The sequence below is a fragment of the Tiliqua scincoides genome, chromosome 4 (assembly GCF_035046505.1).
Source record: "Tiliqua scincoides isolate rTilSci1 chromosome 4, rTilSci1.hap2, whole genome shotgun sequence".
NCBI lineage: Eukaryota > Metazoa > Chordata > Lepidosauria > Squamata > Scincidae > Tiliqua > Tiliqua scincoides.
Genome location: NC_089824.1, coordinates 224157312 through 224296042, shown reverse-complemented (window position 1 = coordinate 224296042; position 138731 = coordinate 224157312). Strand labels below are relative to the sequence as shown.

Below are 138731 nucleotides of genomic sequence, written 5' to 3'. Positions count from 1 at the left end.
CTCCAGCTACGCCACCGCGCTGAAGGCAGCTCTGTGTCTCCCCTCCTGCCCTCACAACACCCCTGTGAGGTAGGCGGGGCAGAGCAGGGTGGTTGGCCAGGGCCCTCTGAGCAGCACTTTCAGCGTCCGGCTCCGGAGCCGCGGCAGGCAGTCAGTTCCCGCAGGGATCTGCCCGGCCCGGCCTCGCCTCCTGGGCGGTCCCGCCGCGGGCACGGCCTGCAGGGCGGGCGCGAAGGCCCCCGGCCGGAGCCCAGAGCCGCGCCGGGCGGGGCGTCGAGGGGCCCCGGCCAGCTGGGTGCCGCTTACATAAGCGCCTCGGTTGCCATGGAGACTGGTCTCGGGAGGCGGGGCGGCCCGGCCGGGGAGCGCTGGGCCGCGGGGCTCCTGCCCTCTCGCTCGCCCCCGCGGAGCCCGCGCCTCCGTCCCGCCTCCCAGGGCGGCCCCCGCGGAGCAGCCGAGCAGCGCTGAGGCGGGGGGGGCCGCCAGGAGTCCTGAGCGGCCTCGGGGCTTCCCTGCAGCGCCCGCCCGCCCGGCCAGCCCGGCTCCTGCCCGCCTTCGGCAGTCGAGGGGGGCGCGCCGTGGGGCGGAGCAGCTCCCCACTCCGGAAGCGGGGCGGCAGAGAGGCAGCAGCGGCCCCGCGCTGTTTCTGGCCACGGCGCTCAGCCTCTGCCCAGCCAGCCCTGCGGGGAGGGAGGGGTCAGCACATGGGACGCCTTCGGAGAAATCCTCGCGGCGGCAGTAGGAGGTGCCACGGGGAGCCCCGTGCGGGGCACTTCAGGGGAGAAAGCCCCTGCCAGCCTCGCCGTTCTCTTTTCCTTGGGGTCCAGGAGAAGGTGGTGCTTCCTCCTCTAGAAGCCCCTCCCCCCAGTCTGGGAAGGGCAGTTCTAGCAATGAACTGCTGGATCCCACACGCTTCCAGCCACCACGCAGGGTGCTCTGGGTCATGCAAGCCGGGCCAGAGGCTGAGCCACAGAGGTGGGCGCTGGAGTTGGAGCAGCTTTCAGACCAAGGTTAAGCCTTTGGCAAGACCTTTGGAAGGTGCGAACAGGGACACACCAGCCTCCTGCTGCAGGCCATGAGTTGCCTTCCCCACCAGGTACAAAATCCTGGCTTGGCCTGACTATTCTGCAGGCAGGACCAGAGACAAGTCAGCTCCCCCCCCCCCGCCAAGCAGCAGCATCCCTGGGGATCCAAAAGCTTCCCCCACCTGCTGCAAGGGGGGCAGATGTGACCCAGCAGCCTTTCAGCTGCCTGAGTCCGAGCAGAGTCGCCCTCCAGTCAGGAGGCTGCTTCTCAGCTGTTTGCCCATTAACATTCGGGGGCTGATTCCAGGGCTTTCTGCCTGCGCACAGCTCTGCCTGTCTGCAGCGTTCCTCTGATCCCCCCCAGGGCAGATGGAGCTTTCATGGCAGCAGCGGATTGGGGGGGGGGAGTTGTTCATGTGGCCAATGCTGTTGTTTCCCTGTCTGCTGGGCACACTTGCGCCTTCTCAGATGGGTGTGTGAAATCGTGCGTGTGAGGAAAAGGAGGCACATTCAGATGCTGGGCTGCCTGCAGCCAGTGATGTCTCTGGTGTGACAGGCAGGGGCCTGTTCAGGCACAGGGCTTCTGGGGCCCTCTGCGGAGCGGTCAGGGCCAGTTGGTCAGAACTGACAGGGAATGAAGCATTTTCACAGCACCCTGATCCTATGCAGAAAGAAATTCCATCCTTTCCATGGGGCTTACTCCTTAGTAAGAGTGCAGGACTCTAACCTTACACTGCAGTCCTCTACACATTTAGTTGGAAGTAAACCCACTGAACTCTAAGCAAATGTTTGTTTGTTTCAAAGATGTATCCCCACTGGAGCACATGCCCAAGGTGGCTTGCAATTCCCAATTAAAATATGCAGTATAGAAAAACAGTAAATAAAACCATAATAAAAACAATAAAACCACTGGAGGAGGACAAGGCCCTGCTACAGAGGCACAGGGGACAGACAGCCCATCACCATCACCCAAAAGGAGGATGGAACAAAGTCCTCGTTGGAAAATCATGAGAGGAGGGACAGGGAGTTCCACAATTGAGGTGCCACTACAGGGAAGGCCTGCCCTCGTACTGCCATCCCTCTGACTTGGGACAGTGGCGGCACTTGTGGGAGAGCCCCCTGAGATGCCCTAAGAGGGTGGGCGGGAATGTAAGGGGGAAGGCGGTCCCTCAGATGACCTGGACCCAAACCGTGAAGGGCTTTAAAGGTCAGAACCAGCACCTTGAGTTGGTCCCAGAAGCGAATGGGCAGCCAGTGCAGTTGCTTGAAGCAGCGCCTAGCACCAGTAACCGCCCAGGCCATCGCATTCCGCACAAATTGCAGCTTCTCTTCTGCACTGTCTTTAAGGGCAGCCCCATGTAGAGTACATCACAGTAACCGGAGTCTTGAAGTCACTAGAGCAGGGACCACCGTGGCCTGGTCTGATCGACTCAAGTACGGCTGCCGCTCCAGAACCCGCCTGGGTAACCCGCTCAGATAGTTGATGAACTTTCATCAGGAAAGTGCGCAATGACATTTGAAGCAAGGTGTTGACTGCAAATGCTCCAAAAGCCACCTTTGGAACACCTCTGGCGGAAGCAGGCATTGCCTCCTTGTGGCTACAGCTGCTCCTCGGCCAGGAGGGTCCTGTTTTCAGCACTTCCGTTCTCACCCAGTTCTGGGGCTAGGCTAAGATGCTGTCCAGTGTGGCAGACAACCCACAAACGGCTCCAGGCACAGCCCACTCCAGAGGGCTCTTGCTATTCATGGGGTTGACCCTGAGGTGGGCCCAGCGCTGCCAGGCAGCAGCTGAGAGAATCTGGTTTGTGCTGCACAGAGACCCGCCAGGTGTGCAGAGGCAGCCGTGATTGCTGGACCTGCTTGCCTGCTCCCTTCCCCTGGGCTGCTCCCTGCTGTTCTCCCTAGACTACTGATGGGCAGTTTGGGTCATCCAGAGCCCTCAAGTACTGCCCGGGGGCCATTCCGTTGATGCCAGACAACCTCCTGCTGGAAGAAAATGCATGGCTGCTGCCTGTGTTTACTCTCTTTGTTTTCGTGAGTGACTGATGGAACTTCGGCAAGTGGCCCTTAGTGGGAGGAGCCTACCCTATGGAGAGCTTCTTGCTGCTTCTGTTTCTTGATTAAGAACACAAGAAGAGCCCTGCTGGATCAGGCCCAGGCCCACCTCGTCCAGCTTCCTGCATCTCACAGGTGCCTCCAGGAGCACATAAAACAACATGATCCCTGTATCCTGTGGCCACCCCTTTGCACCTGCCATTCAGAGATAGCCTTCTTCTCCTGGTTTATAAGCTGTGATATTTTCCTCCAGAAATCTGTACTATTTCCTTTAAAAGACATCTAGGGTAGGTGCCATCACAACATGCTGTGGCAAGGAGTTCCACAGATGGATGAGATGTTGGGTCAAGAAATAGTTCCTTTTGTCTGCTCAGAGTCTCCCAACATTCCATTTTTGTGGATGTCCCCCCTAGTTCTGGTGTTGTGTGAGAGGGAACAGAGCATCCCTCTATCCATCCCCTGCATCATTTTATGCAAGAATGATGTCCCCCCTCAGGTCGGGTGAGAGAGACACGGGGCCCAATCCTATCCAACTTTCCAGCTGTGGTGAAGCCACAATGCAGCCCCATGGTAAGGAAACAGATGTTCCCATACCTTGAGAAGCCCCAGTGACTGCCCCTCCACTACAAGACACAGCACACACCCCACTGGCTCAACTGCACCAGAACTGGAAAATTGGATAAGATTGGGCCCACCTTCTCTCTAAGCTGAAGAGCCCCAAATGCTGTAACCATTAAGGGCGGTTAAGCTGTTAAGGGCGGTACCCCACCCCAGTCATTGTTTTGGTCACTCTCTTCTGCACCTTTTCCAGTTCCACTATGTCCTTTTTGAGATGTGGTGACCTAAACTGGACACAGTGCTCCAGGTGTGGCCTCACCATTGGTTAGGACAATTACATTGTAATATTGACTGCTTTCGTCTCAACCTTTTTAAGTTATTCCAAGAACTCTTTACGCTCACCTGAGATGAGAGTTAGATCACAGGTTGCCTCAGTGTGTGCTTTGATGCTGCACTTTTCTTTGTCTTGCAAATAGCACATGTGGGGTGGGGGGAAGGTGTGGAAAGCTACCTGGGTTTGCTCGCCAAAGTGGGTCCGATCCAGACTGTGCTCCCCCAAAGCACTAATTAATTTAAGAAAAAATGTCCGCTGGTGCCAAGGAAGCGCTCTTCTGCAAACCTTGTGTCTGCTGGGAGTGGAGTCTGGATAGCTTTGCAGCCATGTGCAAGGGCCAGGTGAAGGCTGTGCCTAGAGCCAAGATGTGTTTTTTGTTTGTTCTGTGATGCCTGAACTATCCATGCCCTTCTGTGCTCTTCAAAACAAATACTGTTGTTTTAATTGGAAAGAGATTCTGCTCCAGGTTCAGTTCCTTTCTGTACCGTGTTTGCCTCTGTGGTTTGCTTGGAGATGGAACTGGGAGCTGCAGCTGATTTTCAGAGAGCTCTGTGGAGTTCCTCAGAGGCCTCTCAGGGCTTCCACAGTCAGAAGGCAGTTTGCTGTGGTGGTGATGCCGCTCTCGGGGACAGCTGGCCCGTCACGCCTGACTGGCCTTCCCCTGTGCTGTGGAGTCACACCAGTGAGATGTGGATGTGCTTTAGGACACAGTGTCTCTTCCATTCACGGTGAGCTAAGGTACAGCCCTACTGTGGGCACCTTGTGGCATCTCCCACAATCCTCTGCAATGTGGAATAGTTATAGGGCACAGGAGTTCTGTGGTCACCAATAACACAGAGACTAGGAGTTTTGGAACATCAAATGTTAAGCCATAAGAACATAAGAACATAAGAACAGCCCCACTGGATCAGGCCATAGGCCCATCTAGTCCAGCTTCCTGTATCTCACAGCGGTCCACCAAATGCCAGTAATCATCTTAGTCGCTCGCTTTTGCAACTTTTCCATTTCCACTATGTCTTTTTTGAGATGCGGTGATCAGAACTGAACACAATACTCCAGGTGTAGCCTTACCATAGATTTGTACAACGGCATTATAATACTAGCCGTTTTGTTCTCAATACCCTTCCTAATGATCCCAAGCATAGAATTGGCCTTCTTCACTGCCACTGCATGTTGGGTCGACACTTTCATCAACCTGTCCACCACCACCCCAAGATCTCTCTCCTGATCTGTCACAGACAGCTCAGAACCCATCAGCCTATAGCAGTGGGCTTCATGTATTTGCCACCTGGTCCATGATTACCCTGGTAGGGTTGTTCTGAGGTAGCCTCTAATTTGTGGTTTAAACTGGGCTCATATTATTGCAGAAGTTTAATTCAAGGTTCAGTGTCAGCACTCAAGCTGAAGAATAGGTTTCCCTCCAGGACTGATTAAAAAATGTCATGTCAAAGCTGTGCTTGTGCTTTGCTTGTACTTAGTGCCCGTGATGGCTGTTTCTCTCTGAAAGAAAACTCAGATTTGCCACAGGAAGTAGTGATGGCATCTTGCCTAGATGCCTTTAACAGGGGACTGGACAAATTTCTGGAGGAAAAGTTCATCAAGGGTTACAAGTCATGGTAGGGTTAGGGTTAGGTAGCAGATCCAGGGGAGGGCACCAGGACACTGTTGTGTCTGTTGTCTAGTGTGTTCCCTGAAGCACTTGGTGGGCCACTGTGAGATCCAGGAAGCTGGACTAGATGGGCCTTTGGCCAGATCCAGCGGGGCTCTTTTTATGTTCTTAAGAATACTGGAGTTGAAAGGTGCCTTTGAGGTCTTCTAGTCCAGCCACGTACTCTGCACTGGAGACTGCAGTATCTCTGACAGTTGACCATCCAATCTCTACTGGACAGCCATAAGAAGAGCCCCACTGGATCAGGCCATAGGCTCATCTAACCAGCTTCCTATATCTCATAGTGGCCCACCAATTTGCCCCAGGGAGTACACAAGACAACACGAGACCGGCATCCTGGTGCCCTTCCCTGCATCTGGCATTATGAGCTAATCCTCCTTGTTTTAGTATGGACATACACATTGTGGCTCGTAACCTGTGATGGACTTCTCCTCCAGAAGTCTATCAAATCCCCTTTTAAAGGCATCCAGGACAGATGCCATCATCACATCCTGTGGCAAGGAGTTTCACAAACCAACCACACGCTGAGTAAAGAAATATTTTCTTTTGTCTGTCCTAACTCTCCCAACACTCAATTTTAGTGGATGTCCCCTGGTTCTGGTGTAATGTGAGAGTGTAAAGAGCATCTCTCTATCCACTCTATCCTGCATAATTTTGCATGTCTCAATCATGTCCCCCCTCAGGCGCCTCTTTTCTAGGCTGAAGAGGCCCAAACGCCGTAGCCTTTCCTCATAAGGAAAGTGCCCCAGCCCAGTAATTGTCTTGGTTGCTCTCTTTTGCCCCTTTTCCATTTCTACTATATCCTTTTTGAGATGTGGTGACCAGAACTGGATGCAATAATCCAGGTGTAGCTTTACCATTGATTCATACAATGGCATAATAATATTAACCCTGACACTTGGGAAATGCTTCCTCAGATCTGGTCCAAATCTACTTCCTTGTAATTTCAATCCACTGGTTCAAGTCATAAGAACATGCTATCCCCACTATCCATCTCCTGCATTTTGTATGTCTCCCTTACCCTCAGGAGCCCCTGACTGCAAGTCCTCCACTTCTTCTGTGTGACAGCCATTTGGATGCTTAAGGAGAGCTCTCCTACTCTCCTGCTCAACTTTTCCAGGCCGAACACATCACGTTCCTTTAACCGTCCCTCTCAAGACTTGGTCTCCAGCCCCATCATCATCCCAGCTGTCCTCCTCTGAACTTTCTCCAGCTTATCAATGTCCTGAACATGGCACTCCCAAGCAAAGTCTGGCTGGTGTGGCACAAAGTGGGACGCTGACCTCTCTGCCTCTGCTCCTGCTCTACAAAAGCCCAAGAATGCAATTGTACCCCACTGCTCGCTCACGTGCAACCTGTGGTCCACAAGGACTCCTCAGTTATTGCCACACAGCCTGCTACCAAACCAGCGCCCCCCCCCCACTGCCCTATGCTTGCATCTCTGATTTTCTGTTCCTACACAGAGAGCCTTGCGTTGCTCTCCACTGAATGTCAGCCTGTTGGGGTGTACCCACAGGTGGAGCCTGTCTAGGTCATTCATTGAGATTCCTGATTCAATCTTCAGGGGGCTAGCTGACCCCGCCCCCACCAGCTTTGTGCCACCTGCAGATTTGACAAGCATTCCCTCTCCACCCTCATCCAGGTCCCTGTAGAACCTCTGGACAGCACAAAGCTCAAGACAGAGCCATTTGGTGGCTCTCCACTTGCTCCCAGCCCCTCCCAGTGGACACAGAGCCATGGGAAGCACTTACTGGGAATGGCTGTTCAGTCAGCTTCACACTGCCTAACAGGAGCACCGTCCAGCCCCATTTCACCATTTGATCCACATGGCTACCATGGGAGATGCTGTCAAATGCTCTGCTGAAATCTAGACATGCGCCGTCCACAGTATTCCTGTGTTTGACTGGACTAGTCCCTCTTCTCAAAGGAGGAGATGAGATTTGCCTGGCATCTTTTGTTCTTGACAAGCCCATGCTGACTCCTAGAAATCATCCCATCATTTCCTAAGTGCTCACCAGCATTCCACTTAATAATCCATTCCAGGATCTTTCCAGGAATTGATGTTGGGCTGACTGGTTTGTAGTTTTCCAGTTCTTTTTTCTCAGATACGTTGCCCATTCTCCATGAGTTCGATTGAGCCTCCAAGATCACCTCTATCAGTTCCTGGGGCGTAGTCCTCTGGTTCATTTGCAGTACAAAGAGGTTTCCTGACCACCTCTGTATATGACCTGAGTCATGATGCCCCCAGGTGTTTGTCAGTGCACCAGTAATTGGATTGGGCCACCATCCCTTTGTGGAAGATGATGGGTGCCCGATAAGAACTGCTCAGCGCGACCTTCCTTCCATTGCCTGTTGCCACACCCCCCCCTGCCTTCTCCTTGACCTCCCTCTGCCTTTGGACATAACCACAGATCCTTCTTTTCGTGGTTGTCTTTGGCGCCCTCGCCAGGCTCTGCTCATCCTGGCCTCGGCCTTCCTGCTGACACCCCTGCAGGGGCGGGCTGCACCTTGGCACTGTTCCTTCGGTCACTGACCCTCTTTCCCCTTTTTGTACAAGTCCCACTTGCTGCTCCATCCTTGCAGAAGCCTTTTGTGGGCAGCCACACTGGTTCCAGGAGATGGCACCCAACTTTCCTTCTCGCATTGGGCCTCTGGCATCTCGTGTTTCAAAAAATCCCATCTTTCTTGGATCTTTTCTCCTTTAACAGTTCTAGCCACGGAATACCACACATTTGTTTTTGAGCCCACTAAAATGGGTTTCCTGAAATCCAGAATCCTACTTTTCTCCGCTTTCCTTTCCTCAGTGTCTCCAAGAGGACCTGGTTGCTTTGGCCCACAGTCCCTGCCTCTTCCGCTTCCTCAGCCAGCTCTTCCCTGTGGGTCAGGGTCAAGTCCAGGGGAGCAGGCACCCTTCTTCCTCCCTCCATGCTCTGAATGATGAAGTGGTCCACATGGCAGGCCAAAAATTTCCACTCTTAGCAAAGGAGACCTGCCGCGGGTGTCAGGATCAGCAAAGTCCCCCATCCACCACTACGACTTGCCTCGCAGAAACCGTTTTAGATTGTCCATTCTAGGACAGCTTGGCAGGTGGTATCCTGCAGACTCCTAAGACAGTTCCTGCCTTCTTTGATTCTTACCCAAACACTTTCTGTGCTCACATTTTTGCCAGCCTGGAACACCTTTTTAATCAAACATGATGGAGAGGGAAAGAGCAGTTGAAGGCTTATTTAACTGTGGGCGCAATCCAATCCTGTGCTGAAACAGGCAAGCCAGGAGGCTTGCGCTGTATCCAGCTCAAGATAGTGCACCACAGTGGCTCAGCCAAAGGTAAGCCACTGCAGCCCTTATGGGTCTCCTGAGACTTGCGCCACCTTCTGAGGTGGCACAAGCCTGAGGAGAGTGGAGCAGCTTGAAGAAACTCCACAGTCAGCTTGAGCAGCTTGAGGAAACTCCACAAATTCCTGCAGAGGAAATTCCCTCCGCAGCTTGAGGGAATTAGAGGACAGGTCCTCTCATGGGTTGGGAACTGGTTCAGGTCCAGGAAGCAGAGAGTGGGTGTCAATGGGCAGTTTTCACAATGGAGAGAGGTGGAAAGTGCAGTGCCCCAGGATCTATCCTGGGACCTGTACTTTTCAACCTTTTTATAAATAACCTGGAGACAGGGGTGAGCAGAGAGATGGCTAAGTTTGCAGATGACACTAAACTTTTCTGAGTGCTGAAGACCAGAAGTGATTGTGAGGATTGTGAGGTGCTAAATATGTGAGAACCGCTGCTTTAGTGAGTAGTAAAGACAAGAATGGATTGTGAAGAGCTCCAGAAAGATCTCTCCAAACTGGCAGAATGGGCAGCAAAATGGCAGATGCACTTCAATGTCAGTAAGTGTAAAGTCATGCACATTGGGGCAGAGAATCAAAACTTCACATATAGGCTGATGGGTTCTGAGCTGTCTGTGACAGATCAGGAGAGAGATCTTGGGGTGGTGGTGGACAAGTCGATGCAAGTGTCGACTCAATGTGCGGTGGCAGTAAAGAAGGCCAATTCTATGCTTGGGATCATTAAAAAAGTTATTGAGAACAAAACGGCTAATATTATAATGCCGTTGTACAAATCTATGGTAAGGCTACACCTGGAGTATTGTGTTCAGTTCTGATCACCGCATCTCAAAAAAGACATAGTGGAAATGGAAAAGTTGCAAAAGCGAGCGACTAAGATGATTACTGGGCTGGGGCACCTTCCTTATGAGGAAAGGCTACGGCGTCTGGGCCTCTTCAGCCTAGAAAAGAGACGCTTGAGGGGGGACATGATTGAGACATACAAAATTATGCAGGGGATGGACAGAGTGGATAGGGAGATGCTCTTTACACTCTCACATAACACCAGAACCAGGGGCCATCCACTAAAATTGAGTGTTGGGCGGGTTAGGACAGACAAAAGAAACTAATTCTTTACTCAGCGTGTGACTGGTCTGTGGAACTCCTTGCCACAGGATGTGGTGACAGCATCTGGCCTGGATTTCTTTAAAAGGGGATTGGACAGGTTTCTGGAGGAAAAGTCCATCATGATGTGTATGTCCATCCTCCTGGTTTTAGAAGTGGGTTACCTCAGAATGCCACAAGCAAGGGGGGGCACCAGGATGAGGTCTCTTGTTATCAGGTGTGCTCCCTGAGGCATTTAGTGGGCCACTGTGAGATACAGGAAGCTGGACCAGATGGGCCTATGGCCTGATCCATCAGGGCTGTACTTACGTTCTTCTGAGTGATTGATGGAAATGCCTCAGGGGAGAGGCTGTGTGTGAGCTTCATGGCCCTGAATGTGCTGAGACGTCAAGTACCTGGGGGTTGTGGGTGCGGGCACTCACTCATGTGTGGGTTGGTGAGAAGGGTAGATTTGGGGGTGAACACAAGAAGTTCCAGAGCAGAAGTGGCAATTCCACAGGTTCTAGAAGTAGGCTACCTCAGAATGCCAGATGCGAGGGAGAGCACCAGAATGCAGGTCTCTTGCTGTCTTGTGTGCTCCCTGGGGCATCTGGTGGGCCACTGTGAGATGCAGGAAGCTGGACTGGATGGGCCTCTGGCCTGCTCCAGTGGGGCTGTTCTTATGTTCTTAACTACAATTCCCAGGAGGCTTTGCAGGTCTCTTGTTATCTGGTGTGCTCCCTGGGGCATCTGGTGGGCCACTGTGAGATGCAGGAAACTGGACTGGATGGGCCTATGGCCTGATCCAGTGGGGCTGTTCTTATGTTCTTAACTACAATTCCCAGGATGCCTTGCAGGTCTCTTGTGATCTGGTGTGCTCCCTGGGGCATTTGGTGGGCCGCTGTGAGATGCAGGAAGCTGGACTAGATGGGCCTATGGCCTGACCCAGTGGGGCTGTTCTTATGTTCTTAACTACAATTCCCAGGAGGCCTTGCAGGTCTCTTGTTATCTGGTGTGCTCCCTGGGGCATCTGGTGGGCCACTGTGAGATACAGGAAGCTGGACTAGATGGGCCTATGGCCTGTTCCAGTGGGGCTGTTCTTATGTTCTTAACTACAATTCCCAGGAGGCCTTGCAGGTCTCTTGTTATCTGGTGTGCTCCCTGGGGCATCTGGTGGGCCACTGTGAGATGCAGGAAGCTGGACTGGATGGGTCTTTGGCCTGCTCCAGCAGGGCTCTTAGGTTCTTAGACCAGGAAGTTCCCACAGCCCACATTCTGGAGGGGTTTTTGTTTGGGGTCTGACTTTAGTGGCAGGCTTGCTTGTGGCCACACTTGATCAAACCCATGGGGACACATGTGCACCTAGTGATGTCTCTGGGGCAGGGGCAGGGGCACCCAGCCAATTCTGGGGGAAGGTCTCAGGTGCTGGGAACCTCCCTTCTGCAATCCCCTGGCTAGCCAGGTAGGGAGTGACCCAGCTGCATGCTGGTCTGTTTTAGACCATTGGTCAGCGGGGGGGGGGGACTGGGGGGGTGCTGCTGCAAACTACCCTAAAAGGCAAACAGGGCCAAAAGATGGAGGTTGCTCTTGAGTGAGCAGTGAGCGAAGGAGTTCAGAAGCGGTTTCATTGGGGGGGGGGGAGCAGCAGGTGTTCTTTGTCCAGTCGCTTGCCTGGAATACCAAACCTGGGTTGAGGACATGGATGGGAGGAAAGGGACAGAAAGATTGGGGGGGGGGGGACACGACTCCTAGAAGGGGGCAAGTGTCCAGGGTACAGGCTGGCTAGTAAGGTTGCATTATTAGGAGGGCATATGCCAGTGGGGGTGGGGTGGGGGTACAACTGGAGCTGCTGATTAGCCAGTGGCAAGAAGGTGCCTGGCTTGCATCAGAGGGGTCAAGAGGGGCCATTCACAAGCATGGGGGGGAGACCCCCCTCTTCCCAGGACTGAAATGCTGAGACACACCAGGACGGCTGCTTCTGTCCAGGATGGGTGCTGGTCGCATGGCCACCTGGCTTAGACTTGTGGAGGGGATGCAGTGCCCTTCCTCAGTCCCAGGCAAGTGGCTGTCTCTGCCCTTGCCAATGTCAGAAGCCCCTCCTGCCCCCTTTTCCCCAGACAGGTGGGCTGAGGTGGTTTCCTGCCAGCCCTTCTTGTTGGGGATCTGGCCCTGCAGGAGTGAGGCAGCCACTGCAGAGCTCCCCTCCCCTGCTGGGGTGGGACTGGCCCAGGCCTCCAGCTGAGCAATGAGGAGCAGGCCCTGGTCTGCGGTGGTGGTGCAAATGCAAGGGGTGGACGTGTCATCCCAGGGTCCAGGCAGTGGCCCTTCCTGACTAGCTGTGCTCTGTCCCTCTCCCCCCACCCCAGGCGATGGCAACCCCAAGGAAAGCAGCCCTTTCATTAACAGCACCGACCTGGAGAAGGGCAAGGAATATGACGGGAAGAACATGGCCCTGTTCGAGGTGAGCTCTGAGTGGGCCTGGGGAGGACCACTGGGCTTGACTGGGGGGGGGGGCGGGTGTGGAAGAGGCAGCCATGTTGAGGATGGTGGAAGGAGCAGGCAGTGGCCCAGGGGAGGCCCTCACCCCTCTCTCCCTCTGCTCCCTAGGAGGAGATGGACACCAGCCCGATGGTCTCTTCCCTGCTCAGCGGCCTGGCAAATTACACCAACCTGCCCCAGGGCAGCCGTGAGCACGAGGAGGCGGAGAACAATGATGGTGCGAAGAGGAAGCCAGTCAAGGTGGGTGCGTCGCCACGGAAGTGGGGAGAGCCACCCCATTTGGGGCCAAGCAGGGTTGGGCGAGCTGGGCCCCTTGAGGCCAGCCTGGACCCTTGAAGCTGGTGTGAGGACTGGGGGAGGGGGTGGGGTGAACCTTCTCTGTAGTGGCTTGGTCAGGTGGGGGAGGTCTGAGCCTTTAGTGGGGCATTGTTCCCAGGCAACCTGGGTCACCTGCTGATTTAGCCCAAGAGACCATTGTCCCAGCTGTGCACTTGGGGGCTTCTTGCCTGAGCGGAGTTGCAGTGATGTCCCGACTATTTCTCGCTCCTGACAGTTGGACCTTCCCCTCCCCATCCCAGATCACTGACAGGTCCTGCATGCAAGATCTGGGCAAGATTTGTACTTACCCAGTGTTGTTCAGGGGATGGTGGCCAGAGAGGAGAGCCAGCCTTCCCTGGCAGAGGCTCATGTTGTGGGTCACTTTCTGGAGAACTTGACAAAAAGCAAACCAGGCATACTTAAGACGTGCCGGAACTTTTCTTGCCTGTTTCCTTTGCCTCAAGATGGAGGCGTCCAACAGCCTTCTGGGGGCTCAAGCCCAAGATGATGATGATGATGATGATAATAATATCTAGGTATTTCTATACTGCCTTTCTGGTCATCGGATTCCTCCTCTGACTTTATTCAAGGCGGTTTACATAGGCAGGCGTTTTTTACAATCATAGAGGTTCTCTCTTTCAAGAACCAGCAACATTTCAGAATGGATCTTCCTGGTTTAGTCTCACTTCTGGCCTCCAGTTCTCCCACACAGGCTGACAAGCAGCTCCATCTCTCACATGGAGGGCAGCCAAGATGCTTCTTGCTCACACCAAGAGCAGGTGGAATCACTCAGCTGGGCTTGTCAGCTGCTTCAAGGACTCGCCATTCTCAGACGTTCAGGGAGCTGCCGGTGTCCTCGAAGTGGCGACCTTCTGATGTTATCTTCGGGCTAATGCTCTACCCTCTAGACCAGACCTCCTGCCCCCTCTAGACCAGACCTCCTGCCCAAGATGGCTGCATGTCTTGCTCCCTCCCTTGCTGTCAAGCTCTCCCCCCATCCCTGTCAGTTGCCTTGGAGCAGAGTTGCCCCTCAGATGGATGAGCAATAACAGCTTTGAGAATGCAGGATGGCACTTGGCGGGAACCCCCCTCCAAAGGCTGCATGGGAACGGCCTGCTTCCCACGGATTCCAGCTCCCTCCTTGGACAAGGGTCTTGGTGAGTAATGGAAGTTGACAGTCTCCTCACTGCCTCTCTCCCCAGGCTCCCCGGATGGGCACTTTTATGGGCGTCTACTTGCCCTGCCTGCAGAACATATTTGGGGTCATCCTCTTCCTCCGTCTCACATGGGTTGTGGGCATCTCTGGGATCATGGAGTCCTTCTGCATGGTCTTCCTCTGCTGCTCCTGTGTGAGTATAAGTCTCAGCCTTTGGGTGGGTCAGGGCAGCAGGGAGAGAAGGGGGCTGTTCCCAGGGCTCTCTTGCTTTCCCTGGGCAGAATCCCCCTCGGCTCCGAGGCTGTCCTCAGGGTTGCGGCTCTGCCTGGGAATGTGTCAAAGGCACACAGCTGTGTCGAGGGAGCCACCCTGCCTGTTGCTGCCAAGGACCCCCATCTTGGAAATGCTCCAGGTCCTGGTCTGGCCATCAAGGCCAGGACAGCCCGGTGTGGGTGTCAGGTTGCAAGGAGAGCTCCACACGGCCCTGCTGTAGTAGTAGTAGTAGTAGTAGTAACTTTATTGCCATTGTGCCACAGCACAACGAAATTTATGCACCTTTGAGATACAAGCATAAATATGTACTACAATTCCAACAATCACACTCTACACACTTACCCACATATTCTATACCACGTGCATCATAATATAAAACAGTATAACAGACCATAGTGCCCAGGAGCCTGGTAACAGCTATATCGCCTTATTCAGTGCAATTATGGCTGTGGGATAGAAACAGTTCAGGAGTCCTGTGGTGCTGCTCTCATAGTTCTGCATCATCCACCTGAAGGCAGCAGTTCAAAGAACTTATGAGCTGGATGGAAGGGGTCTCTCAGAATACGATGTGACTTCTGCAGACAGCGAGATGTATAGATGTCCTCCAGAGCTGGTAGATGAAGGTTGATGATGTGCTGTGCGATCTTAAGAATTCCCTGCAAAGCCTTTTTGTCCCCTGCAGAGCAATTTCCGCACCACACCCAGGCATCATAGGTCAGGACACTCCCAATGGTGCAAGGATAGCAATGTGCTGGCATGCGCTGGCATGTGGGCACCAGGCCAGGACAGTTCCAGCTGCTGATGCCGGGGATGGATACACCTGCCTGGGTGGGCAGTGGTGCAGGGAGACCAAGCACCAGTGGCTGATTAATCTGCGCCCGCCACCTGGGCAATCCGGCTGCCTGCTGGCCAGAGGCCCCCTTCGCCCATCCGTCTTGTGGCTGCGCTCAGGACGCTGCTGCCTCTCACCGGGAGTGGAGCTGCTTTGCGGAGGCTGGGCCTGGGCCTCAGAGTCCTGCTCCTGCCAGGGACCCTTCCTGGCACCTCCTTGTCCACGTGCAGGAGGGTCTCTGTGCAGACCCAGCAGGCGTCGCCAGTTCAGAGGTCAGGAGTCCTCTTCCTGTCTGAGACCAACCTGGGGAGCTCCTGCCAAATACGGCGGGCATTTTGCTGACCTGGATGGAGCCACTGGCCTGACACATGATGCAGGGAGTGGCAGGGCTAGGCTGCGGTGGGGTGGGCTGAGGCAAAGCCCCGCCCCAGGCTCCCAGGCTGCCCACTTGCCCCCGGGGGGCACAGAGGGTGTGCTTTTGGCCTGTGCCCCATGCAGCCGACCCCTGCCACTTAGCCCTTCAGTGTGTTTGGTGCTACCCCCAAGGGAGCCCAGCTGGCCAGTGCAGCCTGGCATGCCCAACTCAGGACTTGGCTGTGGGGGGAGGGCAGGGGCTGCACGTGCTAAAGTGTGGGAAGCCCGTTGATGTCACCCTGAGCCACTGTGCTAAAAGACTGGCCAAGCAGCACAGTGAGGGAGGTGTGGGGCTTGACCCCCCCCGCATCTTCCAAGTGGCTTCAGCCAAGGGACTCTTCCTCTGCCTCAGTTCTCCATCCGCAAGGTGCCTGTTCTGAAGGGGATGCCAGTGCTGAGCACACCGTGACTCTTGTGCAGGCAGAAGAGTGTACCTGTGGCTGGCACATGGCGGATTCCTTAGGTTCTTTGTGCCCCTGGGCCTTGCTGCACACAGGAGGACTGAACCTGCGCCTGAGGAGTCGGGGCACCAGCAACAGCCACCAGGCGAATCCGACTCCTCAAAGGGCAAATTCCAGCCATCAGGGGTGGGGCCAAAAGAAATATGCTCAGTAGCTCCATGGGGAGCTCCCTTGCCCAGGGGGTGGCCAGGAGCCCTTGTACGTGCGGGGAGTCACACTCTGCCTGCCCACCCCCTTATTTCCCCTCCCCTGGACCCTGCCAGCCATGCTGCTCCACCCCCTCCGACCCCTGGTCTTCAGTTGTTTGGCTGCTGGTCAGTACGTGGGGGGGGGGGACCTTGTGGAGAGAGCCCAAGGCAATGGAGCCTCCCCCCCCCCACCCATCCCCTCCTAGTGTTCGCTCTGCTCAAGTCACCCAGGAATCGGACACAGGAAGCAAACCGGTAGCTTTGCGTGCATAGGAGGAGAGAGGCCCCCACAGGACACACGCTGCCCATCAGACCAGCCAGTCGGTTGGGTGGGCTCTGCTCCGTTGCCCAGTTGCCAGCCAGCATGACGGGTGCCTCTGCCTTTCCTTCCACAGACGATGCTGACAGCCATCTCCATGAGTGCTATCGCAACCAACGGCGTGGTACCAGGTTCGTGGAGGGGGCCAGGGTGGGCCTGGGCACCATGATGCTGAGCTCCCTAGCATAGGGCTGGCAGAGTGCCTCTGTGGCACTGGGACCAGGCACCCAGAGGATGCCACCTTGGTGTGAATGCAGCCCCCAGGGAGGGGCATGTGCCGCCAACCCCCTCCCCCGTACTCCCTGCAGGAAAGCCAGCAGTGGGGGCCTCCCCCTCCCAGTGCCTGGCTGTGGTGCTGGCCAGCTAGCAGTGAGCAACACAGCACATGACTCTGCACACGAGTCTTGGAAACCCCGCAGCAGTGGCTGTTCCAGGCGGTGAGACAAACATTCCCTTTCTGTGCCAGGGCAGCCCTTGTCGGGGGTCATCTGCCCCCCGTCTGGTGTCTGCCCCAGAACCTGAGCAAATCCCCAGGCTTCTTAAAAGAAAGGTGGGAGTGGATGTCCTCCCCCCCTCCCCCCAGTAACCATAGGCCATTCTTGCAGTTTTGGACACAGAGCCCACAGGTTGGGGGGCAAGCTTAGGGTGGAAACAGGGTTGAGCAGTGAGGCGGCAAAGTGCAGATGACACCAAACTTTTCCGAGTGGTGAAGACCAGAAGTGATTGTGAGGAGCTCCAGAAGGATCTCTCCAGACTGGCAGAATGGGCAGCAAAATGGCAGATGCGCTTCAATGTCAGTAAGTGTAAAGTCATGCACATTGGGGCAAAAAATCAAAACTTTAGATATAGGCTGATGGGTTCTGAGCTGTCTGTGACAGATCAGGAGAGAGATCTTGGGGTGGTGGTGGACAGGTCGATGAAAGTGTTGACCCAATGTGCGGCGGCAGTGAAGAAGGCCAATTCTATGCTTGGGATCATTAGGAAGGGTATTGAGAGCAAAACGGCTAGTATTATAATGCCGTTGTACAAATCTATGGTAAGGCCACACCTGGAGTATTGTATCCAGTTCTGGTCGCCGCATCTCAAAAAAGACGCAATGGAAATGGATAAGGTGCAAAAGAGAGCGACTAAGATGATTGCTGGGCTGGGGCACCTTCCTTATGAGGAAAGGCTACGGCATTTGGGCCTCTTCAGCCTAGAAAAGAGACGCCTGGGGGGGACATGATTGAGACATACAAAATTATGCAGGGGATGGACAGAGTGGATAGCGAGATGCTCTTTACACTCTCACATAACAGCAGAACCAGGGGACATCCATTAAAATTGAGTGTTGGGACAGCAATTGTTACCTTGCACATGCCCGATCTTGTCTGATCTTGGAAGCTAAGCAGGGTCAGGCCTGGTTAGTACTTGGATGGGAGACTGCCTGGGAATACCGGGTGCTGTAGGCTTATACCATAGTCTTTCGAGACTGAAGGTGCCAACCAACCAGGAGAGTTAGAACAGACAAAAGAAAATATTTCTTTACTCAGCGTGCGGTTGGTCTGTGGAACTCCTTGCCACAGGATGTGGTGACGGCGTCTAGCCTGGACGCCTTTAAAAGGGGATTGGATAAGTTTCTGGAGGAAAAATCCATTACGGGTTACAAGCCATGATGTGTATGCGCAACCTCCTGATTTTAGAAATGGGCTATGTCAGAAGGCCAGATTCAAGGGAGGGCACCAGGATGAGGTCTCTTGTTATCTAGGGTGCTCCCTGGGGCATTTGGTGGGCCGCTGTGAGATACAGGAAGCTGGACTAGGTGGGCCTATGGCCTGATCCAGTGGGGCTGTTCTTATGTTCTTAACTACAATTCCCAGGAGGCCTTGCAGGTCTCTTGTTATCTGGTGTGCTCCCTGGGTATTTGGTGGGCCGCTATGAGATCCAGGAAGCTGGACTAGATGGGCCTCTGGCCTGATCCAGTGGGGCTGTTCTTATGTTCTTATAAGCTTGAACCTCCATGCTAGAGAGCCCATCAGAACTCAGGCCACACCTCAGGGACTACCTGCCAGCCTGCATGTTGCACAGCTGCAGTGAGCACCAGCTGGGCAGGCGGAGGGGGCCTATGACTGTGGCCCCTTTGGTGGGCAACCAAATTGGCCTTTCTACAGCCAGGGCATCTTTCAGTGGCTCCCGTGCCAGGGAAGGGCTGTAAGTGTGGCCTGGAAGCCACCAGCCACCTTCCTTCTCCCAGTTGATGGGGTTTTGCTTGATGAGTGCCTGGCTCCCCACCCTCTCCCTCCCCTCAAGAGCTGGCATTGGGTGCTTCTGGCATCTCACTTTAGGAGATCTTCTTGACCAGCTGTGTTGGAGGGCAGTTTTGATTGGATGGAAAGAGGGAGGGACTTCCTCCTGCCCCGCAATTGTTGGTATGTTGGGAGGGGAGGTACCGGCTGAAGGCCTCACCCATCAGAACATTCACCTGGCTGGCCTGATCCAGGTATCTGCAGTGCTGTGGCATTGGTGGCATACACAGTGTGCCATCAGGGGGCTGATAAGGGCACCCTGGGGGCCCAGTACAGGGCTTCACCATGGGGCTCCCAGGAGCTGTGTGTCCTGTGTCCCTGCTCACTCCCCTCTCTTTCTGTGTGTCTCCAGCTGGTGGGTCCTACTACATGATTTCACGCTCTCTGGGTCCTGAGTTTGGAGGTGCTGTGGGGCTCTGCTTTTACCTGGGCACCACTTTTGCTGGCGCCATGTACATCCTGGGCACCATTGAGATTCTGCTGGTGAGTGTGGCTGGCATGGGGTGGGGAGGTAGAGGCACTCCATGGTGACAGTTGCGCACCAGGTCCTTTTCTTGGGTCCCCTTGGGGAGAAAGGCGGGGCTAAAATACTGTTAATAAAGGGGTGTTGGGCTTTACACTTGGCATCACTGGGAAAACTGAGAGGCAGGATTTTCCCCCTTTTTCAAAAAGAACCCTGCGCTTTGGACTTGGGAGCTGGGCTGGCAGAGGCATGACCAGCCCGTCCCACAAAATTGCCGGTGGAGGTGGGCAGGAGGCTGACTTGCTGCATGTGATTTTTGTGGCTCTGCATGGCTTCCCCCTCCTCCGCTGGGGTGTCTGAGTGCATCGTGCAGTCCTTAAAACAGAATGAATTGTGCAGGAACAGCCAACACCCGGATGCTTTTCTCATCTTGCAAAGTGCGGCTTTTCTTGATGAGGGTTTTGTTTTCATGTTTGCCCAGAAGCACAGCAAAAACAGCACAGAAGAACACAAAAGGTGCAAACACTGGCAAGGTGGCAAAACTCTCTGACCGTGTTTCAGCCGCCAGGTGCTCTTCACCGGGAAACAACTCCGGTCACAAGGATAAAAATGTCACCACATTAACCTTTGAGGATTGTTCTCTGTGAGATCATGAGGTGCCTGCAGCCGGGACCAGGAGAGGATGCCCTCTGCAGTCCTCCACCCCGCAAGGCCTTCTCTGTGCCCCTCCTCGCCCCCTTCCCCTCCCCACTCTCCGTCTCGGTCTCTGCTCAATGCTGCAGTGCAGGGCTCGCAAGCTGCCCAGCTGTCACCACTCCAGGCGCAGCACACCTGAGCAAGCCTGGGCTGTATGTTGCCCTTCACAGGCAGTCAGGAGGAGTCCTCCCCTTTCAAGACACGGGAGTCTCAAACGAACACAGAGAATGCACTTTTCCAAGGACCCACTGCTAAGACACTGAAGTCATGACACGGAGGGCGGCCACCTCACATGATGGACACTGGAACAGGCCTCTTTGGCGTGTCCGCGAATTCTTGGCCCTTCAAGCCACAGTGTCTCTTGGCCTTCCCTTTTACCTCAAGGGGTTTTTTCTCAGTCCAAAGAAGGTACCCATGTGGCATCCACAGCCTGGCTGCCATGGGCCCGATTCCCCCTCCAGAGGCCTTTGTGGAGGCCAACCTGGCAGGAGGGGGTGGACACAGCAACCCTGTTCGTGTTCATTCCTTATTGACAGATCAGGGTTTTCCTTTCCATCCGTAATGGAACAAGATTCGGGCATCAACAACAATCCAACCATACAAATATGATTGAGGAAAGCAACCAACCTTGGTTGTACCCTTGATGCCCCCACATGCACTTCTGGGAGAAGCTGTTGCCTGTCAACAGCCAGCAAAGACAGAGCCACCTGTCTCCAGGCCACCTGCTCAGGCTGGCTTCTTACCCAGGAGGCCTTCCGGGGGGGGGGGCCTGGGGGCTGCCAGCAGGGGTGCTGGAGTCTGAACTGCACACTGTGCAGGGAGTTGGGCTCCTGCTGAACTGGAGGGGACAGACCTGCAAATAGTTCATGCAGGACTTGAGGGTCTGTTTTATCATTGTTTTCTATTTATTTCAAGCTACTCAAAATTGGGGGAGGGCAAAATTCGGGATGCCTGGTGGTTATCTCTGAATTGACCACAAAACACGCACTGCAGACCTTTCCAGTGGTGGAGTTTTGCCCTGCAGCTTGGGATATGGTGTCTCTTTGGTTCTCCCTCAGAATGCTCCTGGCCTCTTTCTAGGCGACAGTTTTTTTTCTAATGGCAATGTCTGCAGAGACCCAACAAGAATCAAAGCCATGTGCCAGGCTGCAGTCTTTCAGTGTCGGCTTCTGGCTTGGCTCCAGAGAGTTCCGTAGGCCTTGCCCAAAGACTTGAGTAGGCTGGTCAGAGTTCGGGTGCCTTCCTTTGGCATGGGGTGTCCTCAGACCACGTCACACACACTAAGGGACACACTAACCTGAGAAGCAGCTTGTGATGCAGCCTGAGGATCTGTCCTTGGAAAGGAAGATGGCAGCAGCTCTACAGACAGGACAGGCCTGCCTCTGTGGCACTTGGGAGCAGGGCTGGCCCTAGGCGCATAGGGGCCCAACATGCAGCCCCCTTGTGCCCTCCTCACCAGACAGTTGTGATGACTGCAGCTGCAGCAAGCCAAGGAATAGTTTGTGCCACACACGAAGTGTGACACCCAAAAATTGTTGGCAGTGATGACATCATTTCCAACTGCTTCCATGAGATCCATTTTGGGCCATTTGGAGGCCAGAGCAGGCCCTCCACCCACTCAAAATGCCCCAGCCTCAAAAGCGTCTCATCCTGGCTGCTGCAGTGTGCTTCAAGGCTGGCCCTCCTTGGGAGCCACGCCCGGGTGGAGTAGGGATGATGGTGACTCTGCTTTGTCCTCACTCCCTGCAGGAAAGGAAGGCAGAAGGGAGCCTTTTCCCACCTTGTCACTGAAATAAACACGTCTGCACCTTTTGTGGGTTTCCACCATGTCTTTCCTGTTGATGAGCTGCCCTTCCATTTGTTCCTGCCCTTGGCCCTGACTGAACCCAAGTGAGAACAGAGTTCACACACACATCCCAGCTGGCAGTCTGTTCTGATGGCTTTCCCCACCACGTCATGCTGCCAACATGGAGAGGCAAGGGAAGGCTTGGGAGAGGCAAGGGAAAATATTTGCCCTTAACTCCCCCAAATCTCCTGATTGCCAAGGGGTCTGCTTGCACCTGTGCCAGCTGTTTAACTGGCACACGTCCAAGGAGAAAGGGGACGTGTCAGGAGGCAAGGAAGGGGATAGCATCTGGTGCAAGTTGTCTGCTCCAGATGCCACCCCTCTCACCTTTGGCGTGTTTCCCACTCTCCCCCATCCCGCCCACCCTGTCGGTTCACCTCTGTCAGTGTGCCTTCTTAGTCCCATGGCCATGCATGTGGGGCCATTTGGTGGCGGTCCAGAAGCACATGTCTATGCACACTTCCAGATCACTGTTTAGGATGCTGGAAAGCACATTCAGCCACAGGAACATCAGTTCCCACAGCGGATTGTGCGACAGGACTGAGCCATAAATTTCCCAAGCCCTGGCACCCTGTCCGTGCTTAATAAAAAAAGTCACACTCTCACCCTTGTGTGGACTTTTCACTGCAATGTTCATGTTGTTCTCTCAGATGCCTGAGAAGGCAGGGTTGGGGGAGGGGGTTTGGCTTGTCCCTGAGGCTAGTTCTCTGATTCACCTCCTTCCTTCCCAGGCCTACATTTTCCCACCAATGGCAATCTTCAAGGCAGAGGATGCCAGCGGGGAGGCAGCCGCCATGCTGAACAACATGCGGGTCTATGGGACATGCGTGCTCACCTGCATGGCCACCGTGGTCTTTGTGGGTGTCAAATACGTCAACAAATTTGCCCTGGTCTTCCTGGGCTGTGTCATCCTCTCCATCCTGGCCATCTATGCCGGTGTCATCAAGTCTGCCTTTGACCCACCCACTTTTCCGTGAGTGCCTGCAGGATCTGTCATGGGGCTCGTGGCTGGGTGGGTGTGTGGGTGGGGGAAATACTGAATATTTCAGTTATTTCAGAACTGCAGGAAGGCAAGGACTGCATAGGCTGCAGAATGTCTCCTCGCTGCTGAAGCACCGCACAGTCCCAGTGGCTGTTGGGGGTTTGTTACTTCTCCTCTTGGATCAGGGCAGACCCAGAGAGCCTCCAGGGTGTGCCCGCACCAGCCCTCCTTGCGTCTCTCTTTGTTCCACAGCGTCCTGGTTCGTGTTCGAAGGCATGAAGGCCCCCTTGGCCTGTCTCTGCCTGGCAGCATCTCTCCATGTCCCAGTCCTTGCCCAGAGCCCAGGACCACCTGCCTTTCTGCCTGCCAGGCAGCGATGGCTCTTGCGCAGAGCCCCTTCCTCACTCATGTATTTTGTGGCTTGCTCTCACCACCACCCCCCCGCCCTGGCACACCACAATCTGGTAGTGTTGGGAAACACAGCAGTGTGAAGAAGAGGGCTCCTCTCCACCCCTCCCTCATCTTCCATACCCTTCTTGACCTTACAGGCTACGGCTTCTGGCATGAAAACAGAATGGCCAACGGAGAAGGGAAGGTCCCCAAAAGAAACTCTGTGCCCCCTAAAAAAATTCCTCTCAGGGGCCCTCCTGGACAATCCAGTGCACCCCTCCATGCCGTGGCCCCATCTCCACCAGCCTCCCCACAGTTGCTTTCAGCCAGAGAAAATGAGCTTGTGAGATCCTGGCCTCACCCTGCCAGCCCAGGCCTTGTTTGCCCCAAGAAGCAGGTCAAGCTCTACGCTAGAAGGACTTTCCAGGAAAAGAAGCCAGGAAGCAGAGCTGACCAAGCCCTCGGCCCCGGCCAAGCGACCACACCTGCCCCCTCAGCTCTCCCTATGCCACAAGACTCAGTACAGGTTCACATGTGGGTGAATGTCCTCTTGAAATGCTCAGAGAAGTGGCCGAGGGAGAGGCATTGCCACGGAGATCCCAAGGATGGTGGAAGGAAGCCAGTGCTGTCTGCTGGAGCAGCAGGGCCATCATTCAGTGGGTGGGAGGCCAGGTGCTGGGCCCCAGGTCTTCAAGGCCCGCCACTGGTTTTGCTGCCTCTCTAGCCCCTCTGAGGCAGCCAGCTGAGAGGCAGCCTCACCCGACAGGAAGCCCCCCCCCCCACACTCCAGTCCTTCATCCTGACCTTTCCCTCCCCTCCAGCTTCCCAGTTTCTTCTCCCAAGCCCCACCCCGTCTTTTCAAAAGGCAAAGGGACAGGGTGGAGCGGAAGGAAGAAGGGGGGCTTGGGCCCCAGAGGAACCCCCCCCCCAGGAGCAGAAGTGCTCCTCCAAGCAGGGCTACAGCAGCCTCCCTGGGGCACCTGCTCTTCTCCCCATGGACCAGTCTGAATGCAGGGGTGCATCTTCCACTTGTGTGTCACAAAGGCAGGCGAGGCTCTCCCCCTGCCACCTCTGGCCAGGTTGACTTGGATGGTTCTCTGCTGCCTTTCAACAACAGCATCAGGCACTCAGAGAAATTTGCCTGGCAAAAAGGGTGCCAGGCAAAAGGGTGCTTTAGGGTGCCTTGTCCAGCAAACAAGGCTCTGGTGTCCAGAGGGACTGTTGCTCTTTCCCTACTCCCCTGAAGAGTGGCTCTGGACTCCATGGGCAGAGACAGGACCTGTCTGGCAGCCAGAAATGCACAGAACTGAACCAAGGGAGCCTCTGGGAACTGGGCAAGGCTCACTTGCCCACCTTCCCATTTTTTAAAACACGTTGGGGGAGGTCCTGTCAGTGACTAGTTTGTGTCCCAGGCCTGGAGCAGATCCCCCCGCTTCTCTCTGCCAGGATCTGCCTGCTGGGGAACCGGACACTGTCTCGCCATGGCTTTGATGTCTGTGCCAAGGTCGTGCAGGTGGGCAACGAGACCCTTGGCTCCCAGCTGTGGGAACTCTTCTGCACCTCCCGCTTCCTCAATGCCTCCTGCGATGAATACTTCGTCCAGAACAACGTGACGGAGGTCCAAGGCATCCCAGGGGCAGCCTCTGGCCTCATCCAAGGTACACTGGGCCTCGCACAAGCTCCAGCAGCCACCTGCCAGCCAGAGCACCCTTGCCAGAAGGGGGCGCAGTTGAGTCTGGGAGGCGGTCTGATGGGGAGGGGCTACTGGAAGAGGAGGCTCTCCCACCCCCGCAGAGCAGGCTGCAGCCAGGGGTCCCTGTGCCTTCCTGCCTCCAGCATGACTGGGGCCCGCCAGGGAGCGGGGGCAGGATGGCCTGGCCTTTCTCCCCAGGGGCGCCCTGGGTTCCAGCTGGGTGGGCTTTCTCATCGGAAGGCCGCCCCACCCTGGCAGTGCAGGCCAGGCTGCCGAGGGAACAGCCGTTCCTCTCTCCGCAGAAAACCTCTGGAGCTCCTACCTGCCCAAAGGGGTGATCCTGGAGAGGACAGGCATGACCTCGGTGTCGCCCCCGGACCCGGTCGTCGACCTGGACCAGCCCTACGTCTTCACCGACATGACCTCCTACTTCACGCTCCTGGTCGGCATCTACTTCCCGTCAGTCACAGGTGGGAGCCCCCCCGGGCCAGGAGGGCGCAGCGGGAGGAGCGCCTGCCCTCGGGCAGCCCCTCCGCAGGGCAGGGGGTCGGGGAGCACCCTCCGGGAGCCCCGCTGCAGCAGCCGCGACGCCCGGCTGGACGGGCTGCCCGCCGCGCCCCCCTCCGGCAGAGGCAAGCGGGAGGGCGGCCGGAGCCCGGGCGCGCGCTGAGCGCCTCGCCCCGCTCGCCCCGCAGGGATCATGGCCGGCTCCAACAGGTCCGGAGATCTGCGCGACGCCCAGAAGTCGATCCCCACCGGCACCATCCTGGCCATCGCCACCACCTCGGCAGTCTGTATCCTTGCCGCGGCCCTTCCCGCCGCAAGGGGGCCTCGCTGGGGTGCTGCTGGCGCCGCCCGCGACCCCCTCCCGCTGCTGCTGTGCGGGCCAGGCGGGCCTCGCCGCCGCCGCCCCCCCACGCCTCCGCCGCGCCTTCCTTGACGTGCTCGCAGACATCAGCTCCGTGATCCTCTTCGGGGCCTGCATCGAGGGCGTCGTGCTCCGGGACAAGTGCGTCTCCCCCACCTCCCCCTGGCCGCCCCCCCGCTCCAGAACCGGGGCGAGGGGAGGGAGGGGCTGTTCCCCGTGGCCAGAGCACTCTGGGGTGATCCCTGGGGGGGGGGGAGAAAGGGAGTCTTCAGATCTGGCCCCTGATCTGCTCGGCGAACTTGGCCCCAAGTGTGCCTGTGGGGCAGGAGAGAGTGGAGAAGCCGCCCCACAGCTGCTGGTCTGCACTGGCGCCCACCTGTGTGCGGGGGGGGGGGCGTACTTATTTGCCTCTGGTGCTCTATGCGCTGCCCTCTCTTTGCTCACGTGTGCTGGTCGCCCAGGGACGGTTCAGCACTGGCCAAGGATGCTGTGGTGGGGCTGGGCTGGCACTTGCTAGAGAGGGTCTTGGGGTGGGGCGTCAGAGGGCAGGTGACTGGCTGCAAGGCCTAGTCTGGCTGGGGGGCTTGGCCGATGAGCACCTCCTTTGCCTGCCCTTCCAGGTTTGGCGAGGCCGTCAGCGGCAACCTGGTTGTTGGCACCTTGGCCTGGCCTTCCCCCTGGGTGATCGTCTTTGGCTCTTTCTTCTCCACCTGCGGAGCTGGGCTGCAGAGCCTGACGGGCGCCCCCCGACTGCTGCAAGCCATTGCCCGGGACGGCATCGTGCCCTTTCTGAGGGTGAGTTGCTGCTTGGAGGGTGCCTGCCCCAGGGCGGGGGCACTGGGGGAGGGGGAGGTCCTTCAGGAAAGTGCCACCTCCCCCCCACCTACAGAGGAGTGGGGCTGGCACACTGCAGGTGGTGATGGGAGCCCCGCAGACGGTAGACTGGTTGGAGAGGGGCAGATGCCTGGAGGCCAAGGGTTGAATGTGTATTCTTCTTCCTTGGCCTGTGGCATTGGGGCACTGTGGAGGGGCAGCTCCGGCCTGGCCTCTGCCTCCCTGGACACGGACTCCCTTTTGCAAAGCAGCTTTGGCCGAGGGCCACGGTGCCACTGCCACCAAATGTGCCCCTGATACAGCTCGGTTGGCGGCCTGGGCCTTCCAGGCACCTCGGCCCCACCCCGCAGGAGCATTGCTGACTTTCCGGCCTGCTGGCTACCCTTGCAGCAGTCACTTCAGGGGCCAACTGGGGAACATGAGGAGACTCTGTGCCCCAGACACAGCCCCACAGGCCTGCTAGGGGGGGAAGCAGCTGCTCAGCTGCCCTTTTGCTCAGGAAGACCCCCCTTTCCTCCCTCAAGGAAGGCTCTTGCCCTCCCCCTGCACATGCACATGCACACAGACCCGCAGGGCGTTGCTGGAACAGGCAGCGTGGGGGTTGGTGGGGAAAAGGCCCTGCAGCCCCGGAGCAGCGTCAGAGGACTAGAAGGAAGAAACGACTCCAGTGGGTTGGTTGGCAGATGCCTTGAGGAGTCAAAGCCGATAAATAGCCCAGGAATCCGCATTCCAAAGAGACGGAGAACACCTGAAGGTCCCAATCGCTGCATCCGACCACAAGGTCCATGTAATCCAACGGCCCATTTCTGGGGGTGGTCCAGCAGGTGCCTCCTGGAGCCCCAAGTGGGGCATGGTGACAGCTGCCCCCCCCCCGCTGCACAGCTGGGACCTGCATTGGAAGATGCACATTGTGTGCCCAGACTGAGTGACCCCGTCCCCAGGACAAGGCCTCCCACTCCCAAGGCAGCCTCCGTGTCCTCTGCCAGCCCCTTCCCATCCTGACCTTGGAGCATTCACAATCCACCAGGAGGCAAAAGCTGCTCCAAGTAGATCTGGGTGGCTCCTTTCCGTCTCAGGTGCTCCTGCAAGGAAGTTCTTGCACAAGGGACGTCCTCTGCTGCTCCTCCGCTCAGTGCAGCCTGACTGCCAGCTGGTGCCTGCAATTGGAAGGAGGCACTCCAGGGACACCTGCTGCCTTCCTTCTGTTTCTGAGCTGCTTCCTGGCCACGGGTCAACTCCCCGTTTGAGCCTTTCCCAGTCAACAGTCTGCCCTCGAGGTGTCTGATGATTGCAGGGGAAATTCAGGATTGTTTGGGGGCAGGTGGTCCCTGAGAAAACCCAGTCCTGTGGCATGTGAGGCTTTAAAGGTTATCCCCAACGCCTCGAACTGGACATGGAATGGCATGGGCAGCCAGTGTAGCTGCCAGAGCAGAGGCATGGCAGGCTGAGCCCGCTGAGCCCTAGTGCCCAACTGGGCCGCCACATTCTTCCCTTGCTGCGGCTACTGAGCCATCCAGCCACCCTCTGCACCAGTGATTTTCAACCTTTTTCAGCTCGCGGCACACTGGCAAGGTGACCGGAATGGTCAAGGCACACCATCAGCTTTTTGATAATTGACAAGGCACACCATGCTCTCAGTGGGGACTCGCATCCCCCAGTGGTCCTATTGATAAATGACTCTCTCCCATATTCCTGCGGCACACCTAGGGATCATTCGCGGCACACCAGTGTGCCACGTAACAGTGGTTGAAAATGGCTGCTCTACACCCTGACCACACCCAGGCTCTTGAGCATTGACGTCTGTCCCGTGTCTCCAGAATCCGCTTTGCCGTGGCTGCAGGGAGGTGCCCTGCTCTCTGTGAGGGCCCCAACAAACGCTGCTCCTTTCTCATAGAATCATAGAGTTGGAAGGTACCAAAAAGGTCATCTAGTTCAACCTGCTGTTTGTAGCAGGAAGTCCTCCTAGCTCATCTTCAGCACTTGCTTGTCGAGCCTCTGCTTGAAGATCTCCAGTGAGGGAGAGACCACCACCTCTCTTGGCATCAGTTCCACTGCTGAACACCCCTGACCGTCAGGAATTTTTCTCTTGCAGTTTGTACCTGTTGGATCTAGTTCTACTTTCAGAGGCAGTTCAGAACAAATTTGTCCCATATGTCGGCCCTTAGAAGATTTGAAGAGCGCTATCATATCATCTCTCAGCCTTCTCACCAGGCTGAACATACCAAGTTCCCTCAGCCTTTCCTCGTAGGGCTTGTTTTTCTGGCCTCTGATCATCCTCGTCACCCTCTGAACCTGCTCCAGTTTGGCTGCATCTTTCTTAAAGTGAGGTGTCCAGAACTGGACACAGTACTCCAACCAGTGCAGAGTAAAGCGAAATCACAACGAAATTCCAACTTGTGACTTGGAAGCTATGGTTCTACTAATGCAGGCTAAAATTGTGTTGGCCTTCACTGCAGCCGCCTCACACTGCTGGCTCATGTTCATCTTGCGATCCAAGACCCTTCTCACGTGTTGTGCTGCCAAGCCAGGTATCTCCCATATGATACCTGCGTCTTTGGTTGTTTTTGCCTAAGTGCAGAACCTTCATTTGTCCCTGTTGAACTTCATTTTGTTCATTTCAGCCCAGGATTCCATTTTGTCCAGGTCTTCGTGAAGGCTTCTACTGTCTTGTGTTTCCTACTCCTCCCATCTTGGTGTCATCCATTAATTTGGTGAGGTCCCCTTCTATCCCTTCCTCCAAGTCATTGATGAAGACATTAAAGAGAACTGGGCCCAAGATAGAGCCTTGGGGCACTCCACTTAGAACCATCACATCTTGATATAAAGCCCCTGAAGAACACCCTTAGCATACAGCTGTCCAACCAGTTGTGAATTCACCTAACGATAGTATCATCTATGGAGAACTCGTGCAAGGAAAGCGCCCTACAGGTAGACCACAGCTGCGATACAAGGACATCTGCAAGAGGGATCTGAAGGCCTTAGGGATGGACCTCAACAAGTGGGAAACCCTGGCCTCTGAGCGGCCCGCTTGGAGGCAGGCTGTGCAGCATGGCCTTTCCCAGTTTGAAGAGACACTTTGCCAACAGTCTGAGGCTAAGAGGCAAAGAAGGAAGGCCCATAGCCAGGGAGACAGACCAGGGACAGACTGCACTTGCTCCCGGTGTGGAAGAGATTGTCACTCCCGGATTGGCCTTTTCAGCCACACTAGACGCTGTGCCAGAACCACCTTTCAGAGCGCGATACCATAGTCTTTCGAGACTGAAGGTTGCCAATACACACAATACACCATAGTCTTTCGAGACTGAAGGTTGCCAATACAATACAATAGTATCATCTAACCCATATTTTACCAACTTGCTGATGAGGATGTCACGTGGGACCTTGTCAAATGCTTTACTGAAGACAAGATAAATTACATCCACAGCACTCTCACTGTCCAGTCAGCTAGTAAACCAATCAAAAAAGGAGATGAGGTTTGTCTGGTAAGATTTATTTTTGACAAATCCATATCTAAAAAAACCCTGTTTGTTGTTCTGGGCATCCCTGACCAGGCTCAGCTCATACTGAGCTTTAACATTCCTGACCTTAGTCCCACAAGACCAGGCTACCTGCTCATACTCTTCCCTGGTGATCAGTCCCATCTTCCATTTCCTATACTTGTCTTTTTAAATCTTGAACTCGCTACTAAGATGCTTGTGCAGCCATCCTGGTTTTTTGAGGTGTCTTCCCCTTTTCTTTTTCATAGGAATTGTTTCTGCCTGAGCCTGTAGAAGCTGCTTCTGAAGGAGCTCCCACCCATCTTGGGCCCCCTTTCTCTTTAGTTCGTCAGCCTATCATTTCTTTGAGCTTATTCAAATCAGTCTTCCTGAAATCCAATGTACAGGTTTTACTGCATATTCCTTCTGCTTCCAATACAATTGAGAATTCCAGCAGTTCATGCCCACTTTCCCCTCAGGTTCCTACTACTTTGACCTCATCAACCAATTCCTCCTAATTGGTTAAGATCAGGTCAAAGGTGGGCGTTCCCCTCCTTCCTTCCTCCACTTTCTGGAAGATGAAGTTATCCTCCAGGCCCAACAGGAATTTATTGGAGCTCCCATTCTCAGCTGAGTTAGGGCCCAGTACTAACCAACTTTTCAGCACCAATGCAGCCAGCAAAGTAGCCTGTGTTTAAGGAAACAAGCACAAGCATTAACTTATCTTGCACAACAAAGGTACTAGTTGGGGCTGAATGTTTGCTTAATGACCTAATCGCATAATAATGGGGATTGGAGAATGTATCCCATGTCTATATGTAACATAAGCCCTGGAGGTTGTGACTCCATGTCCCTTCCCCTCCTTTAGTTAGGCTGGGACTCTCCAAATATTCCCTAGTTACAGAGGTGTCCCAAGGATTCCTGTCTGTGCACTTACCTGTGAAATAAGCTTCTGGTTGCTGTCTCTGGCCCTTTCTTCTTTCAGTTTAAAGTCCTCGTGATCAGGTTCGCCGTGCTTCTGCTGAAAACATTCTTACCCCTCCTCGTGAGGTGCAGTCCATCTTGAGCTAGCACCTCATCATCCAGGAAGTGCAGTCTGTGGTCCCAAAAGGCAGCTCCCTGCCAATGACATAGCCAGTCATTCACTTGGAGTCTTCTTCTCTCCCTGTGGAGTCCTCTGCCTTCTACTGAGAGGACAGATGAGAGAACCACCTGGGCCCCCCAGGTCTATCACACTCCTGTCCTCATTGTCTGAAATGATCTGCTTAGAGCTGCACCCAGCAGTATCATTCGTTCCTATGTGGATGAACAAGAAGGAATAGCTATCCCTGGGTTTGACTAGCCTTGGCAGTCTCTCTGTCACGTCCCAGATGTTGGCAGCAGGGAGACAGCACACCTCACAAACAAGCGGGTCAGGTCGGCATACAGCAGCTTCAACACCCTTTAGCAGGAAATCCCCAACAACCACCACCTTTCTTCAAGATTCCCTCACACTCTGGTTCTGCCAGCTGTTGGTGTCTGCAAGGGGGTCTTCAGAAGTGCTTGAGAGACACTGAAATGGGTGGTGTAGGTCCAGCGGTTCAGCGTGCCTTCTGACTTTCCTTCCGACAGTCACTCACTGCCATGGAGTGTCTTCCCCTGTGGAGGTCTCATTCTCGTTGTTCATAGCAGAGAACTCCTGTGTGTGTCACAGCCAGGAACTCCTCAGATGTCTTGATTTGGCAAAGGGTGGATACTTCTTTCTCTTAGTCTTCTCATCTTTGCTTCCAACAGTGCAACCAGTTTGCACTTAACATAAAAACATAAGAAGAACCCCATTGGATCAGGCCAATGGCCCATCTAGTCCCTCTATCTCACAGTGGCCCACCAAATGCCCACTTGAAGCATGTGAAGTCATAGAATCATAGAGCTGGAAGGGGCCTAATAGGTCATCTAGTCCAACCCCCTGCCTTAGGCAGGAAGTCCTCCTAGCCCATCTTCAGCAGACGCTTGTCGAGCCTCTGCTTGAATATCTCCAGTCAGGGAGAGTCCACCACCTCTCTCAGCAATCTGTGCCACTGCCGAACCGCTGTGTCCCCTGACCGTCGGGAATTTTTTCCTGCTGTCTAATCGAAATCTCCCTTGCAGCTTGCACCCTTTGGTTCTAGTTCTGCTTTCAGAGACTGCTGAGAATAAATTGTTCCCTTCTTCCATATGACAGCCCTTCAGGTATTTGAAGAGAGCTCTCAGATCCCCTCTCAGCCTTCTCTTCTCCAGGCTGAACAGGCCAAGTTCCCTCCATCTTTCCTCACAGGGCTTGTCCTCCTGCCCCCCAATCATCCTCGTCGCTCTCCTCTGAACCTGCTCCAGTTTGGCTGCGTCTTTCTTCAAGTGGGGTGCCCAGAATTGGACACAGTATTCCAGGTGAGGTCTGACCAGTGAAGAGTAAAGTGGAACCACAACTTCTCGTGACTTGGAAGTTCTGTTATTGCAGCTGAAATGGCATTCGCCTTCTTTGCAGCCACATCACACTGCTGACTCATGTTCATCTTTCGATCCACCGCAACTCCAAGATCCGGTTCACATGTGGTGCTGCCAAGCCATGGATCTCCCATTTTACACCTGCATCTTGGGCTGTTTTTGCCCAAGTGCAGAACTTTGCATTTATCCCTGTTGACCCCTGCTAATTGGGTAAGAGGCACTTTTTCACATGGGTGCTCCTTTTTTAGCAGGGGGAGAGTAACTGGCCCATCTCACCCCAGCAGTGTCTGTTCTGGTGGCTGTCTGCTGGTATTCTTTTGCATCTTTTTAGATTGTAAGCCCTTTTGGGACAGGGAGCCATTTAGTTATTTGATTTTTCTCTGTAAACCGCTTTGTGAACTTTTAGTTGAAAAGCGGTATATAAATACTGTTAATAATAATAATAATAATAACTTCATCTTATTCATTTCAGCCCAGAATTCCATTTTGTCCAGGTCTTCCTGAAGGCTTCTACTGTCTTCTGTTGTGTTTGCTACTTCTCCCAGTTTAGTGTCATCCACAAATTTGATGAGGCTCCTTTGTATCCCCACATCCAAGTCCTTGATGAAGATATTAAAGAGAACCAGACCCAGGACAGAGCCCTGGGGTGCCCCACTTGAAAGCGCCCTCCAGGTTGACAAGAAGCCACTGACAAAATCCCTGTGTACCGCTGTCCAACTACCTGCGAATCCATCGAACGATTGTATCGTCAAACTTTTACTGACTTGCTGATGAGGATGTATGTGGGACCTTGTCAAATGCTTTCCTGAAGTCAAGATATATCACATCTACCACATTCCCATAGTCTAGTAAGCTAGTAACCCGATCCAGAAAGGAAATGAGATTTGTCTGGCAAGACTTATATTTGACAAACTGATCACTGAGTTGTTGATGTGTGCAAACTGTGTGTTTTAGGATTTGTTCTAATATCTTCCCTGGTACTGAAGTCAGACTGACAGGCCTGTGATTTCCCGGGTCTTCTTTCTTCCCCTTTTGAAAGACTGAGACCACATCAGCCGGCTTCCAGTCTAGCCGGCACCTCCCTCTCCTCCAGGATTTCTCAGAGAGAATACAAGTTCCTTTAGTGCTCTAGGATGCAGTTCATCTGGTCCAAGCGACTTGAATACATTCAGGCCAAGCAAGAACTGGTTTTCAACTAGTTCCCCGCGAATCCTAAGCTGCAGCCCTGCGCTGTCCAGGTTTTCATTACCGCAAAGTAGGAGTTGAGCAGCTCTGCCTTCTCTTGGTTTCCAGACACTAATTGACCATCCTTGTCCAGGAGCAATCCCACCCTCTCATCTCTCTTTCTTTGGGCATAATTCTCACCCTTGCCCCTGGTGATCAGTGTCTTTCTTAATCTTCAACTCACCACTGAGTTGCCTGCTGAGCCTTCCTGGTTTTTGAGGTGCCCCTTTTCCCAGGAGCCCAGCAGATTCCACCCATCTACTCAGAGCTCTGCAGTCCACAGGGCCTGCCAGCAAAAACAGCACACATGTTGTATTTCACCACTCCTGCAGCCTCACCTTCTATTTCCTAGCTGAGGGTCTGCTTGCTGCCAGGGGCCTCACAGGTCACCATGAGCACCTCTTTCAGTCATCCCCTTCAACCACAAAGCTTGCTAGGAGGAATAGGCAGGTGAGCTGTCCTGCCTCTGGAGGCTTTGCCTTTCTCTTGCTGGTGAAGAGCTGAGGGCTTGCTTGCTGTAGGGGTCCTCACAGGTCGCGGTGAGCACCTCGCTCAGTCATCCCCTTCCGCTGCAAAGCTTTCTGGGAGGAGTATGTAGATGAGCTGCTCCTCCTCGAGGTGCTGTGCCTTCTCCACTGGGTGACTCAGGATGGGGAGTAGAGGAGTGGAGGGGGAGCCCATTCCCAAAAAGGGCCCCTCAAGCAGGCCAACCTTCCGTTTTGGTCCTCCCCAAGCACACACCTCCACCTGCTCCCATGGGGCGTGGGGGCACCAGGGCTGCCTGATCCTTCCTCAGTACTGGGCTTGCACCATTGTGCCCAGCACTCTCCATCAGCAATGACTGCCCTGTTCTGAGAAAGAGGGAGTGCAGGGGGGCTGGAGACAGAATTGCCAGTCGTGCCCAGTGCAGCTCGAGCAGACCGCGTCGGCAGGGGGCCTGGGTGCAGACACCCTGCTCTGGACGCCAGCTCTGCTTTTTGATTCCTGCTCACACAATGAATAGCTCCCCTCCTCCTTCTCTAACATACAAAGTCATTCAAAAAGGCCTAGTTCCAGATCCGGTTTTGACAGGCAGGGGAGGGGAGGTGGGTCACTGGCCAGGCAGAGGGGCTGCAGAAGGGACCCCTTGTGTGATTGGAGGTTTCCAGTACATGAAGGGAGGACTTGCTCTCTGGGGCCCCTGGGGCCAGGACTAGAACCGGGAGGTTGGCATTGCAGGGAAGCAGGCTGAGGCGGGCAGGAGGGAGAATTTCCAAAGTGGAATGGGAAAGAGCTGCCTGGCGCTGGAGCAGCCATCTTCTTGCAACAGTGGCTCTCCATCAGAGAGGATATTTGCAAGCAGAGGCTGCATGCTGTCGCCACTGCCTGCACTGAGCAGGGGGTTGGGCTGGATGACCTCCAGGGAACCTTCCAGCACTGACATTCTGTGACTTTGTGGCTCTTTTACGTGGACAGTCTGGATGCCTCTCTCTCTCTGTCTCTCTCTCCTGTCCCCTGCAGGTCTTTGGCCACGGCAAGGCCAATGGCGAACCCACCTGGGCTCTCCTGCTCACAGCCTGCATCTGTGAGATCGGCATCCTTATTGCGTCCCTGGATGAGGTGGCCCCCATTCTCTCCATGTACGCCCCACAACCCCCTCCCAGCATTGCCGGTGTGGAAAGGGCATGCGCAGGCTTGTCACAGGGGTCTTTGCGAATGGCAGGCTGACCTGGCACATTCTCTGGTTGAGACCGCTCCGCTCCTCAGGGCTGGTGCTGGTGGTGGCCTGAGCCTGTGGGGAGAGATAGGGTTGTGGTGGGGCCATGCTGTGCCAGCAGTGCTTGGCAAGTGAAGGTGTTGAGAAAAGCAGGCTGCGAACACTCGACCAAGACCCACTTCATCCTGTGGCCGTGCCTGGGTGACCCCAGGGACGTTTCTTACTGTGGCAGAGACTGGAGGGCTGGAAGGGCCCCCTCCCTCCCCCCACCCCACCCCCTCAGACCCTCTCTTCTCCACCCTGCAGGTTCTTCTTGATGTGCTACATGTTTGTCAACCTTGCCTGTGCGGTGCAGACACTGCTGAGGACTCCAAACTGGCGCCCGCGGTTCCGGTATTACCACTGGTGAGTGGCGCTTGCTTCCCAGTTGGGGTGGGGTTCTGAAGGGGCTCCTGTGTGCACTGGAGGGGTGGGCACAGCACGGGCCTTAGAAGGCCCTGCGGGAAGGGAGGGCTGGGGAGGGGGAGAAGGTGCGGCAGCAGAAGAGGGGGCAGGAGGGGGGAGGGGGCTGCTGTGCTCTCTGGCAGTGCTGAGCTCCTTCCTGGACTCTGCAGGACCCTCTCCTTCCTGGGCATGAGTCTCTGCCTGGCACTGATGTTCATCTGCTCCTGGTACTATGCGCTGGTGGCCATGCTGATTGCGGGACTCATCTACAAATATATTGAATATCGCGGGTAAGCAGTGGGGGGGGCGGGGGGGCGGCTCCTGGAGCCCCAGGCTGAAGGAGCAAAGAACCAGAGTTTGGAGAAACTGTGTCCCTCCCCACCCCGGCTTAGTTCTGGGGGCTCACTGGGCAAGCTCTGGAATGCAGCCTGTCTCACCAGTCTGGCACGGGCCTGGGCAGGACGAGGGCCTGTGTCGGTCCACTGGGCTGCAGGCGCAGAGCAGGGTCCGGCAAGGGGGGGGGCTCCTGGCCCTTTGTCCCGTGCGTCCTCAGGCTTCCTTCTTCTCTTCCAGGGCAGAGAAGGAGTGGGGTGACGGGATACGAGGCCTCTCCCTCAGTGCAGCCCGCTACGCCCTCTTGCGCCTGGAGGAGGGCCCCCCCCACACGAAGAACTGGAGGTACACGACCTGGAGGTGTCGTGGGGGGACTGGGTGGGGAGGTGGTGTGAGATGTGCCAGGCTGTTGTGGCGAGACTTCTGTGCATGCGGAGTGGGAACGGGGCCGGGCAGCACTGGGTGAGTCACCAGGCAGCGGCTACCAGCCCTGCCACGCTCCCCACACCCTTGCTCTGTTCTCCAGCAAGTGTGGATCTTGGGCTGGTGACTGCGCCAGTGCAGAGAGTGCCCATAGAAGCAGGATTCTGTGCTCTCTCACTTCCACCTAGTGCCAAGGGCTGGTGCCACCTGGGCCTGGCAGCTTCTCCTAAACTGGATGTGGGCTCATAAACTGAGGCAGGGCAGAAGGGCACTTGGCCAGCGGGGAGGCGACCCTAAGACAGGCTCGCGGCCCTTCCTCGCACGGCCAGGTGTGCAGCCGGAAGGCACTCCCAGATCCAGCCTCACTCCTGGCTGAGGACAGTTGTGCCCAGGGGTGCATCTGCCCAGCTTTTCAGGGCGTCACTCGGGCTTTCCGGAAGAAAACGAGTCTGACTGCAGTGGCCGGTGCCAGGCAGCCCCTCCCAGCCTGCCTAATGCAGATGAAGTGCGTGCTGCCTGCATTGCTGGAGGGGCCCACCAGGAGGCCCAGGAGAGGTCAGCAAAATGATTTTTTCTGACCTCTTCCTAGGCCGCCTGGCTGCCATTGGGGCTCCTCAGACCTGAGCCCACTGCAAGTCCCAGCAGCTGCCTGAGCCTCAGGCCAGCAATATGGGGGCAGGACCTTGGTGTGTGCTGCTGCCTCTGAGATCCACCCCGAACCACCCACCTTTTGGCCTTGTCTCTGCCTGACCTGCCCCCGAACCACCCGCACCACCACCTCACATGCTCCGGGAGGGGGTCCTTCAGATCCTCCGGCCGTTTGGGCTGGCAGCTCCAAAGTGCAAAACAGCGGCGAAGCTTTTGTTTGGACAGAGTGGGACTCAGGGGAGCGGGTCACAAAATCCACTGCTGCAGGCCCTGAACAGGCCTGGGCTGTGTTATGTCTTCTTGGGACCCCTGCAACGCACTCTGCTTGGGGTTGTCCTTGAAAGCGGTCTGGAAACTCCTGCTCGTTCGGAGCGCAGCATCCGGGGGCTTTGGGGCCCTCCTCAGCCAGCAGTGCAAACGACACGGGCTCCCAGTGCACTTCCTCGCACAGTTCAAGGCACTGACTATGCTTATCAAACCCAATGTGACTGTTGCGCTCTGACCTTTTCTGCCCGGGGCAGAGTAAGGTGAGCAGAGCGTGGCGCTGGGCTCTTGGGCACGGAAGGCCCGCATTCTTCTGCAGAAAGCTGCCTGCCCACTGCGCTTGTCACCTGAGACTCTGCTCCGCATGACATCTCCTACTGAGGTGTGGCTGGTGGGAACACAGGATGTGGCCTTTTCGGTTGCAGCTCCCCAGCTGTGGAATTTCCTCCCCTGTGCAGTCCTTCTGGCCCTCCAGTCTCAAGCAGGTGGTGGAGGTGCCTCTGTTCTGGAGGTGTGGTGGACTTCAGAGGCCGAGCAATGTCAGGGTGAGGGCTAGAGGCTTATGGAGTCTGTTGTAGGCAGACAGGGTAGAAGGCAGAGCTGTTGCATCCCCTGGAAAGAGGGGAGCGAGTTCACAGGTGTTGGGATACTGGCTGGGCCCAGCCGTGGGGCGTGACGTGCTGGCTCCTCCTCCACAGGCCGCAGCTGCTCGTGCTTGTCCGTGTAGATCAGGACCAGAATGTCGTCCACCCTCAACTGTTGTCATTCACCAACCAGCTGAAGGCTGGTAAGGGGCTGACGATCGTGGGCTCTGTGCTGGAGGGCACCTTCTTGGACAACCACCCACAAGTCCAGCGTGCTGAGGAGGTGAGCAGGCAGGCGCTTGTTGTCCAAGACTGCCTCACAGGGCAGTTGTGAGCATGACAAAAGAACATAGGAACAGCCCCACTGGATCAGGCCAGAGGCCCATCTAGTCCAGCTTCCTGTATCTCACAGCGGCCCACCAAATGCCCCAAGGAGCACACCAGGTAACAAGAGACCTGCATCCTGGTGCCCTCCCTTGCATCTGGCATTCTGACATAGCCCATTTCTAAAATCAGGAGGTTGCGCATGCGCATCATGGCTTGTAACTTGTAATGGATTTTTCCTCCAGAAATGTGTCCAGTCCCCTTTTAAAGGCGCCCAGGCCAGATGCCGTCACCACATCTCCCAGCTCCTTGGGAGGAGGTTGGGGCACAAGTGCAGCAAAGCACAGAGAAATGCTTGAGCATCTCCCCAGGAGGAGCTGTGGGTGGAGCCATTCTGTTATGTGGGCCATTCTGGGCAGGGGCGCCGTGCAGCAGCCCTCAGTGCCCTCTCCGCTCTCTCCCAGTCAATCCGGCGGCAGATGGAGGCTGAGAAGGTGAAGGGTTTCTGCCGGGTGGTGACCTCCTCCAACGTTCGCGATGGCGTGTCCTACCTCATCCAGTCCTGCGGGCTCGGGGGCCTGCAGCACAACACGGTGCTGGTCGGCTGGCCACGCAACTGGCGCAGCAAAGAGGACCACCAGACCTGGCGAAACTTCATTGGTACAGGGCATGGGTCTGAAGGGGAGAGCCTGAAAGCGCGGGGGGGGGGCATGGGGAGGGAATGGGTCGTGGGAAGCTGCAGCCTGCAGATCTGGGAGCGCCTTTTCTGACCAGTCAGATTCAGAGGAGCAGAGTGTGAAGGAGCTGGACTCTTGGGGGGGTCCCTGGCCTCCCTGGCTCCTCCCGGACGGGTTCCTTCCGCCGTGTGTCCATATCCCCCACTGCCTGTGAGGCTTCATTGGAGCGGACTTGAATGACTGAGCCACCCCCACCAGAGGCTGCTCGGACTCTCCTCGCCTCCCCCTGCCCTCCTCCACAGGTGCCAGGCAAGGGGGCTTTGCTGGTCTCACTGCTGGCCCTTCCGCGTCCTCCCCTGAAATGCTGCCCAAGAGTCCCCAGGACCTTGTGGGGCGAGTAGAGCTCCACCAGTGTTGCTCAGCCCCCCCGCCCCACTCCTGTGGCATCTTCCCTGTGGCGGCCGTCCTGACTCTTGTGCCTGAAGCTTCTTTCCCTCCCGCCTGACCACAGAGCTGGTGCGAGAGACCACTGCTGGGCACATGGCCTTGCTGGTGGCCAAGAACGTGGCCATGTTTCCAGCCAACTCAGAGCGCTTCTCTGAAGGCCACATTGACGTCTGGTGGATTGTGCATGATGGAGGAATGCTGATGCTGCTCCCCTTCCTGCTGCGCCAGCACAAGGTACCTGGGGGGGGAGGGATGCAGGGGGAGGCGGGGAGGAGGTGGGGCTCCCAGCAAGGTGTTTCTCGCGGGCTAAGCAGGGCCAGCCAGGCCTGGCGAGGTGGTCCTGGGGGATCTCCTGCTGGCAGCTGACTGCAGCGCCCCCTCCCTCTGGTCCAGGTGTGGCGCAAGTGCAAGATGAGGATCTTCACCGTCGCACAGATGGACGACAACAGCATCCAGATGAAGAAGGACCTGACCACTTTCCTGTACCACTTGCGCATCACTGCTGAAGTGGAAGTGGTGGAGATGGTGAGGGGGCGGCATGAGACCCACAAGCATCCTCCTCCAAAGGCTTGCGGGAGATCCCTGGCCTGCCAGTGGCACATCCGCCCTGCTCCTCCTGTGGGCGTGTGCTGGAGGGAGCCTCTCCAGGTCTGGGTGGCCTTGCCATTCATCTCTCGTGCCCTGGTATGGACACAGGCACGAGCCTTGCTGGAGAGAAGCTCAGAAGCTCTGAGGGCAGTGGGTGCCAGAGGAGGGTGTGCAGGCCAGCCTCTGCTTGCTGGCAGTGGTGAACCTCCCCAACTCGTTCCTGCCCAGCCTTCTCCACTGGTCCTGCTGCAGAACCTGGCCTGGCCTTCTCTGGTTCTGTCCCCTTCTGGACTTCCCTCCTGACTTCTCTGAGGCCAGGGTGAGGCATCTGCTATCCCCCAGCAGTCTGAAACTGCCTTCTGTTCGGGACCCTGGCGAGCCTCTCCTGCTCTCCCTGAGGCTGACTATGGCCGGTCCTGGTCTTGGACTCCTTGCCATGATTGGCCGAGGTTCAGAGAGGATTCCTGGTTGCAGGTGCTGAGGAGCAATCCCAGGCTCTCCGTCAGGGACGATGCCTGTCACGGAGCCTCCCTCCCTGCCTGTCCAGACCTTGCCTGTGGCCCGGAAGATGCCCTCTGCTCTCACTCTGCAGAGCCAAAGTGCTTTTGTTCCTGACGTGGGGGGAGGGGGAGTGGAAGGACAGCAGTGCTCCCTGGGGCTTCTCATCAGCTTAGGGGGACGGGCCTGGGTTGAGAGGAGGACTATGGCCGGTTCCTGGGCTTGGACTCCTTGCCCCCGCCAACTGGATGACCCAGCCATGCCCTCTAGTGGCCCCTCAGGGGCTTTCCCACAAGGAGGGCCACCCGGTTGGCCACGAGGTGGCCCAGCAGTGCCCGTTGCCTGTCTGCTGAGCCAGATGCAACCTGCTGACAGCCACCCTTCCTCCCCCCTTGGTCTGCAGCACGAGAGCGACATCTCTGCCTACACCTATGAGAAGACGCTGGTAATGGAGCAGCGGTCCCAGATCCTCAAGCAGATGCACCTCACCAAGACCGAGCGTGAGTGTGAGGTAAGGCTTGACCTGGCATACCCGAGTGCAGCCACTGGGCGCCCGCATTGTTATCCCCGCCTCCGTGCCCTGTACCTGGTCTTGGTCCTGGCGTGGTGGCCACGCCAGGCTCGGAGAGTGCAAGGATGCCCTCGTGCCCTCAAGGCCGGGAGCAGGACTGTACTCGGGCTTCTTGCCTGGGAGGACCCACCTGCTTGCCTGGCAGGGTGATGTCCCATCCCGGGAGCCCAACTCCTCCGCTTTGAAGCAGCCCTAGTTGCACCCCCCCAGCTGTGCCACGCTGGGATGCCAAGTTGCTTAGTGCCAAGCCACCTAATCACGCTTTCCTGGCAGTAAGACCCTTTGATTGTAATGGGGCTTACGTCTGAGTTGGCGTGCACAGAATTGGGCTCTCGCCGTGAGATACGAAGAGGGCTTTTTTGCACACCGCAGAAGGAAGCCTGCAGTGCTTGACTCCGTGCTGCACCTCCAGCACCACCAGTAGGTTCAGTGAGAACGTGGTATAAATGCATACAGAGGACTAGTATCTTGCTGTTCATGACTAGCTTGTCCCGGGGGAAAGCCTTTGGTGCCAGGACAGGTGTGCTTGGACCTGTGCCAGTGATTTTGCTGGCACGAGTCTGTGTGAACCTGGGAAGGCCAGTCGAGGCCTGGAAGGGGGATAGGCCACTGTCGCCAGGACCGCCCCCTTCCAGGCCTTGATCCCCACTTATGCCACGTCTCCTCCCTGTGCCGTCCACTCCCTGCCCCCAAGCTGACGTACCAGCACTGGGGGGACGCAGTGGCTCTGCTGCCAGGCCGCCGCTCATGACTTGCTGTGGCTCTTCCTAAAGAGAAAGTGCTGTACGCAGTCAGAATTGTGTGTTCCGGTGGTGCGTGAGCAGGATAGGATATGGCTGCTCATCATGCTCAACACCAGCCTGTCCTTGTGAGGAAGCTGCTTCAGCCATGCTGTTGGCCACCCTCTTCTGCCAGCTTTGGGTGGTGGCCCAAACTGGACTCTGCATTCTCAGTGTGGCCGCACCAGAGACTGGCACAGGGGACAGCATATTGTCAGTCTTGTGCAACATCATGGAACCCTTTTCCCTTTGGAGGCCCCCTTTGAAAGGGGGTTTATTATTTCTATTATTCATTCAGAATATGCATACTCTGCTTTTACGCAAAAGTTCAGAATACGTACATGTAGACTGCTTGCTTTTAATAAAACTTAGAAAATAAATAAAAAAAGAATCTGTATCCTCTACTTTTAAGCAAAAGATCCTCCAAACCTTTTATTTATTTAAGACATTTATATCCCAGCTTTCCAGAAGTTCAAGGGAGCAGATGATTAGCAAAGCAGTCAGATGGTCCCCTGCCCCAAAAGAAAGTTAGGGGAAGGCCAGAGGACGGGGAGGTGGGGGAGATGGAGGGAGGACCTGCATGCGTCTCCCAGGACCTTCTCAAAGCCGCCAGGCTCCTCAGCAAGGCTGCCCCTGGGCTCTCTCTTTCTCCAGGGGGGACAGGATATAATGCTGCTGTCATTGGGGGTGGAGGGCACAGGTGATGCTCACACCTGGGCATGGGAGGGTCAGAAGGAGGCCCTAAGATAGCAACGCTGGTGGATGACCCACACACAGCCAACAGGACTCATTCGCATCGGAGGCTGTGCTGCTGGCAAAGGTGGCAGAGGTGGTGACTGCCTCTTCGCCTTCCCTCCACCACCGCCTCTCCTATGAGTCAGCCTCTCTGTTGGCATGGACAGCCACTCCCCTCTCTGTTGGCATGGACAGGAGGGCTCCACATCATGGGATTAGGGCAATGCAGAGCCCCAAGGCACGGCCCGTGAGAGAGGAGAAAGTCCGAGGCGTCTTGGCAGGGAGGTGTACATGGGTGGAGTACAAAGAACAGTCTTGTGGTGCGTTTTAGAGCATACTTTAGAAAATGCAGCCTGGTCTTTCCTGAGCCTCAGGAATGGGGTGAGTTGGAAGGGCAGGCAACCTGGGGGTCAGAGGCAAGTCTGGCTGGCGAGCGGATGGGACCCTGTCATTGGCTGCTGCGCCTTCTGTTTCCCAGATCCAGAGCATCACAGATGAGTCGCGTGGCTCTATTCGGCGCAAGAACCCCACCAACACATGCCTGAGGCTCAGCGTCCCAGAGGAGCAGGCGGGCGACAACGAGAAGCCTGAAGAAGAGGTATGATCATGCGGGGGGCGGGCGGGAGCTGCCAAGCGACCCGTCGGCCCAGGCTTGACCTGCAGTTGCAGTATCCGGGCCGCTCCTGGAAGTGAGACTCTGTGCCAGCTGCGCTGCAGGGCTTTGCGGAGGGGGTGGCTGCCTGCAGCAGCAGCCTGGAACCAGCCACACCCACTGGCGCTCGCTCACCCTCTTTTCGGGTGACGTCCTTGCCTCCCTCTTGCCCAGTGGCGCAGCACTTCCTGCCGCTGCTGCCAGACCTCCTCTCCTCCTCAACGCACTTCTGTGGAGGGAGCAGAAGAGGCATTGCAGAGGACTGCTGGGCTCCTCCCTCCCTCCCCCCCCACCTGCAGTGGTGGCAAACCACTGACAGTGTCCTGCTGGGTCGGGTGGGGGCCAGGCAGGGGGGGCAGTGGGCTTGGGGCACCTGCTGCTGCCTTCCCAGGTGGCTGCCTCAGCTGGCTGTGCAGATGCTTCAGTCCTGTCTATTCCTTGGCCTGCCCCCCCTCACCAGACTGACGTGTCCCTTGCACAACCCCCCCCCCAAGTCCTTGCCATCAGGCTCCCTTATGAAACTGGCTGCAGCTCTGGAGACTAGTTGCCAGGAAGGACGAGGTGGGCAGTGGAATGGGGGGGGAGGATGTCAGCAACGTTTGCATGTCTTGGCATCCAGAGTATCTCTTGGTTGCAAAAGAGGGGGGAGCCATGAAGGAAGGAAGGCAGATATCTTGCCCTGGGCGGGGACAGCGGCTGGGCTGGGGCCGGAGGGGGCACTGAGTCAGACCCAGGCTGGTTCTGTGCAACAGGTGCAGCTGATCCACGACAAGAACGCCACCACCTTCTCAAGCAGCTCTCAGTCACCAGGGGACGAGACGGAGCCGGAGGCCGAGGCAGCCCCAGAAAAGGTGCACCTGACGTGGACCAAGGACAAGGTCACCGAGAAGAACAAGGCCAAGAGCCCTGTCAGTCCTGAGAGCATCAAGGACTTCTTCAGCATGAAGCCGTGAGTCCTCTCCTGCTCCCAGCTGCCTGAAGCTGCACATGCGCCTTCCCAGCCCCATCCTGTCCAGGTGCTGTTCATTGGCACCTGCCAGGGAGCTCCTGGGTGGAGGAGGAGAAGCTGCACTGGGTGCACCTGCAGAAGGTGCTGGGGGGCGCCAGGCAGTGAATGACCCACTCTCTCTCTCTCTCCCTCCACTTGCCTGCCGCTGCCAGGGAGTGGGAGACCCTGTAAGTGACTGCTTTGGGCTGCTCTGCTCCAGGGTGTGGGGGGCTGATGGGGAGGCTCTGATAGCACCTGGAGGGGTGCATTCTCCTGCCCCTTCTGGAATGGAGTGGTGCGGGTGGGCTGGGCCCCTTTCCTATGACCAGCCTTGCGCCTGCCCCCGCAGAAACCAGGCCAACGTGCGGAGGATGCACACGGCTGTGAGGCTCAACGAGGCGATTGTGAGGAAGTCCCAGGAGGCCAAGCTCGTGCTGCTCAACATGCCGGGGCCCCCCCGGAATCGCATGGGGGACGAGAATTGTATCCTTTCTGGCCTGCTGGCCAAGCTCCTGGGAGGCTGTGGTGGGGCAGGGCATGGGGGAGTCTGTCATGGCAGGCTGAGCTCTGGAGGGTCCAGGTTCTGAGAGCCCTTTGGAGATGGGCTGGTGCTGTGGCCGTTGTGGACGCAGAGGGTCGGCGATTCCCTTTGATTGTAGGAATGTGCTGAGACAGAAAGAAGCTCCAGGAAATGGACTCGACTGCTGAGGCCACTTGAAGGAGGCGGTCTCTTGATGGGGGGGGGGGCTAGCCAGGTGTGTGTGTGAAGGGCACTGATGGTGAGGAAGAGCAGCAGAGTTTAACTGGAGGGAACCCCACCAGCTACGAGACATGCTTGGGTGCCAGGAGCTCTGGGGAGCAACAGGCATGAGCAGGGGCTGCCCCCCGGGGCCTGAGCCAGCCTGGGGAGCGCCACTGAACATGTGCCAGTAAGAGGCAGCGCCGCTGGACAATGCGAGCCGTGATCTGACTGTGGCGTGATCGAGACCACTCCTGCCAGTCGTGGAGCCAGGCTTGATCTGCAGTCGACGGGTCGGGGGGAGTTGCTGCTGCCACCGCCATCAGCAGGAGCAGAAGACCACCTGCTTCCTTCACCCATGCCTCCTGCAGCTGACCACACACGCACGGGGGGGGGGGGAGGCTCCTGTGAGGAGAGGTCTGCTTCCTGGGGAGGAGGCCCTCCTCCCTCCGGTGACCCTGACCTATTCCTGTGCAGTGTGGCCACCATGGTGGCCCAGAGCCAGGACTGTGCTCTGCTTTCCCAGAGTCCCTTCCCTCCCTCCCTCCCTCAGCAAAGACGGTGTGAAGAGGAAGAGCCGCGTGTCGTGAGGATCCACAAGCTCTGGTAGGAGGCCTGGAGGGGGTCTCTTCCTGTGGGCGGTTCTGGCAGGGAGGGGCTTCCTGCTCTTCCTTAACTGCTGCCCGCAGACATGGAGTTCCTGGAGGTGCTGACTGAGCACCTGGACCGGGTCCTGCTGGTGCGTGGTGGCGGCCGAGAGGTCATCACCATCTACTCCTGAGAAGCTGGTCGTGGCCCTTTCCTGCAGGTTTGTGCCCCCCACCCATCCCCGTGCACCCGACTCCAGAGAGCAAGAAGGGAGCACCCATCTGCTGTCCCCCCCCCCGCGTTTGAACTGCGGTGCCAGGTGCAGCCCAGCACTGAGCCAGCGACTGCCTCTCGCCCAGCAGCCCTGCTGTTGTTGGCCCAGACGCGGACTCGGGGACTGACGCTGGCGACGAGCGGAGCGGAGCACCCCCTGCAGTGGAGCAGCATCTCCAGGCATGCCCTGGAGGCCCCCTTCGCCCTGCCCCGCCTGCTTCTTCCACTGCTGCCTTTCCTTGGCTGTTCTGGCCCCACCCCAAGGAGGGGAGAGAGCCCCAGCAAGGTCACCAGCATGCATCCCCTGCCGAAGCTGGCCTCTCCCCTCCCTCCGTTTTGGGAGTTCTGTTCGGTTCTGCAGCAGCTGTGAACTGTCCCTGGTTCTGTGGACACCTTTGGCCTGTGCCCTCTGCCCCTTGCCCAGACGGGCTCCCTGGCTGGCTCTTGGGCAAGGGAAGGAGGCCGGAGGCCGTGGTTGGGGGCTGGGACACAGGGAAGGAGGGAGGGGTGGCCACCCGTTGCACCCATCCCATCCTGGCCCCAAACTACCGAGCCTCTGAGAGCCTGAGCTGGGCTGGAAGAAAGCAGGCACGCCCTTCCTCTCGCACGCGTGCAGTAAGCTGAGGACGCCTGGCTCTTCCTCCAGCTACTCTGCCCCCGGAGCCCCCATCTCACCCGCACAGACTTGTGCAGCGGCGCCACGGCCAGACCTGGGCCTGTCCCAGTTCTGGGCCATAAAACCCGTTCTCTGGGCCTGCCCACATTTGCCCAGGGGGCTCAGCTCGGAAGAGCAGCCCTGCCGCTTCCCAGTCACGGGCCGGGGACCCTGCTGGTCCCCCAGTCCTCCGCACTTTAAGACTCGGTCCTCTGGCCTCCAGGGCTGGGCTGCCTCTCCCTTAAAGTGGGCACCCGTCCTGGAGGAGGACCGGAGCCGCCCCTGGCCCCACCCCCACCCCAGGACGCACTTCTACCTCCCCCTGCTCAGCCAGGGAGTCTCCCTGGAGTACTGGGAGGAAGTTCCCCGCCTCCAGCTGTTCAGGTGAGGTGGTTTGAGCGATGCTGCTGCTGACCCCCACCTCCCCTCCTCCGTATACCAAAACAGGACTGCGGTGAGGTCTTGGAGCTACTGAACCCCCGCAGTGTGGCGCTTGGAGCCCATGTGAATAGTTCTCCGCAACCAGTAGGCCACTGCCCCTCTGCGGGACTGTACATAAATGTATATAGCACAGGACATGCATTTTTAAAGTGGTTGTATTTGTGTGAAAAAACACAAACTATGCTGGAGAGAGAAAGGTCCAGAGATGAGACAGGGATCCCCTGGCAGGCTGCAGCTGTGCAAGGACGGAGCGGTACACGAGACCGTGTGTGTGTGTGTGTGTGCGAAAGGGAGTGATCGACCCCTCCAGGCGGGGCCAGTGGCCAAATGTCTCTGGCCTCAAGCACTGCTTGAATGCAGCACCCCCCCCCCCGGGGTTTCTGGGAACTTTGCTTCTTTGTTCAGGAGGGGGACAGGGATAGTGGGGGTCGCAGCAGCACCTGTTCCTCCTGCCTGCCCCTGTTCTCAGCTTAGGGCCCTTAATCAGGGAAAGAGCTGGAACCCCCCAAGCCGGTCTGCGCTTCCCCTTGGAGCGCAGCCTGCTCAGCCTTGCGCCCTTGGCCTGGGCAGGCAGTCCACTGCTGCACAGCTCTGCTTCTTGCCTCCCCTGCTGTCCCCGTCACCTGCTCCCTCAGCCAGAGGCGGGCCTGCGCCTGAAGCATCCACTCTGCAGGGACACCTGGTAGCCTGGGAAGGGGCACTGCCTCTCACCTCAGGCACTCTCCAGGGAGGGGGCCCAGTCCACCCTTGCCAAACAGCCACTCAGTAGCCCCTGGCTTGCTTGCTTGCACTTCCTTACCGCACGCATGCCTTGACGTCCTCTTCCAGTGCTGCTTGGGTGGCTGCCGCCATCTTCCCCTCTCACTGTGGCAGAACCAATATGCACCCCAGCCGTTTTCCAGGGCTTTGATCACCGACACCTGGAGTCCTGCGAGAGTCAGGTTGCAGAGTGCTCCCCACCCACAAGGAAGCCCTGACCAGCAGGAGTGCAGCTCGCCTCTGGCAAGGGGACGTGGCCAGTCACTCCCTCTTCCCTGAGCGTCGCTGGCCCCTGGCTGCTGCACAGCTGGGGGCACACTCCCCTCCCCCCAGCATCCTCTGCTTCTGGAGGTCAGCAGGAGGCACTGCATGCTCGTCCCCCCCAGCTCTGACCCTGCACATTTGGCCTCTGGGAGAGTGCGCTGTCACTGGGCACCTGCTTCTGCTGGCCCCCTGCAGAGAGCCCTCCCACAATGGACAGGAGGATGTGTGCCCACACTGGCAAGATGAGTTTGGAGAAAGAGCGCAAGTGGGCCGAGTGCAGGCAGCCCCAGCGGTGTGGAGTGCCAGCCGGGGGAGGCTTCTCCTGCCAGCACCAGCTGACTGCACTGCTTGTGCCAGAAGCCCCCGCGCAGAGGGGCTGAGGGGACGGTGGGGAGTTCTGCTGGGCTGCCACCGAGGGACTGCTGCTGAGCAAGCACTCGGCTTGGACTCTTGACACAGGACTGGGACCCAGCAAGGGAAGGACCCAGAGACCCCCGTTTGTGTTGGTTCAACGCACTTTTTCCGTGCTCCACGTGCAATATCTTTGTTATGAATGTCACCACCAAAGTCTGTTCATGAAGTAACCTTTATAATCAATCACTGTAGCTGTTACTCTGTTTTCTGTTCATCCAAGTGACTTGATTCAAGTGCAATATTTTGGTAGTTGTTGTGAGCTCATTGGCTTTGTGTTCTATTAGGGAATACGTGTGCAATGCAATGCCAGTTCGTTTCCTCCCTGTAAATACTGTAAACCAGTGGCCAGTCCAGGGGAGTGCACACCAGGCCTGCAGTTACTACTTGTGCGAGTGTTTCCCTGTGGCCCGCTGTAGGCTGCCTGGGACGATCCCCCCCCCCCCGCTGTTCTCTGTGCCGATAGATATCCTTGGAGCTGCGGCTCTATTTTTGTCAATTGCTTGTGTTGATGCTTTCCAGCTGCCCCTGTATTTTTTTAGACTCCTGTCTGCACAAAATGCAATAAAATGACTTTATTACACCCTTCACTTGCTGGCCATGGCAACATTTGTCCTCCCCGAGAGAACAGCACCCACAAAGGAGGGCGGTTGGCTGATCTCTTGGCCCCAGGAAGTTGGCACAGGGTGAGCAGCCCACTGCTCCAGAGGAGGCTCGCTGTCTTGGACCCAGGAGGGGCCCACTTTTGCTGGGCGTGGCTGTGTTGGCCTCTTATTTATTTCCATTTAGTTGAGAGATTTCTATCCCGCCTTCGAAGCAGATACCCAGGGTGGCTTACAAAGCTCCACAGTGGAGTACAAATGAGTCTGTGCAATGCTTGTTCTGTGGGCGGCTCGTGGAACCCTCCTCTTCCAGATGGGGTCCTTCACATCTGGCATCCGGGTCTGCCTTCCCAGTGTCCGGCAGGAGCAGCTGCAGGTCGGCCAAGCTGTCGACACTCACAGCAGCTTTATCAGCTTTCGGTCTCGTATCTAAAATTCCGTCGGGACCACTTGTGCTTCGCATCTTCAGAGCCTCCCACTCAAGCACCAGACCGTGCCGGCTGCCTCTTCTTTCTTGGTACCACTGCCCAAGAGCTGGTGCTCCAGCCCAGATTCCAGGAAGAGTTTGCTTTGCAGCTAACAGACCCGTTTACCTTAAGCAAGGGGGGTTTGCCCAACTCTTCCTTCCAAGGGAGGGGGAGGAGGAAAGTGGGGAAGAACCCAGGCTGGCCGTGGTGTGCCAATCCTGGAGGTGGCTCTTCATGACAACTGGCATTTCAGTCCATCAGAGAGCCACACACCCTCCCCATCCCTCCTGGGTTTCTGTGCCACCCTTTGACCTGACGCCCACTCAAATGGCCCCACCTTCCCTGCTCGCAATTGCAATTTGTGCAGTGCCGTTTAAGAGGTGCTGAAGGAGCTCTTCTTCTTCCTCCCTTACTGGACCAAAGGTGGCTCACAACAAAAGTGAAAAACTTTTGACAAGAGTATACTAAACAAAAATTTAAGCAAGACAACACAACAAAACCTGGTGTGCTATCTAGTGTGTTATCTGGTTGTTAGCTGGTGTGCTCCCTGGGGCATTTGCTGGGCCGCTGTGAGATACAGGAAGCTGGACTAGATGGGCCTCTGGCCTGATCCAGCGGGGCTGTGAATCCAAACAGAAAAGGCAATGAGAGAGAAGAAAGCCATCCAGGGCAGCAGGTAACAAATCAGCTGGAATTAGAGAATACCTCCGGACACAGCCTTCCACCTCCTCGACAACAGTGGGAGGGCAGGAGCTGGCTGTGCCTCACCTGGGATGCGGGGCCACCACTGAAAAGGCCCCTTTGCATCCCCCCACCAGCCACCCCTCAGTGGCTCCCACAAGAGGACCCCCCAGAAGAACCTGGGAGGAAGAAAGGGGGTTCTTCAGGAAACTGGAGTCCACGCTGCAAAGGGCTTCAAAGGCCATAACCAGCACCTTGATCTGCAGCTGGGACTGGACTGGCAACAGAGGTGGTTGGGCAGCAGTGCCAGGGCATTATTGCCAGCCCTCAGCAATTTCAGGTGCCATGCTGGACCAGCTGAAGTGTCGGTGGAGCCTTCCAGGGTGGTCTCCTGCAGACAGCACGGCAGTCATTCAAGGCAGAGGGGACCGAGCCCTGCGGACAATCGGAGTCAGGTCTGTGGGAGGCAGGCTTGCCGTCCCTGAGTCAGCAGATCGGGAGCACCTCGGTCTTGCCTGGTTTTAACGTGAACAGTGGTGTGTGCTGAAGCACAGAACAAGCCAAGAGACACCCTCTGGGTGAGAGTGAACACTGGCTGGCCCAGCCCCCAGGCTAGCAGGCAGCCCTCCTTGCTGCTGGGGTGGCTTGGCCTCTCTGATGGGGACCTGGGGGCAGGCAGCTCAGACCACTGCTAAGTGTGCTAGTTTCAGCCCAGTAGCTGCGCTCACCACTGAGACGGCCTTTTTTGACTGCTGGTGCAGCACAAGGCACAGCTGGCGGAGTCCACTTGACCCACAATCTTGCAGGTCGCTGCTGCCCATGCAGAATTCCTCAGGCTGTGCCTGTGGGGTTGTCCCATAACCAGCAGCTGCCTGGCAACCCTGCCTTGAGGGACACAGCCAGCCACCTTCTGCCGAGGCAGCCCCTGGCGCCACCTTTGCTGTACTGCTTACGCTTCCCGGGACTCCCCAACAGGGTGCTGCTGCCAGGGACCGAGCCAAACAGGGATGGTGCTGCCCCTCCCTGCTGAGGCCCTCCCCTACAGAGAGGAGAGACAGGACGGCATCGCGGTCTGGGAGCTGGACTTAGACCTGCAAGACGCTCAAATCCCCACTCCACCATGAAGCTTCCTGGGTGACCTTGGGCCAGTCTCAGCCGCCCCTACCTCACAGGGTTGTTGTGAGGACAAAAATCAGGTCAAGAACCGTGTACACCTCTCTGAGCTCCTTGGAGGAAGAGCGGCATAGAAATATGAAAAATAATAAGTGACCCCCCCCCGAAAGGGGCCTATGCACACGGTGGGCATGCTTCCAGGCACCTGGCTGGCCCTTCACGAGGAAGCCCTGCAACAGGCAGCTGCTCTCAGCCGCTTTAGAGGCAGTAGGGAGATCGGGGCTGGCTGAATCCGAAGTACTGGTGGAACTGGGAGCGCCAGCCTGCCATCAGGAGACACACCATTGCACTGTGGGAGCTGTGCAGGCAGTGGGCATGGCCAAGCAGGCATTTCACCAGCTTGCGCTGGTCCTCTAGCTCAGGCATGTCCAACTTTGAACAGGTCCTGATCTACTTTTTCTGGCCAAAAGTGCCGGTGATCTACCACCATGAAAATTAAGTTTCAAATTAGTTTCAAATTAAATTTTAACCCAATAAAGTTGGAGGATCCCCCCTCCATTTTTAATGAACCTTCTGTCATTTACTTGGATGTGATCAGCTGTTAAGCAAAAACAAAACAGAGAGACGAAGATCCAGTAAGAACTGCGAGGGGAAATGGAAAGTACATTTTTTCTTAAAGTTTTATTGAGTAATAACTGCCTTAATAACTTTCTTTAACTTTTATTGAGTAATTTGTGCTAAATTTAGGTCGAGTATTGATGCAGGCTGATCTTGCACAATCTTTAATATTTCGCTCTTGTTCATTAGTGAGATGTCTGAGCCTGCATTTCATCCACCAGCTTTTTGAAGTTGGGTGAATATTTCGTGAGGGCCAGTCTCAGGGAATCCTGGAGATGTTCATCTGTCATGTTAGAACATTGTGTACTCTTTGTCATTTTCCGATGGGAAAACACAGATTCACACAAATAAGGTGAACCGAAACAGGAGTGTACAACTTCACTGCATCTTCTCAAGTTGGGAAATTTGTCTCTAGGCACTAGCTTCCAAAACGATTCTTGCTCAGCACGGGTCTTGAGAAAAATGTCATTTTTAAGGGCTAATATTTCGTTTTCAAGAGATGGCTTGTTCAATGAGTAATTTTTACTGATAGCAGCTACAGTTTCGTTAATGTCCACATCTACTTTGAATGGGTATGACAAGTACTTCACAACTGTTCCAATTTTTTGGAAGCCACAGAATCTATTTTTGAATTCCTAGGTAACAGAACAGATTTCTGTCACATACTTCTCGTTCTGAAAAACAAAATTTAGATATTGTCCCAGATGGCCCTGCATATTAGGAAAATGATCAAAAGTGTTGTTTGCAAGGTCAGTCATCATTAGCTTAAATTTGCTCTTGTAGGATGAAACTGTACTCATCATCTCGCCAATGCATTTGTTTTTACCTTGTAGTTCATGGTTCATATCACTTAGTTCACCTGTAAAGTCAGCGAGAAATGCCCGATCACATAACCACTTCTCATCTTCCGACTCTGCTTGGTCATCTCCCCTCTCCTTCAAAAAACTTCTTATTTCATTCAGCAAATCACGAAACCTTTGCAGAAATTTGTGCCTACTTAGCCATCTTACATCTGTGTGCAAAATGATTTCTGCTGCCCCTTAATCAAGAGTAAGATTGAAAAGCCGTCTTTGAAGTGATCTTCCACAAACTGAATTTACAATTTTGAAAGTGATGTCCATGATAGTCTTTGTATTGAGTCTCTTGCTTGCCAAAACTTGCTGGTGAATGATGCAGTGGTAAGAAAGGAAATCTGGGAAGCCCTCATGCTGTCTACAGAGGGCTATGAAACCGTTAACCTCACCTGTCATGGCTCTTGCTCCATCAGTAGTGATGGAAACAAGTCTATGCAATGGAAGATTACACTTTGTCACAAAAGAATGGAAAGAACTGAATATTTCCTGACCAGTAGTTCTCCCTTTTAAAGAAATCATTCCAAGTAGTTCTTCTTTAACACTGAAGTCTTCAAAAACCATCCAGATAAAGACTAGTAACTGGGCTATTATGTCTGTAGATTCATCCAGTTGGAGTTAGAAAGCAACACAATTTGAAACACCCTCCAACAATTGTTCAGTTGTGTCTCCACACATCTTTTCTATTTGCCACACGACGGTGTTTCTTGACAATTGTACATCTTGAATAGCAGCTATGATCTTTCTTATTTAGACAACAACACTTGTCTTTCACCACGATGAAGAAGTAGTCCATTTCCCATTCATCAGGAAAGTGATAGGTTTTGCTCTTCTTTGGAACACTCATCTTCGTTATACTGGGGTGGCTGGATGTAAGAAGGCCAAATCTGCTAAGTTGGTATAAACACTGGCTGAATCTGGTCCAAAACTGTCACTGTCCCAAAGTATTAAAGATCAACAGGAACGGAAGACCTCCGGGTGATGTGCAGTGACTCCAGTCACTCTGGGTGGCTGGAGATGCCAAAACCACACATGTAGTTCTAAAAGTAAAAATAAGAACTCATCATACTGGCACCAACAATCAAATACCATCAAACAATCATCAAAAAAATTCAAACACCTGTCCAGCAAACCAGATAAAATCAAATACCGCCAAACAAGTTCAAATACCACCACATGCGATTTAATAAATTCTGCACACAGTGTAGAATCAGTGCAAAGGCAAGGTGAAATAAAATTGCATTGTAGAATCAACGCAAAGTTAGGCAAAATAAAATGGTTTGAATCAATTCGAAGGCAAGGCATAGGCAAGTTAGAACAAAATTGGAAAAGCCTGCCAAAATCACCAAATTCTTGACACTTTGTTGTGTCTGCCCAAAAATGTTTAATGAAAGCGAACTATAAAGCGACCAACGACCAGCACACGACACAACTAATATGGTAGGTGTATTCAGTTAAAGCCCAGGCGAATGGATATCGCCCGGTATATAACACACTTCTAAGGGGTGTTGGGGTGGGGGCAGGAATGGGTGATTCTGAGAGGCAGGATACCAGGTATGACGCCGGGCCTGTGGCGTCTCGTCACGGGGCGTGGGCGGCAGTGCCCCCCTGGGGTACCCACAAACTATTGGCACAAAAACCGCGCCCAATACACCCGCAGGCAAGATTGCTGCAGGCAGGGGAAAAAGACAGGCAAAGGATCAGCAGCGGCAGCAAGCCCTCGGCAGACGACCTGCCGGCACGAGCTCTCTCCTAGCGACAGGGCGAGCTGCTAGAGAGATGGAGCCAAGTGGGGCTGGCGATCTACCTCTGACCCCTCTGCGATCTACAGGTAGATCGCGATCTACCTGTTGGACATGCCTGCTCTAGCCGGATGACGGGGCGTCTGGGATTGACAGTCATTCCACCCCAACGCCTGGTCCAGGAACAGGACTGCAGCCTCTGGCCAGAGGGATCCAGAAAGCCATGCACTGGCACTGGCTCTGCTGAAGGTGGCCAGTGCTCCTTCCCTGGAAAGACCTGTGCCCACACATCTCCCCTCGCTGCTGTTGGAGCTCATCTGCATTTGTCACTTGGAGGCTCTCATGGTGTTCACAGACACCAGGGTGCCATCACTCCGGAACTTTGCAGTGATTTGGGGTTTTGTTTTTATAATCAGCCACCCCATGCCTTGTGAACAGCATCTCCCCTCGTGCTCCATTATAGCCTCTTCCCCCTGCAAGCACTGCCCAGCGCCTGACACTGGCCTGAGAGAGAACTGTCAGAAAACTGCAGTCCCCATTCACGAAGAACCAGTCCTTCTCCTGGCCTTGGAATTGAGGGTACAACATTCAGGACTGGGGTGTCCTGTGCACACACCACCCATGGGAAGGCGGGAGGCTGCCTTCTCCCAGTGTCACAGTCCACTCTAGCTCCATGTTGGCCACAACACCCACTGACAGCAGCTCTCCAGGGTCCTTCGCGGCCTGGAGCTGCAGGTGCTGTGGGGGGGGGGGGAGATGGCACTTGCTGGGACCCACTGCATGCAACGCTCTGCCGCGGAGCTCCACCCACCCACCTTTTCTGCAGTCCAGGAGTTTCCTGCTGGAGCTCCTTCACCACCACAGAAGAACGGTTGGTCTGCTTCAGGTGCTGTTTCCTTGGTCCTTTTCCAAGCTTTCCCAGGACAGGGCAGGGTGGGGTCCAGGGGGCCAAAGTGGCTCTTTCCCCACCACCTTCCCTGAGTGGCTCTCCTCACACCCCCAGCGCCCCTCCTGCCTGCCTGGCCAGTTTCCGGCCTCCTTTTCTTTGAAAATGGTATCCTCAGTGCTCTCTTCGCCACGTGTTCTTCAAAACACCTCCTGCTGACGAAACAGACAGTAGAAATTTCTTGCCTGAGAATTCCAGTTCTGGGAAAGGAAGTCTGGCATTCCTACTGCTGGGACGCCCCTCCTCCTGGGAGGCAGCACCGGGACCCTGAGTGATGGATACTCCTCCCACGTGGGGGGGGGCACCCCTCTGATCCCCAGTCTGGACTTGACAAGCAGAAAAGAGGAGACCTGAATGCCCCCCGTGCCTCGGCCGTGGCCTGTCCCTAATTGTACGGTGTGTCCACTGCAAGGCCTGATCTGGTAGGGAACCTAACCAAACTGCAGATGAAATAATGACAGAGAAAACCAACAACTACAACTTTGTGATTTAACTGTGAACCACTTCCCGCCCCGGGCGGGGGGGGGGGAGGGGACACGACGACACTGAGGAAGCTGGAGAAGCGGCGGGCGGAATGCCATCCTTCCTTTCCCAGAACCGGAATTCTCAGGTAAGAAATTCCTACTTTCTCTGGGAAGGAAGGCTGGCATTCCTACTGCTGGGATATACCAGAGCCAACCAGGAAGCGTGGGCCAGCGAGGGCTAACTCACTGCTTCACCACCTTACGCCCCATGGCGACATCCAATGAAGCGGCTGAGGTTATCCGGTAGGGTTTGGTGAAAGTGTGGATCAAGGACCACATCGCCGCCCTGCTGATTTCGAGAAGGGAAGTGTACCCGTCGAAGGCCGCCGTAGTGGCAGCGCTCCTGAGGGAGTGGGACGTGATGCCCTCTGGGGGAACTCCCCCCCCAGCCTGGTATGCCATTTGAATACATGCTCTCAGCCAGCATGCTAGGGAGCTAGTTGAGGCTTTGTGTCCCAGGTTGGAGCCCTTGTAGGTTACGAACAGGGCACCCAGCTTTTTGAACCCCTTGGTGCACTTGGTGTAGTAACGCAGAGCTCTGCGCACGTCCAGTGTATGCCATGCTTTCTCTCTAGGGTGGACTGGTTTGGGGCAGAAGGATGGGAGAGTGAGCTCCTGTGCCCTGTAGAACAAGGACTTAGCCTTTGGAACCAGACAGAAGACCACCTGGTCTTTGTGGAAAATAAAGAGCTTGGGGTTGATGGAGAGTGTCCCAAGCTCTGAGACCCTCCTAGCTGAGGTGAAGTTCCCTGGTGGGGACCGAGTCCAGCGGCTCAAAGGGCGCCTGAGTAAGAGCCTCAAGGACCTTGTTCAGATCCCAAATAGGGAATCTGTGAACCGTCGAGGGTTCAGTAGAGCTACCTCAGGAACCTGCGGACATGAGGGTGGGACGATAGGGATTCTCCTGAACCCATTCCCAAGATGCTGCTTAGGGCTGCCACCTGTCTCTGTAGAGTGTTGGTGGACAGCCCCTTGTCCAGACGCTCCTGGAGGAAGGCCAAATGTCTTTCACTGTGGCTCTGACCGCTCTGACCCCCCTGGCCTTTGCCCAACTGGTAAAGGTGCGCCAAGTGGACTGATACACCTTCTTAGTGGAGCACCTCCTTGAGGCCAACATGATAACCATGACCTTGTCAGAGTACCCCAACTTGGCTAATCACAAACATCTGGGTCACCCTGGGGCGATCAGCATGATCTCCGCCTGAAGATGCTTGACTCTGTTGATGAGACGCTGTAGTAGGGGTACTGGAGGAAAAGCATACAGTAGGCCCTTCGACCAGGGACTGCACAGAGCGTCTATGGCCTCCGCTCCCTCTTGAAGGCCCCTCAAGAAGAACCTTGGACCTGCACGTTCTCTCTTGTGGCGAAGAGGTCCACGGGCGGGTTTAGTTGCCACTCCGTCGCCAGTATTTGGCGCCTGCTCATCCAGACCGCTGTGGAGTTGTCTACCCCGCCTACGTGCTCCGCCCGTTTGGCTCCGAGGTGGGCTTCGGTTCAAGTGATGATGGCTGCCGCCTCTTTGTGTAGAGCTGTGGATCGCAGGTCTCCTTGCTTGTTTACGTAGGCCTTGGCGGTCACGTTGTCCCTTTTTACAAATGAGAGCCCTGGATCAAATGAGAGAACTTGTCCCGTGCCAGACGGATGGCTCTGAACTCCGGCAGATTGATGTGACTGAGGGACTCCTCCCTGGTCCAGGTTCCTTGGGCCACTACACCGTTCGTGTGGGCTCCCCAGCCCAAGAGGCTGGCGTCCGTGGTCATCACTGTCCATCCCGGATTGGAGAAGGGGAGCCTGAACTTAAGAACATAAGAACATAAGAACAGTCCAGTGGGGCTCTTCCTATGTCCTTATGTTCAGCTGACAAGTTTGGGCACCAGGATGCAGGTCTCTTGTTGTCTTGCGTGCCCCCTGGGGCATTTGGTGGGCCACTGTGAGATACAGGAAGCTGGACTAGATGGCCTTTGGCCTGATCCAGTGGGGCTGTTCTTATGTTCTTAACTACAATTCCCAGGAGGCCTTGCAGGTCTCTTGTTATCTGGTGTGCTCCCTGGGGCATTTGGTGGGCCACTGTGAGATACAGGAAGCTGGACTAGATGGCCTTTGGCCTGATCCAGTGGGGCTGTTCTTATGTTCTTAACTACAATTCCCAGGAGGCCTTGCAGGTCTCTTGTTGTCTGGTGTGCTCCCTGGGGCATTTGGTGGGCCGCTGTGAGATACAGGAAGCTGGACTAGATGGGCCTATGGCCTGCTCCAGTGGGGCTGTTCTTATGTTCTTAACTACAATTCCCAGGAGGCCTTGCAGGTCTCTTGTTGTCTGGTGTGCTCCCTGGGGCATTTGGTGGGCTGCTGTGAGATACAGGAAGCTGGACTAGATGGGCCTATGGCCTGATCCAGTGGGGCTGCTCTTATGTTCTAAACTACAATTCCCAGGAGGCCTTGCAGGTCTCTTGTTGTCTGGTGTGCTCCCTGGGGCATTTGGTGGGCCGCTGTGAGATACAGGAAGCTGGACTAGATGGGCCTATGGCCTGATCCAGTGGGGCTGCTCTTATGTTCTTAACTACAATTCCCAGAATGCCTTGCAGGTCTCTTGTTATCTGGTGTGCTCCCTGGGGCATTTGGTGGGCCGCTGTGAGATACAGGAAGCTGGACTAGGTGGGCCCCAGGCCTGCTCCAGTGGGGCTCTTCTTATGTTCTTACCTTGGGGCTGCTGGCCCTGCCGCTGCTGGCTCCCGTCCTCCATGGGGACCTCGAGTTGCAAGGCTGAAATATTAGGGGTAAATGGGTCAGCCTAGCCTGTCCTCGAGTGACCCACCTCCCATTCCCCAATTCCTCCCCCCTTTCTCCAGGGTGTCTGCCTGCCTGGCAGGTCTGGCCACAGGGGGGCTGTGCCCGGGGGAAGGGGCTAGGAGGGACCTATCCCAATGCCCCTCCTTTGATCTTGCCCCCCCCACTGGAGGCGGCTGCAGTGGTGCGCAGTGGAGGCACATGCCCGCCTGTGGAGGGGGGGAAAGGAGCGCTGTACCCGGGTCCCCTTTCCTCGCGTTTGACCCATTTTGGGGGGAAGGGCGCGCCTGCCTGCCAATGGCTCCCTCCCCCTCCACGCCCGCCCACTGCTGAGGAAAGGGGCTTACCTGATCTGCTGCGGGTGCTGGTCGGCTGCAGGGGGGCGTTCCTCTTCACAGCCGCCTCTGCTCCACTGCCGCTATGGGGGGAGCAGGGGGGCTGCTAGACGGAGCCTCCAGCGGGGCGCAGCGTTGCTGGAGCCCCAGTTCGCTCCTCCTCCCACTCTCCCTGGATGGCGCGGGAGAGGGCGAGCAAGATGCTGCCTCCCACTTGGTTGGCACGAGGCTCTGGCCCACGCGTGGTCGTCCCCGCGCGGGTCCGCCTGCCAGCGACCTGGGGGAGACCCGTCTGAGGGGGGGGGTCTTCTTACGGGGGGGCGAGCCACCCACGCCGAAGCTGGCTGCTGCTGCTGCTCCTTTCCCCCACTGTCGCAGGCTAGATGGGCTCTGGCTCTCGACCAGAGCCTGAGAGTGGAAGAGGTGGGGGGCGCAAGATGACGCCCCAGAAGCTATCCAAGGAAATAGGGTGAAAGTCGTGCAGGAGCAGGACTAAGGTCCGTCCTGGCTCCTGGAAGGCAGGACCAGAACTGGGGATCAGAGGGATGCCCCCCCCCCACGTGGGAGGAGTATCCATCCATCAAGGTCCGGTCCTGGCCTCCCAGGAGGAGCACCCCAGCAGCAGGAATGCCAGACTTCCTTCCCAGAGAACCATTTGCCAAATTGAGTGACTTTTGAGGTCCTGCTTCTTTTTAAAAAAAAATGCGGGGCTTTTGCCTGTTTCATGCTCTCCCCCTCCCCACATGCCTGCAACCACGGGACCCTCCTCAGGTTTTCCAAACAACTCCAACAGGTTCCTAAAAATATAATCCGTTTTAAAGATGCATCTGATAAATAAAATCTCTGCATGGAAAATGCTAGTTTGTGTCTCAACTTATTTGGATGCTGTACCTTGAATTGTATGTACGTTCAAATACTATCTTATGCCAACATGAAAATAAATTACATGGAATGAATCCTCCCTGTCTCAAGCACAGTAATCACAGAATACGAAGGAATGTTGATGGCTGGCAAAAAAACAGGAGACTTCTAAACATACAAAATGCCTCCAAATTGGAACAAGTTAAAAATTTTGATGGTAAAACAAGCACAAGATATGGGAGAAAGGAATACTAGGAGCATTTGGGGGGGGGGTGTTTATGTAGTACAAAATGTCATTTCTTTAAAATAGGAGTCTGTGGGGGAAATACTATAAGGTGATGTCAAGATAGTAAGCCAGCACAGCTCCCCCCCCCCTTTTAAAAAAAAGGTTTACAGCCCCTTTTGCTAGAAGGGTGAAAATGGACAAGGAGATGGCTGTTACATAGGGTGGAGTGGCCCCATTACAAAAAGGAACTAGAGGAAGAGAATAAAGTATCTTTGGTTACATGATGTATACTAGATCCTCATCATTATTAATGTATAATTAATAGCAGTGTGAAAAGAATTTTGAGTAAACCACACACAGTCCAACGCTGGCATTTGCAGATTTGACTTGCTGCAGATGCTGGGGTCCCAGTTTAAATATCTGTAAACAGAAACAAAGCGCATGAAAAATCAGGTTTCTTACCCTGGTGTGTCAAAACCGTGCAATTTCCAAGCCTCGCAGGGCTAAAAATAGCTCTTAAGATGCACTTCTGTATCTCCCACCATTGATATATACCACATTCAGCCACCAGAGGCGCTGAATGCAACGCAATGGAATGAAATCATTCCATTATGCAGCTTGGAAATGGCACTTGGAGATAGGAAACCCAAATGTTTGCATGCTTTGTTTCTATTTAAAGACACTGAAGCTGAGTTCTGGGTATCCGTGTTCTGGAACAGAAAGAACCCCTTCGGTTACTGAGGTCTGAATTGTATATAGTCAGAGCAGCCTGCGTTCTTATGAAAGACACTCTGTTATTCTTGGAGTGTTCGGTTTGTCACTTGCAATGCCAAAGTCGATAGGTTGTCAGCCCAATGCTGGCCAGGGCTTGTGTCAACAGATCTCATGGTCTGTCAGGGTGCCAAAGCCTCTCCACTGTGCTGAAGGCCATGGCTGCCAGGACAAACAGCTGGAGGCCAGGCGCAGGCCACAGAGGCCTGCTGAATCTCCTCTGTCTCCCATTGCTGCCAGCAAGTCAGCAGGAGGGGCGGATCAGGGAAAGATCATAGGAGCGCATGCCAAAATCCAATCCCCCCTTCCCAGCCTGGACCCAGCCCCCAGAAGTCTCCTCGGACTTACACCAGCCCAAGAGCTGCAGTTGAGATAAGAAGACTCACTGGAGGCCAGGTAGCCTATGGAGAGGCAAGTAAACAAGGATGTTACTTGTGCCTCCTGGGCAGTCTTGTCCTCGTCCCCCAGGGCCTTTGGGCAGTGCTGCATTGTCTGGGCTGTAGGGAGGGATTGGACCAGGCCCTGTGTTGCTGAGAGGCAACAAATAAAATCTGTTTGGTGAATCCATCCACTCTATGCCTTCTGGACAATTAACTCTTTATTACAAGGGGCTTTTTCTGTCATTGATCTGAGACATGGCACTGTTTTGAGTTATTCACCTGTTTGAGATGAACCAAGGGCCCCATCCTATCCAACATTCCAGGGCCTGCACTGCATCTTGCAGTGAGGGGACAGTCACAGAGGCCTCCTCAAGGTGAGTGTTTGTTCCCGTACCTCAGGGCTGCATTGGGGCTGCAACAACACTGAAAAGTTGGACAGGGTGGGGTCCTCACTGATGCTGTACCAATCCAAAGCACAGCCATTCATTTGAAAAGGCTCCCTGTTGTGGGCGAGCAAGAGGCTCCCTTGGGATGGCTCCTGAACCTGCTCTGCTCTGACCTGCTCTGCTCAGAGATTCTGGTTTTGACACTGGGGAGAACTGAGAGAATGGAGGGGGGCGTTTCCTGGGAAGGCTTTCCACTTTTAACACCCCCACCACTTATTTGGAAGCAGAGAAGTGGACATGGCAGGTGGGGTGACCTCTGCTCCTGCAACACTTCAAACAGCCCACAAAGAGCCACACTAGTTGGAGGCTTTTATATTTTTTATTTATATATTCCTGAATGAATATATATGCTCATTTTTTTAATTAAAAAGTAATGTCCTCTTAACAGTAGAGAGGACTCTACATGACAAAACCATTCAAGAACAAAACATCTACAGCTCCAGGAATGGGCTAAGCAAGCTGGCCCACCAGAAACATCTCTGAGCAGGCAGCTCCAAATGCAAGAAAAACCAACATTCAAGTGTGTACAAATTCCAAAGGGGGATCCGCACAAGTTAACACAGAAAGCAGCACAGAGGCACCTCTTGGTCATTCAGAGAAGTCTCGAGCTGCTCCACAGGTCCTGGAGGAGCACTGCTTGGTGGCCAAGTTCCTGGTTCCCTGACAAGAAGGCTCAAGCCCTTGGCCAGGACTCCCCACGACACACAACTCACTTCCACCCAAGTTGAAGACCCCTATTCCTTTGGCTGGTTCTTGGGGTCTCAGACCACTCTCGACCTCATTAACATCTCAAGTCAGAGCAGCCCCTCTACACTCTGGGCTCAGACACCCCCCCCCCACACACACACTGAAGACAACTTCACAGCCAGCTGAGGGCACAGAGGTGGAGCTGCTGCAGCACCAGGTCTCTGAAGGAACCCAGAACTGGCACAGCCTTCTTCGGCTGGCACATAGGGTGGAGGAGCAGAGTGCTACCTGGGTGAGGACAAATGGGAAGGGGGGCATGCGCACTCCAGAGCATTTGGGGCAGGGAGTGGGAGATGCCCTGTGCTGGCCTTAGTAATGCCGCTGGTAGGAGCCCAAGGACTGCTGGCTGGGAGGCACGGATCGGGACTGCGCCACTGTCTGGTTCACCAGGTGGGAGAGGGCAGGGCCACTCTGGATCAAAGTGTCCAGTGCCTTCTGCACACTCGGATTGTCAAAATTGATCCCAGAGGTTGGCCTTGCGGCAGCAGCACTGCTTGGGACAGGGGCCCGGTTCTGATACAGCGGCTGGGAGGACTGTGGGGCTGCTGCTCGTGGGCCAGCACCCCTGGCAGACCCTGGGTGGTTTGGAAACTGCGGACCTTGGGCTGAAGCCCTCTGCTGGGACTGGGGCAGGCCAGCTGCACCGAGCTGAGCAGAACGGCCTGAAGCGCCAGAGCCCGTGGCAAAGCCGGGGTTCTGTGAGGCTCCCCCAGCCGAACCGCTGTTCGCCACGGCAGCCGCCGCCGCAGCCACCGCCCCACTGTTGAACAGGCTGAGGATCTTGGCCTGCAGCTCCTGCTGGGAAGTGGAAGCTGCTACGGCTGAGGCGGACGACGGCAGGGCCTGGCTGCTCTGGTGGGCTTGGGAGCCTGGCAGGCCGGCTGAGCTGGTCAACGAGGACCCTGCGGATGACCCGAGGGCCTGCCTGGGAAGCGAGGCTGCAAGAGAAGAGGAGACAGGAGTAAGCCCCTTTCTGTGCCACACATCAGACCCCCACACCGATGCGTTCTCACGCTAACTGCAAACGCTCGGAACAGAGAGCCTGAATCCATCCGATGGGGGTGGGAGGAGCAGCCTTTTGGCTCAGAGCATTCTCCTTCCGCCCCAACTGGGCCAGGCCACCGAGGACTCACCGGAAAGAGAACTGGCGTTTGCTCGCAGCTGCCGCTCCTTGCGCTCTCGCAGGTAGTTGATGAGCTTGTCCATCTCTTCCGTGGTCAAGTAGCGGTTGTCTGCCAGTAGGTTCAGGAGAGCCTGGATGCCTGCGGGGTGGCCTCCCCGAGGACCCTCCTCCACAGAAGATGGGCGCTCCCGCTCCTGCAGAATCGTCTCGTCAGCCATCTTGGCAGCCTGCCTGGCGATCTCCTCCCGCTCCTTCTCCCGGATCTCTGTCTTGTAGCGCTCATAGTTCCTGGCCACCAGCACCATGGCATCCGCTTGGGGCATATTTCGGTGCTCTGGGGCAGGAGAGATTACATGAGGCCATGCAGCGCTGCCTGATCCCGACTAACAACCCCACAAGGAGCCAGGAGCCCCTTAGCAAAGCGCAGGGCAGCCCCTCCCGAGAGGTCTCGTTTCCCAGGAGCGTCTCTCCTGCAGCTGGACACCTTCCCTGCTCTTCTGAAGGGCTCCAGGCAACGGAAAGCTGCACTCATCTCTGCTGTGGTTGCCAGAGCAGTGGGAGGACCTCCCTCAGAGGGCAGAGTTACTGTGGGGCAAAACCTCAAGCAAAAACTGCCTAAGTGTGCCAGAGAAGTCACAGGGCAACACTCCCCATGCAGACCTGCCAACGAGGCCTGCAAGAGCCAAGAAAGATGCCCCCAACATGAGGTCTGCGGCCTGGGAAGGAATTCTCCAACGAATGAGAAAACCCAAACTCAGCAGCTGACATCTGCCCTTAAGTCACGCAGCGGGTTCAACGGGCAGGCGGCAGGCAGGGAGAGGCGAGGCTCTGCTTTAAAGAAGAGAAGCGAAGAGCAGCCCCAGTTGAAGCCCCTTCGCTTCCTGAGCAGGACTGCACAGACCTGCTCAGGGCCTGAAGCCTCTTTCCAAAGGGGGTCAGGAGCGACAGGCCGGGGCTGCGTGCTCTGCTCCTGCTGCCAAACAGGAGGCCAGGCAGAAACTCCCTCACCGGCCAAACCGTGTCAGGCCACTGCCAGCAGCGCTCTGAGCCGGCTCCGGCAACACTCCGGCCCTCGTACCTTGGGGGGTGCCGAACATGATGTTGACCGTGCAGGAGTGGTGAATCTGGTGCTGCTGGGTGATGACAATGGCAAAAGGAGACCCCCCTCGGCTCACGTCGTCAAGGGCCTGTTGCAAAGACATCTCTGAATTGAGGAAGATCAGGTCCACCATCATGCCCAGGTCGCGCACCTTCCGCCCCACTGACTCGGCGTACTCCCTGTGCAAAAGGAAAGCCGCACCAAGTAAGAAGTGAGTGCACGAGGAGGGCTCCCAGAGCGCAGGCTGCACAGCCAGTGGCTCTCCTGCTGCTGCGTCAGGAGAGGGGCTGACACGAGTCCCGCCTCACCCCTCTGGGTCAGGCTCGCCTAACGCTACAAGCACCACAGCCGGGGCCCAGGCCACAGACACCGGGAGGAGAGTCCTCAAGCCCAGGCTCCTCCTCCCCAGCTGCGGGTGGCCTCAGCCAGCCTCCCTCCCAGGCTCTTACTTGGTCTGCTTGTTGACCACAACCACAGAACAGTCCACAGGGCGCTCCGCATCAATGCGCCTCTTGATGTCCTCAAAGAACTGGCGATACAGCTCCTCCCGGCGCCGCTCTTCCCGCTTCATGCGCTCTGAGCAGGAGAACTCGCAGAATCAAGGCCAAGCTCCTTCCCGCCTGCTTGCCCTTCCTGGCCAAAATTCCTCCCCCCCCCCACCTCACTCCCTCCAGCCAGTCTGGACCACAGCAAAGGGTCCACCTGACACTGACCTTCAGCACTCAAGGCGGGCTTGTTCAAGTGGTCCCGGTAGCGATCCAAATACGGGTCGTCCCTTCTCCGGTAGTAGTCCTCTGCTCGCCCATAGCGGTCATAGCCCTCTTCTCGTCTACGGAGTGGACAGTTAGTGACTTCGTGTTTGGACTGCAGCAGCCCCCAAGCCTCGTCCTCAGCCGCACGCACTCCAGCAGCTTCAGTGGACACCCCGAATCCTCTCCCACTCCCTGCTGCTGCCGTTGAGAAATACCTGTAGGGAGGCTCCCGCATATCCCGGTCGCGGTCACAGAGTGGATCCCGGGGGCCTCGCACATCTTGAGGATCTCTCAGGTCTCGCATATCTCGGGGGTCCTGGAAATCCCTGGGACCACGCACATCACGCACGCGAAGGTCCCGCCCTTCTCTGGAATCTCTGCCATTTCTACTGTCCCGAGCTTCTCTGCGTGGACTGCCTCGGGGAGGAGAACGATCACGCCTGGCATCCCTCTCACCATACGCAAAGGTTTCTCTAAAAGAGAGACCAGGAAAACCCTTTAGGGAGGAGCTACCAGTGGGTTGGGCTGAACTGCTGGCTGAGGCCCCCACTCGCCTTCTACTGAAACACAACTCTCAGAACAGCCAAGAGCGAATGAGCTTTGTGTGCCTAGGTGTCCAGGTACTGAGGTGTCCAGGTGCCAGGTTCCCTTGCTGAGAATGGCTGATCTCTCCCCCAAGCTGCACCACACCTGGGGGCTACTGGGGGGAGGGGCTCCCAGGGCTGGACAGTCTTCTGTACCAAAAAGGGCCTTCTCCACATATCAGGAAGAAAACTGGCTTCAAAATCAGAGCCCTGACACACACGCTTTCTACATGCAGGGATGAGTTGTCCAGAGGTGCATTCAGTCCTTTGACCCACCCACAGCCTAAAGTGCTGCAGTCCCATCTGGTACTGACCACTTCAATCCATGTTTGCAAAGCTACTAAAGTACTCCCCCATTCCCACCAGTTTCCTATGAGAGGGGATTAGTAAGACAGGCCCCAAAATACTTTTACGCCTGTGGTGAGATCGGCCCTGCCGTCAGCACTGTTCCGAAAAGCCAGCTCACCCAGTCTCCTTTGGGAATCTATACGTAACCCATAATCCAAACCTGCCCCGGCCTCTGAAGAACCTAAGTGCTGCCACAGGAGATGGGCTGTGGACTCCACCCAAGCCACAGGAGTATGGCTCTCCCCAAGAACAGGACACTAGTTTCACGTGCACACCACCCCAGGAGTAACAACACTGAGTCTTCCAGAACATGTTCCCGGGATGACAGGCCAGGAGTCCCAGAAAGACCACCAGAATCCCACCTCGCAGCGTGCTTAGGAAGCTTCAGGGCACAGGACAGGCCCAGGGGCCTCCTGGCCTCCCACGGAGGAAGGAAGCACACTCCTTCCGACTGGAACCCCAGGACCAGGCCTGGTCCGCCCTCCGCAAGTCCGCCTGCTCAGCTCAAACTCCAGAGGGCAGCTCTGAACACCACTGAGGACTCACTTCTTGCCCTCCTGGGTCCCAGGCTCAGAGCAACACTGTGCATTTACCTGTGCACTTGAACAGCATCTCCCCAAGCCCAGCCGAGCTGCACGTTTCACTGGGGTGCCCCAGAACGGCCACAGAGTCAGGACAGGAAAGGCCAGCAGGAGGGAAACAACGCCTGCTCCCCTCCTGCAGGGGGGCTACAATTCTTGAATGGAGAAGGCGCTCGTGCCCACTGGGCCACTAGGACAGGCCACGGTGCAAGAGCTCGGGTAAGCGGCCCACTGGCGCTCTGGCCACTGGCACCCGGGGCAGAGCAATACCTTGGTGCCCGTGTGTGCTCTGCCCACAGCACTCAGGGCATTCTCATGCCCTGGCGCCCGCTTGCGCTCTGGCCACTGGCATCTGGAATGATGCCTTGGCACCCGCTTGCGCTCCAGCCACTGGCACCCCCAGCCACGGCCTAGCTCCTGTCCTAGCAGAAGTGACAGCCAGGCGTGGGGCTTGTGCATAGCTAGGTGCTCATGCCAATCCAGGCACCCATGCATGTTGGGTATAGCCCCAACAGGGCATGGCCCAGACAGCAAAGCAAGTGCCAGCAGCTGCAGTGTGAGAACCCGCATGACTGCCTGAGGGAAAGGACTTCCCTCCAGCCTCTGCCCTTCATTGCAACGACTGACGGTTGCTGCCTTCTCCTCTTGGCACGTCCCGCAGGACGCTCGAGGCTCTTCAGTGTTCCCCAGGGACACTCCAGAGGCAGGCAGCCCCCCAGCCTGGGCTGCGCTCGGGATAAGCCCAGCAGCAAACGAGGTTTGCCACCTGTGGGCAGCCGCCAGCCAGGAATGTGGAATCCTTCCAAGATTCCCTGCCACAGAGGTGTCCTGCTGGGAGCAGAGGAGGCAGCAAGGCTGCCCTGGGCCCACACTGTTGCTTCAGGGTACTTTACCTGCGCGATGGGCTGGACCTTGGGGGAGCCTTATTCATATTTCTTCTTTCCGCTGCTTTATTAATATCTGAAAAGAATAATCAACCCGTCTGTTCAATGCTACGAAACAAAGAAAAGAGCATCAACACATTGACAAGAAAGAGCATCAAAGTACAAAGACCACCACAGAGGGTCAGGAAAGGCACTCTGGAAGACCACTTTTATTGTATCAGCGAGATCGGACCACGCCGCCGTTGAAGAAGTCCTCCACGTCCAAGTCCAGGGTGCAGGCAGTCAGCTGAAGCCCAGGCTCACCCAGGCACCAGGCTGTTCTCCTGGAACCTACAGCCGAGGAGCCTTGGAGAAAAGGCAAGGCCAAACGGGCAGGTGGCAAGCTGGCCCCTAACCCCACTGCCCAACCAAAAAAGGTTGGCATCTTTTGGGGTCCCCACAGCGGTCATGTTCCCTTGGCATGCAACTGCCAAGAAAAGGAAGCCAGAAGGATGGGGGGGGGGAGTTACTCCATGCAATCACACATTCCAGTCCACTAGAGTGGTGAAGGATGAAGGACCAGGTGGAAAATGGTTGCCCACACAATGGTGCCCTGTAAAGTCGCCCCCTCCACACATGCCAGCAGGCAGCCTGGAGCAAACCTGAGGCTGAGAGGGCCATCGTCATTGCCTGTTCCAAGAACTCTCAAGATCACTCATGGGAGTGGTGAACTCACATACACTTGCAAAGGAATTAAAGAACAATTATGAAGGGAGAAGAGCAGGCCAAGGAAACTTTTAAAAAAACAAAAGAAGCTCCTTGATGAACTGCAGGCACCTTTCACTCACTCCAAAATGCTACTTCTTGGTTGAGCTACCCGAGTCACGCTTAGCAGCTGTGGTGATAAGCAGCCTTGCCAGAGAGGTTCCCTCTCCCCAGAGACTCTTCCCACACTGTCACTTGGCTTCACTCAGGTTCGCCATCCAAACCCACCACTGGAAGACTTTTATTCAGCACTGAGGAAGGTGCAGCAGGACAAGGAACAGGGGGTGTTTGTCCAGATCTGGCAGACACAACTAGATCAAGGGGCTACTTTAAACTGGGACGCTCTCTCTAATACTAGTAGTCAAAAGGAACAAGACAAGCCGAAGAAAGAACGCCCAAGCTGCATGGACCAGTGTGTCAATGAAGCCCCTCTACACCAGGGGTGTCCAAACATTTTGGCAGGAGGGCCACATCATCTCTCTGACATTGTGTCAGGGGCTGGGGGAAAAAAGAATTAATTTACATTTAAAATTTGAATAAATTTACATAAATTAATTTATTAGCGATGGAACTTAGCTCAAGGGCTATAAAAGATCTTGCCCAAAGCAGGGCCAGCCTTTCCTTCACTGCCACTGCTGCATCACAGATGTGATACAGCAAGTAGAAGAGGGAGCCCTCATCCCGCAGCTCAAGTGAGAGGTTGAACAGTGCTCCTCATGTTGAGAGCAGCTGCGTCAGGCAGCATGGGCTCCAGCAAGTCTCTGAAGGGCCAAAGGCTCATTGGAGACTGGGGGCTCCCTACAGGCCAGATTGGGAGATCCCGAGGACCACAAGTGGCCCCCGGGCCGGGGTTTGGGCACCCCTGCTCTACACAGGGGTGTTCCTGGTCACCCTGCTGTCTGGGGCCAAGGGATAAAGTGATGCCCCCAGACAGGAAGCAACTGCAGTGACATAGTCACGTCACCGCAATTACTTCAGGTATTACTGAGCCAATCTGAAGGCCGCCCCTTCTCCCACTTTTTTTACAAGGGGAAGAAGCTGAACCCTCCAATCAGCACAGATTCATTTTTTTTTAAGCAAAAGAGCCAGCAGCACTGCAGGCATTTTTTGCTTTGGGGGGGGGGAACCACAGGTGGTGGCATGGGGGGCAGTGGATGGCAGTAGTGCCCCCCGCAGAAGTGCTGCCCAGAAGCACTTGTCCCCCTTGATCCCCCCTAAATATGCCAGGGCGTCTATACCGCAGTGTGCAGCCAGAGGGCACATCCCCTCAGAGCAGCCATTTTCAGCCTTGTTGAGCTCACAGCACACTGTCAAAGCACTAAAATTGTCAAGGCACACTCCCAGTTTTTTTACTTACATTAAATTACTACATTACAATAAATTTTAAATTAATATAATTAATACAATTAAATCATTACATGACAAAGGGCACAATCCTAATGACTCAGGGCACTACTCAGAAGTAAGTCCTATTTTGTTCAATGGGGCTTACTCTCAGGAAAGTGTGGTTAGGATTGCAGCCAAAGACTAGGGGGGACATTGGTGGGGAATGTGCCTGTGAGTCTTACTTCTGAGTAGACATGCCTAGGCTTGGGCTTTTGGTTGTACTCTTTTTTCTCAAATACAGGAGCAGGCCATTGGCACTTCCTCTCCCCCACCCCACCCCTTCCCACAGGCACATTCCCCCCTCCTCTCCTAACTGCAGTTAGCACCTCTCCTACTGTACCTCCCCTCACTCATCCCCACCTTCCCAAGGTCCAGAATCACTTGCCTCACATTCTCTCCTCCCCACTGCCAACTGCTTGCTCCTGTATTTCAGAAAAAAGTGTTACTAAAAGCTCAATCTCACGCATGTCTACTCAGAAGTAAGTCCCCTTATAGTCAATGGGGCTTACTCCCAGGAAAGTGGGGCTAGGAGAGGAGCCTGAGAGCTCAGCCCATGCATGTCTACTCAGAAGTAAGCCCCATTAGAGTCAGTGGGGCTTATTCCCAGGAAAGTGTGGACAGGATTGTGGCCCAGCGCCCTTCTTCTGAAAGGCAAAGGAAAGGCAGGGAGGGTCGCTTTGGGGAGCTGCAGGCAACTGTGGCAAGGAGAAGGGACTGTTGTGGACCCTGAGCCAAGCCAGCCCATTCTTAGGCTGGCTTCCTACCTGCTTGCCTGCCCCTGGCTCCCTCCTTCTCACTCACTCTGCCCAGACCTCCTCCAGGCTCCTCTGGCTGCCCAATCAGCACGTGGGGCAGGCAACAAGGGGCCTCATACACAATCCTAGGCGTGTCTACTCAGAAGTAAGCCCCATAATAGTCAATGAGACTTACTTCCAGGTAAATGAGGATCGTGTTGCAGACTTCCTCTTGCTCACAGCAGGAGATGCAAAGCAGCCCTGGCTGCTCCTTTTCCACCACTGCCACGTGAGGGTCAAAGCAGCTGCTTCTCCTGCGCTTGGCCGCTGCCTGCCCCCTCTGGCCCTGCAGCACACCTGAGGCTGCCTCACGGCACACTAGTGTGCCGTGGCACAGCAGTTGCAAACCGCTGCCTCAGAGAGAGAAGAACTTCTTCCTTCAACAGATCTATTCACAAGTCACAGGTTACACTGTTGCTGCAAACTCATCGTCATACTGTAACATTTCTCTTAAAACATTAATAACCGCCTTTCTATCAAAATACTCCAGGTATAACCAAATACTCCAGGTATAACCAAATTCTCCACGGATTTTTCACCAGCAGTTTATCTCAATGAGATGGGAAGAGCCCTTTCAATTAAAGGAAAAAATGTCCTTTAACAACAGTCTCACTTACCATTGTAACAGAGGCAGACAATCTCTCTCCAGGCACTTAGAACAGCTTCACTAGGAAGCAAGTGACCCTTCCTCCCCCTCCCCAAGCACGTGAAAGAATGCAAAGTGGAAGTGAAAGTGGAAAGTGGAAGGGAAGGGTCGCTGGCTCAGAGTGAAGCCTTTCTAAGCGCCTGGAGAGAGACTGATTGATTGTCTGCCTGCAGTCTCTGTTGTGCATTGCAAAAGTAAGCAAGGCTATTTTTAAATCGCTGAGCAAAGGAGCATAGTTTTAAAGTGGATTTCCTTTAACGCAATTTTTGGCATCCACGGGGGTTCTGGGAACAGAACCCTCCTGGACACTGAGACTCAACCTGTACAAGCACATGAGGCTTCAGTGGGTTAACCTGTCCTAGACAAACAGATGAAAAGCCCACCACTCCAATTGATCAGTTCTCAAAATAAGTCCTCCCCCAAACAGCACAGGCTGCCTCACTCCCAGTCATGTGCACAGGGCTGCAGCCACAACCACAAGCAACGCATGCAGCATGCTGAGCCCCATTTTTTCATTACGGGTGGAATCCTGACTTGCCCTTGGGCCGGCTCAAGTCCCTTGCGCTGGCCCAGGAGAGTCGCAAATGTGCCTAAGGCATGTTTGCACCTCCTGGAGAGTTGGCTGGGCCGGCTTGTGAAGGTGCGATGACCCATGGAGGTTGAATTCAGCCTCCACGCAAATGGAGGGAGTGAGCCTTCCGTTGGCCAAGCTCAGCAGAGGCAAGGCTCTGTGGAGGGCGGGGAAGAGATGAGAGGGAAACGTTCTGGGGGAGGGAAGGCAGAGGGCGGTCCTGGGGGCAGGTGGGGAATGGGAGGAGGGGCTGGGATCCGGCTCTTATGCCAGATCCTAACCCACATACCCGAGCAGTGCGGAGCAGCTTCAAGTCACTCCACTCTCCTTGGACTTGTGCCACCTTAGGAGATGGGGCAAGTCCGAGGAGATTCATGGGGCTTGTGCTGGATACAGTGCAGACTTCCTGGTCTCCTCAGAAAAATGCACCTAACCATAGACACAACAAATATGCTTTGCACCTGATTTATGGGTCGTCGTCCCCCGGTGCGTATAACTGCAGCCCATAAATCTGGGTCCAAGACTCTTGGGGCTTTAAAGGTAACAAGCAGCATTTCAAGATATGGAAAGGACGAGACCAGCAGCCAAGTGCTGCAGCTGGTAGAACAGCAGAGCCACGTCTTCCAAGGAACGAGCACCATCCAAACACACTTTGCAGCAGTATTTTGTGTCGGGGAGTGTCGAAATGGCTCCTTGAAGGCAAGCCCATTTAGAACGCATCCCTCTAGTCATCCCGTCTGGATCTAGACAAGGCCTGCAAACTTGTGGCCGTCCTCTCCAGATACAGGCACAGGGGCACAGAGCCTGCAACTACTGAACTGTCTTGCTGGGATGGGACTGTCAGGCACACTGTGGCAGCCGTTCCAGTCCTACCTGGAGAGGAGGTACCCAAAGGCAGCTTGGGGAAGAGGGGTGGAGTCCAATGGGAGCAGAGCTCCAGGACTCCTCCAGCAGCAGGAGCAGCCAGATCAGATCGTGGTCAGCAGGAGGGGTCAGATGCCGCCTTTGAAACTTTTTCCACAAGGACCTTTGCTGAGGAAAAAGCATCAAGCTCAGTGCAAGACAAACTTGAGAAATCTGCCTGGGGCAGAGGTTAGTATTTAGGCCACAGTCTTTCCTAAGGGCGACCTGAGAGACAGTTTGCATTTAAATTAAGGCTACAGTCCTATGCGCATTTATGTGGGAGTAGATCCTACTGAACACTATGGAATTTACTTCCAAGTAAATATGTACAGGGTAGCACTTTAACAGCCCAATCCTATCTAGTGCAGAAGTACAGCACTCCCACCAGCCAGAAAGCTGCGCACCTCCAGCAATGTGGCACAGATCAGACACCCTCAGCGTATCCTCGCCATTCATCCTCGCACTTACAGTTCATTTAAAGATCCAGCTAGTTTCATCCCAGGTCTCTTTCCAGCTCGAGAGGGACAGACACCCCCCCCCCCACACACACGCCTTGTGCCAACTCTGCTCTTTGCTCCTCAGCACCCTCTTGGGCACGGCTCCATTTTGGCTAATGATCCAAATCACCTTCAATGAGGTGCCTTGTCAAACTCTCAAAGAAACCCAAATGCAAGAGATCAACTTGCACCCCTAAGCCGCACAGCTTCCTCACATGCTTGACGTCTTGAGATATGCATAACTCCCCTTGCATGGGCAAAAGTTACCTTGCTTAATGTGCTCCACTTAAGGACAGCTTCTTCCTATTTGCTCAGTAATCTGGCTCTCTGGATTGTTTCCACACTGCTTCTGAAATTCAGCTGAGGGTGTATTGCCAACAATTCGGCCGTTTCATTACCTCAGTCCGCCTGGGCTCTCAGCCAACTACTGTCCGACTCCAGGGACTTCCTGTGTCCACTACTTCAAAGGCCATGAGCAAACATGCTCCAATGTTACTGAAGTGGGGCCCCAACGACCTGAGTGAAGCCTGGTGCAAAGAAGTCCAATAGCGTCCCTGCAACCTCTGGGGTCCTAGAGAGGCTCTTAAATTCTCCTTCTCATTTCAAGTGAAGATCTGCAAACTGGCTTTTCAGCAGACAACAAGCAGAGGACATAAAAGCCAAGGCTGTTAAGGGACGGCGGCTTAAGGTCAACTTTGGGAAGTCTGGCTTTGCTGCTCATGGTAACATTCAGACTCAAAGTACATGCACAGAACAAAAACCCATCACCAGAAGCAGCAGAAGAGACAGGACCAAAAACAGTATCAGAGTGCAGTGCCTGGATCTGCTCTTCTCAAGCAAGGTGCTGGGGCACAAGCATCCCTTGTGCACCAAGCCTGACCCACCTACTCAGATAACAAAGACTGCCAGGCTCACGACAAGTCAGGCTGTCAGCTGACAAAAAGAGTGTGCCCTCCTCCACTCCTGAGGCACTGGGCCGAGTCCAGCACACCTTGACCTGGAAGGAAACCAAAGTGCTCAGGCTTCAATGCCCAGCAAAAACATAGTGCTGTTTGCAGAAAGCTCTCTCCTCGGTGACCGCAGGTCAAAAGGCAATCTGAGGCTGGGTAGCTTGCAGGCAGTGGCCCACAAGGCAGGGAGATGGGAATGTCGAAAACAAAACAGGGTCCCCTTCGCTCCACCCCATGGGGGGAATGGTGCACAACATCCTCTGCCGTATTGCCCACTTCAGAACAATCAGTGACCTGCTAGGAACAACATCTGAAGAATTCAGCACAAAGGCACTGTCTGGAAGAAATGCCTTGCAGTCTTCTGCAGATGTAACCTGGCTTCAGCCTGGAGCATCCATAGGAGCAACCTGGCGATCAGGTTCCCACAGCAGCCTCATCATGGAACAACATCCAGGTGCACTGCTGGTTCTTCAGAGGGAGGGTGGGGCCAGATGCAACTGAATGGCTGTGCTTTTCTGACCTCTTGAAAGCTCTTGGGAAAGCATGCTATTCCTCCCAAAAAACCGTGGGTCTGAGGAGATCTGAGGATCTGTGATCAGGATCCTACAGGATCAGGATCTGTGCACGATCCTACAGATGGTGCACTGGGTTTCGGAGAGGAAGGGCCCCGCCAGGGGTTGTTTTTTCTCCAAGGGAACCCAGCCATCAATGTCAGTGTTGGTGAGGATTCATGTTGAAACTAAGCTGTAGGCCCCAAGCAGGGAAGGACCTTGGTAGAACTAAGTGAGTATTGTTCCCCTGTGTGTGTCAATCAATGATTGATTAATTGACTGCCTGATTAAGCTTTTGCTGGAGGGAAGAAGAAGGAGGGGCAGGTTTTCCCCCTCTGGGAAGAGGAAGAGGGGGGAGACTTTCTCCTCTCATTTGTTTGCTTGTGTGAGAAGAAGCTTAGGAGGAGCTTGTTATGGAAATATGAGAACATAACTCTAACTTTAAAAATCTAAAACTTGTTGGATTACAAATTAATCATTTTGGGAAATAAACTTTGCTTTGAAATGCTCAGTTTCCTTTCCCTGATCTTGGAGAGGGCTGGAGATCTGCATTTCTTTGTTTTGCAAAAGTGGTTTCATTGTTAGGAATTCGGTTGATATAGCAACAAACGTAAGCAATAGAATCAAAACAAGAGAATAAGAAGAATAGAACATCGGGGACATCTAGTGGATTTAAAAAGACATTGCAAGGACAATGGTCATGGTTCAGGATGTGGACTGACCTCCCTGCATTACAATCTCTGCACATGAACTGGAGGTTGTCCATGACTTTGTGTACCTTGGCTCAACTATCTCTGACACTCTTTCTCTCGATACCGAGCTAGACAAACACATCGGTAAAGCAGCTACCACGTTTTCCAGACTCACAAAGAGAGTCTGGTCCAACAAGAAGCTGACGGAACATACCAAGATCCAGGTCTACAGAGTTTGCGTCCTGAGTACACTTCTGTACTGCAGCGAGTCATGGACTCTTCGCTCACAACAGGAGAGGAAACCGAACACTTTCCACATGCGCTGCCTCCGACGCATTCTCAGCATCACCTGGCAGGACAAAGTTCCAAACAACACAGTCCTGGAACTAGCTGGAATCCCTAGCATGTATGCACTGCTGAAACAGAGACGCCTGCGTTAGCTCGGTCATGTCGTGAGAATGGATGATGGCCAGATCCCAAAGGATCTCCTCTATGGAGAACTCGTGCAAGGAATGCGCCCTACAGGTAGACCACAGCTGCGATACAAGGACATCTGCAAGAGGGATCTGAAGGCCTTAGGAGAGGACCTCAACAAGTGGGAAACCCTGGCCTCTGAGAGGCCCGCTTAGAGGCAGGCTGTGCAGCATGGCCTTTCCCAGTTTGAAGAGACACTTGGCCAACAGTCTGAGGCTAAGAGGCAAAGAAGGAAGGCCCATAGCCAGGGAGACAGACCAGGGACAGACTGCACTTGCTCCCAGTGTGGAAGGGATTGTCACTCCCGAATTGGCCTTTTCAGCCACACTAGACGCTGTTCCAGAACCACCTTTCAGAGCGCGATACCATAGTCTTTCGAGACTGAAGGTTGCCAACTAGCCAACTAGCAAGGACAAGAACAGGACTTGACAAGTGAAGTAAGGAGGACGATACACTGAGGACATCTAGTGGCGTTAAAAATATTGCAAGGCAAAGGTTTGACTTAAAATTTCCTTGTGCAACTGAAAGCTGTTAAAGGCCAAGCAGATGAGAATACACAAAAGATTAGAAAATTAGAAAAAAAAAAGACAACAAAAGATCAATCTAGAATACTGGAGATAGAACAAAACCAATATGATGGAGAGGCAACTTTAATGGAAATTCAGATGGAGAGTGCAGCTCAAGTGGTGTGAATACAAAATGTACCAGAACAGAAAGGGGAAGATACAAGACATCTGATTGGTGATTTAATATCAGAGTGGATTGACACACCAACAGAGGAGATACTCATGGATCTGGACTCAGCTAGAAGAGTGAGCACTTTTTATCTAAGAAATCATGAACTACCAAGAGAAATCCATGTGAAATTCATCTGAACTTTTTACAGAGATAAAATATTGAAGATCTCACAGGAAAAGGAATGGATGGTGGAGGGTAGCAAAGTGAAAATTCTGAGACATGTCCCATGGAGAGTGAGAAAGAAGAGAAAAGAATATGAAGAGCTAGCAAAAATTTTAAGAGGAAAGCAAATACCATATAGATGGCTTCTCCCGGAAGGTATGTTTTTTCAATTCCAGTCACAGAGATATAATATAAATTCAACAATGAAAGCAGAAAACTTCTTGAGTACAGTGATCAGAGACGAGAAATGAAGAAAATGAGGAAGAGGAATTGAGAAGAAAAGAACTAGGAAGTGTAGAAATAGAGTTGGAAGAAAAGAAATCAAATGATTCAGAGACAACTGAGGAATCAGAGAAGGAAGAAACTAGAGGGGCCAGGAGGCACTCACTGATAGCGACAAGAAGACAAAAAGAGAAGGTGAATAGTAAAAAGAAACAGGATGGTTAAGGCAAGATGGAGTATTTACTCTGTCAACATAAATAGCTTAAATTTACCTCAAAAATGAAAGAAAGTCTTCCTTCAATTCCAAAAGTTATTTGCTTAATATTATCTTAGATATTATAAAGAAAATGATGTGTATTCAGTTATTATGACATTAACTGCTGTAAGAATTTTATATGCTAGATATTGGAAAGTTATTAAAATTCCAACGAACAATGAATTAATAGAGAAAATAATGAAAGTGGCGGAAATGGATAGGCTTACAGTGACTTTGGATCAACAGCGTAAATTGACACAGATGGAGCAATGGAGACCATTTTATGCTTGGTTGAAAATGGAGTTGTAAATGTATAAGACGGGCATTTAGATCAATATATTGTATACATGATATATTATACAGTATATGATATGATAGATAAATGATATTAAGAGCTTAAACAAGAAGAGGATCAAAATTAGAAGATATGTATTGATTGATTAGATATATTGATATATGATTGCCTGCACCCTCCAACGGTGTGTTTTTTTGTGTTGTGTATTGAGTTTGTGTTTGTTATATGTTTGTTTATATTTGTTGTTTGTTTTTATTTTGGAAAATAATTTAAAAATTAATTTAAAAAAAGAGCACATTCTTTGAAAGACCAATTCTGATGACTCCAGGGCAACTGTGTGGGCTCAGTATTGTGAGGCAGGGAAATAATGTCCCTTTGTCTCTCCCTTTGATTTGCTGCTCCTGCTGGTGGCGGTGGCTTCAGCAACCCTGGCAGTGTTCTGGAAAGGTAACCCCTGCTAATTGGGTAAGAGGCACTTTTTCAAGTGGGTGCTCCTTTTTTTAGCAGGGGGAGAGTAACTGGCCCATCTCACCCCAGCAGTGTCTGTTCTAGTAGCTGTCTGCTGGTATTCATTTGCATCTTTTTAGATTGTGAGCCCTTTTGGGACAGGGAGCCATTTAGTTATTGGATTTTTCTCTGTAAACCGCTTTGTGAACTTTAAGTTGAAAAGCGGTATATAAATACTGTTGATTGATTGTTGATTGAAAGGTTGTTTCCCTTTCTTAAAACTTGTCTCTGCAACACCTCTGCAGGCAGCAGCAGCAGCAGCAACTTCAGCAGTGCTTGGAGTGCTGGTAACTTGTCTCAGGGGCTGACTCCTACTCCTGGCCATTTTCTCCTTTAGAACACACCAGAAAATGACCAGGGGTAATTCCTTGGTGCATTTTAAAAGGAACCCCACCCCCCACCCCCGCTGCCACCAGTGCCACCAGGTCGCCAGTGGCAATCAAGCAAGTGCTTCATGCGCCACATTCTGAGGCAAGGTGTGCACACAGATCTTGGGCAATTAGCCAAAAGCTTGATCAGCACATTGTTTACTCTGATCTTCCTCTTTTGCAGAAAAGGAAAAAAAAAGTCAAAGCTCTCAAATTTTAATTCTATGATTAATAGTTTTAAAAGCATATTTAATTCCAAAATTGGTCTAGTGAGAATTTGCTATTCATGTCTCTAAAACATCCTAACCAGCCCATCAAATTGCAAAGCATAATTAATCTTCAGTTTCTGTAAAATCTCCTATAACACCCTCAGTCTGAGGCATCCGGACTCCCTTGGGAGGTGGGTATAGCCCCCAGGGGTGTCGCTAGGCATCTTGGGGAGAGAGGTGGCCATAGCTGCTTAGCTCAGCCGCACATGCTGCCTCCCTACTTGCTGCTTTTCCGTGGCTGTGATCGAGATGACGGGGCAGTGTGAGGTGGGGGGGCGTGTGAAACATGGTGGGGGGAGGTGGTGGAGCCTCCCCGGCATCTGGCTTACCTCCAGTGAAAGAGGTCGCCAGCCCAGCCATTGCAGCTTCCTGCACTGCATGCACTTGGGCTTCCCTCCCCATCTGGAGAAAGCTTGCCAGCAATTGCACTGAGCGCCGTGCAGAGTGTGACTGCTGTCCCAGGTTTCCCTCTCGGGTTTCCCTCTCAGTCTGGAGAACCTGGCTGGGCGGTGCTAAGCGTGCTTCCCCGTCGAGCCCTCTCCAGCGTCCTCTGGCACCAGAGAAGGCTCACTTAGAACGCACACAGCGCCGCTGAATCTCGTTGCCAGTCAGCCTTCTCTAGGTTCGGGCAGCCACAGAGATGCTGCATCTCATCAGCGCAGGGTGCACTCCTGGCAGGTTTCAAACTGGGAGGGAAGCCTGACCTAGAGAGAGCTCCACCAATAAGTGCGGGCAGCGCAGCGCTTCTCTCTGCTTGGGAAGGAGGGAGCCCAGCCTGCTCTTGGGGGGGGGGGTGTCCAAATGCCACAGCCTGCATTCCTCCGTCTTGCCTGGGGGGAATAGGGGTGGCACCTGCATGCTGGGGTGTATGTGTGTGAGCAGCCCCCATTTACTCTGGGGGTGATCTTGCTCTGGGTAGCTGCAATCCTTTCCACACTTTCCTGGGAGTAAGCCTCCTTGACTCAAATGGGACTTACTTCTGAGTAGACCTACATAGGCTTGGGCTCTGTTTCAGCTTAACCAAGGATCTTCACCTTTCTCTTTTTCCTCCCCCTTCAAAAAAGAAAAAAAAGCTGCTCTTGATCATTCAAGCTTTGCCTCCAAAAATTGATTAAAAAATAAAAATACCCATTCCTTTTCAGCCAGCCCCCTCTGAATCCTGGGCACTGGTGGCCAAGCTGCAGGCCACAAGAGTGCAAGGATGCATCAGTTGGGCAATTGCCATGATCACATTACAAGAGGATGGACAGAGTAGATAGAGAGATGCTCTTTTCCCTCACCTAACACCAGAACCAGAAGACATCTGTGAAACTGAGTATTGGGAGAGTTAGGACAGGCAAAATATTTCTTTACCCAGCACGTAACTAGTCTGTGGCACTCCTTGTCACAGGAAGTGGTGATGGCATCTTGCCTAGATGCCTTTACAAAGGGATTGAACAAATTTCTGGAGGAAAAGTCCATCATAGTAGGTTTCAGTAGGCTGCCTCAGAATGCCAGATGCAAGACAGGGCACCAGGACACAAGTTGTGTCTGTTGTCTTGAGTGCTCTCTGAAGCACTTGGTAGGCTACTGTGAGATGCAGGAAGCAGAACTAGATGGGCCTTTGGCCTGATCCAGTGGGGCTCTTCTTATGCTCTTAAGAGAAACTTGCACTCCCCAACCCTGATGGCCCCACTGACTCAAGCAGGTCACTTCCCTCTCCCTCCCCAGGTTGTGTTGCTGTTTTGTTCCAACTGCTGCCTCAGCATTCCAAGGCTCCTGGGGCCACGGGACATGCTCAGTCCTCATCAGGAGATTTGAGGGTGGGGGGAGGAGGTTCCTTTTCTTCTAATTTACAAACTTATCTGTATACCTAGGAAGCCCCCCACCCCAGTTCACAGAATTCACCATCCTAGCTGTGGGTAGCCCCATCATGCATACAAACTGACAGACACTCAAGCACCTGAGACTGCAGTTAGTACAGAGATTACAAAGAAGTATATACCACTTTTCAAAACAAAAAGGGAACAATGTTCACAACGCAAAAGAAAAAATGGTTCCCTATTCCAAACAGGAGGGAGACATTGGCAAGCAGCCCCTGTAAGGGTCCTGGGAAGAAGAGGGACTTTGACGATCCCCGTGCAAAACGCAAGTGCCCCAGTGTCCCTTTGCCCAGCAAACAGACCCCTTTGCCCTAGATTCCTTCTCAATCTACAGCTGCACGTCTGCAGGGAAGGATCTGTCTGCCTGTCCTTTAGCTCTTGCTTTAGTTCAGGGGTGTCCAAACATTTTAGCAGGAGGGCCACATAATCTCTCTGACACTGTGTTGGGGGCTGGGGGGAAAAATTAATTCACATTTAAAATTTGAATAAATTTGCATAAATGAAGGAACTTATATGAATGAATGAAGATCTTGCAGTAGCTCAAGGCCTATAAAAGGCCTTGCACAAAGCAAGGCCAGCGTTTTCTTCGCTGTCACTGCTGGATCACAGATGTGAAACAGCAAGTAGTGGAGGGAACCCTCGTCCCACAGCTCAAGTGAGAGTCAAACAGTCGTCCTCACAGTGAGAGCAGTTGCGTCGGGCCAGCATGGGCTCTAGCAAGTCTCTGGAGGGCCAGAGGCTCATTGGAGACTGGGACCTCTCCGCGGGCTGGATTGGGAGCCTGGGGTTTGGGCACCCCTGCTTTAGTTAAAACTAATGACATGCTCCAGGTGTCTCTGGGCTCTGACAGAAGGTGGCCAGACATGGATAAGACATCCACCGCATTTCCTGTTCTAGGTAAAACCCCATTGAACCAGAAAGCCCTTCACAGGAGAGAGCTGATGGGCACTGCCTCTCATACCTGCCCCAAACGCCAGGCTCAGGAGTTCAGAGTGCTTATCAGTGTGTGACTGCAAAACCCACCTCTTCCCACTTCCCCTTCATTCCCACAGTGCTTTCATACAACAGCAAGTAATCTGAATCACAGAATTGGAAGGGCCCTAATAGATCATCTAGTCCAAACCCTGCCTGTAGCAGGAAGTCCTCCTAAAGCATCTCCAAGGTGCTCTAGGAGTTACCTCCATCTGTTAGCTAAACTAGATGAAGTTATCATCTCCAGCTCTAGAAATCACAATCCTGCCCCCCCCCCCAACCTGGGCCTGACCACCAGCTGCAGTTGTCCAAAGGCTCGCAGGTCTTTTGCTACTTTTAATACTTCATGCTAGCTTGGTGGGCAAAAATGAACTTGCAAGGCACAGCCCTGGGCATGTCTCACCAGGTGCCATGGTGCTTATTCCCATGTAAGAGTGGACAGGACTGCTGCCCTATGCATTTTTTTCTGGGAGGGACCACCCCTACATGATAAGCAGAAGGTTCCTGTTCTGGCACCTCCAGGCAGGGCAGAAAAAAACTCCTCCAGGAGCCCAGGAGAGCTGCTGCCCACCGGTATTGACAAGACTGAGCCAGGGGGCCCCAGGCTGGGGGGCAACCTCCCATGTGCCTTCAGAAACACGCACAGGAGCACACAGGGAATTCTGACACCTCCTCTGGAAGGAGAGAGCGATGGGATTTTGGTGACTCCAGGTGCCACAGCACAAGGCTTGTGCCCACCAAAGCAGCCTGCCTGACCACATTGCAACTGGCCTGCTGATGGCCAGGACAGAACTGAATTTGCACCTGTTTTACTCACCCGGAAGACCTTCCCTTGTCACTAACAAATGCCACTGATGGGGGTTCATAATATTGTGCTTACCACATCAGCCAATATACATATATCTAACTGCCGAATGTGAGCTAGTTGGATCTGGGGGCAATCATTTTTATTTGGTTCATTTTTATTATTAATACAGTCTCACAATGGACGAAAAAACTTAGCACAGACAGACACGGAGCAATTTAACTACACCAACCTTTGCTGCAAGACAGCATGTATTTTGGATGGAGGGGTTTTGGCTGAAAATCCAGACTAGCCTCAGCCCCACCTCTAACCCACAATGGGCTACATTGCAAGGGTGTTGTAAGAAGCCACTGTCTCAGTCATCACCCAACTGACCTGGAACATGGAAATCCTGACCATTTTTGCTTCATCTAGCTAAACTGGCCATTCTGGTATTATCTCACCCTCTCAGTGGTAGAAACATGCACCTTCTACACTGTATTATTAATTTAATGATTTTTTTTCAATCCCAGCCTTCCTAGAGCAGCATATGGTGTTCTTCTACCCTCACCTGTTTAATTCTCCCTGTGAGGTAGGTTAGGCTGTGAAGCAGTGACTAGTTGACAGTCGCCAAGAAATTCATGGCTGAACACACTTGAAATGCGCTAGTCCCAGTGCACCACTCTCCACCCCAATACAGAAATATCTTGCAGGAAATGTAAAAGAAGGTGCTAGAATTAGATACCCTAGTTAAGAACATAAGAACAGCCCCACTGGATCAGGCCCTATAGAGGCCCATCTAGTCCAGCTTCCTGTATCTCACAGCGGCCCACCAAATGCCCCAGGGAGCACACCATTTAACAAGAGCCCTGCATCCTGGTGCCCTCCCTTGCATTGGCATTCTGACATAGCCCATAGTTGTTTAAAGATTTGCTACTTTTTCATGGAAAGATGGGAATGAGTTGGAGGGGACCTTCAGGGCCATCTAGTCATCTAGTGACAGAGGTCTGCCCGTGGCTGGGAGAAGGAAGGAAGAAGAAAGTGACTCCATTGCAGGCCAGCTGCAAGAGAGGAGGCAGCAAGACTGCTGGGGCAAAGCTGTTGCCAGGGGACTAACTGTTCTCCTCTTGTGGCCAGGTGATATCCCTTACAGAGGTCTGCCAGAGGTGCGAAGGGCAAGAGCGAAAGGGCTCTTTGCCTGTGGATCAGAGCCTGTGAACTCCAGGGCAGAGCATCTGGAGGCAGTAAGCATCTGGTAAGCTTTCTAAGGATCCCTAAACAAGACACAAACTATGCAGTCAGACAGCCAGCAGCAGGGTGGGGGCTATCCTGTTTTTTGCACTGTGTATCACATGTATGACTATACAGGTCCAGCCTTGTTATACACTGATCTTTTATACAAGGATTTGACTCAACGCGAACGGCCACTGCAAATGAGAAGGAATGTGCTAATCCCTGGAGAAGGGGGAAAATGCATCCTGTTAAAATCAGTTTAAAAACTGAACAGTCCTTTAACAGTAGCCTCCTTAATGAGGGGGGGAGGGAGGGAGGACAGCTGGCTGACAATCCATCAATTCTTCTCTCTCCAGGCAACCCCTCCTTCCCACTGAGCACATGAAAGAAAGGTGATCACTTTGCATTGGTGAAGGGAGGGGCTGAGTGAAGCTCCTTTCTAAGCTCTTTGAGGACAACTGATAGATTGTCTTCTTAATTTATCTTACATCACAAAGGTCAACAAGGCTGTTTTTAAATCGCTCTGAGCTATCTGTGGCAGATCAGGAGAGAGATCTTGGGGTGCTGGTGAACAGCTGGTGTCAACCCAAAGCAGGACAGCAGTGAAGAAGGCCAATTCTATGCTTGGGATCATTAGAAAAGATATTGAGAATAAAACGGCTAATATTATAATGCTGTTGTACAAATCAATAGTAAGGCCACACCTGGAGTACTGCGTCCAGTTCTGGTCACCACATCTCAGAAAGGACATAGTGGAAATGGAAAAGGTGCAAGGAGAGAGACTAAAATGATTACTGGGCTGAGGCACCTTCCTTATGAGGAAAGGTTACAGTGTTTGGGGTTCTTCAGCCTAGAAAAGAGGTGCCTGATGGGGGACATAATTGAGACACAAAATTATGCAGGGGCTGTTTTCCCTCTCACACAACACCAGAACCAGGGGACATCCAATAAAGTTGAGTGATGGGAGAGTTAGGACAGACAAAATATTTCTTTACCCAGTGTGTAATTAGTCTGTGGAACTCCTTGCCACAGGTAGTGATGGCATCTTGCCTAGATGCCTTTAAGAGGAAATTGGACAAATTTCTGCAGAAAAAGTTCACCACAGGTTACAAGTCCTGGTAGGTATGTGCAAGCTCCTGGACGCAGGCTGTGTCTGTTGTCTTGTGTGCTCCCTGAAGTATTTAGTGGGCCACTGAGACACAGGAAGCTGGACTAGATGGGCCTTTGGCCTGATCCAGCAGGGCTCTTCTTATGTTCTTACGTAGTCCAGCCGCCCGGCTGAAGCACGAAAACCCTCTTTAGAACATCCCCAAAAGGTGCCTGCCAAGCCTGAGGAACTGCAGCACCTGGTTTCATTATCAAACTACTTCTACTGTTAAGACATTTTCCCAGATACTGCACTGAAATCTCCTGCTCTGTTGCTTAAACAAGGGGTAAGTATGAGTCAGGTGACTCGAGTTTGCCACAAAAATCAGCGTTTTCCACTGACTTGTGTAAACTCAAGTCACACATGTGGAAGACTCAGCAAAACACTGAAGGGCCCCTGACCCAGCACTCGGTCCCCAAGCGTGCAGACTCGAGTCTGTGTCTGGGTGTGCTTGCTTACTGCTTTTACAGTGTGAAAAACCTCATGGGGCATCATTCAGACAGAGTGAGCATCATACAAGCTCCAGCCAGGAGGCAAGAAAAAGCTGCTTTTGCATCTGGGGTGGGGGGGAGAGGCTGGAGCAGGCTCTCTTGTCCATCTCTGACAGGAAGGAACTGATGATCATAGGACAAGCATGGGCAGTCTGGTTTTTTCCTTTGGATGAGGGAGGGCAGCAGGAGTAGCTGAGGGGGGTTCTTGCCTTGGAATTGGCTGAAGCAGCACAGGGAAGGGGGGAAAGGAAGCGCAGGGGATGGTCATAGCGATCACGCTTTCCAAACACATGGCTGCTGAGAGCTCCATTATTACTTGGGGGAAAGAAGCCCCACTGAATGACCAGCTGCAGTGGGACTACTTCTGAGTATCTCTGCAAAGGATCAGGTCATCCTGGTAAGCCTCACAGCTGCTACGTGTGACCCTCCTCCTTGCTGTTTCTGTCCTCACTCTCTCACAGTCTGTCCCATCCCCTGCCACCCTGTTTACAGATGGGATAGGGCAGCAGTTAAACAGAACTCACACACACCCTGGCAATGGCTCCGTTTTTTTCCCCAGTGTCTGACACGTGTATCAAAAAGACACACGAGAGTTTCCAAGTTGCAAAAATGATTCAGGCAGCTCGGAAAGTGCTCCCCTTATGACTCATTTTTGAGTCAAGTCACAAGGGGCAGAGATTCATGACTCGACTCAAGCCAAGCTGGATTTCCCCATCCCTGGTTTAAGCCCATTAGATCTAGTACTACTCACTGGGACAGCAGAGATCAAATCTTTGCCCCCTTCAGGTATCCGAAGAGCACTGACATGCTGTTCCCCTGCCTTCTCTTAACCAGGCTAAACATACCAAGTTCCCTCAACAGATTTGTTTTCCAGAACTCTGACCATATTCATGATCCTTCTCTGAAGCTGCTCTAGTCTGGCTGAATCCTTTGGCTGCATTAAAATCTAGCACCCAGAATTAGAAACAGTACTCTAGATGAGGTCTACCAATGTGGAACCACTACTTTTTGCAGCCTGGAAGCTATGGCTGTACTAATGAAGCACAAACCACATTTGCCTTCTTTGCAGCCACATCACGCTGCTGGCTCAGGTTCAGCTTGTATTCCACAGCAACATCAAGACCCTTCTCCCATCTTCTGCAGTGTTAGCTATTCCTTGCAAGTTGGTGCATCTAATAATGTAATAAGGACTCCTTTCAATGATTTATATTTTTTTATTAATTTATATCAATTTCATAACTTTATTTTTACCCCTTCATCAAAGCCATTGACAAAAATGTTGAAGAGATCCAGGCCCATGACAGAGCTGGGGTCCTGCACTCGAGACTGCCCTATGGGGGGGGAGCACTAGGGAAGCAGGAGGAAAAGTCCACTTCCTAAGGTTTAGGTAAGAGGTTCCCCTTTGCCTTGTAATATTATGTTTCCTGCTACCTGAAGATATTTGGGTATTTTTAAAAAATGTTTTTATGTAAACTATGAAGTCTCACATCTGAAATACACATTTCTTCATGAAACCAAGAATCACACTTCCATTATAGTATTCATACCATCAACATTTCAATCGTCATATATGAAACAAGAACTGCCTTTATATATTAAATGCAACAACCCAGTGTTTCCCAAACTGCTGGTCCAGACCCACTAGGTGGGTCGCAAGCCAATTTCATTTCAATATTTTACTTTTAATATATTACACTTGATGCTCCCATGGCATGTGTCTACATTTGGAGAAATGTTACAGATCTGTACTTTGAATAGGCTACAATGTATATGCTTTAAACAATGACAGTGGATGGGACTTACTCCTGGGTAAGTGTGGGTAGGATTACAGCCTAGGATTGTAAAAAATTTCCCTGCTTGATGATGTCACTTCCAGTGGCTCCTGACAAGATTCTTATTCTAAAAAGTGGATGTTAAAAGTGTGAGAACCACCGCATCAACCCAATACTTACCATATATACTTGTGTACAAGTCAAAAAAACTTATGCCTTAAAATTGACCCTGAAAACATGGGTCGTCTTATGCACAGGTCAATATGGTGAAGGAGGCTTCAAGGAGCAGTTGCTTGGTGAGGTGGGAATGGAAGCAGGACATGGGGGGGGAGGAATCATTTTACTTTTCAGTAATTGTTCTAAAGTAGCAACAGAAAGCAAGCAAAAAAGGTAGCCATTTTAACGTCTTCTCCAAACTGTAAGATGTGATGGTGCTTATGGGAATTGTAATCTGTATGATGGCTACCACTATGGAAGTACAGCACTGTATGCCTCACAAAGCCTACCATAAGCACCTTCATCTCCCTTCCTGTTTGGAGAAGAAGGTTTAATGGCTCCAATTTTGGCTTTTTGCTGCTGCCTCAGAACAACTCCTGGCCAGTTTTCAAACAATTTCACACACCCCTAAGTTTAACCCCCCCCCCACACACACACTTATCTGAGGATCATAGAAAATTCCATGGTTTTTTGGGTCAAAGGCTGCCCTCAACTTATCTGTGAGATCGACTGTCATGAATATGTATCATTTAGGCCTAGTAGTATGTAAAGCCAGAACCAAGCAACAGAGGAGTGGCTTGCAGTTCCTAGCTGGAAAGAATTTACAACTCAATGGAAGGTGATGATGTAGCACCTAAGCAGACAGAGAGGCGCCCATGAATCTCCAGTGGGGAGGGGAAGAACTAAGAGGACTAGCATCCAGCCCCACTTCGGGAAGATTCTGGTCCCAAGGGCCTCTGATTGGACAGTTTAAATGAGTACAGAGTCACCTCAGACCTGTTAGCATGAGAAGTATAAGAACAAAGCCCAAGGGGTGTGTCTTGGTCTTTGTCGTTTTTGGTGGAAAAAGGTTGTGGGTGCAAAATCCTGAGGGAGAGCCTGCTCCACAGAGCCTCTTAGGTAATCTGGCTGAAAGATCTACAAAAGAAAGCTTACCCAGGTGAGAGTTAGGGAATAATAGAGATAGCCAGTTAGCTTTGTTATTTTAATGCTGATATGTTTCCTAGAAGTTTTATGCCTCTAGCATTTGCTTCCTTTTGTAACTTTATGTAACCCTGTGTATTTAATAAAGTAAAAATCCTTTTACTAAGTTGTTTCATTGTCTATTGGGAACAAAGGTTCAGAATCCTGCCTAGCCGTTCAGCAAGCTACCAAATACTCATTGAGGACTAGTAACTTGAGGACTGAGGCTTTAATTAAAGTGCTCAGTGCCTGCAAGGGATAGAATTAAGCCTAGAGGGTCTCAGTGTCCCTGGACTGAGACACTGGCACATATAGGGTGGTGGAGGTACTACCGAACAGGGGTCCTTGAGGGCTCTAGGGTTCAAGAACCAAGAACTCTGAGCAGCCCAAAACCCTGGGAGTGTACGACATTGACTTATACTTGAGTATCTGCAGTGATGCCGGCTTGGCTGCGCCCATCCCCAGTGCTGAGCTGGAGAAACCCTAATCTCTGATCAGTTCAATCTCCTAACTCAAACATGAAACCCACTGAGCAATACCCAGGGATCTGTGCAGGGGGCTGCAGCCTTGGCATGTGGACAGCCAGAGAAGTGGGCTGCTCTTCATTCCTGGTCATGCCACATTCCTCCTGCTCTCCAAAATGCAACCAGGAGAGCATCCAAAGTCTGCCAAAAGCAGCACTGGAACAACTGCAGCTGGAGAAGAGATCAGTCATAACTGTTTGGAAAGGGAACCAGAGAGAATTAGACTGGCAAACTCAATGCAGGTGCTTCTATGGGTCAGACAGGGGAAGTGCAGGCACAAAAAGGAAAAAGGGAGAGGCTGATTGAAAAGACAAAAAACCTGCCCTTTGTCAGACTGTCATGTTTCCACTTACCCATGGATGCCTGTGGCAGCCAGGCAGGCCATCAGACAGGATTGCCATCAAGTTATGCTACACCAAGTGTGCTGGTCTTTGAAGGACCAGAAGGGTCCTGGTTCTTTTCACTGCTGCAGGCTAGCACACTATCCTGTTGCCCCCCCCACCCCCAGTTTCTGGTGAATGTAACCAGTTGTCATACACACTCCCTGGCAAAATGGGTGAGCAGCTGCTAAGACACGCCCCTCTCCTCCAGGCGCAATTGGGAGAGAGAAAAGCCAGGGAACAGAGGCCAGGTCCAGTGCTGCCTCCCCAGTCAAGGATTAGCCAGGAAAGAGGCCCTGAAGCTCATAGCGAACATGCTGCCCCAGTCGCTGTGAAAAGGGGCACACACTAGGCTGGCAACAGCAAAGTAAAACTGCTCAGGAAGAAACCAGAGGAAACAGCGCCTCCAAGAAAGACTCACCATCTGCAAAGGCCCATTACGCTCTGGCCTACGCCTTCCCCAAAGGCTCTCCAAAAGGATTCTGGATACCAACACTAGACTTCACCAAGGTTCCCCACCTCTGGGACTTCCAAGTGCAGTGCTTGCAACCAGACCAGGGATGGAGATCCCTGCAGCAGGGCAAGCTCTGTTATGACTCTCACCTCTGTGCAGCCTAGGATGAGCATCCAGAACTGTCCATCAATGCCCTTGAGAAAGGCTGAAACCAGGGGGCCACCAAAGCAGCTGGACTCACTAGTCAAGCGCCAACCTGTCCCTACACACAGAAACTGACACTTAGGGGTCCATGAACTCTGTCCAAGCTGGGTAGTCAAGGGTTAGGAGGGTCTGGCAGGAGGTCTGGTCTAGAGGGTACAGCCTCCGTTAGCCCGAAGATAACATCAGAAGGTCGCCAGTTCAAGGACACCGGCAGCTCCCTGAACAGCTGAGAATGGCGAGACCTTGAAGCAGCTGACAAGCCCAGCTGAGTGATTCCACCTGCTCTTGGTGTGAGCAAGAAGCATCTTGGCTGCCCTCCATGTGAGAGGTGGAGCCGCTTGTCAGCCTGCTGGGAGAACTGGAGGCCAGAAGGGAGACCAAACCAGGAAGATCCATTCTGAAATGTTGCTGGTTCTTGAAAGAGAGAACCTCTGTGATTGTAAAAATCCCCTTGAGGGATTTAGAAATGCCTGCCTATGTAAACCACCTTGAATAAAGTCAGAGGAGTAATCCGATGACCAGAAAGACAGTGTAGAAATACCTAGTTATTATTATTATTATTATTATTATTATTATCACCTCTATTAGCCACTGAGAATAGAGAATAGTGTTTCCCAAGCAAGTGCTGCCTGTCTGCCTGCCACCTTCACTCCCAAGACAGGTGGCACTGCTCTGCTACAAGCCTGAGCCCCTGCACCTCAAAATTAAACACTGCCCTGAGCTACTTAGCAAGGGGAGCGTCTATAATTAGAGAACAGAGATTCCTTTCTTGAAAGGTCCAGTCCTGGGCTTTCTTAATTAGCCAGAGGCTCTTCCCTATTAAAACACCATCCGCCACCCTCCAGGCACAATTCTGCGAAGTAACAGGCTCTTTCTTCTTCAAATCCACCTGGGCCCCATTTCCTACACACAAAAGGTGTTTGCTTCGCCTTTGCTTGGGGATGAGAGCAGGAGGGGAAAGCAGGAAGCCTGAAGGTGCTGAATGCCAAGTAGACAACTGAGGGAGCACGGCAGCCCCAGAGCTGGTCCAGCAAACTGCCACAATCCTCTGCCCACAGGGGGTCTGGGGGCACAAGGAAAACACTGTGAGGAGAAGTTGCAGACCACTGGCCAGAATGACGTTTCTGCCGACCAGGAACCTTTTCTGTGGAGTTCAGCCCCTCCTGACCTCGGACAGGAGGAGTTGCACGTGTGAACTGGAGGGTCCGGGCAGCGGGTGGCAGTGGCAGGTGCAGCTCCCAAGGCCTCTATTCGCAGCTTCAGTCCTTCACACCGCGCCCAGAAACCACTCCGTGCTCAGCAGGAGCTTCCGGGGGTCTTCAAGGCAGAGCCTCCAGCCGGCTGGCAGTGCTGGGACTGGCCAGGCGCTCTGCCCGGAAGGCCGCAGCTGCCCGCCTGTGCCTGCACTGGCAACGAACCGCCACGCCGCTTCCCCGGCCAGACGAGCGGAGGGAGGGGGCCGCAACGCGGCCTTCCGTCCCGGACGCTCCCGCAGCCACCGCGCCGCTGCCTGGAGCGTCCAGCATCAGCCACAGCCCTGCCCTGCCCTGCGCTGCCTCGAGCGGAGGCCGAGAGGCAACGCCTCCCGGTCCTCGGGGAACGAAGCGCGCTGGGGCCTCCGGCCGGCAGCCTGCGGCGCGCGCGGGCCAGGCGAGAGCAGGGCCTTCCGCAGCCCCGGGAACGCACGCCGCGAGACCGCTGCTGGCCGGCGCTGCGCAGAGCGAGACGACGGCGAAGAGGCGGACAGGGAGGGAGCGAGCGAGCGCCGGCGCCCCGCCCCCGCAGAGCGCCCCCCCGACCGGCCCCGCCCCTGGCGAGGGCGGGGCGCCGCGACGCGCGCGCACGAGCCCGGACGCGAACGCGCACCCCCCTGCCTGGCGCGCGCGCGAAGGAGCGCGCCCCCGCCTCCGGCGACGGCTGCAGGAGCAGCGCCGCGGCCCGCCGAGGAAGCAGCGCCGCGGGCGGGCGGCCGCACTCACCGGGCCTGCTCGCGGTCCTGCGCTGAGGCGGCGGCGACGACAAAGGCGCCAACCGTAGCCAACGGCCTCTCGCTCTCTGCACGGCGCCGGCGCGGGGCGTGGCCTCGCCGAACGTCGCGTGGCCCGCGGCATGCCGGGAGTTGTAGTCCTCCGATCCCCTTCCCTGCCGCGGGCGCCCCTCGAGCACGTGTGAACGCGCAGAAGCGGCCGGTGGCGTAGCCGGAGGGAGCGCAGTGCTCGATGTGGCGGGGAGCGGGTGCCTCCGCTTTGCTCCCCGCGCCGGGAACGGCTCCGAAGCTCCCCGCACACTGAGCGCTGCGCCGCTCTCTGGCTACGCCACCGCCTCGGGCAGAGTGTGCCTGGCTGGGACTCGGGCGCCCAGGCAGCCGCCCCCAGCTGCTGCTGGAGAAGTCCCTGGAGGGTCTGGGACGCTGCTGTCCAGCACTCCCCTCCGGGCCTAGGCCTCCCTCCCAGCCTGGGAGAGGACCCGGCTGCCAAGAGCCACTGTGGCAAGCCTCCCCAGGGCCTCTGCTGCAGCCCCTGCCACCGCCAGGTTGGCACAGCAGCCAGCTCTGCCCTGTCAGCTGGGGCCTCCTCTCCCTCCCGAGCGTCAGGCGCAGGAAGGGCTGGTCCTGTTTGGGCAGCTGGAGCAGCCATGGCAGCATTCCAAGAAGAGAGCCACAGCGCCACGCCCAGCAGAAGGGCCTTGCCATAGTGCCCAGCCCCACATATCAGCCCCTACCATAGATGCACAGCCAGGAGGTCCGGAGGGAGCAACTGAATCACTGGCAGGTGGCCTGACGCAGGTGGAGCTGGAGGGCCCCACAGATTACAACCTCCCAGCCACCTCAGAACTCCAGAAGGCACAACGGGGCTTGCCCTGGAGCGCCAGAGGGCACTGTTGTCACCAGGGCAGGGGGCCATGGCAGGGGAATCCCACTTAGCTCCACAGGTCATCCAGCCAGTGTTCCTGCTGGGGCAGCCATTGCTATGGGGAAGCTCCCCCTCACTCATGTTGGGACCTCATGCTGTCCTAAGCAGTAGAGTCCCAGGGCCCACAGTGAGGTACAGTGTGGCACGCTGGCAAACATGCATAGTTTGCCATAGAGAGAAGGAAAGGAGACTTAGAGATGGCAGAGAAATTGAATGAGTTCTTTGCATCTGTCTTCACGGCAGAAGACCTCGGGCAGATACCGCTGCCTGAACGGCCCCTCCTGACCAAGGAATTAAGTCAGATAGAAGTTGAACGAGACGATGTTTCAGACCTCATTGATAAATTAAAGACCAATAAATCACCAGGCCCTGATGGCATCCACCCTAGAGTTATTAAGGAATTGAAGAATGAAGTTGCTGATCTCTTGACTAAAATATGCAACTTGTCCCTCAAAACAGCCACAGTGCCAGAGGATTGGAGGATAGCAAATGTCACACCGATTTTTAAAAAGGGAAGGAGGGGGGACCTGGGAAACTATAGGCCAGTCAGCCTAACATCTATACCGGGTAAGATGGTGGAATGTCTCATCAAAGACAGAATCTCAAAACACATAGACGAACAAGTTTGCTGAGGGAGAATCAGCCTGGCTTCTGTAAGGGTAAGTCTTGCCTCAAGAACCTAATAGAATTCTTTGAAAAGGTCAGCAGGCAAATGGATGCAGGAGAACCCGTGGACATTATATATCTGGACTTTCAGAAGGCGTTCGACACGGTCCCTCACCAAAGGCTGCTGAGTAAGCTCCACAGTCAGGGAATTAGAGGGCAGATCCTCTCCTGAATTGAGACCTGGTTGAAGACCAGGAAACAGAGAGTGGGTGTGAAACAGAGAGTGGGTGTCAACAGGCCATTTTTTACAATGGAGAGAGGTGAAAAGCGGTGTGCCTCAAGGATCTGTCCTGGGACCTGGACCTGGAGACAGGGTTGAGCAGTGAGGTGGCAAAGTTTGCAGACTTTGCTCACCTTTTCTGAGTGGTGAAGACCAGAAGTGATTGTGAGGAGCTCCAGAAGGATCTCTCCAAACTGGCAGAATGGGCAGCAAAATGGCAGATGTGTTTCAGTGTCAGTAAGTGTAAAGTCATGCACATTGGGGCAAAAAATCAAAACTTCACATATAGGCTGATGGGTTCTGAGCTGTCTGTGACAGATCAGGAGAGAGATCTTGGGGTGGTGGTGGACAGGTCGATGAAAGTGTCAACCCAATGTGCAGCGGCAGTGAAGAAGGCCAATTCTATGCTTGGGATCATTAGAAAAGTTATTGAGAACAAAACTGCTAATATTATGATGCCGTTGTACAAATGGTAAGGCCACACCTGGAGTATTGTGTCCAGTTCTGGTCGCTGCATCTCAAAAAGGATATAGTGGAAATGGAAAAGGTGCAAAAGAGGGCAACTAAGATGATTACTGGGCTGGGGCACCTTCCTTATGAGGAAAGGCTACGGCGTTTGGGCCTCTTCAGCCTAGAAAAGAGGCGCCTGAGGGGGAACATGATTGAGACATACAAAATTATGCATGGGAAGGATAGAGTGGATTGAGAGATGCTCTACACTCTCACATAACACCAGAACCAGGGGACATCCACTAAAATTGAGTGTTGGGAAGGTTACAACAGACAAAAGAAAATATTTCTTTACTCAGCGTGTGGTCGGTCTGTGAAACTCCTTGCCACAGGATGTGGTGATGGCATCTGGCCAGGATGCCTTTAAAAGGGGATTGGACAAGTTTCTGGAGGAAAAATCCATTATGGGTTACCTCCTGATTTTAGAAATGTGCTATGTCAGAAGCAAGGGAGGGCACCAGAATGAGGTCTCTTGTTATCAGGTGTGCTTCCTGGGGCATTTGGTGGGCCGCTGTGAGATACAGGAAACAGGACTAGATGGGCCTATGGTCTGATCCAGTGGGGCTGTTCTTATATTCTTAAGTCGTGGAGTGTGCCTTTGGGATGCTGAAGATGTGCTTCTGGTTTAGATATCTGTCCAAGGACCCTCTTATGAGGAGACTTGAGACTTCTGGTTTGTCGTGTGTGCCACATTCCACCACACAACCCTGCAGAGGGACACATCCCAGGATGTGGCTTTTGTTTTCAGGATCAACTGTGTGATGCCAGCAAGGAGTAGCTCCCATGGAGTGTCGCAAGGTGAGGCTTCTTCCAAGCTAGCCTGATAAGAGTGTGCTGGGGGGGGGGGGGTTGCAGGTGATGGCTCTAACCATGAAAAAAGTGACCTCCCTCGGCCTGTGGGATCCAAGGCCTCTGGCCCAGTCCTGCTTCCAAGTCACGCCATGGCCTGGGTCTTGCGCTCCTGGCAGGGACCACAGCCACACAGAAGGGTTGTCAGGTGATGACATTGAATGCCCTGTTCATAGGTGCCCTGTCAGATGCTTTCTCTTTGCAGGAAGAAAAGTAGCAAAGGAGGAGTCTTCAAGGGAGGGGGCTTTGCAGCCCCACCCCCAGCCAGTCCTCTGCTTAAATTGGCAGTCCTCTCAGCTCTCTTTTCATGAAAAAGCAGGCCAGAAGGCTGTGCAACCTTTGCTTTGACCTGGTCATGATGGCTGATGCTACCAAAACAGGCTGCAGAGGAACAGGGAGGAGGTGTGCAGGAGGCCCCAGAGGGGTCAAGTCTGGGGCGGGGTGGGCGAGGGCTTGCTGGCTTCCTGTGGCCTGTTTTCAGCTAGAGCAGTGGTTCCAAAGCTGGGGGTCGTGATCTGATTGTTGGTGGTCCAAAAAGCCCAGAGCGGGCTGAAGAGGCTCAGGAGGCGGCTTTTCCTGAATCACTCTGTCCCAAAATACATTTGTTTGTGTGCACTTCTCTGAATGTGTGTGTGTGGCTGCATGAAGCCATATCTGTGAGTATGTGTGTGTGTGCTGATCCCTCCAACCCCTCACTTGCCTGGTGGAGTTTTCAGTCCCCAGAGAGTGGCATTCTCAGTGAAGAGGAAAAACCCAGCTTTGCTCTCACTGGTTCATTCAAACGCATCGTGGCAGGCAGGCGATACCCCGTTGCAAAGCACACTGTCCATCTCCCATCTCCCCTCAAAGTGGTGACCTTATCTGCTGCAATCTTCCTCCATGTTAGCCAGAGGAGGGTCTCCAGGGCATGTCTCACGCACGCACACACACTGCCCCTTGTACATTCATGGCGCTAACCAGGAAAACATCCTGCTGCCTGCCCCCTGCCATGATGCGAGCTCTTGCTAAATGTCGGGACTCTGGCTTGGTATCCAGAGGAGCTCTGGAGCCTGCCCTGTGGAGTCCAGGGCTCAGTGGGATGGTGGGGGAGAAAGCTGCCAGGCCTGTTACTCTGAAGGAGGTCTTGGCAGATTTGGTCGGCTCTCCCCCCTCTCCAGTTCACCTTTCTTCCTATGGGCTGCAGCAACAACCAGGAGCTGGAGGCAGGTGGCAAAAAGTTAGTCCTATCCTGCACCAGGGTTGAGCGTACAGGAGTGAGAGTGGGGAGGTCTCAGTGCCTGGGTAGAGCGGCTGGCTGAGAAGCAGCTTCAGAAAGAGTTCATCTCTGGGGCCAAAGAAAGGCAAAGAGGGGTTCACTTCCTGGCATGGCGCTCTGGCACATTGACTTTGCCCACATTGTTAAAAGTTGCATCCAATATGCTTCCCCCCCCCAAGTGCAACCCAATCCTGTGCTTGTCTTGGGCTAAAGAAAGCCAAGTAGAGGCTCAGGAAAAGCCCTCCACCCAAGCCTCTGCTTGATTGTCTTCTTTACTCCAGAGAAAACCATGAAAAATACATTCTAGATCTTTTATTTTTTATCTAGTAAAGCTAGGTGGGTCCTGATAGATTGTCGTTTTACAAAGAGGGTCCTAGTGCTAAAAAGTTTGGGAAGCCTGGAGTTGGAGCACTAGGTAGCACAGCCCACTGGTGGCCAGCCAGTCTGAACAGCAGCTCATCCAGAAAAGGCTCCTGTTTCACAGCGAATGAGGAAGTGGGATGCCGGGAGGAATTTTGCAGCGTGGGAAAAGGGGACTCTCCTTCTGTGGTTCTGCCGAAAGTGCATCTCCCAGCCCCCAAAGTCAGGCCATGTGGGGAAATCCAGGCCTGGGAGCAGCCCCAGCCTGAGGCCTGCTTCTGCTTTCCTGGAGATGGCGGTGGGCATCCCCACAGAGGGAAGTCCATTGGCATGAGGGGGCACGAACCTGCTGACTGCCACCTCATCTTGGAGACAGTGGCAAAGGAGCCTGGCGAGGGGTTGGGCCTTCTCACCCTTCCTGCTCACCTTTGCCTGGGCTGCTGGCCCCCGGCAGGGAAGGGCCTTGGCAGCAACAGTGCCTTGCAGCGCCTGCCGCCCGTTTCCGTGCACTGGGTCCTGCCCTCTGCAAGCAGCCCCGCAATCCCTGGCCCGGACAGGACACACCGGCTGTGCTCACGGCCTGCGGTCTCCCACCGGCGCTCCAGGGTCCAGCTGGGCTGCCTTGGCTGCAGTCGCGCGGCGCTCCGGCTGGACCAGACCACTGAGGCAGACCTTGGAGCTGGGGACCACGCGCGCCCCATCCCCCGACAAAGAAGCGCCATTCGACTTGGTGGCGGGGGGGGGGCGCAGCCAGACACTGGAGAGGCCGGCGGGGGGGGCTGTTCTCCGCCATCTCGGTGGTCGAGGGGAAGCTTCTCGCTGAGTGGGCGCCCTCCTCAGACTACCAGCGGGGGGGGGGGACGACCCTCCCGCAGAGCAGAGCACCACACCGCCGAGAGGGAGCAAACGGGCTGCCTGCAGCCGCCTCTCCAGGGGTCCCCGCAGAGCTCAGCGACAGCGACCCTTCCGGAGGCCTCGCGGACCGCCGCTCGGGGCGTCGGGCCCGCAGTTTGGGCGCCCCGGGGCTGGGCCGCCCCAGGGCTTCCGATTGGCTCGCTCAAGCGGACTGGTTTTCCCCGCCCTGGCCGGGGCGGGGCGGGGCGCCTCGCGGGGCTTTATAGGGGCGCCGCCGTCGGAGCGCGGAGATCGCGGCGGGCAGGATGGAGCGCGGGCGGCTGTCCGGCTGGGGCTGGGCGTGCGGCTGCTGCGCGCTGCTGGCGGTGAGTTTCGCTTTCGCTTCGGCCCCCGAGGTGCTCGCCGGCCCTGCGCGCCCAGGCTGCCCTCCGCGGGAAGCCCCTCGCCGGCCCAGTTCCTCTTTCGCGCCGGGAATCCCCCGCGGAGCTGCCGCCCGGCCTGGCGCGGCGTCCCGCCCCGTCCGGTCGGCCGAGGGCTCGCGGGCAGCGGCCAGAAAGAGTCCGGCACGGGGCGGACCTGCGCCCGAGAAGCTGCCGGGCATCGGGCTGCTGGGCGCGGGGCGCTCCTTGGGCTCGGTCTGGGCGTCCGCGGGGGGTATCACCCTGGATGGGCCGGAGAGGCTATTCTGGAGGGGCTCGCTCCGGACCCCCGAGCGGCGCGCGGACCCCGAGGCCCCCCCGCGCCCGCCCACCCCCGTGTTGTCCTTCTCTTTCTGCCTGTTGCCCGCCTGCCTTGCGCAGGGGGGGCTTCGCGGCTCTCCGGGGCCGGGGTGCGGGTGTCCTGCCGTCCAGCCTTCTCCTGGTGCTGAGCTGTGCGCGGCGGGGCGGCCCCTCCTGGACGAAGAGTCCAGTGTGGGCACCCCGCTTCCTACGGGGCGGTTCCCCTGCCCTGGCCGGCGCCAGGAGGCCCCGCAGGCGACCGTCTTGCCTGCCTGGTCCTCTTGGAGCCTGGCTGCGGTGGTTGCGCGGGGGTGGCTCGGGGCAGGCACCTTGGTCCCGAAGCGCCTCCCGCCGCCTTGGAGCTGGAAGCTGGATCCGAGCCAAGGAGGCTCGCCTCACCTGGCCCCCTCCCCCAGTGGGCCATTGTCTGCCTCTGGGAAGCACGTGAGCGGGAGGCGAAGGCAGACCCCCTCCATGGGGGGGTCCCAGCTGGGACTGGGGCAGGCTGGCTGCTGCTGAGCCCAGAGGACACCTGGCCAGCAGACTCGGAGCCCCTCAGGCCTCTGCTGCTCCTTAGACTAGTCCAGTCCCCTTGTTGAGCTGCCCAGGCCAGTGGCCGGCACTGCCATACTGGGGGGGGGCAACTTGTGCCATCTCTGCAGCAAAGGCAGAGAGAGACCTGCAGCTTCTCACTGTTCTCCTGAGGCTTCCCTTGCAGTCCCTTGCCCACCCGCTCAGCCCCCGCCCACAGGGTTCCTGAGTGGGATGTGTCTGAGGATGTTCAGCCATGTGGTCCTCCTGGCTGCCCACACTTCTTCTGCCGGAGTGTGCGTTCCCCGCTTGGCCAGGGCTTTGGTTTCGGAAGGCTGCCTTCCCTTTTCTGGCTTCCGCGACGCCACTCGTGAGCCAGGCAGGCTCCCTCCCTCCCTCTGGGCCTGTGGTGCTGCTTTGCCTTTGTGGTGCACGCTCCGGTGGAGCTGCTGCTGCAGTTTTCAGTCGCCTCCCTGCAGCCCTCTGGGGAAATTCGGCCCTTGTGCCTTCCCCACAGAGTTTCCTTCTTAGCAACCCCTTCCTGTGAAGCTGGCGATCTTGTCACTGGGAAGGTCCCAGGAAGGCTACCTGTGGTGGTCCAAACTGGACAGGACACTTGCATGTCGGAGACATCTGGGCATTGGAGGACTTTCTCCCTGTCCCGGTCAGGACGCTGCCTCCTTCTGTCTCGCTGAAGGTGCAGAAGGACAGTTGCTAGTTCAGCCTTCTCTGCTTTGGACGCTTCCTTGGTTTCTCGCCAAGTCAAGAGCACCCTTTGCATTTTGATCAGGGGGTGATCTTACGTCCCCTGCACTAAATGATTGTTTGGGCCTAGGATTTCTACTCGCGTGAATCTGTGAAGGACTCTGGCCTGCCTAAATTTTCTGGACATAGAGAGTGGCACCCCCACCCCACCCCCCAGTCCACTTGATAGCATTTGTATCCTGACATGACTGGGTGTCAGCAAGTTTCTAGAACACGGGTGTCAAACAAGGCCCATGGGCCGAATGCGACCCTTGGAAGCAATTTATCCAGCCCTCATTATAACTGGGATAATCGTGTCTTGAAAATGCAAACAAGATTTGAACCATTTCTTGTGCATTCTTTGCAGCTAATTAGTTTCTAGGTGAGGGCAAGGTGCTTATTTTTGGTCATCATCTGCTTAATGATGTTACTTCCAGCCCTCGGTAGGCACCAGGAATGCTAACTTCAGCCCTTTGCATGAAATGACACCCCTGCTTTAGTGTATCCTCCATGTCTTAGGTGGGCCTTGGTGTCCAAGTGCTTCTATTCCCCCGTTTTGACTTGGATGTTTCTGGCTGCATGTAAAACGCTGGTGGCCAGTTGAGGGCCTTTTGCGCCTTGACCAGTTGTCCTGCCCTGACCTTGTTTCCCAACTGTGGTCCTTCCTGGTGTTCTAGAACATTTATTAGCATTCTCGTCTGTTTAGGGAAACCTTTGCATTCGCATCATCACCAGTGGAGAGGCTGGCGTCATGTCAGTTCAGCACAGCGTCAATACAGTTGTGCCCTGCTGCTGGTCTCTGGGTGCTCCCCCACCCAGCCCATGTGCTGCAGCTGGTTCCAGGCTGGTCTTGACTGGTTCTGCTTTTCATCTCCATGATGGTTGTCTTTGCTTTTGATCTGAGCAAAGCAGGGTGGAGATCTGCAAAACAAGTCAAGCTGCCTCATTGGCTTTGCGTGTTCACTGGGGGAGGTGAACTGCCTCGCTGGTGGGTCTTCATCTGGAAGGGCAAGATGTGAATGGTGGGGGCATGCGGGCAGAGCTACAACCAGGCACTGGTAAACTCCAGCCCCATGTGGCAGCTTCAAAGCAGGTGGTAAGTTGGCATCTTGCCAGCACCCACTTGAAAGGAAGCTGTGGCTGCTGCTGCTGTTCCTCCTCAGTGCCTCTGTGGTCTGGGTGAGAGGCTCTGGGAGGACAGGAGAGGCGGGGAGCGAGGCTGGCTGGCTGATCGCTGGGACTTACCTCCACTCTCTCATTCTGCAGTGCTTGGTTCTGGGGCAGGGGCAGAAGTGCAGCTCCACACAATATGAGCAGAATGGCCGGTGTTGCAACAAGTGTTCGCCAGGTACAGACTCTCGCCCCTTTCCCTGCCTGGTTCACCCTCCCTCTACACTCCCTCTACACTCCTCTGACAGGAGCTAATGCAGTCTCAAAACCCACTTTGGAACAGCCCCCGGCACTGTTGGCTCGGGATTTGTCGTGGACAAGGTGGTCCATTTGCAGGGTCAAGTGCCTGGTGTGTCCACAGTTGGCGCAGGTGTCCTGAGGCCCACTTGTGTCTTGCAAGAAGCCAGCCTGGGGCTTTCTTTACCTGCTTATCATTCAGCTGAGTCTTCTAGAGGTGTTTCAGAGAAGTTGGCTGGAAGGAGTTGCCTCCGTGGCTCTCCCAACGCTCCTGGCAGAGGCTTCTTCCTAGCCTGGTTCTCCAGCTCTGGAAACTCCAGCTCTTGGCTGGATCTGCTGCCAAGTCAGAGCCTCTTGCATGTCGCCCCACATGGCTCTTAGACAGCATCACGAAAGCTGCCCAGCCACCCTCTCCCCCCCCAGCTCGTGTGTCATGCTTTGTTGCAGGCCAAAAGGTGAGGACTGAATGTGCCGGGGAAGCGGAGACTGTTTGTGAACCGTGTGCACGCCACCACTTCCAAGGCAGCTGGACCCGGGAGATGCACTGCACTCCGCACAGAGACTGTGACGAGAGTAGGTGACCAGCTGGCTGAGGGCCTCTTTTGGGTTACGCTGGGCTCGTGGGCCACCACCGTGGCTTGCCAGGGCTGAGTTGAGCCTCGAACTCCATCCACACTTCCCTGCGTGTCTCTCTCTCTTTCCACCAGATGCTGGTTTGGTTGTGGAAATACCTGGGAACGCCTCACGGAATGTAGTATGTCGGTGCAAGAATGGCACACACTGCTCCAGCCAGGAGTGCCAGACCTGCCGGGTCAACAAGCCCTGTGGTCCGGGTGAAGGTGTTCAGCAGGAAGGTGTGGGCCTGGGGCATCTTGCTCACAGTGACGTGACGACACGTGCGTCCCAGCTGTGGGACTTCTTCCTATTTGGGCGGCTTTTGGGAGCCAGGCTATGTGAGCCTGTGGCACTACCTCATGCACAGGGCTTCTGGGGCCTGCTCCTCCAGCCCTGCCCCCCCCATGTGATGGCTCTTTCTCTTCCTTATGTTGCAGCCAGCGGTGCAAGTGACACGGTCTGCATGGTGTGTCCTCACGGCTACTTCTCCAGTAGCTCGTCTGCCACTGCTCGGTGCCAGCCATGGAGCAGGTATGTGGCATGAAAGGATGATGCTCTGCCAGAGCTGGAGCAGTGGGTCCTGCTGGGCCCTGTGTGGCTGCTGCTTTCTGCAGACTGGCAGACCTTTCATGTGGTGTCTTGGGGCCCCACTTCTCTCCCCTGGCCAGGAGGGGGCCCTACTTTGTAGAATTGGGGGGAGGCTTTTGCATTGGGTGAGCATTCACAGCATTTGCACGTGCCTGTGGCAAAACCCAGGCGCCATTTCAAGCAGGCTGGCTTTGGGGTGGTGAGATTTCATGGGCACAGCTGGTGCTCCAGAGGGAGGGAAGAACTGCCTCTGTGCCCCATTCTCCCCCCCCCCCACTGCTTTTCTGATAAGGTAGAGAGATTCTGTCAGGTACCTGCCTATTGCTGACCCATCAGTGTGGACTCTGTCTCTGCAGCTGTGAGACCAAACAACTGATCCAGAAAGTGAATGGAACACACGTGTCGGATGTTGTTTGTGGTGAGTGACGCCCTGGCGGCTTACTTAAGGATACTTAACCAGTGGGGTGGGAGGCTGGGGCATTGTGTGCGTGTGGCAGGGGGCGGCTGCATGGATGTGACCTCATTCTTTTGACTGCTTCTACTTTGTTGGGGGGGGGTCCCCAGCCTCTGCAGTCCTCCCCATGTGCTGACGGTGTGGAGTGGGGCGGGTCTTCTAGCACCGCCTTCTTTGAGACAGGGACCCCTCTCCTGAGGCGCCTGGGGAAGAAAGGAGGAGGGGCGTTCCAAGAATTGTCCTGGTTTCTCTGCAGTGACAGTTTAGTGCCTTCTCAGAACTGTCCCCAGAAGCTTCCAGTGCTTTCTGCCCCTGTGCCTGAGCAGGGAAGTGCCTGCAGCCATGCACAGGATTGGGGCCGGCTCCTTTGGAATCCCTGCTGAGGCAGCAGCAGTTCACGGTTGCTTTCCTCATCCCTTAACACAAATGGACTCAGAACTTTCTGGTACATAATAACACTAGCGATGGGTGGGGAATCTTCTTCTGGGATTAGGTAGTAGGGTGGTTAACCCACTTCGTAAGTGAGCCAGATCACCATACAATGAAGTGTCACGGTTGTGGGACAGAACTCCCACTGCCTGGCGCGTCTGGCTTTGGAGCCCCTGTAAGGGTCCTCAAGGCAGACTAATTGGCCTCGAGGTGGTCCTCGAACCCCCCCCCCCCAAGAACCATGTTGCGCGCACTGCTGCTTCACCACCACCAGCGGCTTCCTTGGAGCAGCTGGGAGAGGTGGCAGGCTGAAGAGAATCCTGTGTGGTCCCAGCAGTGGGAGGACCAGCACCACGTGTCTGCTCGGAGCAAGTGGCCAGTGCCGTGGACACTTTAAAAAGAAGGGCAAAGCAGATCAGAAAACTTTTCTAAGACCACATCGTCAATGCAGACCACCTTGGTAGTGAAACGGTTAACATGGACAGAGGCCACAAGCTGGTGACCAGGCCAGTGGGAGACCTTGTCTGCCATGCAGATCAGTCCTCAAGATGCCACACTGGACTCCTTCCTGAGCCAGGACATCCCAATTGTGGATGTATTTCAGTGGGAGGAGAGATCCATTAAAACATCCAGATCTCCCTTGCTGTGGGACGAAGCCCAGGAGCAGAGAGAGATCTGCTAGACACAGCCTGGCCAATCGCTGTGTGAGCTCAGATGCCACTGTGCCAGGAGCTGCCCAGGAGCTCAAGAGCACTGTTGCTCTGAGGGGGATAGTAGCATTTGTCCTCCCAGGACACCCAGTTCCTGCACCCCCATCGCCACCGTGCCTGCTTGCCATTGGCCAGTTGTGCTTACTGCAGGCAAAGGGGTCCTCTTTCCAGTCAGCCTCCTTGCCTGGCACAGGGGCAGCCGAGGACATTGCTGTCGGTTGTGATACTTGGAGAGCCTGTGCCCACAGCCACCCTCCAGCCATGCCCTCCCTGCCTGCCCTTTGACATGTTTCCACCCTCTCTGGAGTCGCAGCACCGTGACCTGCAGCATGCAGCCATTGGCATGTGGACGGTTGGTACCAGTGGCATCACCAGGGATGACCCTACCTCTGTTCCTGTTGGCACCAACAGCCCCCTTGACTTGTCCCTCAAGCTGGAAATGTCCACTCTCACCCCTTCACTCGACCCCGACAGAGCACAGGAAAGTTTCTCTCCTGCAGAGGACCTGAAACTATTGTAGGGGTTTGAGGCGGGCATGCCCCAGCAAGAGGCCTCAGCCTTGGTCGGGGACCAAGGGTTAAGGCACCCTGGTGTGGCTTGCCCTGGGTCTTGGGCAGGAGCTGTTGACTGCACAGCCTCCTGCCTTGCCTCTCTTTTTGCTCTGCCTGTCATCACGGGCCTCCTGTCTCTTATGGGGCTTCCTCTTGCCCCTCCCCTTCCTGCCGGACGGGTTGATAAATAGCAGCTGCTGGCCCTTGGGCATCCCTGGCCCTGCCCCTGGTGCCCACTGACCCAGTAGTGACCCTGTAGGGGCCCTGGCTGCTGGTCTCTGCCTTCTGGGATCCCCGGGGAGAGGGGGAACCTCAACCACTATAGAATGAGAAAAACAGAGGCGACATCTACTCCTAGCCTGAACTAGCAGCGTCAGAGTGTTGGTGACCCTGTGAGCAACTTCTGTGCAGCTGGAAGCTTGTGGGGGCATCTCAGACTGGAGAACTGTACAGAGTGGGGAGAGAGAATATGCCCTACTAGTGAAAACTTGGCTTCCATTGATTTCCAGAGCAGGAAGTTGGACAGCGTGGCAGGCAGTTGGGGCCACTTCAGCCATGCACATAGAAATGACCTCCTTGCTCTTGTGTACGGCTAGATAGCAATATGTGCTCTTCTGGAGGAAGAGGCTGCCCCTTTCTAAGATAGCAAAGCCAGGGATTCACCCTGTGAAGCATCTTGTGGCAGACTTGTCAAAATCCGTGGCAGGTGCTGTAGCAGCCAAGGCAGGCATGGCCGCAGTCTGCTTCCTTCCTTACTACCTACCTCAAAAATCTGCTTCTTGACGAAGAGGGATTCTTCAGTGCCACTGCAGATGACTCTTTGGAACCTCTGAAGAAGACCAAGGTGACAGCAAAGAGGGTGGTGTTAGTTTGGGCTGCTTGGCCTTCTGGCCGCACAAACAACATGCTGACAGGGTTTACTGTAGATGGGTCTAGATGGGATGTGCGTACATAAGGAAGACCAAGAAGTGAGCCCCACTAAGGAGGAAACCAACCCAGAGAAGGACTGAGGCTAACATTCCCTCTGGTCTTTAAATGTCCGTGACATAAACCTCAGTTTTTATACACAAATCTTGTTGTCTGCACCATCTCTAGTGGAACTGCAGTGATAGCGGGATGCTGTCAGTATTGGCCTTACCTCGGTCTGGAGAGTAGGTAAGGGGCTCCTGTCAGGTGATGGAATTCCAAATGTTGCTATAAAACCAAAGGGTGATCACCATAGTCAGAACGGGCTGTGTGGTGGAGTTCACGTACCTTTTCCAATAGCAGGAAGCTTCCCTTTCTCCTCTGCCAGCCTCGAGTGCAGTGATTTTCAACCTTTTTCTTCTCATGGCACACTGACAAGGCACTAAAATTGTCAAGGCACACCATCAGCTTTTTGACAATTGGCAAGGCACACCACACTGACAGCAGGGGCTCACATCCCCGAATGGCCCTACTAACAAATGATCCTGCCCTAAATTCCCATGGCACGCCTGCAGACCATCCACGGCACACCAGTGTGCCACAGCACAGTGGTTGAAAATGGCTGCTCTAGTGGCTAAAGTGGACTCTTCTCCAACATGTTGCCACTGAACGAAGCCTCCTAGTCCATATCTACTTGAGATGCTGCTTTGGGTCCCTTCAGGGAAAATGTCGGGATAAAATTACTGGAAGTAAACAAATACTACATGGTGCCGAAGAGATGGTGGCCTGTGTCTAAGCAATGTCTGTTTTTAAACAAAGGGTTTTCCTACCATCTCCATGCTAAACATCTTGATGCTGCTCAACAGATGAGCCTGGCTTGCACCTGCGTAGAAGAGGAGGGTGTCCATTTCTACATGCTGTGTGTGCCTACCACATGGCATGTCCTGGTTGGTACTGAGCACTTTCAATACTGGTTGCTTCTCCTCTGGCATCTCTGTGCATTGAGGACCCCAGAGTGAGTGGCTGTGAAGGCTGAATTCTTTCAGAGCTGGATGGCTGGATGGTTGACTTTCAGTGATGAAATCCCAAGAGCAGCGACTAAACACTGGGGGAGACCCTGCACCTCTGGGCCTGTCAGCTGGAGCCAATTGGGCAGGCCCCGTTGAACCTCAGGGCATTTCGTGCCAGGGACTGTTGCCAGGGACTGAATGCCACGCCTGCATAGTATCCCTTTGGACTTCCAGACATCACTATCTTCAGCTGTGCATTGGATCCAGTATCTTCTGGGCTACACAGTATTGGCCACGGAAGTGATTGCTGTGGCATCTCTACCCTGAAGGTCCTTGCTGAGCTGTATTGGGTGGTTGGGCCTCTTGTGTGTTTCCAACACAGCAACTCTTCATGCTGGACCACACCTTACACCAAAGTCTCCCTCTTGGCAGTTCCTCCCAGTGTAGGGGTGGGGAGCTGGCTGGCTCCCTTTAAGTCAATGGGGCTTGGTCACTGCAGTGAGAGAGACTCACATTGGTTCTCAAAACTGTTAGTCCTTGCTGAGAATGGTAGGCTCCAGGGCTTCAAGGGACCAGGTTGCACCGATTCTAATGGACTACAAAATGGCCATGTATTATGTGAGCACACCAGGCAGCATTGTATCAAAAACCCTTGACACAACACTTGGCTGGGATAGCCAAAAGCTGGGCAGATGCCCTTGGCAGAGTCAAGTGACAAGCTAACAAGGAATGGAGCCTCGACACCTGATCCGTGTGTGTGTGCAGGTCTATTCATTGTTGTTCTTCCCTCCCTCTCCCCTGGCCATCCCGAGGACACGCAAGTTCTACAGCATCTGCATCCTGATGCCACCGAAGTCGTGAGGCTCATCCAGTTTGCATCTCTGCTTCTCTGCCTACAGCCTGACCATTGACAATGCCTCCATTGCCCGCTGGTCAGAAGATTCTGCAAGAGTTTGTCCAGCTTGCACTCCCTCCAGAAACTCCAACTTCACCATGGAGTTAATTTTGCCTGGTCTGATCACAGTTAATCTGCAAGCCCTTCTCATCGATGGCCACTGTGCTTTTGCCTGCTCAGCTTGATTTTTCCATGCGAGCTGCACATGTTATGACCTGACCCTCTGTCAGGCTTCATCCTGGGATGAGACATGGTCTCTTTGCCTAAAGTGGCCTTGGCACTTCAGATTAATGGCAAGTCAGCACTGCCCGTTTCAGAGTTGGAGGGGGAAGAGCTCTGCACATGTTGTGTTGAACAAGCTATTTCTTTCTGTAATATCAGAGCAGGTGGCAGTTCTTGATATGCTGCCAGGAACCCTATAAGGCCAAAATGTTTCCACCCCCTTTGGTCTGGATGACGAAGACTCCCTCTCTGGTCAGCAAAGAAGCAGCCTTCCCCACCTCTGCCAGAGCTCTACAGAGCAGCAGTCTTGACCTTTTCTGGAGCTCTGTGCCTGGCCTCAAGGTCAGGAGCCAGTGCTTTGTTTGAGCACCCAGGTCTGCCAAAGGTCTGCCCCAAACTAACCTGCAGCAATGCGGCACCATGACATGGGACAACGCAGAGGCCATGAAGGGGGTTGCCTACCTGCAATGGTTTGTCTTGGAGCGGTCATCAGGCAAGGCCTCTGCTGCCCTCTACAGGTCTGGCTCCAGCAGTTGGAGAGCCTCTCAAATAGGACTGTTGATTGGACCGTGGGGCAGACCTCAAAGGAGCAGAGGGGTTGGGCAGTCTGCCTGTGCTTGAGGCATGCAGGTGTACATAGGGTCAAGTGGAGGAGCAGAATGCTCAGCCAAGCTCTGGGTGCTTCTGAAGGCTGCTTGGCCACATGTGTCTGCACCAACAACCATCTGAAGAACTGCTGACATAGGTCAGAAACCTGTCTGGAGAGGGGAAGGGCACAGCAATTCTCAATTAGGTCGCGTGTCTGACTTCTTTTGTTCCCTCCAGCTGATGTCCAGACTCTGCCAGAATCTAAAGAAGAATCCAAAAGAATCTACTCACTACCAGTAGTGCTGGTCTCTGTCGCAGCTGTGAGCATCCTTGGAGGGGGTGCTGTGCTCTTTCTCTGGTGCCAGAATCACAGAGGTGAGTCTGGAAAGCTGATGGCAGTCGTTTTTGGGCTGTGTGTGGGAGGAACAGATGGGGTGGAGTTGCAGCCCCTCTTTGGCATTCTCTGTAGTGGGTGGTGGTGGCAGCAGGGTTAATCTTTCGGCCCCTGCCTCTTACCTGTGGCTGGCAAGGCCTCCCCAGCACCATGCCCTATGGTGTGCTTCCCCGGGATAGCTGCATGTCTGCAGAAAAGCCCCATGGTGGATCTGCCAGTACTTCCCAGGGGCAGCACAGATCAGGGCACGGGCAGGAGATTCCCAGCTCTCCTGTAGTGTGCATCCAGGTGGCAGCTGCCCGCATCATGGGTAGCTGCCCATGAACTAGAATTTTTTTTTAAACAGTATTTATATACCGCTTTTCAACTAAAAGTTCACAAAGCGGTTTACAGAGAAAAATCAAATAACTAAATGGCTCCCTGTCCCAAAAGGGCTCACAATCTAAAAGATGCAAAAAGAACACCAGCAGACAGCCACTAGAAAAGACAGTGCTAGGGTGAGGCGGGCCAATTACTCTCCCCCTGCTAAAAAGAGGAGCACCCACTTGAAAAAGTGCCTCTTACCCAATTAGCAGGGGTTAGAAGGAGGGTTCTCCTGGGTCTCTCCTGGGAGATGGGCCTAGAAGCCAGGCCTTGTCCTGATGAGAGCCCAGGGGTCAACTCGGCTTTTGCTTTCAGGATTCAGGCATCCAAATTATTTATTTAGCTATATTGGTACCAGTCACAGTCTAAAGTAGGGTGTCAAACTTGTTCCATTCAGTGGGTCAAATAGCACTTGTGGTGCCTGCTTTCCGCCAGAACTGATGTCATTAAGCAGGAAGTGATGGCCAGAAATGATCCCTTTGTTCTCACCTAGGAACCCCTTAGTTGCAAAAGACAGAAATATGCAGATCTTGAGCCATCATAAAGTATCTACAAGTCAGGAACTTGATGATGCCTCAAAGAAGGCAAATGCTGCTCTATGATGGGTAGGGAAATATATCAGAGGTGGACACTACATTGTGCTCTTACCAGCACGTGTGTCTGAAGATGGGCCTTGACGTTTTGTAAATTCAGCCCCTTACAACAGCCCCCTGGACTGTTAAATGATGGTGTGGCCACCATCGTTAATTCAACATGTATTCTTGCTTGTTCATTTTTTAAAACTGTCTTTCTATTCTTAAAAAAAAAAAGCGTAGGTATATCTAGGACGCAGGCTGTGCACAGTCTCCACCACAATTCCATCACCCCCTCCTTTCCCTGAATGCTGGAGATGTGTGTGTTCAACACCTACTCTGAAGTGGTGAATGAACGCACAGGAGAAATTCCCACTCAGAGTACTTCCGTGCTGTAGTCCTGCACGTGCTTAGTTGAGAGATGTCCTGCTGAAAGCAGCACCCGGGGAGCAGTCCGTCTTCTCAGACTGGCCATTCCGGACACCAAACAGATGTCATTCTGCAAGGGAGTTTGCTGCTCCATCCCCCCCAGTTTGCACAGAGGTGAGGTGCCTCCAGGCATAGTGCCTGGGCTGGATTTTGATCCTGGCTGCTGGGCTCTTGTTCTGGCACCCTCTGCCTGTCCATCCTTATACAGCTGCAGATGGTTAAGAACATAACAGCCCCGCTGGATCAGGCCAAAGGCCCATCTAGTCCAGCTTCCTGAATCTCACATCGGCCCACCAGATGCCCCAGGGAGCACACCAGATAACAAGAGACCTCATCCTGGTGCCCTCCCTTGCATCTGGCATTCTGACATAGCCCATTTCTAAAATCAGGAGGTTGCGCATACACATCATGGCTTGTACCCCATAATGGATTTTTCCTCCAGAAACTGGTCCAATCCCCTTTTAAAGGTGTCTAGGCTAGACGCCAGCACCACATCCTGTGGCAAGGAGTTCCACAGACCGACCACACGCTGAGTAAAGAAATATTTTCTTTTGTCTGTCCTAACTCTCCCAACACTCAATTTTAGTGGATGTCCCCTGGTTCTGGTATTATGTGAGAGAGTAAAGAGCATCTCCCTATCCACTCTGTCCATCCCCTGCATAATTTTGTATGTCTCAATCATGTCGCCCCTCAGGCATCTCTTTTCTAGGCTGAAGAGGCCCAAACGCCATAGCCTTTCCTCGTAAGGAAGGTGCCCCAGCCCCGAAATCATCTTAATCGCTCTCTTTTGCACCTTTTCCATTTCCAAGATGTTCTCTTTGAGATGTGGCGACCAGAACTGGACACAATACTCCAGGTGTGGCCTGAGCAGCTTCCCAGCTTGGGAAGCCCCCACAGCTCAGTGTCGTGCGATCCCTTCAGGAGTAGAGGAGGCGTGAGGGTTCCTGTACTCCACATCCTAAGAATCTGGAGTTGACCGACAGCCCAATCCTATCCGCACTTTCCTGGGAGTAAGCCGCATCGACTCAAATGGGACTGACTTCTGAGTAGACATGCATAGGATTGGGCTGCAAATCTCTGTAACAATCCAGTTTCTGAACCGTATCTCCATGTAACATCCTTACTATAGTGTCAAATGCACAGTTCCTGAAGTGCTGCTGATCTTCCCTTTGATCGAGGCTTGAAGGTTGTGTGCAGTGTTGGCCTCCTTACCTATCTGAAGCCACAGGGACAACTTTGCACTTGGCAACTTTTCTTTCTTGCCTGCAAGTAGGACCAGATTTCTCTTCCTTGTGTCCACTCTGTGTGTGCACATCTTTTTCCCTTAAATTCATTCAAAAATTCAGGGTCTTAAAAATTTTGCTCCCTTGCTCAAGGGTAGGAATGGACAAGAGTAGACTAAGTATGGGGCTTAGTGGTTTGGACAGAGGGACGGGGGACGACGACGACAACAACTGCTTTAGACCTTTGAGCCACAATCCTTTGCACACCATGTTGGCAACCTCCAGTCTCGAAAGACTATGTGTGTCGCGCTCTGACACACAAGCCACATGCAGATAGGAAGGGCAGGTGTGCTCCTTAGGAAGACAGCAACATCTGATCATGTCTCTCTCTCTCTCTCTCTTCCCCCCCCCCCCCAGAGCCCCAGAAATATCATGTGAATCAGGTATGTGCTCTAGGATTTTTCTGAGCTGGGAAAGAAAGGGGTATGTGAGCAGCAGGCCCTGTAAGGGGGGGGGCTCGTTGTGGGGGGTGGTTTCCTGTGCAGGGCAGGCCATAGGGAAGCCCCCCACTGCTGCTGCTTCTGCTTCTGCTTCTGCTTGTTTCTCTGGAAGTTCTACTGATGCGTGGCCACACCTGCCTTTGTCCATGCACGCACAGGAGCCCCACTGTCAGCCGATGGAGGTGGTCTTTGAGGATGACGAGTGCCCTGCTCTGCCAGTGCAAGAGACTCTGCCGGGAGGCCAGCCTGTGGCCCAGGAAGACGGCAAGGACAGCCACCTGGCCCAACAGGAGCACCCCTGACTGGTCTCTGGCTCTGGGGCAAATCGTATGTCCCAGATGAGGGCCCGGCCTGCCCTCCTTGGGGTCTGCCTCACCAAGCCCCGATGGACATGAACCCTGCTTATATACAGAGCTGTCTGCCAAAAGTGGGGCCAGTTCTGGAGAGGAAGCAACCTGTCCTGATAAGCAGAGATGGCAGTGGACAGAGAACTGAAGAGGGGGAGCTGGCTTCCTCCCCACAGGTCCTTGGACAGCTGGAGCATAGGGGCATCATGCTAGCAGAGAAGACACCATGGGTGAGAAGTAGTGGTGCATCTTCTACACAGTAGGAGTGCCCTCAGTTCTTTACCTGACTGAACCTTGCCACCTGTCAATCAGCTGGCCAGGGATGGGGCTTATGTCCCCCCACTGCCTGAGAATCCTGTTTGGCCAAGGATACTGACCCAGCTCCCTCCTGGGGCCTGGATGGAACCCTTTTCTCCCCTTCCCAATGGCCCCCATCTGTGTACACAGGCTGTCAGAGCCCAGATCTACCTGCCGGGAATGCCAGTGAGCCATTTTTGGAGCAGGTCTGGCTGTGGGCACTGCCAGGGCTCTGAGGGGGGCAGAGCAGGGAGGAGTGGGCTGCAGCACCCTGGGGGCACTCGCTTCCTCTGGTGAGTCACGAGGTGGATTCTGTTGGGGGAGAGAAACCCCTATCAACCATGCTGGCAAGTCTTGCATCCTCAACTCAGAGGTTCTATCTGGACTGCATAAATGCCTGTGTTCCCACGAAGAGGGTGTTGTGGCATTTGTCCAGCTGCCATGAAGAAAGGGAGGTGTGTGTGCTCTGCGTTGGGGCAGGAGTCTCCCCTAGCAATGAGCCTGACCTCTCCGGGCTTCTCGTGGCTAGGTGTGCATGGAAGCCACCCTCTGCAGTCCCAGGCAGTGACTGCGCTTGCCACTGACCCTCAATCCAGGGGCGTCCACTTCTCCAGCCCAGGGCTAGCAGAATCTTCTCCTGCATTTCAGTGGCTGCACCTGCCAACGTGCAAGGACGTTCTTCCAGCTACCACTGAGCTGGTACACATTGGCACAAGCCTCTAGTGCAGTGATTTTCAACCTTTTTCATCTCATGGCACATTGACAAGGCAGTAAAATTGTCAGGACACGCCACGCTGACTGGGGGATGTGAGCAGGGCGCCTGCTGGGGCTTCAGCTTGGCGAGCAGGCAGGGGGTGAGGCCAGTGCCCCTGCTTCCTCTCCCTGGAGGTACATGGCGTGGCTCCCTGGGGGTGCTCTCAGGCCCAGGTCCCTTCTGGCTCCTCCAGTGGATAAGGTGCCCGCTGGACCCCCTCACTCCTTCCCCACAGAACGGTGCTATTCCTCCTGTCCGGGGCTTGGGGCGGCTCTGGCCCCGAGGTCAGCTGTCCTCTGGCCCCTGCTGGAGGTGGTGGTCTTGCCCTGGACAAAGGGACAACTCCCACCCCTCCCAGACAAGGGGTCCAACAGGATCCCTGGCTGTCCTCCAGGAGCCTGAGCCCCAGGAAGAGCAACCTCTCCCTCTGGCTGCCGGGCTCCTGATGAACCCAGTAACCAGCCCCAATGGCTCCACCCCTTCTGGCCTCAGGAGTCAGCTCTTGGGTGTGACATCTCCCAGTGTGACATGTTGCCTGGGTGCTGGATCCAGGCAGTACTTAACCCCTACTCCCAAAGAGCCCCTTTATTCTGGAGGGCACCTGTGTCACCAGGGCTGGTCCCTGGCAACCATCCTGCTGTCCTTTGGTACCAGGAACCAACCTTGGGACAGGTGCATTTAGGATGAGCTCCTGGAGCTGTGGCATGGAAGGGGCAGAAGACCCCCTGGCCATATGGCTGCCCCTGAAGACCCATTGGAAGCCTCGAATGACACAAAGTGCTAACGAGCACTCTGGATTGTGCTGCGCCTTTGTTACTCACACTGGCTGCCTTTTTGCTTCCTAGGTAGGGCCTCTAAGGCCCCTGGAGCTGGGCCAACCCTCCCTCCCTCCGAAGCTGTGAACCTGTGCTATGGTTGTGCCATCACCATGGCTTCCTCCACACAATGCCCATCTTACCCTAAGCTCATCCACCACAAGTGGGGCAGATAAACCAGCCCTGGTTACCACTACCCTGGCAGTCCTAGTAGCTTCCAGCATTCCTGGCAATCCAGACCTCACCTCATAGTTTAGTGGCCTGCTCCCAGCATGATGACCAATGTGTAAGATGCCAAAGGCCACATCTCTGACTGGGTAGAAGCACAACCAGTGTGAACCAAGCAAAGGGTAGGCACAGGTCCAGTGACCAGTGCAGTGACACACACACACTGCAGTCCCTCAGCATGAGCAACACAGCAGCACTCGCCAGGAACAACCACAGGGATGCACCCCCAGTTCTTGGGTGTCCAAGACCACAACCTACACAGAACAGGGTGGCGCCTAGAGGGCAGGCAGAATAAACATGCAGGTCTCTCGGGGGGGGGGTGTCTAAGTTACTAAAAGGAACCCTTTTGCCAGGGCACAGACCATGAGAAGTCACAAAGGGCGCATTGGCAACACTGGGATAAGGCAGTATGGGCGCCAGGCCTAAATGAGGGGAGCCCAGCCAGGCGCTGGCCTTGCTCAGTAAGGGACTTGCTTTTGGCAGGGCTGGCCAGAAACGCACCCGCAGCAGGGAGAAGAGGCTGGCTGCAGCAGCCTGGCTGGGCCACACAACTGCTCTAACTCTTGGCCGCTGCTCATGGAAGATGCAGCATCGCTGCAAACCGGCTCGTGTGGCTGGGAGGCTTCAGCACCGGGGCCAGTGCTTGGGCTGCAGGGGACACGGTGCCAGGGGCTTGCCTGTCTGCATCAGTGCTGGTGCCTGCCGTGGCTCAGTGTGCTGCCCTCGCTCCCTTGCCACTCTGCTGTACACCACGTGACCTCTGTGGGGAAGGACGTCTGACCCACCTGGTCCTGCTGCAGTCCTGAAATGCACAAGGGTTCCAGATGAGCATTTTGACTGCAGCAAGTGGAGTTGCAGGAAGACACTTTGGGCAACACTGAAGAGCCAGTCTGAGAGGTGAAGGTGCAGCATCAATGCATCCTGGTCCCTGGCAGCAGGAGGGTGGCTCATTGTCCACCGGACCTTGTCAACGTGAAATCAAAGTTAAGAACATAAGAACAGCCCCACTGGATCAGGCCATAGGCCCATCTAGTCCAGCTTCCTGGATCTCACAGCGGCCCACCAAATGCCCCAGGGAGCACCCCAGATAACAAGAGACCTGCAAGGCATTCTGGGAATTGTAGTTAAGAACATAAGAACAGCCCCACTGGATCAGGCCATAGGCCCATCTAGTCCAGCTTCCTGGATCTCACAGCGGCCCACCAAATGCCCCAGGGAGCACACCAGATAACAAGAGACCTGCAAGGCTTCCTGGGAATTGTAGTTAAGAACATAAGAACAGCCCCACTGGATCAGGCCATAGGCCCATCTAGTCCAGCTTCCTGGATCTCACAGCGGCCCACCAAATGCCCCAGGGAGCACCCCAGATAACAAGAGACCTGCAAGGCTTCCTGGGAATTGTAGTTAAGAACATAAGAACAGCCCCACTGGATCAGGCCATAGGCCCATCTAGTCCAGCTTCCTGTATCTCACAGCGGCCCACCAAATGCCCCAGGGAGCACACCAGATAACAAGAGACCTCATCCTGGTGCCCTCTCTTGCATCTAGCATTCTGACATAGCCCATTTCTAAACTCAGGAGGTTGCGCATACACATCATGGCTTGTACCCCATAATGGATTTTCCCTCCAGAAACTTGTCCAATCCCCTTTTAAAGGCGTCCAGGCCAGACGCCATCACCACATCCTGTGGCAAGGAGTTGCACAGACCAAGCAATTTCATCAGCAAGGTGCCTTGCAAACATGTCATGGTGGCCCCTGAGTGTGGGGGAGGGGCAGGTGATTGGCCCTGAGTAGGATAGGCCCTAAAAGGGGGCCCCCAGTACTGGGGGGGACTCATCCCAGGTTCCACCACTGTCTGACCTGTCGCTTCATCAGCCACCACGCCTCATTCTCAGCTGCTGTGTGTGCGCGCCCTGCCACATGTCCTGTCATCCGAGTCGTGCTCATGTCCTGGGTGGGTGGAGGGGAGGTTTTCCCCACCCCTTTGATCCCTGGGTGCTGTCCTCTTCCAACATCCGCTCTATAATGAATGTCTCTGATATCTGGAGTACACGTGTTGGCTGAAGGGGGTTTCACGCTTCACCTCCTCTGCCCCACCTGCCATGCCTCCACTCCATCCAGAGGTTTCTGCAGGGGTCACTGTGCCTATGGCACACCCACTGGGGCTACAATGGCAGGACTGGGGCGGCACCGATGTCCAGGGGCCTGCTTTGCCCCCTCCCTGTCACTCAAACTGGGGTATCTGAAGTAGAGGAGGGCAGTCTGGGGAACTCCCTGCCACAGGACGCGGTGATGACACCTCTTCCAGTCTTTAGAAGGGGACTCGACAGGCTGCTGCACTGCCCGGGCCTCTCCCGTCCGCCCGTCGCCGGAGCCTGGGAAGAAGAGCGCTTCAAGCCGCGGCGGAGCGAGCCTTGCAGGCGGCGTGGCTGCCGCCAGCTGGGGCTGGGGCTGCGAGCGCGCAGCTGCCTGCAGGGTCGTGCCGGCCCGGCGCCGTCCCGCCCGGCCACGCTCCTGCTGCTGCTGCTGCTGCTGCTTCGCGGGGCGCCGCCCGAGGCTGCAGCTCGGCCCGCAGACGGCAGCGCGGCGGAGGACGGGCCGCCTGGGCGAGGCTGCTCTGCCCGCGCGCTCCAGCAGGCGGCGCCCCTGCCTCGCGCACGGCGGGTCCTCGCGCGGGGCCGACTCGGCGGGTCGCCGGGGCTCCTCGTCCCCGCCCCGCCTGCCCCCCGCGCGGAAGCCCGCTCCGCTCGCCCTCGCCGCCTGCCCGCGCCTTCTGGGCTCCGGCCCGGCACGGAGCGGGCACTGCCGCCCGGCCAGGCCGCCGGCGCTCCCCCTCCAGCGGTTCAGCCCCCCCCGCCAGCCTCGAGGCCCCTGGCGCCGCCTGCGGGCTGAGGAGGGCCGGGGCCGAAGGGCTGTGCGGAACAGCCTGGACTGCGGGTGGGCTCCAGCTCAGCCTGCCCCAGGGCTGCCTTTCCAGCCGCGTTCGCTGCGCTCCTGGCGTTCCCACGCGGGGGGGGGGGCGGCAGGTCGTCCCACCCGCGGGCACTGCCAGGGCTGCACCCTGGATCTCTTCCGCGGGGTGTCTGCTGCCTTACAGGCCAAGCCTAAGCAGGTCTACTCAAAACAAGCCCCTTTGTGTTCAGTGGGGCTTGTCGCTCCCGAATTGGCCTTTTCAGGCACACTAGACGCTGTTCCAGAACCACCTTTCAGAGTCTTTGGAAGGTTGAAGGTTGCCAACAACAGCTTCCAGGCAAGTGTGTATAAGAACATAAGAACCGCCCCACTGGATCAGGCCAGAGGCCCATCTGGTCCAGCTTCCTGGATCTCACAGCGGCCCACCAAATGCCCCAGGGAGCACACCAGATAACAAGAGACCTCATCCTGGCGCCCTCCCTTGCATCTGACATAGCCCATTTCTAAAATAAGGAGGTTGCGCATACACTTCATGGCTTGTACCCCATAATGGATTTTTCCTCCAGAAACTTGTCCAATCCCCTTTTAAAGGCGTCCAGGCAAGATGCCATCACCACATCCTGTGGCAAGGAGTTCCACAGACCGACCACACGCTGAGTAAAGAAATATTTTCTTTTGTCTGTCCTAACTCTCCCAACACTCAATTTTAGTGGATGTCCCCTGGTTCTGGTGTTATGTGAGAGTGTAGAGAGCATCTCCCTATCCACTCTGTCCATCCCCTGCATAATTTTGTCACCCCCCAGGTGCCTCTTTTCTAGGCTGAAGAGGCCCAAAGCCGTAGCCTGTCCTCATAAGGAAGGTGCCCCAGCCCTGTAATAATCTTAGTCGCTCTCTTTTGCAGCTTTTCTGTTTCCACTGTCTTTTTTGAGATGTGGTGACCAGAACTGGACACAATACTCCAGGTGTGGCCTTACCATCGATTTGTACAATGGCATTACAATATTGCCTGTTTTGTTCTGAATACCTTTTCTAATGATCCCAAGCCCTCTTTTGCACCTTTTCCATTTCCACTATATCCTTTTTGAGATGCAGCGACCAGAACTGGACACACTACTCCAGGTGTGGCCTTACCATTTGTACAACGGCATTATAATACTAGCCATTTTGTTCTCAATACCCTTCCTAATGATCCCAAGCATAGAATTGGCCTTCTTCTCTGCCGCCGCACATTGGGTCGACACTTTCATCGACCTGTCCACCACCACCCCAAGATCTCTCTCCTGATCTGTCACAGACAGCTCAGAACCCATCAGCCTATATCTAAAGTTTTGATTTTTTGCCCCAATGTGCATGACTTTACACTTACTGACATTGAAGCGCATCTGCCATTTTGCTGCCCATTCTGCCAGTCTGGAGAGATCCTTCTGGAGCTCCTCACAATCACTTCTGGTCCTCACCACTCTCGGAAAAGTTTGGTGTCGTCTGCAAACTTAGCCACTTCACTGCTCAACCCTGTCTCCAGGTCATTTATGAAGAGGTTGAAAAGCACCGGTCCCAGGACAGATCCTTGGGGCACACCACTTTTCACCTCTCTCCATTGTGAAAATTGCCCATTGACACCTACTCTCCTGGTCTTCAACCAGTTCTCAATCCAGGAGAGGACCTGCCCTCTACTTCCCTGACTGGAGTTTTTTTAGTAGCCTTTGGTGAGGGAAAGTGTTGAACGCCTTCTGAAAGTCCAGATATATTATGTCTATGGGTTCTCTTGCATCCCACATAGAATTGTCGCCTCAGGCTTACCTGGGAGGAAGCCTCACTGAATATAAGGGGACTTACTTCTGAGTAGGCATGCATAGGATTGGGCTGTTAAGTCCCTGGGGCACAGTGCACAGAAACCCCACCACCGCCTGGAACCCACCCAACCTCCAACCTGCCAGAAGCCAGTTAACTGAGTGGGAGCAGGTGCAGGTCCAATGAGCAGTCCCAGCAGGCCTGAAATGAGGTACTCAGCATCAGGCAGCACTGCTGGGGGGGGGGGGGCGCTGCTCCAGTGACTTGCATCTTCTCCTCCCCTCCCAGTGTCACCCGCACAATGCAACCCCTCCTGCAGGGGCTGTGGCAGTGCCAGCAACTACAGTGCAGGCGAGGAGGACTGCCAGGAAGCCCAGCACCTTGGACTCCCCCTCCATCATTCACACAGACTGTGAGGCCCAAGGCCCACTTTTCTGACCCAGCAGCAGAGCAAGGTGGGAAGAGGGCAGCAGTGATGGCCCAGAGAACCGGGGCCCATGACCATTCAGGAGCACCCTGACACATGCCAGCGGCGCCCCCAAGGAGCCCCAGGGGAGGGTGCTGCAGACCCTGGGGGCGGAGAGACCCCTCTCATAAGCAGAGCCTGCTGGATCAGGCCAAAGGCTCATCTAGTTCAGCTTCCTGGATCTCACAGCGGCCCACCAAATGCTTCAGGGGATGCACAAGACAACAAGACACAACCTGCGGCCTGGTGCCCTCCCCTGCATCTGGCAATCTGAGGGAGCCTGCCTCTAAAACCAGGAGCTTGCACATCCCTACCATTGACTTGTAACCTGTGATGAACTTTTCCTCCAGAAATTTGTCCAATCCCCTCTTAAAGGCATCCAGGCCAGGTGCCACCACCACTCTGTTGCCCTGGAACCCACAAAGGCAGCATGAGGTTTGTTACCCGGAATGCTAGATCCCAATTTAACACTCTGAGAGATGGTATAGCAGAAAACAGCTTGTTTATTGCTGGTACCAAAGCAAGGCAGCAAGGAGGCCATTGCCTCAGATCATGCGCAACTGTAGCTAGCCGCAGCCAGGCTTTTATACTCCGTTCAAAGCAATGCGTTCAACAGGCAAAAAGTCCAGTAAATTTCTGGGCTAAAATTTCCAGTAAAGTATGGGGGAACTGGAACTGAGAGCACTGAGTGATGGCAAGAAGGCTAAAGGCTAAACCCCTGCTAACTGGGTAAGAGGCACTTTTTCAAGTTGGTGCTCCTCTTTTTAGCAGGAGGAGAGTAATAGCCCAATCCTATGCATGTCTACTCAAAAGTAAATCCCTTTATGGTCAATGAATCTTACTCCCAGGAAAGTGTGGATAGGATTGGGCTCTAACCGACTCATCTCACCCCAGCAGTGTCTCTTCTAGTGGCTGTCTGCTGGTGTTCTTTTTGCATCTTTTTAGTTTGTGAGCCCTTTTGGGACAGGGAGCCATTTAGTTATCTGATTTTTCTCTGTAAACCGCTTTGTGAACTTTTTGTTGAAAAGCGGTATATAAATACTGCTAATAATAATAATAATAATAATAATAATAATAATAATAATAATAATAATAAAAATAATAATAGTGAAGGTTTCGGTGCTGGCACTGGGTGACACACAGCTTTTCGCTAACAAGCATTTCAGATGTTAAAGCGGCATTACTTTGACCAGAGTTTAGTGAGAGCTCTTGGCTCACGGCACCAACTTCCTGTGGCAAGGGGTTCCGCAGACTAATTACATGCTGGGTAAAGAAATATTTTCTTTGTCCTAACTCTCCCAACATGCTTCATTCATTTATTTGTTTTTGAAGATTTCATGGGGTTTTTTTTGTTTGTTGTTTTTGACAAAAATGCGAAGTGCAGAAAGTGGTGTCGTGTTTTTATTTTGTTATCACCAACAAAACTCCACACCTCTCCACATTGGGCAACACAGAAGGGCCAGTATGAGGGGTCGGTGCAAGGCAGCTGTGCAGCCTCAATGCAGGGCAGCGTGAGCACCCCTCCTCCTCTCCCCTGCCTGCCTGCATGCGCATGCTGTGCTTGCTTCACCGGTGGGGTTGGTAGAGTGGAGGTTTGTGTAATAGACAGGAGTCCACACAATCCCTTGCCACGTGTGTTGTGAGGGGTCAGCGGTTGTTGGTGCAAAGTGCACCCCTTTGTGTGTCCAGCACTCCTTCCCATCACCACAGTTCCCTTTTCTGTGGGTGCCATGAGAGAAGCGTCACTCTATGCCATGCACCCTATTATCACCCAAAGCGCCACCACCAAGAAGGGCACATGGGAACGTCTCCTTGTTTCCTCCATGCCCCACTCATCTCCATTTTGGCATGCCCGCTCTTGAGAAGGGTGCTGGTGTCCAAGCTATGCTGGCTTCTTGTTCTGCCCGTGCCTGGGGCTCATCCGCAGGTGGGCAGGGGGGGCTGGCCCCTGTGCCAGCAGATCTATTGTGGGATGCACAGTGTGGTTTGCCCCACCTCACAATAGGGTTGGGCTGTCCTGTATTTTCTGCCTCCAGGCCGACATCTCGGCAGCCACTGCCCCAGCCCCTCACTCTGTCACTCTGACAAGGGAGACAACGGAATTACCTGCCATTATTCCAGGCTGCACAGGAAGGAAAAGCTGCCACTGAGATGCTAATTGCACTCCTCATGCCTGTGAGCAGGCAGTGACCCCACCACAGCCGCTGCCTTGTTTTCCAGGCTTCGCCACATGCAGGGAGACAGAGCGTCAGCCCAGGGCTTGCCTCCAACTCGAGGCCCCTCTTAGTCACAACCTCTGGCAGCCCCCAAGCCTGAGCAAGCAAATTCAGCTGATCTTGCCTGCATAGCTGTGATGTGTGTCCCCATTTTTGGCCTGTTTCCCCTAATTTTCTTGTTTTTGGATGCTTCTACCACCCCACCCCAGCTTCAGTGCTGGTTCAGCAGCCTAAAGCCTGCTGCGACACCCTCCTGCAGCGAGCAGCCTTTGGCCTTTGTCTGAAAATGACACTCCAAAATAGCCACTCTCTGTGTCTTGGGAGTCGAGCCTCTTGCCGAAATGGGTGGGCACCTATCAATAGGGCAGCCAACCCCATCTGCCATGGTGCAGAGGTGAGAGGGAGAGGGTTTCTAGGTGGTTTCCTCCTAGCCAGTTGGGTAGCCCCAGGATATCATCAACCCTGGGCTTGCTTAGCTGCACCTGCAGGGCCGGGATTCTGGGAACAATGCAAGTCACCAGCAACAGGGACTGTGTTTTGAGCTGGATGCACTTAGGGAAGGAGTGTTGCCTGGTTTGCACTTTTCACTCCCAGCCAGCTGTAGCAAGGGGGGGACTGTTTACTCTTCAGTAGCTACTTGGCTTCTTCTCCTGGGTGTGACTAGTTGCTGCATCCAGTTTGGTCAAGTTGTCCCTTTGTGTCCATCCAGCAGAGTTCAGGCATGTTCCGTATGTTTTTCTGCCGATTCCTGATTCTTTTAGGAGTTTTAACAAGCTGGTTGAATTTTGTCTCCTTGCCTTTCAAGCAGTTCAGTGGGTGTCACATCTGATTGCTCATGGGTGCAACTGCAATTTGATTTTAAAGCAGGAACTCTGGGGCTCTGTGCTGTCCTGGGGGCACAAGTGCTGTGCTGTCCTTCTGCCTAGTCTCTTATATGGTAGCAATGGATAGATCTGTCAGTTCCCCCAGCCATTCAGCAGCTCACCCAGGAAAAAAGGACAGTAGAAAGCAGGAAGGAGTGCACTGAGTGCTAACCACTAGGTGCTGCTCCCCTCAGTCAGTCTGCAGCCTCCAGCTTCCTTCCCCAGCAGTAGCAGCTCCCTGATAGCAGCCCTTCTGCAAACCAAGATGGGCCCCTCCAGAGACTTGCCTGCCACTGCATGCAAACGTGTCTGCAGCCAGCCCTCTGCTTCAGGACATCCAATGTCCAGATGACCCAGCTAAGGACAGCCTTGCTGCACTTTGGCATTGGTGCAGTCCATCCACTCTGATGTTTTCACGCAGGTGCAACAGTGCTGGTTTTGGAGACGGAGAAGTGATGGGTAAATGAGAAGCAGTTCAGGACTGAATGGGTTCCTCTCCAAGGAATGCAAGTGCAAATTGTAACTTGTAAACTGTAAAATGCAAGTTGCAAAATGCAACTAATATAAATGCAGTCCCCCAGGTAAGCTGCTCTAAGGTCCATTTTGTGCATCACACCACAAAAAAGTTCAGAAAAGCAGGGTTTCTGCAGAGTGTGCATTCAGCCGAGGGTGCATCTACTGCAAGCTCTGCCTACTGGGCTACTGCCTGCAGCCTGGAGGGACATTTCTAACTCAGGAAGGGCTTCGGGACCCTCATACTCTTTCCTGCATTCGGTGTCAGCTGGTAGAGGAGCTCAAGGAGTGAGCTCAGAGCTCAAGGTCAGGAGGAAGTTAATGGCACTTTGGGGCTTCTTCCTTTGGGTCTCACCTCAACTGAGGAGGGTTCTGTGGTCTCCCATCCCTCAGTGGTCTTCTTGGGGTATCATTCCTCCCTGGTGATGTCATCATGGACTCTTGACCTTGTCTGGTTTGACGGTGAACTCAGTCCACCTCCGGCACCAGGTTCCCCTCCAAGTAGCTGAGACATGTCTGGAGCAAGTACAGGACTGTCCCATCCAGGTGTTCAGTTTGTGAAGGGCAGAAAAGCGCCAAATAAAAAGGGGAGCTGTTTCTGGCTGGCTGGCTGGCTGAAGGAATGGACACACCTCCCCCCAATCGCACTGCCCCATCCCTCCACACTGAGCAGAGGGCCTGCTTCATTCCTTGGTCTCCTCTTGCCTCATGTGGCTGTTCCCTGTCGTCGTCGTCATTGGCAACCTTCAGTCTCGGAAGACTCTGGTATCGCGCTCTGAATGGTGGTTCTGGAATAGCGTCTAGTGTGGCTGAAGAGGCCAATTTGGGAGTGACAATCCCTTCCACACTGGGAGCAAGTGCAGTCTGTCCCTGGTCTGTCTCCCTGGCTATGGGCCTTCCTTCTTTGGCTCTTTGGCTCAGTCTGTTGGCCAAGTGTCTCTTCAAACTGGGAAAGGCCATGCTGCACAGCCTGCCTCCAAGCAGAATGCTCAGAGGCCAGGGTTTCCCACATGTTGAGGTCCATTCCTAAGGCTTTCAGATCCCTCTTGCAGATATCCTTGTAACGCAGCTGTGGTCTACCCGTAGGGTGCTTTTCCTGCACGAGTTCTCCTGTTGGAGGAAATTAAAAGCAGTTTCCTCTTTGGGAAGAAGCACAGTAGCTTAAGCAACGAATCCCCCCTTTGGGTATCACCTCAGGGAACCTCCCTCACCCAGCTGACTGCTATTCAAGGAAAAAGACGAAGAGGCAATGGCTTGTTAAAGTTGCAAAAAAGAAGTTGTTTACTTACAGTTCCACTGAGTGTATATTTACAGCATCTGATTAGGATCAGAGGTTCAGCTAACCTCTGAGATAGCAAGGCCCTAGAGCTGCCTCGCCTGCATGGACATGTGCTCAAGATGGCGTAGGCACAGCAGAGCCCTGCTGTGTGCCATCTTAACAGGTCAGAGGCCAAGAGAGAGAGTGCTCAGAGGAGAAGGAGGATAAAGGGTTAGGGCCACACCCCACAAGGATCACAGAGAGAACAGGTAAAGAAAGGTCAGAGTCACTGGGCCATAGCTTGACCCCTTCTGGACAGCATCCTGCCCCCTCTGGACAGCAGACGGAGTTGCACCAACTCCAACAGCTTTCAGATCCCTCTTGCAGAGCAGCTGTGGTCTACCCATAGGGCGCTTTCGCTGCACAAGTTCTCCATAGAGGAGATCCTTTGGGATTCGGCCATCGCCCATTCTCACGACATGACCGAGCCAACGCAGGTGTCTGTTTCAGCAGTGCTTACATGCTAGGGATTCCAGCTCATTCCAGGACTGTGTTGTTTGGAACTTTGTCCTGCCAGGTGATGCCAAGGATGCGTCGGAGGCAGTGCATGTGGAATGCATTCAGTTTCCGCTCCTGTTGTGAGCGAAGAGTCCATGACTCGCTGCAGTACAGAAGTGTACTCAGGACGCAAGCTCTGTAGACCTGGATCTTGGTATGTTCCATCAGCTTCTTGTTGGACCAGACTCTCTTTGTGAGTCTGGAAAACGTGGTAGCTGCTTTACCGATGCGCTTGTTTAGCTCGGTATCGAGAGAAAGAGTGTTGGAGATCACTGAGCCAAGGTACACAAAGTCATGGACAACCTCCAGTTCATGCTCAGAGATTGTAATGCAGGGAGGTGAGTCCACATCCTGAACCATGACCTGTGTTTTCTTTAGGCTGATTGTCAGTTCAAAATTTTGGCAGGCCTTGCTAACGATCCATGAGCTGCTGGAGATCTTTGGCAGAGTGGGTAGTGACAGCTGCATCGTCGGCAAAGAGGAAGTCACGCAGACATTTCAGCTGGACTTTGGACTTTGCTCTCCGTCTGGAGAGGTTGAAGAGCTTTCTGTCTGATCTGATCTGGAGATAGATGCCTTCTGTTGCAGTTCCAAAGGCCTGCTTCAGCAGGACAGTGAAGAAAATCCCAAACAAGGTTGGTGCAAGAACACAGCCCTGCTTCACTCCGCTTCGGATGTCAAAAGGGTCTGATGTGGAGCCATCGAAGACAACAGTGCCCTTCATGTCGTTGTGGAAGGATCTGATAATGCTGAGGAGCCTGGGTGGACATCTGATCTTCGGGAGAATCTTGAAGAGGCCGTCCCTGCTGACCAGGTCAAAAGCCTTCGTGAGATCTATGAAGGCTATAAAGAGTGGCTGTCGTTGTTCCCTGCATTTCTCCTGCAGTTGTCTAAGGGAGAATACCATATCAGTGGTGGACCTGCACTGTGATTCTGGATAAACGCTCTCTGCAAGTACCTGGAGCCTCTTTAGTGCAACTTGGGCAAACAGCTTTCCTACAACGCTAAGGAGAGAGATGCCGCGGCAGTTGTTGCAGTCACCCCTGTCGCCTTTGTTCTTGTACAGCATGACAATGTTTGCATCCTTCATGTCCTGTGGTACTCCACCTTCTCTCCAGCAGAGACAGAGGATTTAATGCAGCTCAGTGGCAATGATCTCTTTGCAGCACCTCAGCAGGGATGCTGTCTTTCCCAGGTGCCTTGCCAGAGGCAAGGGAGTCCAGGGCCACATGAAGTTCTGCTAGGGTTGATTCACTGTCAAGCTCCTCCAACACAGGCAGGCACTCAATGTTGTTCAGTGCTTCCTCGGTTACTGCATTTTCTCGGGAATACAGCTCAGAGTAATGCTGCACCCAGCGTTCCATCTGCTGCGCCTGGTCCTAGATGACCTTACCTGTGGCAGAGGGGCAGTTTTCTTTTGTGTTGGATCTAGGGCCTGCTTGATACCATCATACAGATGTGCTAACAACACATACAGATGTGCTAATGACACTTTAGGAGATGTGCTAACAGATCTGTATCTGTTCCCAGATACAGATAGCAGCTGACACGGGCAACATCAAGGGGATGCTACGCCCCTCCAGCAGAAGACGGTGCTCAATGTAGACGCCCAGGGCATCCCTCTGCCGGTACGTTCCCTGAGTGTGCTGCATTTCCATTCCACCCCAGTTTCAATTGCAGTCACTTTTGAGAGCCCCACCCTGTGCACATTGATGGGCCTCTCTCCCAGGGAGTGAGGGGGTGGACAGGACTGCAGCCTCTGTGTCCTTGCTGCTGGCTTTGACCACCTGTGATGCTTTGTGTTCTGCTGCTCCTTTTTCAGCTATCATTACGGAGCCTGGTTTCTGCTTCCAGCTTCAGCCGCGGCTGCTTCTTCTCAGTCTCCTGTTCAACTATATGTTTCCAAAAGGCAACCATTTTGTTTCTGTTTCTGTTTGTTTTTGCTTCTTTGTAACACAGAGCACCCCCCCACCACCCCCGCGTTCTGCCTCCTGGCTCTGCCTTTCCAGCTTAGCAAGGCCACTGCAGCTATCCTCAGTTGGTGGCTGTCAAAGGGGAATGGATACTCAGGGTTGCTCTAGAGCTGGGCGCAGGCCCTTCCGGGCTCTTCACAGACCTCACAGGTCCTATTGCCGGCCAGACCCGCTTGCAGGCACCATTTATCAGGTGTGTGTGTGTGTGTTGTGTTGTTTTGGTCACGTGGGACTCCCTCCCTCCCTCCCTTACACTTACGCTGATGCAAGCAGAGTAGGCACTTCAGCCCCCACGGCATGCCAGCTCCTCAGTGCAGACTGACAGACCACGCCGGCCCCTGGGACCAAGGAGGGCTGGCTGTCTCTGGCCTGCAGCAGGCCCTGTTTGTGGTGGGGTGACCTCCCCGCACCTTCCCGCTATCGCACAGGGTGACTCTGAAGAGAGTCTCCCCCTTTGAAGATTGCTTGTCCTGGCATCCCACCTCCACAGATGCTGGTGCCAAGAAATCCCTCTTCCTGTGCTGGGCTCTCTGTGGGCAACAGGCCTCTGCCAGGGTTCCTCAGTCCTCCTGCTGGTCCTGGCAAAGCAGGTCCTTCCCTGGCAGAGATTTCTCTGGGGACTCTTGGCCAGGTGCCTCTCATGGAAATGCCACAGAAATCCCGACGCCTCTTTCTGACTGAATCTCGAGACGGCCACCTGAACGGAATTCTGATGCCCTCTTCTGAATTCCTGTGCAGTGCAGAAGGACGGTCCCCAGCGCTCCTTTGAAATGGCAGAACGTAGCCGAGGAACAGCATCCCTCTCGCAGCAGCCGCTCGCCCTCGGGACTGAGATGGGTCTGCTCTCCTCCCACACCTGCTGCCTGGAATGGGCCATTGCAGAAGGGGAGGGGAGGGCAAATGTGGTCATTGAGACGCAAACAAACAAATATCACCTGAGGAAGGGGCACCTTTTCGTGATTTGCACAAGGTGCTGTGTGGGCTTGCAGCGGACCTCGAAACAGCAGCTGCCCGCACTTTGGTGACCTCTCAGCCCAGCTGCGAATGGCGTTGCTGCCCCTAGCAGAACAGCCTGGGCTGCAGTGGCAGCCACAGCATGGCCTCTTGGAAGCTGGCACTGGTGTCTCAAGGGAACCAAAGCCCTCCTCCTTCTTCCTGCAGTGGGGCAAGAGGGAGTGGCACTTGAGAACACAGCAGTTAGGCTGGAGGGGAGCCTTCTGGGGAGAGCCCGCAGATAGCCATGCAGGAGAGACCCCTCCCCTTGGTTCCTGCAGCATCCTGGGAGGCCTCCAAGCCTTGTTTCCTTCACTGGCAGCCAGTCCCAGGGCCTCTTGGGGGGGGGGCGTGTAGGAGGTAAATTGTACACAGGCCCAGGGTCAGAAAGTGGGCCAGGAGCCAAAGGAGGGGGCCCAGAAATTGCTTGGGATCTTCCCATTTTCTGATCTCACCTGGACTCACTGCTTGCGCAGGATGCTGGGGGTGCTACTGTGAGTGTGGTGGCGACTGCTGCTTCAAGCCATCTGCAGCAGACATGACCCCCCTTAACACAGTGTCACATCTGCAAGAAAACTGGTCTGCAACAGAAGCACTTTGGCTTGTGGATCTGCCTACCATGTTGGAGTGTGTAGGAGCTCAGGGACACTGCTGTGGGCTGCAGCTGCTGCAGAAGGAAGTTTTAGTGCACACAGGACACTTTCCGTTCTAGTGGGAGCCTAAATACAATGATGCTGATCTTCATCAATGATTTTCTAGATTTAAAGGTTTTTAGAGAGAGGAGTGTTTGGCATCCTGAATGACTGTATCAAGCTGCCAACACTGTGGACAGGTAGACCTGGGCTCCCCGTGGGGAAGCAGGATAGACTGTGGCTCCAAAGACTTTTCCGGCTGTTACTGTCCCCTCTCCGCTCCCTTTGGGAAGTGGTCCCAAATCAACTTTGTACCCCTTGGTAAAATTTCTCTTGGAGGCCCAGGCCTGCCCCCCCCCCCCAAGAGGGAAAGCCCCGTGGGGTGGAAGGAGGGCAGAGGCTGTGATGGTGATGAGTGTCCTGCTCTCTCTGCTTCCCCAGGCAAACCAGGGTGGTGGTGGTGGTTAACCAATCAGCACAAGGGGGACAGGAGCAAGGGAGAGCACTGCTCCATTCAGCCTGAATCCAGGGGAGGGGGGGCACTGTTCACCTTCGTCTGTCCCCCCTCCGAGGATTACTCTGCAGGGAAGTCAGCAAATCCCCAGTGTGAGGCCAGAGGGACAGGTTGCACTTGGGACCTCTTCGCTCCTGAAGTTCAGTGGCTGCCAAACTTACCACAGGCGAGATGTCTGAAGGCCAGCAGGGCTGCCCAGCTGGGAAGGACAGCCAGCGCAGGTGGCTCATGGTTGGCCAGACCAGAGGCAGGAGATCCCCAAAAGGTGCCCATCTTTGTCAAAAGTTGACACCAGTGACTGAGATCCATAGTCCTTCCCCCCCTTCCTAGTGCCACCCTGCCATTTTCAAAGCTATTTCCACTGCAGGGCAAAACATACAAGTCAAAGCATATTAAGAAAACCCTGGAATGGCAGGTGCCAGACCAGGGGAGGAGGGGTCTGTCTACCACCAAACATTCACCTTTTCATGAGAGGTCACTTGAGGAGCTCTTATTTTTATTTTATTTTATTTAGTTAAAATAAATGAGAAAGGTCTCTTAGTTAATGAGAAAGTTATTTAGTTAAAATAAATGAGAAAGGTCTCTTGAAATCCTTTTTACAATAAGAGGTTAGTTTGTCTTGTATTAAATATATGTTTATACCACTATACATCACAGTAACAGGTCACATAAGAACATAAGAACAGCCCCACTGGATCAGGCCATAGGCCCATCTAGTCCAGCTTCCTGGATCTCACAGCGGCCCACCAAATGCCCCAGGGAGCACACCAGATAACAAGAGATCTGCATCCTGGTGCCCTCCCTTGCATCTGGCATTCTGACATAGCCCATTTCTAAAATCAGGAGGTTGCGCATACACATCATGGCTTGTACCCCATAATGGATTTTTCCTCCAGAAACTTGTCCAATCCCTTTTTAAAGGCATCCAGGTCAGATGCCGTCACCACATCCTGTGGCAAGGAGTTCCACAGACCGACCACACGCTGAGTAAAGAAATATTTTCTTTTGTCTGTCCTTTTGGGAAAGCTATGACACACATGTTTTTCTCTCTCTCCAGGTCATCTTGACATTTTCTACCTTGTTTTTAACAGAAAAACACTAGTCATGCTTTTTCCTAATGTTCCTCCTCTGAGAGAAGTTAGGTTAACCCCTAAAATCTCTATCAATCCTTCGTTTTTTTTCTTGACCAAAATAAACATCTCGGTGTTTATTTTGGTCACACCTTTATACTACTGATTTAGGGACATACGTGTTTGTTTGAACTTCTTTGCTATGTTGGTACATTTGCTTCTTCATGTTCTGCAACTGTATGTATATATTTAACTAAAACAATCAGTTTTAAGTACACTTTCCTAAGTGCACGTTAACTCTTTGGTATTGAAGCTTTACTAACTCTAGTGTCTTGCTTTGCCTTGGAAGGGTACATTCTTGATACTTGGGAGACTAACTATGAAAGAGAACCTGTCATGATGACAGAAACTATAGCAAGAAAAGAGTTGCTATATCAATGGTGTAGCTTAAGGAATACAAAGCAACTTTTAAGAAGTTTCTTGTAACATGCAAAGCTGCTATTGATAGCAGTAACTGAAATATATGTTTAAACACATGTTTCCTTGCATAAAGTGCAATACCCTTAGTGAATCAATATGTAATTTTAATATTTGAGTTAGTAGTACTTCTACATTTGTCACACTATGCAGATTTTTCTCATGCAACGAACATCCGTGTCACCTGATGCTGTGCATCTATGGCTGCTTATACTTTAAAGGCCTTGTTATTTAAGCCAACCCAAGTCTCTTCAGACATAAGTTGTCTTTAGATCAGTGCCTTAGTTAGAAGCTAGCTCATCTTATGGCCGACACAAGGCTCAAATGCACACTATACAACTCTTTAAAAGAGTAATATTCTGTAAAAGAAGTACTTTAGACTTTGCAAATCCATTCTTTTAACTTTAATAATACTAAGGACAGACCACTTTATTTGTGAATAGTGTACCTAACTAAAGCTATATGAAAATGCTTTCTCATGTAGAGATACTTTGTGTTTACTAACCTTAGATACTTTGTGTTTACTTAGATACTTTGTGTTTACTAACTTGCAGTGTCTTTGGATTTCATTACCTCTAACTAGGTGTAATAGGTGTGCAATAGGTTAACCATGTTTATGTCTTCTTAGCTTATTTTCCTCTTATTGCTTTTTTTGATTGATTAAAATCAAACAATAACAATTTGGTTACACTTCAGGCATTCCCCATACAACTTAACTTTTACACATTCATCCATCAATAAGAAAACAACAACATTGCAAAACATAATACAAATCAACATAATGAACAATTATGAAATATGAAATGTGAAAAATGTTGGAATAGTAAAAAACATTTCAAAACATCACATCACAACAGACTACAAACACAGTTGTAATCATTAAAGAAAGAGTCCATTAAGAAATTATTTGGAAAAGTCCATGTTTTAAAGTAGTTCGTTGGAAAAGTTCAAAGTAATGCTCCATAGGACATCTGTCTTAGTAATCCTTCTTTTTCAAAGTCACAAAGTCACAAAGTCCATTTCATTTTTTTCTGTGTGCAGGTAGTAGTTCATTCCGAATGGATAGCTCTTACGCTTCATGATTACTTCCTCAAACATAAGCACTTGTTTACCTGGAAAAGAATAAGCTCTATACAAATTAACAAGTTTGTATACAAAACAACAAATTTGACAAATTATTAAAAGACAGAAAACATTTCACTTTTTTTCCATATGGCCTTGCAGGCGTCAGTTTAAACTTTGAAACGAAAAGGAACTCATTTTTTTCTCTGAGCAATCTTAGTCAACTTCCCAGAAGTAGTGCCGCACTACATACTACACGCTACAAGTGCACCTGTACAGTATTTTTCCCCAGGTGTAGAAAAAGTAGCTAGGGGGAAGGGGATGTGGAGATTGACAGCCCAATCCTATGCATGTCTACTCAGAACTAAGTTCATCTTTAGGGGGGAAGCACATAAAAAAGATTTTATTTCTCCAATAAAAAATGGTTTATAAATAAATAAATAAATAAATAAAAGATTAACAGGTTGTGAGTTCCTGCACCTTTTCTTTTACAGAAAAAGCACTGTGGGGCGCCATATCTGCTGCGCGTGGGAGCTGATCCATAAAGGGTCCTCCCGCGGGACGGGGCTTCACTAGATGGGGTCCCCTGCAGGCTCTGTCTCAAAGCATGAGCAGGCAACCCAGACCTTTTGCCTCAGAGAGACAGCCTCTGGCTCTGCTGCCTTGGAATGCTCCCCTGCTTGCCCAGACTCCCGGATTCTCTCCCCCTTCCCCAGGGTCTCTCCTTTTGCCTCTTGGGGATGCTTGGCTGTTGCTGGTGCATTCATCCTCCAGGGCCCGGTCTGGCCTCTCTCCAGAGACTTCAGAAGTCAAGCCTCACTGTGTGTGCCCTCGTCTCTGGAGCACACACATCTCAAAGGGCGGCAGGAAGGCCCAAGCTCTGGGCTCTGCATGGCTGCTCCACACTTCTCTTTTCTTTGCTTTCCTTAACCAAAAGAACAGTTGCCCCCTTGGCCTTTGAAATCAGTGGAGGACAGGTGGTCACAGAGGCAGGCAAGAGGAGGCAATGGCAACGTTCACCATGGAGGCCGATCTGGGCTACTGGAAGCCCATTCTTAGGGGCCTGGGGCAAGCAGCAGGTCCGAGTTCCACCCACACAGTTTTGGAGCATCTGAAGCAAGGCTGGGGGCGGGGGCTGCTGCTGCCACCAGCCCCACAAGACCTGTGACTTTAGTCCTGCCTTTGAGTCCTAGTTCCCCCCCCCCCATGTGGAAGAGTGAGGGGCCAGGCCTGGCCTGGCCGGGGGACTTTGCCCCCTGGACTCTTGCTGCTGCGTGTCTCATTAGAGCGGCTGCCCCTGAAGTGGGAAGGGAGGGGGGAGGGAGGGATTACTCTGAGACCTAATTGAATGTAACTAATTATTCACTCCACAAATGCTCTGTTTAAATGGGATTGTGAGGGACAGAATTACTCATTCTGGGAAGGGGAAATGCAGAGAGAAAACAAATAGAGGGGGACTGCAGCCCGGCGGCTCCCGTGCTCCCCGGAATGCCAATTACCGGATAAAGTGATGGGATAAATCTTTGTGGAGTGAACGAGCTGCACTAGTCACTTACTTCTGTCCAGCTGTTATTAGGAAGCAATGAAGAATCATTCCTCAGCCCCAGCAGTGCCTGGAGACTCCCAGCCCCTCACTTGGAGTCCTTGGCCTGCCAGCAGGCAGGTGAGGAGGATGGATCTGGGGCAGGACTTTGGGCAGCCCCCTGCCACCTCCGCCTGCTGGCAGAACCTCTTCCTTCCCAGCTCCCATCCCCCCAGGCCCCAGCCAAGCCTCAGGGCAGGAGTGACAAGCTCCCACTTCCAGGCAGCAGCGATGGGGCAAGTGAGACTCTCTCTGGTTATGGGGTGGGAGGGGTGGGGTCCCAGCAGGGCTTTTCTTGGTGAGTAGGCAATGCCCCACCTCCACCCTGGCTCCACCTCCACTTCACTGGAGTCCAGTGGTAGGAAACCAGAGGAAGAGAGTAAAAGGGAAACAAAAGGAGAAGCACAGAGTGGCAGCCTTTGGGTCTCCACAGCACTCCTGCCCAGCAGGTGGAACGTGGGAACCTCCTTTCGCGTCTCTGAATGCTCATTACCATGACTTGACCATCATTAGTCACATTTCTATGTCACCCTCCTTCCTCCAAGGAGCTCAAGTGGCCTGCACGACACCTCCCCTCACAACAACCCTGCCAGGTGGATTACTGTACGAAAAGTAGCTCAGACCACTGATAGTTGGGGGTTGGCTGCTATAGCGTCACGACTTGCCAGGTCGTGGCTGCTGTTCCTGTGGCTTCCTGCTGACTCTGGAGAGCTGAACCCCATCCCCACACACAGCCACTGAGCCCATTGCTGGGGCAGTGAATGTAAGGACCAGCCGTATTTTTTAACCCAGCATGTAATTAGTCAGTGGAACTCCTTTCCTCAGGATGTGGTGATGGCATCTGGCCTGGATGCCTTTAAAAGGGGATTAGACACATTTCTGCAGGAAAAGTCCATCAAGGGTTACAAGCCATGATGTGTATATGCAACCTCCTGATTCTACAAACATCTGGCTATGTCAGAATGCCAGATGCAAGGGAGGCCACCAGGATGAGGTCTCTTGTTATCTGGTGTGCTCCCTGGGGCATTTGGTGGGCCACTGTGAGATACAGGAAGCTGGACTAGAGGGGCCTGTGGCCTGATCCAGTGGGGCTGTTCTTATGTTCTCTCACAGACACTTTGCAGCGTCCAGTCAGTGTGTGTGTGTGTGCATTTGGATGCGCATTTAGGGCGGGGACAACTCTCATTGGTCTACATTGCAGGGCCCTGATTTCTTCTGTGATGTCCAGAGACATCCCTGGAAGTTCTCTTCCACTGAGAAGCCTCCAAGGAGGTATCTGTATATTTAGAGGGGGTGACTTTTCAGAAGTAGTACAAGAATACCAGAAGAACACTGCTGGATCAGGCTGGGGGAGGGGCCCTAGTGCTGAAGAGCCTTTCACCACTGTTTCCCCAAAGCATCTGATATTCAAAAGTAGATTGCACCTGAACCTGGAGGTTCTACTAGCTATCATACCTAGCAGATATTGATAGACCTCTCCTCCTCCAGGGATGTCTTCAAACTCCTTTCAGAACCAGCTATGTGAATGTCCACCACAACATCCTGTGGTAGCAAATTACAGACCATCAGTTTCACAGCAGGGCCCTGAGTTTGAGCCTGATCCTCTCTCTCCAGAATATATTGCAGTAAGACTGGTGTCTGCCTGTTAGCAAAGGGGCCTATCACAAGGGCTTTGAATGGGGCTATTCCTGAACATAAGAAGAAGCCTGCTGGATCAGGCCATAGGTCCATCTCAGTCAGCTTCCTGTGTCCTACAGTGGCCCACCAAATGCCTCAGGGAGAACACAAGACAGCTGAGGACCTGGGACTGGAGAGCAGAGCATCTGTGGTCATCAGCAGTGGGCATTCCCCTGATGGAGTGTTCCTCCCAACTTCAGCAGAAGGCACCCACAGAATCATGTAGCAGATGCATAGGATTGCAGCTGTAGCCGTGTGAGTCATTGTGCTGGGAAAGTGGAGCTCCTTCCCTCTGTATTGATGCAGTCAGGGCTGCTTCAGTCAGTGGTTCTGCCTTGAGCCATGGGTTCTTCCGTGGGTTCAGTGTAGGGGTTAGGCTGGGCTCCAGAAGACTGCTGCCCCCCCTCCAGTGATGCCTAGGGCTGCTTGTGTGGTTGGGCCATGGCAGAAGCCTGGCACACTGAGAGGCCTTGGCATGGCATCTGCATGACGAGGGGCCCAGGAGCAGAACCTGCTCAGGGAGGGGATTAGTTTGCACAGGTGCAGGAGGAAGGGCAGGGCAGAGGTGCTGGGGTGTGGGTGTGCTTTGTGTGCCAGGCAGGGGACCTTGGGCCGAAACCTATCCAGCTTTCCAGTGCCAGTGCAACCATGCCAACAGGGTGTACGTTGCATTCTAAGGGGGGCAGTCACAGAGGCATCCTCAAGGTAAGGGAATGTTTGCTCCTTTCGCTTGGGGCTGCTCTGCAGCTGCACCAGTGCTGGGAAGTTGGATCGGGTGGGGCTCTTTCTCTGCAGACAGTGATGTGGGCTCTAAAGCCTTGCTGGCCTGGCAGCAGCGCCGGCTCCTGGCTTCACAGTGTGTGCTGGCACAATAGCCTCATTGTTGCCAGCTCTGCAATCGAGTCCCCATTTCCCAGGCACTGGTGAGGCGATAGCATCGCCCGCATCGCGTGTAAGTTATAACACCAGCCGGCAGTCGCTCTGCCTCATTCCCCGCTTATTGGCTTTCTTCTGTTTATCTGTAAATAATTGCTGGGACACAAAAGGCTTTTAGGGCCGCTGAAGAGTTAGGAACTGAATTGCCACCTTATCTGCCTGGAGGAAGGCGGAGGCTGCGAAAAATATGTACTGCTGGGGATATTTGTCATCAGCAAATTACAGCCCCCTCTAATCCAGGCCTGAGAGGCGGCAGCACACAAAGCGGATCAAGATTGCAGCAGCTGCCTGGGCTCTGGGATTCCCCGGTGCAGAGGAGGGGCTTGCCCACCCCCACCCCTGATCGCACCACTGGCTGCACTGGTCGAGGCTGCTGCCTCCTCCTGGGCTGGCAAGCCGGACCTGCTCCCTGGTGAATGCACAGCCCTTCTGGGCTTGGACGTTGAGAGGCAAAGGAAGCCCCTCGCCATGCAGCCTCTTGGCAGCAAACTGGGCCGGGCTGGACTGTGTTCAGGAGCAGGCTTAAGGCAGGCAGTGAATACTGGCTCACTCTTACCCCAAACGCCACCCACCAGTTCTGCAGCTGCCAGGGCCTCGGGTGAGGAAAGGGTCTCCTTGATGGTGCTGGGCACAGAAACTGCACAAACATTTCCCAGAGCAATGCGCCATAGTGAAGGATGATGCTCTAGGGTGGCTGTGCAGAGCGCACACAACCAGGACCACCCTGGTGGTGCTTCCCTTACTCCCAGAGAAGACCAACCACAGGACTGTGAGTGGGATGGTGGGCTTGGTTTGCTGGTTACCCAGCTGGGGGTTCTGCTGTCCACAAGGGGCAAGGCTGCTCTCCCACCCATCACCACCCAGGCATATTTGGCAGTATGACCCAGGGGAAATTTGTGCTGGGCTTAGCCCTGTGGCTTCTGTCCTGCCCCAGTTCTCCACTGGGTGACCCAGAGGGCTTTGTCTCCAGGCACCAGATTCTGCATTTCTGCAGTCTGGGGCCAAATGGCTCCCTCGAGGGGCATGTGCTCTTTGCTTCTGTGCAAGCAGAATTCAACTGGCTGCCCATTTGTCAGGTCTCTGGACCTGGTGGGAGAGATCTGTGATGGCGGTTGTCAGATGGGTGTGGGGGCATAATCAAGGAGGACTGCTCTAGCTTCCTGGCCTGCACGGGACCATCCCACTCTTGGCTGTTGTGAATGGTCCAGCAAGTGGAGTGTAACTGTTTCAGTGGACACTGGGGGGAGCCCTTGTGCCAGGGAGGACATTCTTCTCATGTGGAAGACGGTAATGCTGCAGGAGGCCACTGGGGGGGGCGCCAGTGTCACAGCATCCACTGAGGGCTGGGGGAGCACAGTGACCCTCCCCAGCACAGCAGTCCCAGGCTGGACCATGCCGGGGCCTGCTTCCTTAGTCAGAGTGCAGCAGCAAGGGCAGTGGCTGTGAGCCTCTCTGCACTGTGAGCCAGGCCCTCCTGCCTGCACTCCACCCTGTTCCTGGCCCACCTGGCAGGGGCGGCACTGAAAGCTCATCTCTCTCCCTGCCAGGAGTAATTTCCCAGGTTATTGTTGGCAACCTTCAGTCTCGAAAGACTGGAGTCCAGCAGGCAAGAGCCTCCTTTGTCCAGAGCCATAAGGCCAGTAGATGACAAAAACAGGTGGCTGGGGTGTTGTTCCCACTCGCCTCAAGGAGCCTTTCGTGGAACGCTGTGTTGGGGATCTGATTTACTAGAGATGTTGAACCAGCACGGCTGCACTTGCCTTGCAGGTCACACGGGTGTGCTGAGCTGTCCCCAGGCACCTCTCAGGGAGAACCTGCCATGGGACCTGCAGCTTTGTGCATTCCCACCCTTTCTATAGGCTGTGATGGCACTTCAGGGGTCCATCAAGAGCTGTAAGATGCACCCCTCACCACACATGCACACACAACTTCCCCAAGTCCGTAGACAGGTCAGATTGTCTCAGAGCCCCCCCCCCCCCCCGAAGAATGGCAGTTCATGAGGCACCTGAGCTTCCTACCAGGTTATCTCTGTGCTGCACTCCTGAGCATCTTTGGGATGCCATCTTCTGGGGCACAAGTGCCAGGTCACTGTGGGGACAGCAGAAGGGCACAGGCCACGGCACTGCTCCCCAGCCCCATCTCCAGGGCAAGCAGTGAGGTCAGGTGGCCAATCTGGCCTCTGCCCCACTGCGCTGTGGAGCCCTTGGACAGCAGGCTTGCACCAGCCCCAAGTGACATTTTGCTGGGCAAGGCGCACCTGATCACCCAGCCTGACAGAGGCGCCTTCCTAGCCTGCTCCTCCCTGGCATCATTCCTGGCAGGCTGCAACCCACCTTGTCCTGGCAGACCGGTGCAGGCCGTCCATTATCCAGGTACACCTGAAGACCTGTCTACAAGTGCTGAATGTGGCTAATCCAGGTGCCTTGGAAATCTTCAAGCCACTCCATTTTCCTCCTGCATCGGAGCCTAGAAATTCCATGGTCTGCGTCTGAACAGGGACAACTCCCCCTCCCCCCCGCTGCAAAATACTGACAGAGCTTCAGCGTCATCTGGTTCCATTCAGCTTTCCAGCCAGGTAAGGCCAACTCCGGATGCCTTCCAGCTGCCACCCACAGCTGATCAATGGCGGAGATCCGACCAGAGCACACAAGCTCAGCGCAGCAGGGAGCAGGGCACACCTGGAGCCTGTTGCAGACATCAGGGTGACCCAAGAGCCCTGGGATCTGCCATGTCACATGAAAGAGGGTGCTGGGGGGAGCCCAGGTGGCTTAGAGCTGTGCAAAGCCCGAGCGTTTGGATTCCCACTTCTATGGAAACACTGGAGCAAAGGAGGGTTCAGGGCCGCACCCTTCCCCTCCCCCACCAAGCCACCCATTCCGAGGCTCTACCTGAATCCAGCCAGGAATCAGCCCCTGCCCAGCCAGGTCCTCCTGGGCTCCCGGCTGGCCGCAGCATGCACAGCAACTGAGGGCTGATGTGGACATTTTTCCAAGCAGCCCGTGAGGTCCCCGCACACTTGAAGTGGCCCTTGGCCCAGCAGCTCAGTCCCAATGGCTCCCAGCAGCATCAGGAATGCAGGTTCCAGGCAGAGGAAGGTCCTGGAGGTGTGCAGCAGCAGCAGCAGCACCAGCACCAGCAGCGGGAGGGTGGGAGAGAGGAGGAGCTGGGCAGTTGCCGCCAGCAGCTCTGCCCCAGCTGCTGAGCAGGAAGGAGGGAGGGGGATGTGGGGGGAAATCTTGGCCACAGAGGCTGTGGTTGGGTTGGGGCTGCAGGTGGCTTTGGAGGGAACCTGTCTCTTGGCACATTCCAGCT

General features: G+C 54.3%; 3 protein-coding genes and 1 long non-coding RNA gene across 8 annotated transcripts in view; 2 read left to right on the top strand and 2 right to left on the bottom strand.

The window, feature by feature from the left end:
- Positions 1–45904, top strand: part of SLC12A5 (solute carrier family 12 member 5) — a 58477-nt gene extending 12573 nt beyond the window's left edge. The window contains exons 2-26 of the mRNA XM_066626521.1: positions 12423–12517; positions 12664–12795; positions 14076–14222; positions 16593–16647; positions 19154–19284; positions 22538–22779; positions 24625–24836; positions 25174–25341; positions 25567–25665; positions 25823–25880; positions 26360–26534; positions 35234–35352; positions 35736–35834; positions 36044–36163; positions 36447–36551; positions 38240–38408; positions 38914–39109; positions 39638–39807; positions 39967–40098; positions 41063–41170; positions 43223–43342; positions 44149–44345; positions 44558–44572; positions 44734–44867; positions 45813–45904. Of these exons, the coding sequence (XP_066482618.1) occupies positions 12423–12517; positions 12664–12795; positions 14076–14222; positions 16593–16647; positions 19154–19284; positions 22538–22779; positions 24625–24836; positions 25174–25341; positions 25567–25665; positions 25823–25880; positions 26360–26534; positions 35234–35352; positions 35736–35834; positions 36044–36163; positions 36447–36551; positions 38240–38408; positions 38914–39109; positions 39638–39807; positions 39967–40098; positions 41063–41170; positions 43223–43342; positions 44149–44345; positions 44558–44572; positions 44734–44867; positions 45813–45904 (3290 nt within the window). The remainder of the gene's footprint in view (positions 1–12422; positions 12518–12663; positions 12796–14075; positions 14223–16592; positions 16648–19153; positions 19285–22537; positions 22780–24624; positions 24837–25173; positions 25342–25566; positions 25666–25822; positions 25881–26359; positions 26535–35233; positions 35353–35735; positions 35835–36043; positions 36164–36446; positions 36552–38239; positions 38409–38913; positions 39110–39637; positions 39808–39966; positions 40099–41062; positions 41171–43222; positions 43343–44148; positions 44346–44557; positions 44573–44733; positions 44868–45812) is intronic.
- Positions 45905–52070: 6166 nt separating this feature from the next.
- Positions 52071–59674, bottom strand: LOC136649070 (uncharacterized). Of its 2 annotated transcripts, none has more exons than XR_010794363.1 (4): positions 59190–59674; positions 58756–58818; positions 55404–55689; positions 52071–53886 (listed from the first exon to the last, which is right to left on the bottom strand). It is a non-coding gene; the product is annotated as an uncharacterized lncRNA (long non-coding RNA). The 2 variants fall into 2 exon arrangements; XR_010794364.1 differs by having other exon boundaries at positions 55404–55686.
- Positions 59675–62170: 2496 nt separating this feature from the next.
- On the bottom strand, positions 62171–92049 carry NCOA5 (nuclear receptor coactivator 5). 4 transcript variants are annotated; one of them, XM_066626338.1, is made up of 8 exons: positions 91986–92049; positions 67989–68055; positions 65798–66055; positions 65544–65659; positions 65280–65406; positions 64810–65009; positions 63742–64065; positions 62171–63546 (listed from the first exon to the last, which is right to left on the bottom strand). In XM_066626338.1, the coding sequence occupies exons 2-8, from the start codon at positions 68024–68026 to the stop codon at positions 62918–62920; spliced, it is 1692 nt and encodes a 563-aa protein (XP_066482435.1). In that variant the 5' UTR covers positions 68027–68055; positions 91986–92049; the 3' UTR covers positions 62171–62917. The 4 variants fall into 4 exon arrangements, with proteins under 4 accessions (XP_066482435.1, XP_066482433.1, XP_066482436.1 ...); XM_066626336.1 differs by having other exon boundaries at positions 65544–66055; XM_066626339.1 differs by lacking the exon at positions 67989–68055.
- A 5883-nt stretch (positions 92050–97932) lies between these two features.
- On the top strand, positions 97933–112539 carry CD40 (CD40 molecule). Its single transcript, XM_066625335.1, has 9 exons — positions 97933–97998; positions 100894–100975; positions 101482–101607; positions 101742–101888; positions 102087–102180; positions 102594–102655; positions 108240–108377; positions 111401–111426; positions 111642–112539. Exons 1-9 carry the CDS (start codon positions 97939–97941, stop codon positions 111783–111785), a joined length of 879 nt encoding a protein of 292 aa, XP_066481432.1. The 5' UTR covers positions 97933–97938; the 3' UTR covers positions 111786–112539.
- The last annotated feature ends 26192 nt before the right edge of the window (positions 112540–138731 follow it).

What these genes read in the sequence shown, in the direction of transcription:
- NCOA5 (XM_066626336.1), bottom strand. Translation starts at nt 68,026, where the DNA reads ATGAATAAGGCTCCCCCAAGGTCCAGCCCATCGCGCAG. An exon ending in AGGTCCAGCCCATCGCGCAG is followed by an intron (nt 66,056 to 67,988) that starts GTAAAGTACCCT and finishes TCTCTCTTTTAG; the next exon opens with AGAAACCTTTGCGTATGGTG. An exon ending in GTGGTCAACAAGCAGACCAA is followed by an intron (nt 65,010 to 65,279) that starts GTAAGAGCCTGG and finishes CCTTTTGCACAG; the next exon opens with GGAGTACGCCGAGTCAGTGG.
- CD40 (XM_066625335.1), top strand. Translation starts at nt 97,939, where the DNA reads ATGGAGCGCGGGCGGCTGTCCGGCTGGGGCTGGGCGTGCGGCTGCTGC. An exon ending in GCTGCTGCGCGCTGCTGGCG is followed by an intron (nt 97,999 to 100,893) that starts GTGAGTTTCGCT and finishes CTCATTCTGCAG; the next exon opens with TGCTTGGTTCTGGGGCAGGG. An exon ending in AGAAATATCATGTGAATCAG is followed by an intron (nt 111,427 to 111,641) that starts GTATGTGCTCTA and finishes ATGCACGCACAG; the next exon opens with GAGCCCCACTGTCAGCCGAT.